Here is a 125,642-nt window from a genome sequence, read left to right as displayed (position 1 = left end):
ATAGCAATCAGGTGGATGTACGTGCGACTGGAGCTCAGTCTCACTTGAGACTGAAGGATTTCCAAGTAATCATATTGGAGGATTGCCCTGGGTATAAAGAATGGTAGAATATCAAGCCACATTGGGCACGCTCCACCGAAGGTTGTGGCATCTTGTCTGCCAGGGCACCCGCCTCTTGAACAGCTCTTTGAATTCCAGATGAAATGAAAATTCCCTCCTTAGTAGTCATTAAGGCTCCAATTTTATGTCTCATTATTAAACCATGAAGTTGGCCAAAACATTTAAATGAAGCAAAATGAAGAGATTTATGGCAAATTGGGAGTCTAGGTGAAAAATTGAAGCTTAATCTCCAAAGATTAAGAAAAACACAATAACACACTATTGGAGACCAAAAAAAAAAAGAAAAAAAAGCAAATCTCAGAGTAAACAGGGGGAAACGTTCTTTCTTATTTTTCCCAAAGTACCAGCTCTTTAAAATTGAGTTTTTAGATGATGATTTCATGCTTGGTAATACCCACATGATTCGAGAAATGTTGGAATAAGACTTAAATGGTATTTTAGTCTCCGTGTAGAACGAGAGAAGTATGTCAGATTGATAGCCCTAAACCGCCGACAGCCTCCTGCAGAGAAAGAACACTGTATGAGGGCAACATGAATTATTTCAGATCCCCCTTGCCCTGAAGACACAATCCTGCTAGGTGGCCAGTGTGGGGGTCAGAGATTAAACCTGATCTTCAGTTTCTCCACTGAGAGTGTCCGTAAAGGGGCTGTGGTGCCAGAGGGAAAGATGTTTCCAGCCATCTGAGTGTCCATGGGTTAGCGAGGGGCTGGGGCCCCATTCGGATTCCTTATCAGCGGCTGCCTTCTTCCCAGAGGAGAATGCAACTAACTGCAGGGGCAAATCTGAAAGGCTAACTGAGAGATGGAAGGTTCCAGAGGCAGTCACCTGAGCCAGCCACCAACCATTGAAAGCATTTTAAGACCAAAGAGTGTCACGGACCATCATAATCTCATCTGTTGGTCCTAAATCTCTCCCGCAGTGAGGAGAGGCAGTTACCCTAAGGGCAGTGAGGACAATAATGGTTCCCTCGGGGCATTCAGAGAAAAATCCATTTACTACAAAACTGAAGAGCTAAGACTTGGCCTGAAGGTAAGTAGTATGATCTGGAGGTTAGCGTTAATTATTGCCAGATTCCTGCTGTCCCCAGATACTGCAACTCCCCCATGAATCTGTGGTAACTGAAATTGTCCACAGAGTATATGGCATGGAGATAATCATTGTAAGTCAGTTGTTGCCCAATAGCAGAGACAAGGTCTGGGAGAGGTCAACTTCTATGAGGGTACAGAAGCTCGCGCAAGGTCCTGGGCCAGCACACCTGCCTCCGAGGATCCTGGGGGCTGGGAGCTGTGGGGGGGGGGGGCAAAGGGGGAATGGATGTGTGGGAAGGCTGGTCCCAGAAACAGAGGGGTGGGGTGGGGAAGGAAGGGAATTAATGTTTCTTCCATGTCTGTGGTGTTCCAGACGTTACACTAGGTGCTTTTACCTAAGTGATCATCGATGAGGTTTGGGGAGTGATAGTGGGGTTCGTGGGGTCCGGAGCCGATGACCAGGAAAGAATTCTTGAAGACGTCTTTGGTGCGAAAAGATGATTTTATTAAAGCGTAGGGACAGGACCCATGGGCAGGAAAAGCTGCCCCAGGACCATGAGGAGAGACTGGTTATACACTATGGGTTTGGGGGAGGTAAAGTCCAGGGAAGTTTCCACTGAGATTTGCATATGCTAAAGAAGACTCCGGGGCGCCTGGGTGACTCAGTCGGTTAAGCTTCCGACTTGGGCTCAGGTCATGATCTCACGGTCCGCGAGTTCGAGCCCCACATCGGGCTCTGCGCTGACAGCTCAGAGCCCGGGGCCTGTTTCAGATTCTGTGTCTCCCTCTCTCTCTGCCCCTCCCTCACTCGTGTTCTGTCTCTCTCTGTCTCAAAAATAAATAAACATTAAAAAAAAAAAGAAGACTCCCAGGATACTGGAGGCCTAGCTATTGTCAGGCCAAGGTTGTTTTTCCCTCTAGCAAAACATTAGCGTTAAGACAGTAGGGAGTCCTGGAGAAACATTTCACTCTGCCAGCCTCAAGTGTTTGTCAGTGGGCTGCAGGTTATAAGGAAATTTCATTTTGTCTGCCATTTCCTTCTGCCTTTGTTTTCCACATCAATCATATTTAATCCTCAAAGTAACTCTCAGGCGGTCACTCTTACCCTCACTGTAGAGCTGAGGAACTGGAGGCTCAGGATGTTAAAGTGATTTGCCCAAGTTCACAAACCTTTCCCAGCATGGATGCGAACTCAAGTTTGCCAGCTTCAAAGGGCATGTTCTTTCTGCCACATCACGCCGACTCCCTGGAAATTAAGGAACAGGGGGGCTGATTTCACAAAGGAGTCAGCCAGGATTCACCTGCCTAGCGGCGCGTGAGGGAAACTGTCTCCTTTAACAACCCTTCTGAGATCGGAACAGAGGTAGAATCTCCTGGATGGATCATCAGATCTCGGTCCCCTCAAGATTCACCTTTGCCTTGGAGTCTTGTCCCCCATCACTGTTGCTGCTGCCTTTGTCTCCAGGGCCACTTCTGCTCTTTCATAAATCGGACTCAAGTGGACTTAAGACTCTTTCCTGCATTTCCTGTAGCAGGTCTCAATAAGACTAAAATGATGACATAAGACTTAATTAAAGGCTCTGAGATAACAAAGGGAAAATAGGCATGGATTATCAGGTAACTAACTAATGAGGCCAAGGAGTTGCGGCCGCTCTCCAGAGCGTGGCCCAGATTCACAGGGCACCGTCACAGGCACCTGCCTGCTCTGCAGGGCCGAGGCCAACTCTTCCACCCGACCCTGCTGCACCCTAAGCATCTGAGAGCATCTTCAAGCCCATCCAAGGAAGTGCAGCACACTGTTTAAAGCCAGGCTTCACATGTCTAAGCACCTGCTTTCCTCACGCAGACGGATGCCAATCTTGACTTGTTCGTTTATTGCTAGCACCAAATTCATAACCCAATCTGAACAGAAAAAGGTAAGTAGCATAGGAAAAGGGGAAGAACTTTTTCCAGCTTGTTACAAGATGAATACCAGTGACATTTTTATTTCTTAACACAACCGCTCGAAGCCCTGGCGGCAACTTGTTTCCTTGACCACAGTCACTGGACCTCGTTGAATAAATTCTTCTCATGCATTATCGATTTCAGTTGGAACAAGCTGCATTTTCACAGAGCTACCGAGTCGGCTATTTTTCAAACACTTGAAGACCTTCAAAACAGCAATGAAATATTTCACCCCCATCAGGTAGGCAAAAAGAAAGAAAGAAAAATCTGATAAAACCAAGGGCTGATGAAGACGTGTGGTCAAAGAAAGTCTCATACGTCTACCGCTGAGAGGAATGTAAAATGGAGAATAATTTGGCAATGGCTAATAAAGGTAAAGATGAGGAACACCCAGCGAATCATCAGTTCCATAGCTTATCAGGCACTCTAGAAAAATTCTTGCAAACGTGCAACAAGTAGACATGGGCAAGAGTATTCGCCACAGCGGTTTGTCACGTCAAAACAAACAGACTTGTTTTTTTAAGAACAAGTCAAGGGATAGATTTTTTGTTTTTAATTGTGATTTAATCGATATGCTGCAACAATTCACAGTTGTAAAAGTGAATGAACCGGTTCTACGTATTTCCATATGGATAAGCCTTGACGCTATAATATTGAGCGGAAACCCTACATCTCGAGTGAACTAGGCAGTCTCTCAAGTTTCATCAGTGACCAAGAAGAATGCTTGCTCAACTCTTCGTTCAAACCAGTATTCTTCGTTATATGGACGTGGCCGCAGCTAGGTGTTGGGGGAGGTTGAACAATTGATCTCATGCCGACAAAGAAGGTTTTCCTTAAGGAAACTGCTCATGGTTGGCGTATATCTGTAATACATGAAGGGTCATTGTGCAGCGCTAGAAAGGACCTGATGCCAGGACGTAGACCCCCAGAGCAACTCCCCATCACAGAGGCACAGAAAGGGCAGCAACCCCAGTAAAGGAATGCAGATAAGTGGTTTTTAATGAGACTGTGTTAGCCAACAGGAATCTGGACTAGACTATTCGAGAACTCAGGTTGCACGGTTGCTACCAATGGAGTAAAAGAATAAAGAAGTGCTTTCTCTCTCTCTAAGGGTATTAACTCTACTCAAAAGATCAACAGAGTGACTTCGTCTTTCAAATGATGTTTAGTCCTATGTACCACTGGGGAGAAAGTCACACAAAATGGAAAGGGATTGTGAGACACCAGGGGAGGGGAGAACCTCCTAATTAAATGGTAGGAATTTGGAGGTGGCATGGTATGATGGGTAGTCAGACTGGGGTCACAATCTGCTCCACCGCTTCTGAGCTGGTGGCCCTCTGGGCAATTCATTTCATGGCTCGACAGGCATACCTTGCAGATATTGTGGGTTCAGTTCCAGACCACCCCAACCAAGCATGTCAAATGAATGCTTTGGTTTCTCAGTGCATGTCAAAGTTATGTTTATACTTTACTGCAGTCTATCAATTGCATAATAGCATTATACCTAAAAATAACCCGGTACATACCTTGATTTAAGAATACTTTATTGCTAAAAAAAAAAAAAAAAAAATGCCAACCATCATCTAAGCTCTCAGCAACCCTCTGCTGGTGGAGGGTCCTGCCTCGATTTCATGGCTGCCGACTGACAGGCATGGTGGCTGCTGAAGGTTAGGGTGGCTGTGGCAATTTCTTAAGATAGGACAGCAATGAAGTCTGCTGCCTCGATGGAGTCCTCCTCTCCCGAACGATTTCTCTGTAGCAGGCGATGCTGTTTGACGGCGTTTACCCACAGTAGAACTTCTTTCCGAATTGGAGTCCATTCTCTGAAACCCTCCCACCGCTCTATCTGCTAAGTTCATGTCATGTTCTAAATCCTTGGTTGCCACTTCAACGGCCTTCACAGCATCTCCCCCAGGAGTAGATTCCATCTCAAGAAACCACTTCCTTTGCTCCTCCCTGAGAAGCAACTCCTCATCCGTTCGGGTTTGATCCTGAGACGGCAGCCGTGCAGTCTCATCTTCAGGCTCCGCTTCTGATTCTAGTTCCTGTCTTATTTCCACCACACCTGCAGGCACTTCCTCCCCTGAGGCCTGGAACCCCTCAAAGTCGACATGAGGGTTGCAGTCAACTTCTTCCAGACTCCTGTTAATGTTGATATTCTCTTCCTGTGAATCACGAATGTCCTTAATGGCTTCTAGAACGGTGAATCCTTTCCAGAGGTTTTCAGTGAACTTTGCTCAGATTCATAGAGGAATGGCAGCTAGAGCCTCATGAAATGTCTTTCTTGAATAATAAGACCGGAAAGTCAAAATGACTCCTTGATCCATGGGCTGCGGAATGGATGCTGTGTTAGCAGGCGTGAAAACAACATTAACCTCGTACATTTCTGGCAGAGCCCTTGGTTGACCAGGTGTATTGCATGAGCAGTAATATTTTGAAAGAAATATTTTTTTCTTAACAGTAGGTCTCAACAGTGGGCTTAAAATATTCAGTAAACCGTGTTATAAACAGCTGTGCTGTCGTTCAGGCTTTGTTGCTCCATTTATACAGCTCAGGCAGAGTCGATTTAGTATATTTCTTAAGCGCCCTAGGATTTTGGGAGTGGTAAATGAGTATTGGCTTCAACTTAAAGTCACCAGCTGTGTTAGCTTCTCACAAGAGAGTCAGCCTGAACTTTGAAGCTTTGAAAGCAGACATTGACTTCTCTCTAGCTATAAAAGTCCTCGATGGCATCTTCTTCCAATAAGCTGTTTCGTCTACATTGAAAACCTGTTGGGGCGCCTGGGTGGCTCAGTCGGTTGAACGTCCGGCTTCGGCTCAGGTCATGATCTCACGGTTTCTGAGTTCGAGCCCCGAGTCGGGCTCTGTGCTGACAGCTCAGAGCCTGGAACCTGTTTCGGATTCTGTGTCTCCCTCTTTCTCTGCTCCTCCCCCACTCGTGCTCTGTCTCTCTCTCTCTCAAAAATAAATAAGCATGAAAAAAAAAATCTGTTGTGTAGTGTAGCCACCTTCATTGACTATCTCAGCTCGATCTTCTCTGCAGCTTCTTCTACACCAGCACTTGCTGCTTCAGCTTGCACTTTTCTGTTATGGAGATGGCTTCTTTCCTTAAACCTTAGGAACCAGCCTCTTCAAGCTTTAAACTTTTCTTGTCTCAGCCTTCACAGAATGGAGGAGAGTCAGAACCTTGCTCTGGATTAGGCTTTGGCTTAAGGGAATGTTGGGGCTGGTTTGGTCTTCTATCCAGACCACTCAAACCCTCTCCACATGAGCAGTACGGCTGTTTTGCTTTCTTGCCATTCATGCGTTCACTGGAGTACTGCTTTTAATTTCCTTTAAGAGCTTTGCCTTGGCATTCACAACTCGTCTAACTGTGTGGCTCAAGAGGCCTAGTTTTCTGCCTATCTCGCTTTCAATGTGCCTTCCTCACGAAGCTTAATCATGTCTAGCTTTTGATTTGAAGTGAGGGATGTGTGACCCTTCCTTTCAGGTGAACACTTACGAGGCCATCGTGGGGTCACTAATTGGTCTAACTTCGATATTGTGTCTCAGGGAATAGGGGGTCCTGACGACAGCGAGAGAGATGGAGGTGTGGCTGATCGGTGGAGCAGTTCAGAACGCGCACAACACTTACAGATTAAATTTGCCATCTTATGTGAACGCCCTAAAATAATTACAGTGGTAACATCAAAGACCACTGATCACAGGTCGTCATAAAGAAATATCATAAAGAAGCAGTGTGAAATAGCTCAGGAATTAGCAAAACGTGACACTGAGACACGAAGTGAGCAGAGGCTGTTGGGAAATGCCATGATAGTCTTGCTCAGTGCAGGATTTGCCACAAACCTTCAGTGTGAGGAAAGAAAAATGCGATCTCTGCAAAGCACAGTAAAGCGAGGCTCGGTAAAGTGAGGTGTGCCTGTAACCTCCAATGTCTTATTTTGTAAAATAGGACCTCTTGCAGCATCCCTGGGAGGATTACAGAGGTAATGCATGTAAAGCGCATGTGTACAGGGCTTCGAAAATAAGAAGGGCCCAAGAAATGGTAGAGCTTGTGATGATGATGATTATCCTCGTTCAATCTGTGACTACTCAGTGCTATCAACTGAACCCTCCTGATAGTTTGGCTGCTGCTGAGAAAGACATAGGAAATTGACAAACTGATCAAAATGTAAGTCAGTAAAGCATCTACTAGCAAAATGTTACTTTTTTGTTCTCAGATGATAACCAGCCAGTCCACTTTATTAATAGAGTGTTTTCTGGTTTCACTTTGCTTTATTGTTTGCACATCATTGATCAGCAGAGGGCTGGTTATATGGACTAGACCGGGCCTCTGTAGAATTATTCTCACGGAATTACCCTTTGGTGAGGATGCTTCTGGCTGAGCTGGAGGATCTTTATGAGAAACAGCCCGATGAACCTCACTGACTCAACTGTAAAACAACGTTTGGGTATGATGTTCACGCATCATATGGTGTCCCATTTTACCAGGCCTCTAGGAAAACACCCCTACCTGATTTTGGTGCCAAAAATAGCTAAAAATCCCTTGAGCAATTGGTTGTATCCTGTGGATACTATAAACGGACGAGGTTCCTTCCCTTCTCTGAACCCATATCTGGAAAGCTCAGCGTGAGGTCTGCAAGCTGTTGTCACTGTACACTTGTTTTAAGCCTCAACTTGGAGTCATCTTTGTTCCTGCCTTTGTTTTTTCGTCTTCTTTCACCCTGCTTTTAGCTGGGAGAATACACCTAGATATATACATGTATACAATATAGTGTTCCCTACTAATCTATAAGAGAAATTAAGTAGGATTATCCCTCTGGGTGGTCTAAGGCTAGATTAGCATAAAGCAGACTAGTCTCAAGTTTTGCTTCTCCCATAGACCCTCCCTACATGCATGTCAAAATGCAGCTCTTAAAAAGGCAGTTAAATTGTTAACTCCCAACTAGACCCTAAGTAAGTGTTTTCCCAGTATATCATTTATAATATAGTATTGCACCTCAGGGGATGAGGTATTGAAGTGTGCTTGAGACATGCTGGGAAAACTCTGGAAAATAACTAACTTGCTAAAAGAAAAACAGTTCAGGAAAGCAATTTTATGTTGCATTTTCCTGGTGGGATACTCTCTGGGATGGGTTGCCATTGTTTATGTGTGAGCAACAGTCTCTTCCATATGCTGAAAGAGCGGGCAGAGCAGTGCCAACATGAGACATTAAGAAGCAGCACTCAGCAGATAATTTATGGGGCAGAGAGTCAAGGACTCAAGCACTTCCGCAATCATTGTCATTGTTATGCATGAAGGACCGTCATTACACTTTCTGACTTTTGCTCTCTGGTGTTTCTGCTTAAAAAAATTATATAGATTAACATTTGCCATAGGTTCAAAGGTATATCTTAACTCATTCAAATCAGATGCCTTGTCCCTGACTGAGAAGAGGGCACATAATTCAGCATGATGACCAACGGTGCAGTGATAGGTCTCAGTTCTGAACCAGGCATACTCCCCTCTTTCAGGAGAGCTACAGTGACACTTCCCTCCTGCCAGACTATCTTGCGTCATAACTCTGTCCTTCCTTTCTTCCCCAATTCTTTTTGAGCCAAATCCTGGTGAACTACTGGGGAGATGGATGGGATTTCACGGGGGAAACGTGTGAGGAAAGGTCCCTTCTTTCACATCTTCATTTTCCTCAAAATGCTGGACTGCATTCTCTTTCTAAATATTGAAATTAATGGAGAAAAAGGGAGAGTGTGGTCTTGTGCAGGAGAGGGGCACAGAGACACAGAGACGTTCCTCAGGAACAGGTAGGAACAGAATGGCTGCCGTGAAACAGGACACAAAAACCTCCATTCTTACCTGAAAAAGCTCAGGCACAGGGCTTGTGCTCCATTCCCTTCAGGACAGGTTGCCCTGATGAGGGCCACATAGCCTAACAGTTAAGCTATATAGGCTCTGGAGTCAGGCTCCTGGGTTCAAATCCCAACTCCACCACTTTATATTGTGTGGCCTTCAACAGATTGTGGCACTTAATGTCACTAAACCTCACTTTTCTCCATGAGGATGGTAATAACAGTACCTGCTTCATAGGATTGCGGTAAGGATTAATTAAATGAGACGATCTCGAGAAAGTACTTAGTATAGTCCCTGAGCATATTAAGCACCAAAATATGTTAGCCATTATTATTTATAGGATCAAAGTCATTTTAAGGATGGTTGACCCACAAATTTTTACTTATAAAGATCCCTTAAAAATTTTTTTTTAATGTTTATTTTTGAGAGAGAGAGAGAGAGAGAGAGAGACAGAGTGCAAGCTGGGGAGGGGCAGAGAGAAAGGGAGACACAGAATCTGAAGCAGGCTCCAGGCTCTGAGCCATCAGCACAGAGCCTGGCACAGGGCTCAAACTCACAAACCGTGAGATCATGACCTGAGCCAAAGTCGGACGCTTAACCGACTGAGCCACCCAGGCACCCCTAAAGATCCCTTTTTAATGAGAAATTATTCTTCATACTCCCACATATAGGATCACAGTTATAGGTTTAGCATTGAGTGATTAGGAATTAGTATTTTTAAAATTACAGATATTGACTTAATTTTCTTTAAGTAGCCATGTGTGTTTAGGTACTGTTATTGATTCAGGGTTTGGTGCACACAGGGATTTGCAGACCCCTTGTAGATAACTCTCTGGGACTCCCTGAGTCTAAGTCCACAGCTAAGGAAACATGTCCTCCCTGCCATCAATCCTCTGTTCGTGGAAGAGTAGGGGGCAGTGACATTAGGTATTCCATGACAAAGGGCTCTGAGACCAAACATGTTTGGAACATGCTGCATGAAATAAAGTTGCACCATTTTCTCTACTGCAGGACATCTTGGAGTATTTATAATACAAATATGTGTAATGACTCGCCAAAAGGGTGATAGAAGATGCTGCTTTTCCCATTTTTGACAAAAGCCGTGTGTGTGTGTGTGTGTGTGTGTGTGTGTGTGTGTGTGTAAGAGCGCCTATTGCAACTTGAGAACGTGGTCACCTTCACCTCCTTTCCCTGGCAGGAATGCTCAGTAGCTTCCAAATCTCCCCTGCTGCTTTGTTACTGCCACTGACTCTGCTGTTGACTTCCATGCTACCTACTTCAGAGCACCTCTCTTCTTAAGATGCTATAGCCCTTTAAGTAGTACCCCCAAAGGGTTGCTTTGCTCTCTGGGTTTACAAAGTCTTCCATGAGGAAAGTTGGGAAAAGTTCTCAGGGAGTGCCCTCCAAGAGTGTCTTGCCTATTCTGTGTGAGTGTTCCTTCCTGCACACCACAGCATAGGGACTCAAAATGGTCTAGCCACCTGGACTCTTATCTACCCCCAGGCAAGTTTCCTTTCTCTCCCAGAAGCTGGAGAAATATTTTTCCCACTTCTTTCCAGTGTGCTTTAACTCCAGTGTGTTCTTATCCTGTTGACAACAGGAACACTGACTTCTCATCCCATAAGACTCCCAGGAACCTGTTCCATGTCTCTCTGGTGGGCAAACATAAACCTCTTTCCTCTTCATTTGTTCATTAAACAAATATTTATAGAGTGCCTATCTGAGTCAGGCATCTGTGGAGATAGACATAAGTATATTTTGGAAGGAGACAGCATTTGGTAGAGTCAAGAATGAATTTCATGTTATTGGCTTTGGCAGCTGGTGTGGAAAGTGGTGCTGTTTACTAAGATGGGGAAGATGAGATTGGGAGGGGAAGCAGGGAGGGGGCTGAGATTCCTTTGGCGTATGTTAAACTTGAGATGTCTAAGGACTATCTACATGGAAATATTAGAAAGGCAGTTGGGAGATGCAAGTCTGGGGACTCAGAGATGTCTGGGCTGGTGATTTAGAATTCATTAGTATAAAGATGTTCTTTAAACCCAGGACAATAGATGACATGACCTAGGGAGAAATGAGAAAGGACAAGTAAAGAAGAGGTCTATGGAACCTTAGGAAACTCTAATACTTGGAGGTAGGGCAGGGAAGTTAGGCTAGCCACGGACACTGAAGAGGAGCAGTCAGCGTGACAGAGGAAAACCAGGAACAAGTAATGTCCCAGAAGCCAAAAAGAAGGAAGATCTTGAGGGAACCAAATGCTATTGTGAATTTTAAATGAAAACAGAAGCATCCATTGGTCAACCTCACAAGAACGGTCAGTGAAGAGCATGCAAAGAGAATCCAGATTGGAGTCAACCCAGGAAGGAGTGGTGAGAGAAGCAACAGAGACAACAAATATAGCAACTATTCTGAAGACACTTTCCTGAGAAGGGAGCCGAAAAATAAGGCAGTAGAAGAAAGGGTATAGAATGTGAAGTCAAGAAGATGGGAAATACTGGAGCATGGTTATGTTGTCATGGGAATGATCCAATGGACAAAGAGATTGGGGAAGCATGAAAAGAAAGGGGAAACCAGAAGGTAGAAGACTCTAGGTGGATCCAGAACACAGTGGGAAGAACTGGCCTTTGATAGGTGGAAGGATATACCTTGCATGTTAACAGAGGAGGAAACGGGGGCAAGTGCTGGTCTTTGGGGAGAGGTGTAGAAAGACAAGTAAATCCCCACTGCTGTTATTTATATTTACTAATGAAATCTGAAGTGAGGTCATCTGCTTAGGAGGAAGGAAGGCCAGGGATATAGGAGGTCTGAGGAAAGAGAAAGTCACTTTAAGGAGTGGGAAGCTAGAAAAAGTGAGATAGGTGAGCGGTAGTGAATGCCCACTTGCAGTTAGAGATGAAATTAAAGTGCATCCGGTCAGCTCAGTTGCGTGATATTCTCTAGCAGCACTCAACTCCTCTAGTCCTGGCACAGTTAGGTTCATCCTTGGGCACTGCAGTTGTGGGTATTTGCAAGGGGGTACGTATTTTGATGGACCATGGAGTCTAAGCAGTATAGCACCCACTACCGTGGCTGGTACACAGTGGGCAATTATGAACTAATGAAGAATGTACATTTCCCCTTACATGGCTTTCACAATTCATTTATATATCCTCAACAAAGTGGGAAAATTTAAGTCTTGTGAGTGGAGAGAGTTCCCTGGCAGGGACCCAAATTCTAGAAATTCTTGAGTCTTGTCCTATAGTCATGTATTTATTCTTCACTTTCCTTTCCTCATTATGGTATTTGATGTACATATATATCAAATACACACACACACACACACACACACACACACACACATATACTTACACAAGAGACAAGGATATTCTTTATTTTTGTGAGGTCTTTGCCTTAAACATTTCCCTTGAGGAATGTGGAGTCTAAGGTCGGGGGGGGGGGGTTCACATATACAATAAGTTACTTGTCAAAGTCAAAAGAGAAGAATGTGAAGAGTACTGGGAAGCATAATGGAAGGAGCAATTTAGTTTTTTCTGGTAAATGGGGATGTCTTTACAGAGGAATTGACATACGAGCTCAGACTTAAAAGACAAAAGTTTCATTTAAGTCTTAACTGTTCAATAGAAAACTCACTTAACAAGAATAGGAAGAACGTATAATAAGAGCTAACGCTTACTGAGTGTTTACTATGTATCAGGAACTAAGCACCTTATATACTTTAGCCATTTCATCTATAAATAGGTTCTATTTTGATTCCTATTTTTCTGATAAAGGTTAGAGGGATTGATTACTCTGCTACTGAGAAGCCCAAATGGGACTTGAACCAGGTCTTAGTAGTGCTGAAGCCCAGGAAGGGGAAACAGCATTAGCAAAACACCCTGGGGAAGGTGAAAGCACGTGAGATGGCCTTGTAAAGAAGAGCAGACCGGGCAGGGGCAGAGTGAGGAGAGAATAAAGGACTATGGCACACATGAGGATAGGAAGAACAATGGAAGATGAGCCAGCAAAAGTAGGCGGTGCCCAGTTTCTAGTCCTCGACTATGAGTGAGTTCTACTTATCTATTGCTGTACAGCCTACTTCCCCAAACTTAGTGGCATAAAACAATCATTTTATTATAGTCACAGATTTGGCAGGTCCGGAATCCAGAGAGAACACAGCGGGATGGCTTGTGTCTGCTCCATAACGTCTGGGGCCTCTGCTAGGAATACTCAATGCTGAGGGCTGGAAATATAGGAAGGCTCACTTACTCACATGTCTGGTTGTTGACGTTAGCTGTGGGCTGAGAGCTTAACCAAGGTTGTTGGCTGGGGTCGTTGCAACACCTTCCATGACCTCTCCATGTGGCTATATTGGCTTCCTCACAACATGGTGGCTGAGTTCTAAGCACAATTGGCCCAAGAGAACGAGAGCAGTAGTACATGGCGTTTTGCTCCACTGATGGAGGCGGTCCAAAGGCCCACCCAGGTTCAAGGAGAGAAGACACAGACTGCACCACTCAGTGGAAGGAGTGTCCAAGAATTTGTGACATGCTTTAAAATTACCAGAGTCAGTAAATGAGGTCATTAAATAGAGATCTTTGATCTTATGAAAAGCTAGTCTGCTACCACCAAGGTGATGTCTATTGCTATATAACTTTCTTTGTGTATAATGTATGGAAGAGTGCACACTGTTCTTCCAAAGTCCCTCCTGAACCTTCCTTTTTCTCATTTCCTTTTTTTCTCCTTTCCCCTTTCTGCCATACTTCTCTCATTTACAACTTTACATGAGAAGAGACACATTTAAAAGAGTCCTATGGGAGTACCTTGAAGATTTTTAGAGAAAAATAGCTATAAAATTCTAACAAAAAAATAATGAAATAACATGTAACAGGAGAATTTTATGTTGGAGAGGATTGTCTTCCCAATACCTCAGCAGTTGGCTGAATCTTTTGGGCTAAACTTATGTACAATATTTTTCATTGCACACAGTGTTATTTCAAAATTGGGACAGTTTTTCAAATGACATATTCACATTGCTCCCTGGAACCTCCTGAGGTAGGTGAACAGCTAACCCTTCCAAGACAGATGGATACTTATGAGCAATATTTAATCTTAATTGCAAGCCAGGTTTATGTGTGACAAGTTCCTGGCTTAGAAGCAATCTTACTGTGACACAACTTTGCTGAGCTAAATGGTTACAGAGAATAGAGAATAAACAGCTGCATTATTGTGAGCCAGCATTTAAATCATGCCTAAGAACACCCCTGATTAGATGCTTCTATGCATCTTCAATTGTGCCTACAAATGTTTCTTTAAAGTGTAACTCAATAATAGTTCAATAGTTCAATTACATCCCAACGTTCTTTATTAATTCATTTATTCCACAAATTTTGTGGCCTAACTACCATGACCAAGTCTTGAGCTAGTCACTGAATGCGATCAACAAACTATAGATCAAGAACTGCGCCATTTTTAGAGAGATTCCCACTTCAATGATTACTCTTTACTGGAGAAAATACCTTGGCTTTGCATAAAATTTCTCTCTAGAAGCTAAAGGCATAAGTGCATGAAAAACTAAGAATAATATCTGGTTCTAGCAAGAGCTCAATGCATGTTTAACTGCTATTATTATTAAGCCTTAAATGCGCACTAAAATTCTCTCCAGTTCCCATATCCATTCTCACTATACCTCTTGAATAAGGTCAGAGATTAGCAACAATTGCAAAAAAAAAAAAAAAAAAAAAAAAAAAAAAATGTTGTGGTAGAAATGAATTGGCAACTTCCATTTCTAGCATGAACTAGAAGCTAGTCTCCCTTTGAAAGTAAGTCTCCTTTTGAAGACAACTAGAAAAACTGGACACAAATTTTTGTTTGTTTGTTTGTTTGTTTGGAGGCATCAGATAGCTAGGAAAGAGGCAAGGAAAGAGGTCAAGATTCAAGGGAAGACAAAAACTGGAGAGGCACAGGGGCTGTTTTCTCCTGGTAGTGTCTGCTGATTCAGGAAGAGACACCTGAGAGGCTTATAAGCTGAGCAGTGTTTTTGACAGCCTCACAAGACCAGGAATACAAAACCGAAGACAACAATTTTTCCAAGACCTGATAAGGAAGGTCTTGATAATCCACCATGTTTTGATTAGGTCTCCAAAGGACTACTTCTCAGAAGAAAGGATGAACTGGAAGTAGACTGGCTTACAGATATTTTGAAGCCTAAATTCAAGTAATGTCTGAAATTGGATTAGAGTGTTCAGAGATTACTGGGACCCTGGTTTCCCGCCCACAGCTAGTCTAAATTCTTTCTGGAGAAACACGGTCATTTTCTGAGGCCCTAAATTATTGCTACAATGTTTAACCTACATATATATCCTGTAATTCAAATTAATCAGGCATGTGAGGAAACAAAAAAAAAAAAAAAAAACAAACATGAAAGAAAACCAATGTGCAGGTGAATCACACCCACAAGGGCTTCAAATAATAAGCTGTGAGACACAGACTTTAAAATAGCTGTGATATATTCAAAAGAGATAAAAGATTGAAAATTTGTGCAGAGAACTTATAAACTATAAAGCTAAAAAATTAAGAACTCAATAGACAGATGATATATCTGATTGCAGAAAACTGAAGAGAGAGTTAATGAACTAGAAGATAGGTTAGAAGAAAATATCCATCTTAGATTGTAGAGAGATAAATAAACAGAAAATTCCTAAGTGAGCATAAAAGACATAGAAGATAGGTCAAGAAAGTACAACATACATGTAACCAGGGTCTCAGATGGAAAGAACAAATGTGTCAGATGGAGTATCTGAAAACACCGTTGGTAAAGTTTTTCCAAAATAGACGACCTTTCAAAAGAAACAATGGAAGCTAGAAGAAAACGGAATGAGATTTTCAAATGCTGGTTGAAAATATCTGCCAATCCTCAAGTCAAAACTAACAAAATATCTTTTTGGAATACAAATGTTAAATGAAGACCTTTACTTAAGACAAAAGTGAGAGGGGCACCTGAGTGGATCAGTTGGTTAAGCATCTGACTTCGGCTCAGGTCATGATCTCGCGGTGCGTGAGTTCGAGCCTCGCGTCGGGTTCTGTGCTGACAGCTCAGAGCCTGGAGCCTGCTTTGGATTCTGTGTCTCCCTCTCTCTCTGCTCCTCCCCCACTCACACTCTGTTTCAGTCTCTGTCTCTCTCTCAAAAATAAAACATGTAAAAAAAAAAGACAAAGGTGAGAGAATTAATAACCTCTGGTCCATTGCAGTAAGAAATACTAAAAGGCATTTGTCACACACACACACATACACACACACACAGACACAAAATGATTCCAGAAAGAAGGTTGTAGATCACAGGAGGAATAAAAACCAATAAAATTGGAGTTATGTCAAAAAAACAGAAGACTCGGAAGCTCTGTCATTTTGTTTGTCCACAAACCATAAAAAAAAAAAAAAAAAAAGCTATTTGAATAAACTTCGTAGGAGCTTTGAAAACAATTAAACCAAGCACGCCTAATCAAGAAAAAAATCTTCAAAACTATAGGAAAGCACTGTGGTACTTTTGTGGTATCCTTGTCCCACCACCTCCCTGATGCAGTGATGACAGTCTGGGTTTTCAGCACTCGGAAACCTAGTTCACCATCTTGAACCGAAGGGAGCAGAACAGACCTTACCTGAAAATTATTATGTATTCAGTTCTGATATGACTGACACACTCCTTTCTGTCTTATATACTTTGGACTGTGGTTGGAGAAACCGGTGAGCCCTGCTAGTAAAGGTTATAAAGGGACTTTAAGCCCACAGACACCCCTCCCCACCCCACCCCCCTACCCCCAGCCTGGGCAGGAGATTCTAGGTGGAGACATACAATACAGCATCGAAAGCCCTGAGAACAAACTGAGGTGAGACCCTGGCAAATGAGGACATTCAAAAGCAACCATATATACGGAGGAATTTAGAAGTCACCTGCATGCCCAGAAAAATCCGTTCTCAGAAAAGTCTTGACAAGACTTTAAATTTTCACCATAGGCTGATCCCTCGGCTCAGAGCAAGTATAGCTAATCTGTAAAAACTGCCTCAGTACAGATCCAGTCTTCAAAGACTGGGAAACATGGCTGTTGTCTCCCTGTCGATCTCTCTATCTCCGTCTCTGTCTCTTCTCTTCTTCTTTCTCTCTCTGAGTGTGTGTGTATTTGTGTGTGTATATGTGTGTGTTGTTTATTTGTTTGTTCCTGGCTTTCAAGGGAACCTCCATCAAAACATTAGCCGAACATGAATTTTAAAAACAGAGACTTAAATGAGCTCATCCTTCCAAAAATAGTCTGTAAAAGTCTCAAAACAAATAAGCTATTATAGCTTTCAACAATTACAAAACAACAAAATAGAAAGTGAATCCTGGGGAAGGGAATCTGAAACACCATTTCCAGAGTTACCAGATTATAATAATCAAATATCCAATTTTCAACAACAAAAATTCACGAGGCACGCAAAGAAACAGAGAAATATGACTCATTCAAAGGAATAAAAAAAATTGACAGAAACCATCCCCATGGAAGCCCAGACATCAGGCTTCCCAAACAAAGACTTTAAAACATCTGTTTTAAATATGCTCAAAGGCCCAGGGGAAAAAATGGACAAAGAACTAAAGGAAATCAGGAAAACAATATATGAACAAAATGAGAATATCAACAAAGAGATAGAAAACATAAAAAGGAACCAAACAGAAATCTAGAGCCGAATAGTACAATAACTGATATTAAAAAAAAAAAAAATCACTACAGGATTCAACAGCGGATACGAATCAATAGAAGAAAACAGAAAACTTGAATTTAGGACAACTGAGATTCTTATGATGAGCAGAAAGAAAAAAAGAACGAAGAAAAATGAACAGGGCTTAAAGGACTTGTGAGGCAACATCAGTGTACCAACGTATGCATGATGAGAGTCCCAGAAAAAGAAGAAAGGAAGGAGAAGAAAGATTTTTTGAAGAAAAACCTTGGGACAAAACTCCCCTAATATGATAAAAGATATGAACTTACAAATACAACAATCTCAACAAACTCCAAGTAAGAGAAACACAAATATGCCACCCTGAAACACATTATAATCAAACTTTTGAGGTCAAAGACAAAGAGAGAATCTTGAAAGCAGAGAGAAGCAACACATCACATATAAGGAATACTCAGTAAGATTATCAACCAATTTTTCATCAGAAACCTTGAAGGCCAGAAGGTGGTAGGAATATATTAAGGGTATGTGCTGAAAGGAAAAAAAAAACATGTCAGCCAAGAATTCTATATCTGCAAAACCGTCCTTCAAAAATGAGGGAGGAAGTAGGGTGGTTGAGTGTCTGACTTAGGCTCAGGTCATGATCCAGCTCATGGTTCAAGAGTTCAAGCCCCATGTCAGGCTAGCTGCTGTCAGCACAAAGCCTGCTTCGGATCCTCTGTCTCCCTCTCTCTCTTCCCCCCGCCCCCACTTGTGCTCACTCTCTCTAAAATAAATAAACAATTTAAGAAAATGAGGGAGGAAGTAACACATTCCCAGATAAACAAAAGCTGAGAGAGTTCATTACTACCAGATCTGGCCTAAAAGAAATGCTAAGGGGAGTTCTTCAGTATGAAATGAAATACTGTAACTTGAAGCTGTATGAATATATAAATTCATGGGCAGATATAAAAGTTAGTATTATTGTTATCTTAGTTTGTAACTTCAATTTTCATTTTGTACAAGATTTGAAAGACAAATGCATAAAATAATTATAAATCTATGTTAATACACAGTATATAGAGATGTCATTTGTGACACTGATAACATCAAATGGGGAGGAAGAGCTATAAAAGAATACAGCCTTTGTATGCAATTAAAGTTGAGTATCAGTTTAAAATAGATCGTTATAACTTTAAGATGTTATATGTAAGCCCACAGTAACCACAAAGAAAATATCTATAGGATATACACAAAAGGACACGATAAGGGAATCAAAACATGTTGCTACAAAAAAAAAAAAAAAAAAAAAAAACTAAACACAAAAGAAAGCAGTAATGGAGGAAATGACGGACAAAAATTCTAAAGGCATATAGGAAACAAATAATATCGTGGCGAACTTAAGTCCTTTCTTGTCAGTAAGTACTTTAAATATAAGTGGACTAAACTCCCCAAGAAAAGGACATAGTTTGGAAGAATGGATAAAAAAAAAACAAAGCAGAATTCAAGGACAGTCTCTAAAGAGACTCCCTTTATATCTAAAGACACACTTAGGTTGAAAGTGAAATGATGGAAAAAGGTATTCTGAGCAAATAGTCAAAAAGAGAGCAGGGGTGGCTAGACTAATATCAAAGTAGACTTTAAGTCAAAAACTGTTATAAGGGACAAGGGCATTATATATTGAGAAAAGGGTCAATTTACCAAGAAGATATAACAATTATAAATAAGCACAAGACAACAGAGTTCCAAAACACATGAATCAAATATTGACAGCATTGAAGGGAGAAACAGATAGCTCTACAAGAATACTAGGAGACCTTAATACCCTAGTGTCAAGACTGAACAAACAGAAAAGCAGTAAGGAAACTCCATCCATTTGGGCTGGTATAACAGAGTACCATAGACTGGATGGCTTATAAACAATAGAAATTTATTTGTCACAGTTCTAAAGGCTGAAAGTTCAAGATCAAGGTACTGACAGATTTAGTGTCTGGGGAGCATGCTTCTTGATTGGTAGATGGCCATCTTCTCACGACATCCAAGGTAGAAAGAGAAAGGGAGCTCTCTGGGGTTTCTTTTATAAGGATACTAATCCCATTTTTGAGGACTCCAACCTCATGACCTAATCACATCCCTAAGGCCCCACCTCCTAATACCATCACATTGGGATTAGGACTTCAATATATGAATTTGAGGGGGTCATAAATATTCTGTTGCAGAAACAGAGGACTCAACACTGTGGACCTAATTGACATATAAAGAATATTCCACCCAACAATATCAGAATACACAATTTTCTCAAGCACACATGGAACATTCTCCAGGTTAGATCAATTGTTAGGCCATAAAACAATTTTTAATAAATTTTAAAAGACTGAAATTGTACAAAGTATCTTTCCTTAGCATAATGGAATGAAATGAAACCAATGACAGAAGGAAAATTTACAAATATGTAGAAATTAAACAACACACTGACACAAGCAAATGGGTCAAGGAAGAAGTGACAAGGTAAATCAGAAAATATGTTGAGATAAATTAAAATGAAAATACAACAGACAAAAAATTGAAGTATAGTCAAAGTAGTGCCAAGAAGGAAACATATAGATGCTTCCATTAAAAAGATTCCAAATCACCAACCTAACTTTATACCTTAGAGAACTAGAGAAAGAAGAATAAACTATACCTACATCTATTAGATGGAAGGAAATGATAAAGATTAGAGCAAAGGTAAATAAAAGAGAGTATCAAAAAATAATAGAGAAAATGAAGTGAAACCAAGAGTTGTTTCTTGGAAGAGATTGACGACTTTGACAAACCTTTAGCTAGTTTGGTGAAGAAAAAAATGAGTGAAGGCTCAAAAAACTAAATTCAGAAATGAAAGCGGGGATATTTATACTGATTTTACAGAACTAAGAAGGATTATAAAAGAGTATGAGAAACTATGGTATGGCAACAGTGGATAGCCTGGATAGAATGAACAAACTCATAGAAACATCAGCCTACGAAGACTAAACCTTCATTAAAGAAATAGAAGATCTGTATAGGCTTCTAACTAGCAAGGGATGGAATCAGCAATCAAAAACCTGACAGCAAAGAAAAGTCCAGACAAAATAGTCTTTAAGGTAATAAGCATTACTAGAAATAAGTGGGATATTTCACAGTGAGGAAGTTTAACTTACCAGCAAGAGAATCAATTTTAAACTGGTTATTTATCCTACAACATGTTGTCGAAAGACCCAGATCAAAAATGTTCAGAACTACAAGGAAAGACAAATTCATCCATAGTCATAGTCGGAAATTTAACATACCTCTGTGGCAACTAATAAAACAAGGAATGAATCTGCTTTAACAATTGTTACAAAAATCAATTTCTAACAAAAAGTCAATAAGAATACAAGAAGTTTGACTAACACAATTAACAAGCTTGATCTAATTGCTTATGTAGAACACCGAACTCCACAACTGTTGTATAACATATTTTCAGGCCCTCAAAAAAATTTCTCTCAAGTTTATCACATGCTTAGCCACAAAGCAAAGCTTGATAATTTCCAAAAGATTGAAATCCTATGGCATGTGTTCTCTGACCACAGTTTCATTGGACTAGAAATTGATTTAAATATCCCTTAAAAATCTCCATACGTTTAGAAGTTAAGAAATATACTTCTAAATAACACAGAGGTCAAAAGAAGAAATCACAAGGGTAACGGACTGCCTATTTGTGTCCCACCAAAATTCATATGTTGAAATCCTAACCGCCAAAAGAATGGTATTAGGTGGGCCTTTGGGAGGTTTGGGAGGTAAAGTTTAAATGAGGTCTTGAGGCTGGAGACCACATGATAGGATTAATTTACTAACAAGAAGATAAAGAGACTACCTTTTGTGGGAGCAAAGTGGTAGCTGGGCTGCTCCTGGAACTGTCGCTGCTTCGGGTTCTCTGTCAGGCTTCCTAGCAGTGGCCTAACGGAAAACTAAGAAAAGATGTCTGAATGTATTCGGGGAACCAAAGACGAGAATGACAAGCCCATTGAAATACCATCAGAAGACGATGGGACAGTGCTGCCGTCCACAATTACAGCCCAGTTTCTGGGGGCCTGTGGATTGAGCTCCAGGAGTCCAGTGTCTCAGTGTATGAGAGGTATCTGGCTGGTAGAAGGAATTCTGCATGCCCCCGAAGCTGGCTGGGGAAATCTGGTATATGTTGTCAACGATCACAAACTTTTTGTCAACAAAAGAAAAATGGATGAGACGGATGCTTCTTCACCAGTGAAAGCGAAAAGAGCTGTCCAGAAAACATCGGATTTAATAGTGTTGGGTCTCCCGTGGAAAACGACTGAACAGGATCTAAGAGAATATTTTAGTACCTTTGGAGAGGTTCTTATGGTTCAGGTCAAGAAAGATCTTAAAACTGGTCATTCAGAGGGGTTTGGTTTTGTTCGTTTTACGGAATACGAAACCCAGGTGAAGGTAATGTCGCGGCGACATATGATAGACGCACCATGGTGTGACCGTAAACTTCCTAATTCTAAGCAAGGCCCAGATGAGCCTTTGAGAAGCAGGAAGGTGTTTGTTGGGCGCTGTACAGAGGACATGACCGCCGATGAGTGGCGGCAGGTTTTTTTGCCAGTACGGAGAAGTGGCAGACGTCTTCATTCCCAGACCGTTCAGGGCGTTTGCCTTTGTTACATTTGCAGATGATCAGGTGGCCCAGTCTCTTGTGGAGAGGACTTGATCATTAAAGGAATCAGCATCCATATAGCCAATGCTGAACCTAAGCACAATAGCAATAGACAGAAAGAAGTGGAAGAATTGGTGGTAATCCAGGTGGCTTTGGGAATGGGGTGGATTTGGTAACAGCAGAGGGGGTGGAGCTGGTGTGGGAAACAATCAAGGTGGTAATACGAGTGGGGGGATGAACTTTGGCACTTTTAGCATTAATCGGCAATGAAGGCAGCTGCCCAGGGGGCACTGCAGAGCAGCTGGGGCATGGTGGGCATGTTAGCCAGTCAGCAGAACCAGTCAGGCCCATCGGGTAATAACCAAAGCCAAGGCAACATGCAGAGGGAGCCAAATCGGGCCTTTGGTTCTGGAAATAACTCCTATAGTGGTTCTGATTCAGGTGCAGAGACTGGTTGGGGATCCGCATCAGATGCAGGGTCAGGCAGCGGTTTTAATGGAGGCTTTGGCTCCAGCACGGATTCTAAATCTTCTGGCTGGGGAATGTAGACGGTGGGGTTGGTATAGACTGGTGGGAATTCAGATTTTTCTAAACACATGGTAAGTATGTTGTAAAATACATATGCACCGAGAATTTTCAGAATTGGTCTGTTCAGTGTGGAGTATATTCAGCAGTATTTTTGACATTTTTCTTTAGAAAAAGAGGACAAGCTAAAGGAATTTTGTAAGTTTTGTTACATAAAGGGTTGAAATATTGAGTGTTTGAGAGTGAACTGCTGTTTGCCTGATTGGTAAAAAACCCAACACACTGCAATTGATATCAAAAGGTTTCTCCTGGAATATTTTATCCCTGGACTTGTCAAGTGAATTCTTTGCACGTTCAAAATAGAAACCATTGATTAGAACTACACTGTTTTCTCCTTGTTTTAATTTGAACCCCACCATATGAATTTTTTCCATAGGAAAATCTCCTCTTTTGGAGATCATGGTGTCACAGTGTTTGGTTCTTTTGTTTTCATTTTTGTTTTTTGTTAACATTTGTCTCCCTTCGTGTGCAAAAGTACAATACGAAGGCTTCATTTAATCTCTGTAGTTCAGCTCATTTCAAATGTTTATGGAAGAAGCACTTCACTGAAAGTAGTGCTGTAAATATTCTGCCATACGAATACTTCCGTCTACAGGCTCTCTCGTTCAAGACTTCGTCATCACGCTGCACAGGCTGCGTTTTTGATGGTGGGTGTCCCATTTTTACCCACTACTCTTTATTTCATGGAGTCGTATCAACGCTATGAACGCAAGGCTGTGATATGGAACCAGAAGGCTGTTTGAACTTTTGAAACTTTGTGTGGGATTGACGGTGGTGCCGAGGCATGAAAGGCTAGCGTGAGCGAGGAAAGGAGAGAGCGCGTGCAGAGACTTGGTGGTGCATAATGGATATTTTTTAACTTGGCGAGATGTGACTCTCAATCCTGTGGCTTTGGTGTGAGAGTGTGCAGAGAGCAGTAATAGCAGATAACGTATGAATGTGTTTCGCATTCAAAGGACATCCACATCTGTTGGAAGACTTTAAGTGAGTTTTGTTCTTAGATAACCCCGTTAGTTGGATGTGTGGAGTGAAACGATACTTGTATTTCCCCTCCCCTTTTGTCAACTGCTGTGAATGCTGTATGGTGTGTGTTCTCTTCTGTTCCTGATCTGTAAGTGTGGTCCTGTGAACTGAAGCTGGTGGGTTGAGAAGATGGACTGAGCTTGTGGTGTGCTTTGCAGGAGTACTGGGAAGCAGAGTTCACCAGTGAGCTCGGGGTGTCGCCACGAAGGGTGGAAGTTCTAATGTCTGTCAGCTACCCATAAGAATGCTGTTTGATGCAGTTCTGTGTCCTGTGCTTGGATGCTTTTTATAAGAGTTGTCAACGTTGGAAATTCTTATATAAAACTGATTTAAATTAACAAAAGAGTGTGAGTGTACAAAAGAGTAAAAAATTGCAAAAGAGTGTAAATTAACAAAAGATAAAGAGACTATCGTTTGCTCTCTGTCATGAGGACACAGGGAAGGAAGATATCTATAAGCCAGGACGTGAGTCCTTACCAAACACCAATCTACTAGTGCCTTGATCTCTTGACTTCTTAGCCTCCAGAGGTGCGAGAGATAAATGTTTGTTGTTTAGGCCACTCAGTCCATGGTATTTTTGTTACAGCAGCTTGAAGTGACTGAGACCACAAGTGAAATGTGAACTAGGTGGGGAAAAAAATACAACGTATCAAATTTTATGGGATGCAGTAAAATAGTGCTGAGTGGGAAATTTATAGCATTGAATGCCTGTATTAGACAAAGAAGTAAGATGTAAAATCAGTCATCCAAGCTTCCACCATAGGAAACTAGAAAAAAGAAGTACAAATCAAATCCAAACTAAGCAAAAGAAAAAACAAATTAAAACAGAAATCAATGCAATTGAAAACAGGGAATTAATAGAGAAAATCAATAAAATCAAAAGATGTTTCTTTTAAAAGATCAATATAACTGATAAGCCCTTAGCCAGTCTATCTAAATAGAAAAGAAAGGCAAAACAAATTACAGTGATCAAAAATGAAAGAGAGGGCATCACTATGGACCCCATGGCATGAAAAGGATAATAAGAGAATGCAATGAACAACCCTACACCCAGAAATGTGATGACCCAGATGAAATGGACCAATTCAGTGAGACACAATTTGTCAAAACTCTTATAGGAAGAAAGAATCTGAATAGCCCTATGTCTAAAAAAGAAACTGATTCAAGAATTCATAAACTTTCGGGGCACCTGTGTGGCTCAGTTGGATGAGCGTCCGACTTTGGCTCAGGTCATGATCTCCCGGTTTGAGAGTTTGGGCCCCACGTGGCTCTGTGTTGACAGCTCAGAGCCTGGAGCCCGCTTTGGATTCTGTGCCTCCCTTTCTCTCTGCTCCTCCCCTGCTCACACTCTGTCTCTCTCTCCCTCAAAAATAAATAAACATTAAAAAAAAAGAATTAATAAACTTTCAAAACATAAAACACCAGGCCCAGAATTCACTAGTTAATTCTACCAAACATTTAAGGAAGAAATTATATAAATTCTCTATAATCTTTTCCAGAAGATAGAAGCAAGAGTACTTCCTAGTCTATGAGGCCAGGATTACCCTAATACCAAAACTGAACAATGAGATTACAAAACAAGCAAACTAAAGACCAATATCTCTCATGAACATAGATGCAAAAATCCTCAAAAAAAAAATCACAATAAATTGAAGCCAGCAATGTATAAAAATAATTCTACACCATGACCACTAGGGGTTTATTCCAAGTAGGCAGGGCTGGCTCACTATTCAAAAATCAATTAAGGTAATGCACGCTACCAAAAGACCAAAGAAATGAGGAAATATTTAAAACTGAATGATAACAAAAATGCTATATATCAGAACTAGGAGACACAACTAAAGCTCTACTTAGAGGCAGAAATGTAGTTCTAAATGTATATTTTAGAAAAGAAGAAAGTTTGGGGCGCCTGGGTGGCTCAATCGGTTAAGCATCTGACTTTGGCTCAGGTCATGATCTCACAGCTCATGGGTTCGAGCCCCGCATTGGGCTCTGTGCTGACAGCTCAGAGCCTGGAGCCTGCTTCGGATTCTGTGTCCCTCTCTTGCTCTGCCCCTCCCTCAGTCATGCTCGCGCTCTCTCTCTCTCTCTCTCACTCTATCAAGAATGAATACACGTTAAAAAAAATAAAAAAAAAGAAAGTTAGAAAAAGTATTGTAAATTATATTTAATAAGAAAGAGCAGAAGGAAGGAAGCAATAAGTAGAAAATAATGAAACAAGAAAAAATAAAATAGATTTCACAGAACTGATCATTGATTCTTTCAGAAGACCAACAAAATTTGGAGACTAATAAAGGAAAAAAACATGGAGTAATTAACCAGTATCTAAAATAAAAATGAAAAATGAACTATTCGGACCTCATCAACATAAAAATCTTCTGCACAGCAAAGGAAATAATCAGCAAAACTAAAAGGCAACTGACAGAATGGCAGAAGGTATTTGCAAACGACATGTCAGATAAAGGGTTAGTATGCAAAATCTATAGAGTACTTGTCAAACTCAACACCCGAAAAACAAATAATCCAGTGAAGAAATGGGCAAAAGACATGAATAGACGTTTCTCCAAAGACATCCAGATGGCCAAACGACACATGAAAAAATGCTCAACATCACTCAGCATCAGGGAAATACAAATCAAAACCACAATGAGATACCACCTCACACCTGTCAGAATGACTCACATTAACAACTCAGGCAACAAAAGTCATTGGCCAGGATGTGGAGAAAGAGGATCTCTTTTGTACTCCTGGTGGGAATGCAAACTGGTGCAGCCACTCTGGAAAACAGTATGGAGGTTCCTCAAAAAATTAAAAATAGAACTACCCTACGCCCCAGCAATTACACTACTAGGTATTTATCCAAGGGATACAGGTGTGCTATTTCGAAGGGACACATGCACCCCCATGTTTATAGCAATACTATCAACAATAGCCAAAGTATGGAAAGAGCCCAAATGTCCATCAACAGATGAATGGATAAAGAAGATGTGGTATGTATGTATATATATACACACACCCAACAGAGTATTACTCAGCAATCAAAAAGAATGAAATCCTGACATTTGCAACTACATGGATGGAACTGAAGGTATTATGCTAAGTGAAATTAGTCAGAGAAAGACAAATATCATATGACTTCACTCATATGAGGACTTTAAGAGACAAAGCAGATGAACATAAGGGCAGGGAAGCGAAAATAATATAAAAACAGGGAGGGGACAAAACACAAGAGACTCTTTAAATATAGAGAACAAACAGAGGGTTACTGGAGGGGTTGTGGGAGCAGGGGTGGGCTAAATCGGTAGGGGGCATTAGGGAATCTACTCCTGAAATCATTGTTGCACTATATGCTAACTAACTTGGATGTAAATTAAAAAAAATAAATTAAATAAAAATGAGTTATCACTGCAGACACTGTGGCTCTGATAAATATAATAGGATATATTATACACATCTCTATACTAATACATTTGAAAATTTATATGGAGTGGACAAATTCCTAGAAAAATACAACTTACTGAAACTGATACAAGAAGAAATAGGAAAATCTGAATAGTGCTATAATTAAAAAATAAATTGACAAAAAAGAGAAAGAAATTGAATCTATAATTTAACACGTTCCATATAGAAAACATCTAGGTCAAACAGCTTTGTTGGAGAACTTTAACAATCAGCTAAGGAGTTAATAATGCTAATATTACACAAGATTTTCCAGAGAATAAAAAAAAAATGACTTTCAATTAATCTTATGAGACCAATAAGAAAAAGAGCAATTCAATAGAAAAAAGGACCCAGACTCTTCATGAAAGAGAATATCAATTTGCCAATAAACAGAGAAAAAGAGACTCAACCTCTTTGTCATTAAGGAACCACAAATTAATCCAAAATAAGATACCATTAAAGAATCATCAGAATGGCTAAAATTAAAAAGGCTTCCAGTACCAACTTTGATGAAGATGTGGAACAATTGTAACTTTCTTTTCTTTTCTTTTTTATTTTTTTTTAACGTTTATTTATTTTTGAGAGAGAGAGACAGAGCATGAGCAGGGGAGGAGCAGAGAGAGAGGGAGACCCAGAATCCGAAGCAGGCTCCAGGCTCTGAGGTGTCAGCACAGAGCCTGACACGGGGCTGGAACTCACAAACCGTGAGATCACGACCTGAGCCAAAGTCGGACACTCTACCGACTGAGCCACCCAGGCACCACCCCCCCCCTTTTTTAAAGGTTTATCTATTTTTGAGAGACACACACACACACACACACACACACACACACACAGTGTGAGCAGGGCAGGAACAGAGAGAGAGGGAGACACAGAATCCCATGCAAGCTCCAGGCTCTGAGCTGTCAGCACAGAGCCTGATGTGGGGCTCGAACCCGGGAGCTGTGAGATCATGAGCTGAGCCAAAGTCAGACGCCCAACTGACTGAGCCACTCAGGCACTCCAACAATTGTCTAACTTTCATAACACTGTTTGTCAGGAAGGTAACCTGGCACAACCACTTTGGAATATGTTTGTTAGTATTACCTAGAGCTGCACTGGCCAGTGTAGCAGCTAGCTCATAACCACATTAGCTATTGGACACTTGAAATGTGGCTGGTCCAATTGCTATAAATGTAAAACACACGTTGAACTTTGAAGATTTAATATGTAAAAAACAATGTAAAAATATCTGATTAATAACTTTCATACTGAGGACATGCTGAAATGATAATATTTTGGATGTGCTGGATTAATAAAATGCACGCTTAATATTAATTTAACTTTTAAAAAACCTTTTTAATGTGGCTACTAGAAAATTCTAAATTACATATATGACTTGACTTGTACTATATTTCTAGGATGGTGCTGATCTAAAGCTAAGATTCATTCACTTTTTATTTCTGGGTATATTCCCAACAGAGATGTGTATATACATGCAGGAAAAGTTAAGCACAAGAATGTTTATAGCAGCATTATGCGCAATAACTAAAAACCGGAAATAACCCAAATGCCCTTCAACAGTGGAATGGATAAATAAATAAGGGGTAATTACAATAATGAAATACTATTTAGCAACAAAAATCAGTAAACTATAACTGTATTCAACCACCTGGATGACTCTCGCAATGTTAAATCATCTCATTTGATTCCATATGTAAAGTTTAAATGGGAAATTAAGCTACCGTATTAGAAGTCGGGATACTAGTTTGGGGAGAATACTAGCTGTAGTGACTGGGAGGAGGCTTTGGGAAACTGGCAAAGTTCTGTGACTTGGTAGGGTGGTGTTATGTGGGTTTTTGCTTTGTAATAATTCATCGGGCTGTACATTTATGTACATTCGTATGTGCAGTAATCTGTATGTTGTTATCCCTTCATAATAAAAAAAAAAACTAAGAGGGGTTAGTGAGGCTTATATCAATTTGTTGCAAATATTTTTAATAAATGCAAGGCCTCTTTGAAAATAAAGGTCTTCATGACTGATCCATTTATGTAAATTGCAGAAAAGTAAATTAAGAGTTGTTTTTTGAAGACCATATTTTGCCCAGTAAGGAAATCTGGATACTTTCTAAATAAATCGTTCTAGGTATGACTCTCTAGTTTAAAATAAAAATATCTCTGCCCTTTGCTTGGTCAGGAAGCTTGGCATGACAGTCCATTTCCTGACAGATATGTCAATAGTGTTGACAAAAATAAAATAAAGAATCTCAGAATTGCAGAATTTAAGGGGACACTGAAGCCTAACCTTTTTTTCTGAGTTGTGATTTCTTTGTGAAATCGATGGAATCGAGGGCACTTCCTCTTGAAAATGCATATGTGTACAATATAGGTATATATATAATATTTTACACATAATTTCAGTTGGCTCACCATGGTAGTTTGTCCAGTCCAGGTTATTTGGTAGATAAAGCTCTAAAGCAGAAAGAGATCAAGTGACATGGCTGGTTAGTGGAAAAACCAGTTCCAATATTGCAGACTCTTAATTTCCAAACGAGTCATTATTCTTTCAAGTAAAGCAGTTTCCTTCTCCTGTGTACCCATATATGTATTATATGTAATATATATATATATATGTTGTATATAATGTTGCATGTAATAGATATATATGTATTATATGTAATATATATATGTAACATGTATATGTTGTTGTTCTCATATAATTCTCATATATGATTGAATTCTCATGTAATTCTGTCCTTATCCTTTTGCTTACTTGAGAGATGCTTTCACCTAAGATGACTCCCCTTTTTATTTATTTATTTTTTTAAAATGTTTATTTATCTTTGAGGGATAGAGAGAGAGAGAGCAAACAGGCGAGGGCAGAGAGAGAGGGAGACACAGAATCCCAAGCAGGCTCCAGGCTCTGAGCCATCAGCACAGAGCCCGACGCGGGGCTCGAACCCACGAACCGTGAGATCATGACCCAAGCCAAAGTCGGACGTTTAACCAACGGAGCCACTCAGGTGCCCCTGCCCTTTTTAAAATAATATCCTATAAATTATTCTGTATCACTGTATTTGAGGCTATGCATTGTCTTCCGGACCACACTGTAGGAACCATGCCTTATCTGTCTTTGTTTTCCCCACACCACCTAGCTAAGTACAAGAAATATATCCATTATAAAACCAACATGTGTTGCATTAAAAGGACATGCAAATATGTGACTGAAACTTCATGATAGAATGATATCCTGTAATTACAGCGTTATTAGGAGCTTAGATTCTGGTGTCAGACTGACCTAAATATGAATTCAGCCTCTGCTATTTACTAGCTCTATGTTTTGGGTGTATTACTTAACCTGGGTCTCACTTGGTAAATCCGATGGTACCAAACTGAATTTATACGATCATTGTGAGGATTAAGGAGATAATCTACGTGAAATCTCTTGAGCAGTATCTGGTACCTAGATTTTAGTTAGCTGTGATTGTTGTTATGACATACTCAACCCTTGAATTAAAGACTCAGTTGGAGCACAACAGATTTAGATTCTTCGAATTATACTGGTCAACCAGTCTACCCAATCCTGGAATTATTCACAGATGGTTCTAACAGATTCTGCTTTTGCTTAAGACATTCCAGCGACAGGGAACTCATTAGAACCAACTGAAGCAGCTCCAATTCTTCCAAAGTTCTTCCTTACTATTAGGTTGAGTCATATGAAATTGCTATTTCTGGGTCAAAACAATTAAATTATCAACAATGTATTTAAAAAGACCAGAAATTTGTCTTTCTATCCTTGCCTCTTGCTTTGACATCGTCTCTCTCCTTCTACAGGACAATCCTTTAGAGACAATGGAGAGTCAATGGGGAACAAGACAGACCTAGCTCCTGCCTTCAGTGAGGTTTACATGCTTATTAAGGAGACAACAAAATAAGCAATTGTGTATCATTTTCAGATTCAAGGAGCTGGAAGAATAACTTTGCAAGCAAAGGGCTTAACTGAGCGAATTCCCGCGGAATGTATCACACATGAGGAATTGAGGGTGTAGAGCAGCACTGCCGGAAGACTTTTCTGTGATGATAAAAATGTATCGGCACAGTCCCTTATGATAGCCACCAGTCACCTAGGGCTACTGAGCACTTGAAATGTGGCTAGTGTCATGTCACTCAGGAAATGCAATTTTAATTTAACTTAGTTTTAATTAATTTAAATTTAAATAGCCATCTGTGGCTAGCGGCTACCAGGCTGAACAGAGAGTATAAAGGAAGAGGATAAAAGGACAAAAAGATGAGACTGGAGAAGTCAGCAGGGTTCCAGACCATGAAAAGCCTTGAGGAGCATGTTAATAACTATGATTTTCACCTCAGAAGGATTTTACATTCCAGGGTATATAACATGATGAGATAGGAGTTTTAGAAACATAGGATTGGCTGCCTTATGGAGATAGACAGGAGAAGGGTAGAGAAAATGGATCTTGTCTTTAGGAGTTGGCTCATTAAGGGGAGAGATGGGAACAAAGGCAAAATGACTCAAAGATATCTCAAAGAGACAAAGACATATATAACGAATCACACCCAGTCAAAGGCATCACTCATGTATATGTTTATATACATTGTGCACTCATGATCCACATTTCTTGCCTTTTTCTAGTTGCTCACAGGACATCTACCCTCCCAAGTATTTCTGTGTGTCCCCAGTGGTACCTGAGCTCACAAGGAAGTCTATTAACAAAATATCCACGCAGCATTCACCTTGTTCTTCCTCCTCTGTGCATTTATCACTTTGTTCTTCTCTGGTCCTTGCCACTGACGGTACTTTGAGGTACTCTGAGGGCACTGCTCTGTTCTCTGCAGAAGGAGGAGGAATGTCCCCATCTCAGCAACCTAAGCCACACTGCTTGGCTCACCCTCCCCTTGATCCTCAAAGTATTTTCTTTAACCAGCTCTTTTGGGCTCCCTGCCTCAACTTCTCTAAGCTCTACACATGGGGTAAGACAAAACAAAACAAAACAAAACAAAACAAAACGAGAGAAGTACCTAATTGCTGATGGTAATAAGCCGCCATTGGGTCCTTACCCCCCACTCTAGGAACCAATATACATATATATACACATACATACATATATACATATCACAACTCCTCCCCAGCTCCCTGACACACGCCACATAAAAGCACACACATCTTATGTGTGTAGCACATAGAACCTTGCAACTCCTAGCACGTCAGCTGACACATCCATACAAGGCTGAATTCTCTTCAAGATCAGCCAACACCATCCCTATTCCATATACGCCCTTGCAAAAGAAAGGGACAAAAAAGTACATAAGCAATCACAGCCCAACAGCCACAGATAAGGTGTATGGGGCTGAAGCAATAGCATGTCATAATGTGAAGTGCATGGACTTTTACTCTGGCACCAGACTGACCTGGATTCAAATCTCAGCCGGATCACTTTTCCTAACTGGGCGGTCTTGGGCAGATCGCTTAACGTCTGTGAACTTCAGTTCTCGGTTCTACAAAATGCCTACGTTTGCGAGTTGTGAACATTAGAAACAGCCCATGTACAGTGTGCCTAGAAGGTGCCCAATGAATGGAAAGCGGGGGTCTCTCCATCGGTGCTGGGAGCATTTGAAAACTCAGGATGCCAGAGGCCCTTGCAAAGGGGACGCAGAATCAAGGCCAGAGTGAGTGCGACCACATCCCGATGCAAAAGCATCCTGGGACTTTATTAGATTACAGCCGTGAACTCGCCTAGTGAGGAAACTGAAGCCAGAGGCAGGAAGTGAGTTAATCAGGGTCACGCAGCAAACCGGTGCCAAGGCCGGGACAAAATTCCAGGTCAGTCCGGAAAGGTTCAGCCCAAGGCTCCTTTCTGCAAGGCAGCAGCCTTCCCAGCTGCCCAGGTTCTGCTCTGACCCGCCCCTACCTCACTCTGATGTGACAATTCACTCTTGCTTGGCACCTGAGGTGTCTCCTCACGAGGGCCAAGAGAAAGAGCAGGTGCAGTGTGTTTGTAGAGACTACCAGGCCCTTAAAGACCTCCCCGTCGCCATGGCAACCCGAGCTCGGTTGCCGAGGACCCGCTCCGCCGGCGCCCCCTCCCCTTCACGCAGCGGACGTGACACGTGCGGCGGGGTCACGTGTTGTTGTTGGGCCGCGAAAGCTGCTTCCGGGTCAATGCAGGACACTGGGCTCCGGCGGCCAGAGTGGGGGACGAGGTGAAGCGGAGCCGGGCCGGGGCCGGCCGGGACCAGGCCGGAGGCCGAGCGGCGGCGGCGACGGCGGTGGCCGGGAGGGGGGAGGAGAGGCGCAGCCCGAGGAGCCGCCGCAGCAGCTCCCCCGCCTCCCGGGCTGAGGGGTGAGTGGAGCCCGGGCCCGCCGGCAGTGCCGGCTTCTCGAGGCCCCGGGAGCTCCCCTCCGGAGCCGAGGCGCGGAGGGCCGCTCCTGCTGGGGCGCAGTATGGGGGGGGGGGGGGGACGCCGGGAAGAACTCGGAGCCGGACGAGGCCTGCCTGGGAGGAGGGGAGGGCTGGGCCACCTGCCCGCGGCTGGAGGGAGGACGGGGCCAGGCCTGGCTGGGGAGGCGCGGGGAGGGCCCTGGGCTGGGAGGAGGCGGAGGGCTGGGTTGGGGGGGAGCCCGAGTTCCTGGGAGGCTCCGGGCTTCTTGCCTTGCCCTAGGGGCGTGGGGGTTGGAAAGATGCCCTCTGGCTGGTAGGAGATGGAGACGGGTCTGGGGCTGCGGGGGAAATAGGAAACTTTGTCTTCGAACCAGTGTATGGGGTGGGGGTTGGGGGGGAGTAGAGGACGTGTCCCCCGGGAGGTTTGGTGGGGAACGGGGCGGGCGGGCATTTCCAGGCCGCTGGGACGCTAGGCCTGCTCCTTCCAGGGGCTGATGAAAGGACGCGGTAGTTTAACAAGGGCCCTGGGGAGAATCGTTTTGCCCTCACATTGGGAGACTTTGAGAAGGAGGGAATTGGAGTAAGATGGGGCCTGAGAGGAGGGTACCCGGCCCTGGGATCTGGGAGGGGGGCCAATGTAAGGATCTCCGTGGAGCTTCATTCTTTGTTGGGGATGGGGAGCATTGAGTTCTAGATCCTCGCCTAGGAGGACATTCTGGGAATTGGTGAAACGAGAAGATTTCATCCCGTCTTCTCTTGGCACAGTGATCCTAGAAGTTGCAGTTGAGGAAAGTTGGTTGGAAGAGTTGAACGGTTGACAGCTAGTGGAAGAAGGAGGAGCTGTCGTCTGAAGGTTGCTAAGTTACTGGGAGTTTGTAGGCAACCGCCTAGGGTTGTCGTTCGGGCAAGTTAGCGGTCCTTTCAGGTCCAGATACTGGCTTAGCTGGGGCTGTCCCCGTTCTGTGTATGCTTCCCTGGAGCTCTGAAATTGGTTTCCAAGAGTCCCTTCGGAGCGAAGAGATTATATGTAGGTGCTGAGGACTAATGAAAACACTCAGCCTTTGGGTCCTGAGGCATTAGAGCTAGATCTCTAGGGTAAGAGCTTGCAAACTTTTTTTTTTTTTTTTTTTTTACACATCATGCCCCATATGAAGAAGCACTTTTTACATTATGATCTAGTACATACCTATATAATGAGTGAAAAGTTTCGCAGAGCACTGTTTACCCTTAGGACATGTGTTACATTCTGATAAGTTCTATTCTGTTCCATTCACTTTTATTAAAAAATGCTGACTGAAATCCACCAAATTGATTTGTGGGTCACAAGCTGCTGCTTGAAAAACACTGTCCCAAGGCACAGTTCTTTGGCTTCAGTTAGTGTCCTAACTGACAAGTTACAATGGTGTTGTATGGTTCTACAGAGCTAGGATGATTATAAGGAGATGAGATTATAAGTAGATTGGGGGGGGGGGGGGGTCAAGCCAGCCAGGTGCAACTGACCGCTTCATTTGTTTACATATTTATAACATGTAGCATATTTGGTGTTTTGGACCATAATCTTAACCTTTGGTATCTTAATGTGGCCTGATCATTTTATAAAACTTCTGAAGTACGTGCATGCTTTAATTGTCTCCATCCTTTGCTGTGTCAAAGAAAATGAGAGGCCTAATCCTGTTGAGTTGATTTATCCCTACAACATACTTAAGGTAATGTTAATGTTATGGTGTTGTAAATATACATTGGTTTGCTTTTCTGCCATATTTAGAAAAAAATCTCAAGCTGAAACCTAAACTCTTCTTATCCAATAATACATGGTATAAGAGTTATACGTAATTAAAGATACAGGTACATGGTTTTAGTATATACTTTAAACTTAAATCGTAAGTCTGAGTATAACTTTGAGTTAACATCTTAATTCCCCCCACGAAAATGTTTTTATCTGTTTGTAAAATAGATGAGGTCTTCGTATGAACAGTATTATAATGAATATTGGTGAGTATTGGTGAACAGAGAGACCTTCATGTGTTGCTATGTTTAAGTCTTTTTAAAGGTTGTCACCCAGCCTGTTGTTACTTGATGTTGAGTGTCAAATAATGTCGCCTGATTTCGGGAGGTAAATGTATAGGGTTTGTATTTAAGACCAGTTTATTGGTGTTAATTTTTGTTGAGGATGCCTTCATATTATTTGGAACTTGGAATTCCAAGCCATAGCCATCAGAAAAGAATTGCCCAAATTAAACTTCATCACTGGGGCCATATTCTTGATGAGAAGCCTTATGAAAGCATTCTTAATCATCTTCAAACTTCGTGTGTTGTAAATTATATCTTTATTGATTGATTGATTATACCCTGGGTACTGGTGAGAGGGTCTGTGTTGGCATGTATCAGTCATCCTTTAAAAATGATCTTTTTTTTAATCAGGTAAATATTTGTTTTTGAAATCCTTGGCTTTAAAGAATGTTTAAAAGCTTTCTTTTTGTGGTAGTTGCTTGAAACATGAAGGAAGAGTCTCATTAATTTCGTTTTCCTGGGAATCATGTGTACCTGTCAATAAACAGTTGTGGAGAATTTACCCTGAGTGATTGTGTGTGCTTTTTTTATAGTTTCATTTTTTTCTCTTGAACCTCAGACTCTTAGGTCTGTCTACCTATAGTAGGCTCTTTTCCCCTTCCCCTTTTTGCTTCCATACTTCTCTGGGTTTGGAAATTAGATGCTTATATTTGTTAGAACTTTGTGTAAAATAAGATTGTGCAGCTCTGAATAATGTTCTTTCAATTATATATGTATGTATATTATATGTATACTAATACTTTTTTTTAGCGTATGAACTACGTGACATGTATTTTGGCTAGTCAGAGGCCTATTTATTGACCTCTTAATTGTGGGCTATCTTTAAAGTAAGTGAACTCTTTATATATTTAGTCTAGTTAGGCATATAAGAAGAATTTCTAAAAAGAAACCGGAAACTGACAGTGATAAAGGACCTAAGGAGTGAAGCGATCAGCCGTGATTGTTGCCTTTGCCCTACATGCAATGAGTCATTAAGAGTTGCTATTCCTCCCTTTTTAATCTTTTTCGTTACCCTCTCTTGACTTGGATTTCTTTGCAATTAGAATGCTAACAGCCTCACTGTTCCCATTGTCTGTTACTCTCATTCTACTTGATCTCACACAACTTCATCAGAGTACTCTTCCCAAGAACAATGCCCTAATTTATCATTTCTCTTCTCCAAAACCATTAACTTCCTAGTGCCAGCACTGGATAAAGTCTACACTGTTTAAGTTGACATTGACGGTATTCTGGAGTGGCTACTTTTATCCTGACCCTGTTTTTCCATTCCTAAATGCAGATCCTCTGTTCCCGCCAAGCTGTCTACTCATTGTACTTTCTTTTTTAACTTGATTCCTAAAAATCTGGGAAATGTGTTCTTCATGAATTCCTACTCATCATTTTATTACATCATTTTATCATCTTCTTCCTTGAAGTCTTTCTTGCCTGTTTTGCCAATACTACTTTTCCTACATTGCTTTGTGATATTTGTGTGTTTTCTTTCTTTCTTTTTTTTTTTTTTTTTTTACCCCTTTTGGATTATAAATTCATAGAGGACAGGAGGCCCAAATGTCCTCGAACCTCTAGGACACCTAGCACAGGGTTTATCAGAGTTCATGGACCAAGTGAATCAGAATTGACTGAATTTATGGTTAAAATTGCAGGTCTCCAAAAATTCCACCTTAGACTTACTGAATCAGAATCTTAGAATTTGCCTAGGCGAGTCTTCTGTACGGTAAAATTTGAGAATCACTTACCTAGCATGATGCTTTAAATTACAGTAGGTACACACGTAATTTTGGTGCAAATGATGTAAATGAGCTGAGTAATACCAGTTCAGCAGATTGGTTTAATTTTAGGGCTTAGCAGTCAGGCAGCCTAGATTTGAATTCTGTTACCTTTACTCATTAGCCATCTGACATTAACTTTGCTTTTCTGATATATAAAGTGGCAGTAATAATAGTATCATTCATAAGGGAAAGTGACAGTTGAATGAGGTAATATGTGTAAAACAACAGAGTGCAAAGCACGTAGTAAGCTCAAGAAATTTTATCTGCTGTGGTCATAATGATCAGCATGATAGCAGTGGTTATGGAAGTAACGAAAAGTGGTGAGAATAGGTTTCACGTCAGTCATTGTTAATTGCTCATGGTTTCAAGGATTCAGGCTTAACATTTATTTTCCATTTTAGACTAACACGGGACCTGTATGGTGCTTAAATTCAATTAGCATGTTAAAATTGCCCCCTTTAACCTCCCCTTTGCCTAAAGAAAACTGCAGACTTTTAAACGGAGGGCCTTCGCCTCATTCCATCTGGTCCTGCCCGCCCAGCATCATCTTCTAGCCCTGCTTACACACACCACACCAGCCAGTTTCTCACTTTGACTTACTTGGGCCTTTGCACGTGCTTTCCCCCTTTTTCATCTAGGGGATTCCTGTGACTCGTTTAAGACTCAGTTTCGTGTGTGGCCAAGCTCGGTGAAGGGAGTCACTGCTTTGGTGTTCTCAGAGTGCTTTTCCCATCCTTACATACTACCTGTGTGTACATTGGACTTCTTTTTGGCAGGGAACGGATTTGGTCCTGGCATGTGTTCTAGGTACATGGTAGGTAGTTAGTCCACCTCTGCTAGAGGCAGAGGATGTCTGGTGGTTGACTCTTCTAAGCTGTCCCATTTGTCTGGACTTTCCCCAGCATGATCTGTTGACCACTTACTGCATGCCAGACACAACCAAATGCTTTAAACACTTCCATTTAATCTTCACGGTGACTCTAATGACTACGGAATAGCTATTAATAGTTCCATTTTACAAATGAGAAAGCAGGCGTAAAGAGGTAAGTAACTTGCTCGAAGTCCAGTGCAGATTCGTAATTGAACTCAGGCTGAACTGAAGCTCCGAGCTCTTAATCACAGGGCTCTTCTAGAAACAGAGGTAAACAAGATGACACATTTCCAAAACTGGCTATGTGAAACTTTTACTAATAACTCATTCATGGTCCTTAGGAATGTGATCTATTACTAGCACTGTTAAGAAAAGATTATTTAAAGGTCATCTGAGGTTAATGCTTTTCTAGTGATTTTCAAAATTTCTCTTTTGATTCTGTCATACTCATCACTGGTATACTTGATTTTCATCTCATTGCTAGAAGATATTACATCATGTTTAATCAAAGTAAAATTCACTTTTTTATTCATTCAACAAATATTTGTTGCCCTTTGCCAGATATTCCTCTCCATAACACTGAGCCGGACTGACAAATCTCAGCTTTTGTGGGACTTAGGAGAGGGACTCAAGCACTAAACATGTAGTAGTAAGTGGTGTAAAGAACGAAAGTGGCTGAAGTAATGGTGATTAATGGTAGTAATGGGGCTCTTTTTGATGGGTTGGCCAGAGGCAGCTCATCGAGAAGGTAACATTTGTGTTTGAATTTGTTTGAGGCTTGGATACTGAGATGAAGCCAGCAAAACCAAGAGCCAGGTAAAAGGCATTCCTGGGAATGCCTTAAGAGGGAATCAGCTTGGTAGTTCTGAGAAGTAGAAAGCCAGGCTGGCTGAAATCTAGTGGGTGGGAGGAGGTTCGGTGAGCAAGGTGAGCAGAGAACAGATTCAAGGAAGCCCTGAAGACCATGGTAAAGAGATTGGATTTCATTCTAAGTGTGAAGGGAAGCCTTTGGTGAATTTAAGGGACATGATTTGACTTAAATTTTGAAAAGATCACTTGGCTTCTGTTGTGGAGGAGGGATTGTATAGTCATGAGAGATCAGGAAGGAAGCTATTGGAGCAGTCCCAGTGAGCAGTTGATGAAGGCTTAAACCAGAGTAAAGTAATGCGGACAGAAAGAATTGAGTGGAGTCAGGGTGTTTGGACTGTTGATAGACCTTGCTGATTAATTACATGGGACTGTGAGAGGAAGAGAGAAATAGGGGACTGGTAGAGGAAGAGAAGGTTTGAAAGAGAGACCTGAGAGTTCTGTTTTTGCCCCCTTTGTGCCCCTCGCTGATGATACATCCCCACCCTCCAAGGATGCCACAACCCTGAATTTTGTGTTTATTATTCTTTAACTTCTTTACAGTTTTTATTACATATATATGTGACCGTAAACAATATGATTAATTCTGTTTTTGAATTTTGTAGAAGTGGAATTTACTGTAAATATTTTTACAATTATTTTATCCTTTCAACAGTGTTTTTTTTATTGAATATCTTTTAATTTATTTTTTTTTAATTTACATCCAAGTTAGTTAGCATATAGTGCAACAGTGATTTCAGGGGTAGATTCCTTAATGCCACTTACCCATTTGGCCCATCTCCCCTCCTACAACCCCTCCCATAACCCTCTGTTCTCCATATTTAAGACTCTCATATGTTTTGTCCCCCTCCCTGTTTTTATATTATTTTTGCTTCCCTTCCCTTAGGTTCATCTGTTCTGTGTCTTAAAGTCCTCATATGAGTGAAGTCATATGATATTTATCTTTCTCTGACTAATTTTGCTTAGCATAATACTGTCTAGTTCCATCCACGTAGTTGCAAATGGCAAGATTTCATTCTTTTTGATTGCCAAGTAATACTGCATTGTGTATATATACCACATCTTCTTTATCCATTCATCTGTTGATGGACATTTGGGCTCTTTCCATACTTTGGCTATTGTTGATAATATTGCTATAAACATGGGGGTGCATGTGTCCCTTCGAAATAGCACACCTGTATCCCTTGGATAAATACCTAGTAGTGCAATCGCTGGGTCGTAGGGCAGTTCTATTTTTAATTTTTTGAGGAACCTCCATACTGTTTTCCAGAGTGGCTGCACCAGTTTGCATTCCCACCAGGAGTACAAAAGAGATCCTCTTTCTCCACATCCTTACCAATATCTGTTGTTGCCTGGATTGTTAATGTTAGCCATTCTGACAGGTGTAAGGTGGTATCTCATTGTGGTTTTGATTTGTATTTCCCTGATGATGAATGATGTTGAGCTTGTTACCATGTGTCGGTTGGCCATCTGGATGTCTTCCTTGGAGAAGTGTCTATTCGTGTCTTTTGCCCATCTCTTCATTGGATTATTTGTTTTTTGGGTGTTGAGTTTGATAGTTCTTTATAGATTTTGGATACTAACTCTGTATCTGATATGTGGTTTGTAAATATCTTCTCCCATTCTGTCGGTTGCCTTTTAGTTTTGCTGATGGTTTCCTTTGCTGTGCAATTTTGATGAGGTCCCAATAGTTCATTTTTGCTTTTGTTTCCCTTGCCTCTGGAGGTGTGTTGAGTAAGAAGTTGCTGTGACCAAGGTCAAAGAGGTTTTTGCCTGCTTTCTCTTTGAGGATTTTGATGGCTTCCTGTCTTACATTTAGGTTTTTCATCCATTTTGAGTTTCTTTTTGTGTATGGTGTAAGAAACTGGTCCAGGCTCATTTCTCTGCATGTCGCTGTCCAGTTTTCCCAGCACCATTTGCTGAAGAGACTGTCTTTATTCCATTGGATGTTCTTTCCTGCTTTGTCAAAGATTAGCTGGCCATATGTTTGTGGGTCCATTTCTGGGTTCTCTGTTCTGTTCCATTGATCTGAGTGTCTGTTTTTGTGCCAGAACCATACTGTCTTGATGATTACAGCTTTGTAATACAGCTTGAAATACAGTGTTTTTTTTTTTTTTTTAATATAAATTTCTGGTATACAGCTTTGTAATTCACATCTGCATACGCTACAGAGTGGTTACTACCACAGGTCTAGTTACCATCCATCACCAGTTGACCCCCTTCACCCATTTCCCACCCCCGTAACCACAATCCTCTCTATGAGTTTATTTTTGTTTTGTTTGGGCATTTGTTTTGTTTTTTAGATTCCACATTTGAGTGACATCATGCAGTGTTTGATTTATTTCACTTAGTGTAATACCCTGAAGTCTATCCATGTTGTCCCAAATGGCAAGATTTCATTCTTTTTTATGCTAAATAGTATTCCATTGTATAAATATACTACATCTTATTTATCCATTTATCTATCAGTGGACACTTAGGTTGTTCCCATATATTGGCTATTGTAAATAATGCTGCAGTGAACATAAGGGTGCATATATTTTTGAATTAGTATATTTGTATTCTTTGGATAAATATCCACAAGTAGGATCGCTGGATCATATGGTGGTTCTTTTCTTAATATTTTGAGGAATCTCCATATTGTTTTCCATGTGGCTGCCCTAATTTACAATCCCACCAACAGCGTTATGAGGGTTCCCTCTTCTCCATATCCTCTCTAACACATGCTGTTTCTTTTCGTTTTGATAATAGTCATTGTAACAGGTGTTAAATGATATCTCATTGTGGTTTTGATTTGTTTACATTTGTCTAATAGTAATGATGAGCATTCATGTGCCTATTGGCCATATGGTGTGTCTTCTTTGGAGAAATGTTTATTTAGATCCTCTGTCCATTTTTTAATTGGGTTGTTTGGATTTTTTGTTGTTGTTGAATTGTGTGAGTTCTTTGTATATTTTGGGTATTAACCCCTCGTCACATACATGTTTGCAAATCTCTTCGCCCATTCAGTAGGCTGCCTTTTCGTTTTGATGATGATATCCTTGACTGTGCATAAGCTTCTTAGTTTGACATAGTCCCATTTGTTTATTTTTGCTTTTGTTTCCCTTGCCTTTGGAGTCAGATCCACAAAGACATTGCTAAGACTGAGTCAAGGAGCTTACCATCTATGTTTTCTTCCAGGAATTTTGTGGTTTCAGGTCTTACATTCAAGCCTTTAATCCATTTGAGTTGTAAAATAGTGATATAGTTTCATGCTTCTGCATGTAGCTGTCCAGTTTTCCCAGCACTATTTATTGAAGACTGTCCTCATTGTATACTTCTTTGTCAGAGATTAATTGTCCATATATGTGTGAGTTTATTTCTGGGCTCTCAGTTCTGTCCCACTGATCTGTGTATCTGTTTTTATACCAAATTCAAATCAATTGTTTAAAAATTGAAGTATAATTAACATGCAGTGTTATGATAGTTTCAGATGTACGATATAACGATTCTACAATTCTGTACATTTCTCAGTGCTCATTAGGATACGTGTACTCTTAATCCCCTTTGTCTGTACCATACTGTTTTGATTGTTGTAGCTTTATAGTCTAGTTTGAAATCAGGTAGCATGATATTTCCAGCTTTCTTCTTCTTTCTCAAGATTGCTTTGGCTATTCCAGGTCTTTTGTAGTTCTATACAAATTTTAGAATTATTTGTTCTAGTTCTGTGAAGCATGCCTTTGGAATTTGATAGGTAGTGCATTGAATCTGTATTACTTTGAGTAGCATGAACATTTAACTATTAATTCTTTTAATCCATGAGCATGGAATATGTTTCCATTTATTTGTCTCTTAGATTTCTTGATTTTAAAAGTCATTTATGTTGATGAGAAAACCAGAGAACTATTAGTTTCCATTGCTGTGTAACATTGCATTTTATGAATATAGCATAATTTATTCAAGCCTGTTTTTGGATGTAAAGGCCTTTATTTGGTCAGGATTTTCATAATTTAACACAGTATTGTTGTTGTGAACATTCTTACGCTTGTCTCCTTGTACACTTGTACAAGTTCCTATACAGTTTACACTGAGAAGTAGAATTGCCATATCACAGGATATGTGCATCTTCAACTTAACTAGACAGTGATAAAGTGTTTTCCAAGGTATTTTTACCAGTTTTTATTAAGGTATTTGTACTCCCAGTATCAATGGAAGAGTTTGTGTTCTTCCACATTTTCTCCAGTACTTTGGTAGTGTCAGAGTTTGTAAGTTTTGCTAATTTATATAAAATAATATTCCATTGATATTTTAATTTTTGTTTCTGAATATTATTAAGCTTGAACATCTTTTACATATATGTATTAGTCATTGGAATTTTATCTTCTGTTAAATAATGTGTTCATATCTTTTGTCATTTTCTATTGGATTGTTTTTCTCTTTCTCACTATTTTTAGGAATTCTCCGTATTAGTTACATGTGTTGGAAGCATCTTTTTCCAGTTTCTGTCTTATGTGTTTTCATGTTTAATGTCTTTTGATCAAAAGTTTTTTTTATTTTACTGGCCAACCTTTCCTTTATGGTTCTTTATGTTTATGAAATATTTCCCTAAATCAAGATTTTAAAGTTCTTCTCCTGTTAGAAAAAAATAACTGTTTTCTTTTCATAAGGATAAGGCTTGAGTTGAGTTTTTCTATGTTGTGAGGGAAGTATTCACTTTTCCCTTTCTCATATTGATAATCACTTGTCCCAGGATCAGTTACTCAAGTTTCATGTTTTCCTACTGATCTCTTTGCCATTTCCTGCCATATTTACATGGGCCTGTTTCTGGGCCGTCTTTTCGATTCCATTGATCTCCACCCCTCTCTTCCCAGCCGCTCCCAACCCCCCGAGTTGTTTTCTTTAACAAAGTACACTTTGTACTTACGGTACTTATATAGAGTTGCCGTGAACACTGAATGAGTCAATGTGGAACCATTGCTCCTGTGGGAGATACAAGGTTAGGTTCCTGCCAGTTCTGGTCACATTTTTGTCAACTGATCAATACATAACCTTGTTTTATATGTGTGTCTGTTTAAAGACATTTTATTCAACATATATTGTTGATCTCTTAACTTTGAGTTCCGAGTGCATAGCAGTACGGTTCGTGTTTGAGTAAATCGTATCTAACAGTCTTTTCTCCATAAGGCACATCACAGGCTTCTTGTGTGTAAGAACACTAGACAGCACTTCTGCAGGACACTTCAGAGCCATCGTAATAATGAAAACAGAAGAATATGAAAAACATGGTGCTAAATCGCAAAAAGGGTGCTTGCTTACAGTGTGAGAGCTGAAGCAGGATGGCAGAGTGCTACCTTGTTCTATCTCAGCTGGATACGTGCACGGTGGGCGATTCAACTTAATATCTGCACGTGCCTGTGAGCTGCAAGTATGGATTTGGGGGCCACAAACAAACTTTATTGAATAGGTGAATTTGCAAATAATGAATTCTATAATAATGACACTCGACTACGCTATGAAGTCTTGTGAGAGACGCAGTGTTTCAGGAAACCCTTGTCTTCAGTCCTTTTTCTTTTCTCCCATGCTTGCACATGTCTTCATAACATTTTAAGAGAATAATACCAAGGATGTCTCAGATGCTCAGTTCTGATTGTCAGATGCCATCATCTCAGTAAAAACACTTCTTATTTGAGGTTTTTACTTATTATCACAGTATTGTTATTTAGTTCATAGTTAAATGGGCAAAGAATTTTAGGAAAGAATTATAACTCTTCAAATGTTGAAAACAAATGTAAATTATTAAATCCTTATTCTTGTGACTCTTGTGTGATGAACACAGTTTCTCATAGGTACTATTAGTAATTTAAGGCATGAGTTTTATAAAGTCAAGTGCCCTTTGGAAGTTTTTCTTTTCTTTTCTTTTCTTTTCTTTTCTTTTCTTTTCTTTTCTTTTCTTTTCTTCTTTTTCCTTTTCTTCTGGAAGTTTTAGAAATGCTGACTCTGTTAGCCCCTTATCCGTTAGTGCTGTTTGTCCACATGAACATTGTTAGTAAAGGAGTCCAAGAAAGCGATTAATGAAGATTGTATACTTTATAAATCAAACCTCTCGCAAAATGGATTTATTGAGACTTGGCTAGTTTATCCTTTACTCACTGTTTCACATTCTTAAGTGAATTGTTGGCACTAATTTGGTAAGTGTGCTGGAGGAGTAATAACCAGAATTTTGGGACTTGCTCTATGTTCATCTTATTTATATATATATAAATATACATATATATAAATATAAATTCATAATATATAAATATAAACTTATAATATATAAATATATAAAAATATATTTATAATATTATAAATATATAATACATATACATATATAATACATATATATTAATATGTAATATGTAAATATATAAAAATATAAATATATATAAATATATATATACACACTGTGTGTGTGTATGGCATATGTTCCATAATTTTTTGAAATATTTTATATCGTGGTAAAATATAAGATAAAATGCAGTTTTAACCATTTAAAAAATTTTTTTAAACATTTATTTATCTTTGAGAGACAAAGCAAGACAGAACATGAGTGGGGGAGGGGCAGAGAGAGGTGGGTACACAGAATCCAAAGCAGGCTCCAGGCTCTGATCTGTCAGCACAGAGCCTGACGCGGGGCTCGAACCCACGAACCGTGAGATCATGATCTGAGCCAAAGTCGGATGCTCAACCCACTGAGCCACCCATGCACCCCATTAACCATTTTAAAGTATATGGTTCAGTGGCATTAAGTATATTCACGTTATTCTACAACTATCAACACCATCCATCTCCAGGACTTTTTCACGTTCCTAAATTGAAACTCTGTCCCCATGAATCAGGAATCCTCATGCTTCGCTCTCCCCAGTCCCTGGCGACCATCATTCTACTTTCTTTCTCTGTGAATTTGGCTACTATAGATCCCTCATATAAGTGTAATCATATGGTATGTGTCCTTTTATATCTGGTTTCTTTCACTTAACATTATGTCTTCGGAGTTCACCCATGTTGTAGCATGTGTCAGAATTTCTTTTCAAAGCTGAGTAATATTTCATTATCTGTATACACACCACATCTTGCTTATCCATTCATCCATCCACGGATATTGGGGTCATTTCCATCTTTCGGCTATTGTGAATAATGCTGCTATGAACACTGATACACAAGTATCTTTTCAAGTCCAAGCTTCCAGTCCTTTTTTTATGTATCCACAAGTAGGATTGCTGGGTCATATGGTAAATTATAAGTTTAATGTTTTGAGGAACTGTCATACTGTTTTCTGCAGCAGCTATACCATTTTACATTCTCACCAGAAAGGCACATATATTCATCTTTCGTTACTAAACAGTGCCTGTTCTCAAGTATGGCATAAATCACTAGCTTTTGCATATAAAATGTGAAGTATTAATATGGATACTAAAATAATCAGTATTAAATTTGTTGTGACTATATTTTTGCAGGAGAATTTAACTTGTGCTAGGTAGCAAATATTTCTGACTGCTCCTGATTCATTGCTGTATCATTTCATCTCTTATTTTTGGAATCTCCATGGAGAGGTAGACATAATTATGCATTTCAGTAGCTATGAAACATTTTTGTTCACAAGGACTCTGGTCTCAGAGTTTATTAATAAAACTGCTTTTTTTTGTTTTGTAAAATACATTTGATATCCACAATCAAAAGTGATTAGAAAACTCATTGATTAGCACATTTATAGAGTGCCGATTATGTGTAAAGGTCCAGTCCTTGATAGATACAAAGAAACATTATGATATGGTCCTTACCCTCAAGAGCTATACAATCGAAGGCCATGAGACATAAACCCATGAAAATCACATTACTGGGCCAAAGTTAAATAATAATGGCATGTAGGACAAAAATGATACCATGCTAACGTGACTGATTAATCGCCTGCTGAAAATTTTAGGCAGTAGATACCCTGAGCTCAGCTCAAAGGAAAAGGACCATTATGGCAGGAGGTATCTGTGAAGTTTATTCTGAGCAAGATATTGAAGAATACATAAAATTTAGAGAAGAAGGGGAAAGACCTTCCAGTTAAGGAGGAATGACATTAGAAGTGTCAGACATTTTTATTGCCTGAGTCACTAATTGGCATTAATTGGCATGGTCCTGGGACCAAAAACAGTTAGATCAAATCTATTTAACAAAGTTACAAGTAAGTCCCCCCAGCTGTACATTAATGCTACCATGCTTCCTGGGTGGTGATGGGAGTAGTAATAGCTGTGGCAGTAGAAACTATAGTAAGTGGATATTTATTAAGTGTTTTCTAGGTGCCAGGCACTGTGCTAAACACTTATTACCCATATTGTCTCCATTCTTTAGCAACCGTATGAGCTGGGAGCTGGGGGCTCTCTGTTACTCTTTTTTATGGATGAGGCAATGGAGACTCCGAGAACCGAAGTAACTTGCCCACAGTCACACAGAGCAGTAGAGTCAGTTCTGATTTACCTCCAGGCAGTTTGGTTTTTAGAAACAGCACATGTTACCTACCACTGGGCAAACCACCATAGCACTAAATGTGGAAGAGGCTAGTGATCTGGAAACTTTGCAACTTTTCTGTGTAGCTGCTGTTTAACATCCTGGCAATCCCTGGTTATGTGTTGGAATGGTGTGTAAATTCTGCTATAAGGCTGCTTGCAGAGTGATGTACTAGTAGTTTGTTCCTAGTGAGGCCTTGCTTTAAGTTAATAGCTTTTGTAGGTGTTCAGGAGGAGAGATAATGGGGGTAATCTCTTCTGTATTCAGCTGAGTAATGACCTTAAACTTGTGTATTCACAGTTGAAAGATAGCATGCATATGTGATTTTCTTCTGATGAAAACTACTCTGTTCAAGAGACTAATATCCATTGCTTTTTGGTGGGAAGGAGAAGTTAAAAATAATTTTTGCCCCTTTGGTGACGAGACTAGCCCTGCTGCTTAGTTTTGTGGTTCAGTCCCCCTGATGTGGTTACAAGGCATGTTTTGGCTATGATCGTTTTCGATTATTTTAATAAGTTGTGTTTCTATGATTTGTGCATGGTGTCATATACTGTTGACATGAAATATACCTTTTTTTTTTTTTTTTTTTTTTTTTTTTTTTTTTTTTTGAGTAAAGATAGCATGACTCAACAGATTAGGGGTACCGAAAGTATGACTTAGCATGCTGGTTGGGCCGTGGAAACTCAAGCAAGTCAGCTCAGTTTCGTGTCCTGTAAACAGAGATAAGTGTCAGTTTGTCTATTTCAGAGGGTGGTTATGGAAATTACTAGCCTTTAAAAGATTGTTAATCTCGGTGTGGGGAGACTTGGCTTTTGGAGAACATTGACTCAAGAGCAAATGTATCTACCTCCTGAATTTTGAGTGAGTGAGACATTAAAGCTTTGAGATTTTCCCAAATGGAATCTTGCCATATGGAAAGGTAGGGTTGGATGCAAATTTGTTTGTGAAGGGGTTGAGATGGGGAGTAAGAGTGGAACTCTCCTTGGAAGCCATTGAAGTAAAGGATATAGTGAATGTTGAGCTTTTTTCACTGTTATTGTAACTGAGGAAAGTGATTTTTTTTTTTTTTTGTAAATTTCAGAATGCATGATTTCATAGGATATAGACAACTGGCTTAAGCCAACATTTCTGGACAGTAAGAAACTGCAAATCAAGGAAGAAGTGCTTAGAAATATTTTCACATAAAGAGGTACTTAAGTCTAAATAGCAGTGTTTTCTTTTTATGTATGTGTGTATGTATGTTTGCATTTTATTTTTTTTTTAATAGCGGTATGTTCTTAATTTTTTTTAACTACTTTTTCATCAAAATCGTAAAATTCTTGGGCTAGAGCATTTAGATAAGACCTGTCAAGTGCTGTGTTTATGTCCAGTAGACCATGCCCAGGAGGGGCAGTCCTGTTTGCTACTGTGTGGCTGTAGATGAGAAAACGGACTTTTTGTCCAACATTAAACATGCCTCATATACAATATATTTCTTTCATAGACAACATAGACAGCTCTGAAGCTGTACTCACTGGTAACACGGAGTCACAGTTTTAGACATCTTTGGCGTCACGACTATAGTGAAGTAAAGAATTTGGGTTAGATATTTTAAGGTCTGTCATGTTCTTAAGGTGAAGCAAAGTGATGTGGTACGTGAAGGGGAAGCAGTGCCCCACTAAAAGCATAACCCAAGGACTGACCAGGAGTCTGAATTCACATTTCATTTGGCAGTGTTGGATTTTTTTTTTTTTTTTAATCTTCTACCAAAAAGTTGATATGCCACATTATTACACTTGGGTGTAGTTTAGTGTGCAGTTGAGAGACTGAGAAACAGGGTGGTTCTTAGTAGGCTGTGAAACTGTGGCATGGTGTATTATGATAATGGATTTATCAGCCACGGTCAAGTTTTGCACTTGGAATGCTTAGAGTAAATTTATGAATTGGTGAACTATAATTCTACAGACTCATTCTGAAACTTTAATTAGCTTATTTTCCTTACTTTTCATCCCAAGAAGGCATCCACTAAGGTATAGTACATAATGGTCAGAGGAGGTTAAGTGAGATAAAATTACAGGTATGCATACTTTATGATAAATGAAATTAGATCTGCCATACAGGATGAGACTGTCTAGCTTAATTGTATTGCCTTGGACAATGTCCCTGAAGTATTTTTACGGGCAAGATAGCTGTCATTCATGACTTCAGTGGCAAAAGATTGTTTAATGGAATACTTTACAAACCTGAAAAATGATTATTATGTAGATATGTATTTATTGGTATAGAAAGTTTTTCATGAGCTATTTAGCAAAAAGGCAGGTTGCGCAACTACCTAAAAGTAATTTAATTTCGTTAAAAAGTTATGTATCTCCATAGCATGGGAAAATGGCCCAGAAAAAATACACACTATTAGGTGCATCCTCAGGCTTAACCTACTTGCTACATCTGTTGACCACAGCTTCTTGCTCTGGCTGTGGCTCTAATATGATATGATGTGCTTCCGATATCAATAGCTTTTGATAACACCTATTTACATGCTAGCTTACGTAATAAACAAGAAACTACATCTACATGGAAACTACATGGGATTATAGGTCTCTCACTGATTTTCAACTGGAAATTTTTAAAAATTTGGAATATCTATCACTTACATTTTTAAAAAACAATTATTTAGAAAGAAGCTTATTAATAGACCTTCATCCATTCATTAATTAGTCATTCCTGGAGGGAAAAATATATCCCACAGAGTAATTATGTTTTATTGGGGTACATTTATGCTGAAGATGAGAGAGATTTAGAAAACAAAGGAAACTAAAGTCCCAGGTACCTGAAATGTCTGAGAATCTGGCAAGATTTAGGTATAGTGGGGGTTTTTCTAAAAAGGAAGCTTTCTGTTGATGGTGTTAGGAATCCACAAAGAAGTTAAATGGGCTTTAATAAACAAATAAACACTGGTGTCTGCGTGGCTTAGTTAAGCGTCCGACTCTTGATTTCGGCTCAGGTCATCACCTCACGGTTGTAAGATCCAGCCCTGCATCAATCTCTGAGCTGGGCGTGGAGCCTGCTTAAGATTTTCTGTCTGTCTCTCTCTCTCTCTCTGTCTGTCTCTCTCCTCCTCTGCTCCTTCTTGCTCTCTCTCTGCCCCTCCCCTGCTCTTTTTAAAAACAAACAAACAAACAATAAAAAATAGACTTGTAAAAATTGAGAAAGCTAGTAATCCTAAGAGGTTCTTTGAAGCTGTTCAAGAGCTTTTCCTCTTTAGACTTGTTTTGTTGGTATGTTGTTAACCTCCTCCACCTGCCTCACCCCCAAATTCAGCCTACACATTTCTCTTTTGTCCTTTTTAAGAAAGACCAAGATCTAAAACTGTTCTTTCTGAACACTTGGTGTTTCTTCATCACCTGTCCTATCTTTTCTGCTTTCATCTGAGCTTCTCAAAGGCATGGTCTATACTCAGTCTTCACTCATTTCCTTCATTCCCTGTGCTATGGTTTCTATGCCCTCCCTGTACTGAAACTGCTTCCCTTAAGGTAACAAACTCCTAATTGCCCAGTCTTTTAAGGATTAAAAAATTCTCATCATTTTTCACCTCTTGTATTCGCAGTGATCTATCAAGTTTTCTTTTATCCATATAAGAGGAGGCTGACCTGAGCAAGGTCAGTCATGAGCTAACCATTGTCCCCCGCCTGCAGTCAAGCCTCCTGCCTCACCTGCTCTCCCCACATGTCTTTTCTGTTTTAGCAGTATCACTTCATAGCCATGTTTCATGTCTCTTGTGCCTGTTCACGTTCTGTTTCCTGTGCCTGGAATACTCTTTTCCATCCTGTTAACCTAGTCTTCATTGTCTTTCAAAATGGCTCACGATTTACCTTCAGCCTCCTTGATCATGCTTCCAAAAGTGAATCACTTCTGTTTGAATTCACTATTTCTGTGTGGCTTATTTCAGGTTTGTGTTATCTCTGTGAATTTCCTTCTAGATTGTGGATGCTCTGAGGGCAGAGTTTGGATTTTACTCATTCTCACTTTCTTTCAGCATTTAGTCCAGCATTTGACATAGATCTGGTGTCTGGTTCATCTTTGTTTCTGTTTTCAGGATTTTTTTATTTTTTGTTTTTTGTTCATCTTTGTTGAATGAAACTAAATGAGGCTGTAAGCTTTGTGAGGGCACACATTTCATGAACGAACGAACGGGCAAATAAGCCTAATGGGAACCACTTGATAAAGTGCAAAAAAAGAGCAGAGAAAACTAAATATATTTGTTGTCCCCAATTTTATTAAACAAGTGATAAAGAGATTCTTATTCTCAGATTGTCTTGTAAGGGAAATAGGCACCTAAGTGCAGAAAGATGAAGGGAACAAAGTGTCATCTGACGAAAGGAAACTAAAAGCGAATTGGTAGAGCCTCTCCCAAAATGTTTAGTTTAAGTTTTGTTTTCAAGTATTTGGTAACAAAATACCAGCAGGTAGCTTTTAGAGTGTGGTTTTGCTGCCCTTCTCCGATGAATAGATAAGTTGGGTTAGCTGTACCTAAGTCGGTCCCATGTCAGATGGCTGAAAATAATTTAAAACTACCTAGGAGTGTTTCCCTCTTCTCCATTAGTTTAATGCTATGAAAAATCTTCCTTGATATTTAGGCTCATCCTAAATTAACGCATATTTTGAATTATTATGATTTATTTTTTAGAACTGTGAATCTGGGGGCACCTGGGTGGCTCAGTCGTTAAGCATCCGATTTCGCCTCAGATCATCATCTCACGGTTCCTGAGTTTGAGCCCCACGTCGGTCTCTGTGCTGACAGCTCAGAGCCTGGAGCCTGCTTCGGATTCTGTGTCTCCCTCTCTCTCTGTCCCTCCCCTGCTCACACTTTGTCTGTCTGTCTGTCTCTCTCTCTCTCTCTCTCTCTCTCTCTCAAAAATAAACATTAAAAACAACAACTGTGAATCTGTTCCCAACCATTTACCCTTGCAGTAATGTGCATCCTGCACACGAAGCACCTTCCTGCTTTAGGAAGCACCGCTCTTTTTGGTCGTCTCCACAGGGACACGGTGCCTGGGAAGCCCAGAGCTCCCGGAGCATCCCTGGGCTTACGGCTTTGTAAGCTCTGCCTCCTGGAGCCCTTGTGGTTCCAAAGTCACAGTAGTTTTGATACAGCTTAGGTAATTTGTATAAAATATTTAGTTAACTTTTATTAACCCATTTAACTTGGCTAGCAAAGGAAGTGACCCTGCAGGCCTGAGGGTATTCTTCCAACCCCTCTGTACATGTCACGGTGGACTTTTGCTTCACCTTTGTTAAGGCCCTGGGGAGCCTGTGTACTCTGGCTCCGTCTTACCCTCCCCTCGTTTAGCCTCGTTCTGCGGCTCAGGTGGGTTTCATTCTTTCTTTTTCTTTGCCAGTTGCTGTTTTACAAAAGTATTTATTTCCTTTTGGCCACCATTCTATTTCTCTTTTCTTCCTCCTTCCCTAATTCCTTTAAAAATTATTAATATTCTATATTTCACATGGAATTCCAAATTCCAGTTTGGAACTTTTTTCACAGGCAGTTGATAACAGTGAGGAATTAAAAAGCCATTTGGCAGATTATTAGCTCATTCCCAGATAGATCACTTAAAAATGTTTATGTTTCAAAAAGATAACACAGTATATGAAAGGAAAAGATGATGTATGCATGCAGTGAGCTCAGGTGGTTCAAATGGGTGCAGTGAAAAAGCGAATCTCCTTTCCACCCTTATTCTTCATTTCCTCCCTCTGGATTTTTTTTTTTTTTTTTTTTTTTTTTTTTTGAAGTTGTGAGTGAGGCTAGTGGTATTGGCATTCACACTTTATGAAGTATGGTACTCCACCATAAAGTATTTTTGTGAAGTACATATTGATCTTGCGTACCGGTGTAAAGATTTGTCTTGTGTATCTTCCAGTGTTAGTGGTCAGAAGTGTTCTGTTTTCAGTTGTGTTGAGTTTCATACCGACTTTGACCTGACCCTTTGCTGGGAACATAAAGTGTGAATGGTTTGACAGTGATGAGGAGTTTTAGGTGAGTGGACATTCTTTTCCTATACTAATCTATTTGGCAAAAATGTACTGAGCACTTTATCCTCCAATTTGCACTTCATCCTGACTTTCTCCAAGCACTTTTACAAGAGCACATTATGGTTCAGATTCGAGGCACAAAGCAGTTGAGATTTTCACAGGCACACTCCACAACTTGGTAATGGAACCAACATCACCCAAGATTCCTGGCTCCCTGGCTTTCAGAACCAATTCAGAATACTTTTACAAATGCATTAGAACTCTGCCAACTACAGAGGTAGTGAGATGTAATTTGACACCTGTTCTTTCCAGAAAGTCATAGATTACCCCCTCCACCCCGCCCCCCCCCCCACCAAAACCTTTTAAAAGGCTCCAGTTAAAGATCTTTTTCCATCCTGTATTTCCTCATTTTTCAGACTGTTTGGTTTTCAGTTTTCCTTTCCCACCTACTGTTCCTCCTAAAACTGCCCCAACAGATTTTGAGTAGATTTATGTTACTGATCCATTTTGCAATCTTAATGTTCTAATTCAAAGCCCATGTATTCATGTGTACGCTATCTACGTTCCTGGAAGGCTGTTCCAATAGAGTATCCTGGAAAATGACCAATGAAGGCACCTGGCATTGCTTTTAAGTCTTTAGGGAAAAAAGAATATGAAATAAACCTCTAGACTATTTGGAAGAGTTTTTAAAGCATGGGGCCATGAGGAATAACTTGTTAAGTTCCCGTGATTTCTGGCTTACTAGGACTTATTTCAACGTGAGTATGCCTCTAGTGTTGCCATCCCTCAGTTTGCCTGTATTTAAGTTGTGTATTAGATTATTGCCCCTGAATTGGCTTGAGTTTAAGTGGTTCTAAAGCTTCCAGTTTAAAGATGCTGTTTAAACTTGGTGAACATTATTTTGACACACAGTGAGTTGAGCACCCTCCCTACACACTTTTTATTCTTTTTAAAAAAAAATGTTTATTTATTTTTGAGAGAGAGAGTGTGTGCGAGCAGGGCAGGGGCAGAGAGAAAGACGGAGAGAGAGAATCCCAAGCAGGCTCCATGCTGTCAGCACAGAGCCTGATGTGGGGCTTGAACTCACTAAGTAACTCACTGACAGTGAGATAAGATCAAGACCTGAGCTGAAATTAAGAGTCAGACACCCAACTGAATCATCCTGACGCCCCATTGAACTAAGTATATAGAAGATAACAATGTAACCTCTTTGACTTTTGTTAAACACTTCCAAAAATTCTGTTGGCATTCTGCTTGAGACCAGTCTTTGATAAGAACCGTGGTGTCTGTCCCTAGTGGCATAGCACCTGCCCTGTGTTGTCTGCTGTTGGTGATAAGCTTACGTTGTAAAAGAACCTTCCACCTGAAGATTCCTGAAGTCTTTGATGAACACATACACTTCAGTTTTGTGACAACCATTAGCACTGAGTTGGAGGGCAGCAGCATTTATCACTCCGTGTGGATGGAAAGAACAGACTGCCTTGTACTAACAGGTTCTGTCTTTAAGCTCACGAATGAGGATCCTGACAGAGGGCAGTCCTGAATTTTCAAGATGTCGTGTGATATCCTCATTGTGAAATGTACTTCATAGTCTAGACCTTGATAAATGAAACTTTTGTTCAGTAGATGGCCATGTGCTTAGTGAGTATCTACTCTGTGTTCTAGGCATTTGTGAGTTGATTTTACAAAGTACAGTAGACTTGGCCCTGGTAGTAATTTAGGGAATGGGCCAAGTTGAAAGACCACTTTTATATTCATGTTTTTTTTCAAATTCTTATTACAAACCTGAGAGGAACATTTTAGCCCATCTATAGGTGAGAAAATTAAAGTAGAGAGAGGTTACATAGCTAGCTTATGTTCTACCCAGCTAGTAAATGATCGAGCCTGAGTTTTCTATGTTCATGTGCTTTCTACCATACTACAACTTCCTGTAATATGTAATTAATAACGTGTGTATATTTTAGAGCTTTACAACAGCCCTGTAATCCCAATAATGCATTTGTATATTTTAGAGCTCTATAGCAGCCCTGAAGCCCATTAGTCTGGATGTTCCTATTGTATCTTACAGACAAACACATTTGAGTCCTAGAGAAATAATGTCTTGCCTGATGACACAAAACTATTAAGTGGTAGTACTGAGTGGGGCTTACATCTACTCCCCATCCTGAATTCTCTGCTCCTCCTGCTTGGCACACCGGAGGCTAGTGGTTTTTGGACTCCACAACATTTATTGAGTTCTGTATAGGGCACTGTGCCAGATGCTGGGAATTAATATTGGAGAAATAAAATGACCCTGTGGTGTTCCCCTTTATACTGTAATGGTGGAGTTAGTATAGTCACATGGGAAAATACCTACCACTCAGCATAATTAAACCATATAAGCAAAAGTAAACCAGTGTAACATAGTGAAGTAAATATGTCACTTCCAATGACAAATAGTTTGGAGCATTATCTGGCGCATATCACACAGCCTTCTGAGAAGTTTTTTAATGCTCATACCTGCTGGTTTCTTTTAGGACCATATACAAGTAGTCATTTCCAGCCTCTTCAGCTTTACTTGCTGCTTCTCTGTAATCTATAATCATATGTTCATCCCTCTTCTATTTTAAGAGGAAAAATCTTGACAGTTGCCCCCAATTCTCTACTCTGTCCTGTTCCTGCCTAATTTATCAGCCCATTTCATCCTCCCCTTCTTGTCAACTGCCCTTCTAATTAAAACTTCTCAAAATGTTGGGGCGCCTGGGTGGCTCAGTCGGTTGAGCATCTGACTTCGGCTCAGGTCATGATCTCACAGTCTGTGGGTTTGAGCCCCGCGTCGGGCTCTTTGCTGGCAGCTCGGAGCCTGGAGCCTGCTTCGGATTCTGTGTCTCCCTCTCTCTCTGCCCCTCCCCTGCTCATGCTCTGTCTCTCTCTGTCAAAAATAAATAAACATTAAAAAAAATTTTTTTTAAAACTTCTCAAAATGTTGACTGTACGCTCTACTCTGTGGTTGTTCCATTCCTTCATGACTCTGCTCCCTCTGCCTGTCCTTTAAACAGCAGTGTCCCTGAGAGTTCGATTGTCCTGCTGTTCTTAGAAATATTGCCTGTATCCTGATGATGTAGAAATCTTCATCTCTAGCTCACATTTCTCACCCAACTGCAGACTGTTTCCTTGGATAGCCCACAGATGCCTCAGACTGGAAGTGGATAAAGTGGATTTCACCATTTTCTTCTGCAAAATGAAATCTCTTCATATTTTCTTTTTACTTAATGGTATCATCAGTCACCTGGTCACCTGTGCTAGAAACCTGGGGATCAGTCTTGTCTCTATCTTCTTCTCAGCCCCTATAATTCCTGAAAAGCTTGCTTTAACATATATACATATACATACATATATATATACATACATATATATATATACATATATATACGTACATATATATGTACGTGTGTATATATATATATATATATACATATATATACGTACATATATATGTGTGTATATGTATATATATATATATATATTTTTTTTTTTTTTTTTTTTTTAACTTGGAGACTGGACTGAAAAGCTTGCTTTTCTAAATTGACCTTGAATCTGCCCCAGCTTTCTCTTTATACTAACACTGTATTAGGTCAGGCCCTTGTCATCTCTCTCCTGGTTTTGTTTTTTTGTTTGTTTTGTTTTGTTTTTAACATTTTAAGAACATCGCACTTTATTTTTTATTGAGGTGTAACTAGCACACAGTGTTATATTAGTTCCAGGTGTGCAGCATATTGATGCAACAGTCCTGTACATCACTCAATACTTGCCACAATAAATGTAGTCAGCATTGTCACCATACAACATTATTATAATATTGTTGAGTGTATTCCCTATCCATGACTTTTTTTTAATAACTGAAAGTTTGTATTTCTTAATCCTTTATATATATATATATATATTTTAATGTTTATTTTTGTGAGAGAGAATGTGAGCTGGGGAGGGGCAGAGAGAGAGGGAGACACAGAATCCGAAGCAGGCTCCAGGATCTGAGCTGTCAGCACAGAGCCCCACGCGGGCCTCGAACTCACAAGCTGCGAGATCATGACCTGAGCCAAAGTCGGACGCTTAACTGACTGAGCCGTCCAGGCGCATCCCCCTTTTTATCTATTTTGCCCATCTCCCAACCTGTCTCCCCTCTGTCAACCATCAGTTTTTCTTTGTATTTAAAGGTCTGTCTTTTTGTTTGTTTGTTTTGTTTTTTAAATTCCATATATAAGTGAAATCATATGGTATTTGTTTTTCTCTCTCTGGCTCATTTCATTTAGCATAATGCCCTCTAGGTTCATCCATGTTGTCCCGGATGGCAAGATCTCGTTCTTTTTTAAGGCTGAGTAATATTCCATTGTATGTATGTATGTCTGTATACATACATACACACATACCACATCTTTATCCATTCATCTGTCTGTGCGCACTTGGACTGCTTCCGTATCTTGGCTATTGTAAGTAATGCTGCGGTGAACATAGGGGTGCATATACCTTTTCGAGTTAGTGTTTTCACTTTCTTTGGATAAATACTCAGTAGTGGAAAAACTGATTATATGGTATCTCTATTTTGAACTTTGGGGGGAACCTCAATACTGTTTTTCACAGTGGTTGCACCAATTTACATTCCCACCAGTAGTGCATGAGGGTTCCCTTTACTCCACATCCTCTTCCAACACTCGTTTCTTGTCTTTCTGATAGCAGCCATTCTGACTGATGTGAGGTGTTACCTCATTGTGGTTCTGATTTGCATTTTCCTGATGATTAGTGATGCTTGAGCTTTTCATGGGCCAATTGGCGATCTGTACATCTTCTTTGGAAAAGTGTCTATTCAGGTCCTCTGCCCATATCTTAATTGGTTTTTTTTTTTTTTTTTTAGTGTTGAGTTGGATAAGTTCTTTATATGTTTTGAATATTAATCCCTTATCAGATACATCATTTATAAATATCTTTTCCTGTTTAGTAGGTTGCCTTTTGTTCTGTGGATGGTTTCCTTTGCTGTGCAAAAGCTTTTTATTTTGATGTAGTCCCAATAATCTATTTTTGCTTTTATTTTCCTTGCCTGAGGTCTCTCCTATATTTTTGTGGTATCCTTCTAGCTCTTCTCCCTGCCTTTGATATGTATTTCCTCTTATTCATCAGCTACTTGATTGCCAAAAAGAGCTTCCTACAAATTTTAATTGTTGTATTCCCGTTCTTAAAACCTGTTAGTTTCTTCTTGTTTTCTACAGGATAAAGTCCAGCTTCTTAATGTAGTACATACGATCTCCTCTGAGGTTCCTGATTAGTTACTCCTTATGCTATTTTCTGTTAGGCCGTTGTGCATTCTGATTGCTATACCTTTTTACATGTTATCCCTTCTTAGAGTACTCTTAACTCACCTTCCTTTTTATGATTATTTTAGTAAAAAGCTTAGCATCTGATAGTTGGAACTATGGAGGTCAATTAGTTGCCTACATTTTGATTTATATTCACTATAGCTCATAGGCCAGCCCCTCAAGATAATGGGTTAGCAGGCTGTCAGAAGTTAGCATTTTACTTTGTTTTGTTTGGTTGTTTATTTATTTATTTTAGAGAGAGGGCACGAGCATGGGAGGGGCAGAGGGAGAGAGAAAGAGACTCTCAAGCAGGCTCCATGTTCAGCACGGAGCCCAACTCAGGGCTCAATGCCATGACCCTGGGTTCATGACCAGAGCCAAAATCAAGAGTCAAACACTCAACTGAATGAGCCACCTAGGGGCCTCTAGCATATTTTTAACATTACCTGTTTTAAACTCTGCGTGAGTACTGAGAGGATGCTAGAGTTACTGTAATTTGGACCCTAAGCTGAGGTTAGACACTGAAGACGCTACTCAAACTCAAAACCAAAAGAAATGACATTCTGTATTAGTTAGGATTAGGTCCATTTGTAAGTAATTGAAAAACTGAACACTGGCTTAAATAAATAAAACAGAAGTTATATATCTTTCACAGAAATTTCCAGAGGTATGCAATCCAGCACCATTATGGCAGCCCAGTTCCATGAAGTCCTCAGGGACTTTCCTTCCTCAGGGTGTGTTTTTGGGGCCCACCGTGCAAGGTGGTATTTGTTTTCTAGGCAATAGAATTGAGCCAGAGACCAGGAAGGAGGCAAAGGCATTACTCTGGCTATCTGCCACAGACCATTTCTATCCCGTCAACTAGAACCTAGTCCTATACTCATCCCTAAGTCCGATGTATACAGTTAAAAATTCTTTTAGGGTAGAAGAAGAGGAGAATGGATTTTGAGGGATAAATATCAACGGATTCATCTAAACTCTTTAATCTGATGTTGAGTCTATACCTTTCTTTTTAGTCCTTTTTCCTCTAACTTACCACATAAACCCCATGTTCCAGCCCAAAGTCTTTCTATTACCGTTGGCTGGAAATGACTGTCTCCTCATCAACATCTTGTGGCACTGTTATTCTGGATTGCAGTTATCATGTACTGGACTGCATTGCTGTCATTTGTCTACATATGTAGCCTCCCTATATCGTAAGGTCTCACCACAGTGTATATTCCTGGGAGCGTTGACCGTGTCTCATATGTCTGTACTGCCTGGGCTGGTGCATTCTAAATAATTGGTTTGCGATACAAATTTCTTATATGCTAAATGAGTAACTTGGATGATTTCTTGGTTTCTTGTAGAATTTTAGGAAAGGAAGATGGATCAACCTAGTGGAAGGAGTTTTATGCAAGTATTATGTGAAAAATATAGTCCTGAAAACTTTCCTTACCGTCGTGGTCCTGGGATGGGAGTCCACGTCCCAGCCACACCTCAGGGCTCTCCTATGAAAGGTAAGATAGACGTGACCTAAAACATTTATTTACTGGAGCTTAGTACTTAGGACATCAAACCAGATATTGCCTTGTTTGTAAGTTCTTTCCTTTATTTTGGAATTCGAGTTGCATAGTCTTTCTTTCTTGTTAGGACTTCAGTTTTTTGAAAAACCCAGAAGGATCTCTTTTCCTACAGACTGGCCGGAAGCTGGCTTACTTGCGCTCATAAGGCGCGAACAATATCTGAGTGGTGATGTTTCAAATATGTGTTCTGACGAGGAACTTCAGAGGATGTGAGATAGTCCAAGACTGGCCTGTGCCCTCAGTGACCTTACAACCTAATTGGATTACAAGATACTCACATTTACAAGCATCTAACACAGTTATGTGCAGTTCACGTTGAGCCAAATGATTGGCACAGTTATTGGGAAAGAAATTTAGGAGAGAGTTAATAAATATGATCAGGAAAGGGTTCAAAGCTATGAGACTTGAACGGACTCTTTAAGAATGTAGAATTCGGTTAGGGAGGAGATAAAGACATAGATCTAGGAGAGGGGGTATGGTGTGAGCAGAGATCTACAGCATTTAGAAATGTGCAAGATGTGTCTCTTGCTTACATGTTAGGCTCATGCGTATTGAACAGCTCTTGGATGTAGCTCTTGGTGAGTGTGGGAGATCAATATTGACAGTGTTTTAGTTCCTGTGTTCCTCAATACAACTGTCTTATCACTCCATATAAATTGGAATGGCAGAAAGAGGTGGCTTTCTTACTTAGTCATTTTTTTTCAAGCTTCATTTCCATGCTGAAAAATTTGATACTGGAAAGTGCTGAGTTGAAAAATTATATGATTTGAGGCCTCCATGAATCAAATATTTCCTTTGTGAGTCCTTATTTCATACCAGATAGGGAAAGAGTGGCTGAATTCTCATGTCTGTCCTTTTTCCTAGGGCAAGAGGCATGGTTTTATTGACACGTATTTTTGAACCGGGCAGTAGTTGGACCAAATTCATTAAATAGTTTAAGACCCTGCAATACTTTCTCCCATTACAATGATGTATTTTTAAATGTCTAATTTTCATAAAGGACACATTCTACATGGATATGAAACAGAAATGATTGACAGAGAAGTATGAGAGAAAGAGACGTAGATTTTTAATGAATCCACTTAAGTGAGGAGGATTTCCTCAATGATAGGAATTTGAAAATAGGAGTGATTTCACAGTAGACTAACTAATGGTTTGAAATAATTTTCGAGGGCAGCAATTGGTGGAAATACACATCAGACAGAGAGAAAAGAGCTATCCAGAATGATACTTTTGAACTAAATTTTTAAAAAGAAAGAATTGAGGCCAGTTAGAAGGCAGTGGTAGTCCAGATGAATCACAGTTTCTAGTGTTCAGATGATAAGATCATAGCAAGGATGATAGCCGTGTTGTTTGTGGTTGAGATCAGCAATCCTGCCATGGGGGGAAGCCTGCAAGACTCTTTGGGTTGTACTAGTCCAGTACTTTTATTCTCCTCCTGGTCCATATTTGACTGTTTCCCATTAAATTCAGTACCCTTTGATCCCATCATATTCCGTGTTTTCCAGGTCCTCGTGTAATTTTGTGCTGTTTGGTTTTGATTCCTGGGGGCTGAATGTATGTAGACAAGAATCAGGCTGATTTAGAACGTGTTGTGTTCCCCACCCCCCCGCCCCCGGCCCCGATTCAGATCGCCTCAACCTCCCAAGTGTACTGGTGTTGAACAGCTGTGGAATAACATGTGCAGGAGATGAAAAAGAAATTGCTGCCTTCTGTGCTCATGTGTCGGAACTAGATCTTTCTGACAACAAACTCGAAGACTGGCATGAGGTAAAGTTTTTATATTGCTGCATTTTGGTGAATTCTACTGAATTCTGGTTCTCACTGGAGATTCTTGTCTCTGTGTCTCAAGATAAATAACTGACTACTTCAGCTGTTCTGTTGGTTTTTTTCTTTTCAATTAACATTGTTACTGCTAATTTTTCATTAATGTGAAAAGCACCAGGGAACTTTCTTCCAGGCATCTAGAGGTTAATAAGGCTGCAGAGGTGTAGACTGCCAACAATGCATTGGCGTTTCTACTGTTTCACTAGTTTACACATCCTGTGTTCATTGTACCACTCGTTCACCATTTATTACTATAAATTCACATAAAAATTGCTTGAGCTCAAAACTAAGATTGTAAAAATATTAATTTTTACTACTGAAATTTACTCCAAATTTTAAGAACTTTTCTAAAACGAATATTTTAAAACTTTTCCTTATTCTATTAAGTCTCACAGGTGATTTGACAGACCCGATGTCTTTTGACCTCAGAGTAAGTCAAACCAACTACACAAATAAAAGTATTAACAACATAACATTGCCTACCTGATGATAAAATTAACTCGTGGAAGCTACTGTTAAGAATTAGGGAAGAAGGGGTGCCTGGGTGGCTCAGTTGAGCATCTGACTCTTGATTTCGGCTCAGGTCATGGTCCCAGGGTGATGGGATTGAGCCCTACGTCAGGCTTAGTGCTGAGCGTGGAGTCTGCTTAAGGTTCCCTCTCTCTCTCTGTCTCTCTCTCTCTCCCTCTCTCTCCCTCTCCAACAAAAAAATAAAAAAGAATTAGGGAAAAATAGTTCTTCCTACTTCATTCATTCTCCTGCCTTAATTTAGGATCTTCTTTCTTGCTTAAACTGTGGAGAAAGTTTCCTGATGGATTTTCCGGCTTCCCGTAAGCTGTCTTCTATAGTGCAACCAGACTCCTTTTAATAAATGGAATAAGATTATGACACTCTCCTGCTTAAAGTCCTTTAGTTGCTAAGATCTGAACTCTCTAAATGTAGCCTTCCACCATATGGCCCTTGGCTACTTTTAGAGCTTTATCTCCATCTTTAGCCATATGCTTTTTCTTGCAGCTCATGATAAACTCTTGACATGAAAAGCTTCCTTGCTTTTATTCATTCTCAGTCCACTGCTGTTTTTCCTTGTCTCCCTGGCGTCATCCTTCCCATGTATCTTGGCCCAAGTCACTATTCCTCTATGAAACTTTCCCCGGCTCTCATTCAGGCAGAAGTAGATTATCCCAGCACCTGTATCATGCTGCTATGTTACATGTGATTATTTATCACGATGTAGTACAGTCACTTGTATACTTGATAGTTTTCCTGCTGGACCCTGAGCTTATTAAAAGTCGAGATTTTTGTCTCTATTATCATCAGCACCCAGAGTGTCATACTAGGTATTCAAATGTTCGTTGAATGCATTAATGAACAAATGATTGTATCTTAAGGATTGATCAAGACCTTTTGCTCCAACTTTTCCTGCGATCTTAAGAAGCTCACTTAATCCTTTGGTGTTTTGCTTTGCTCACCTCTAAGACGGGGCTGCCGATAAAACTGATCATTGAGGTGCTTTGTGGGTATTAAATGCCATACAGATTCCAAGACAGCTTTTTTGTTTAAGAAAAACCTGTCGGTGACCTAGTTGTCTTCAGCTTTTCTTATTATTTGTCTGTTTCATTGTCTTGTTTACTCTGATAACTGTGCTTCTGGTTACATTTCCTATTTTTATTAAGATGTTTACCAAATTCTTTGAGATGCATGTCCTTTGATTTTTAAGTGACTTGTTAATATATATGCAGATTTGTGTTCCAAGAAATAATCTCTATTTGTACATGGATTTATTTACTAATTCATTTATCTAAACAACTAGTATAGTTCACTGTTCAACAAATTACAGTCTTTGTCTTCTTGGTCCTTTGAGATGCTTAGTTGACATGCATGCTGTGTCCACGCTGCACAGAGGCAACAAGAACTGCCTGCTTCACCCCTCCCCATCTCCCGGATTCCCACAGTGGTCTGCTGCTGAACCTCCAGGGAGAGTTTTTAACCTGCACGGGTGACAAGTCAGACCACATTTTCCTCTGAATCATTTCACATCCTATGTTCACAGGCTGATTCCCTTAAATGTGTTTCTTTGGGAGTGTAAAATTTCACAAAGGTTTTGTGCTTTGACCATGTACATAAGCTAAGCTTTTGCCAAGTGGTGAGAACAGTTTAACAGTGATCGAGCTGGTGCCTCGGAAGAACAATCTATGTCAGTGTGGATCAGAACACAGAGTTTACACTACGCAGTTCAGCCTTTTCTCTGCTTAGAGAAAGGTCTACACTAAATATTTTCCATCCATTAACATGTATGGCCAGAGGGTCATATGTTCATTTGTGCTCTGTATGTATATTCTTACGTGTCCTCTATAAGTCTATATCCAGGCAGTTTTCAAATAAGTCTTTGTTGCTGCTACCGTTCGGGTTTCCGTTTTCCAATTTATTTTTGTTTTCATCATTCCTTTATATTTTGTCCTTTGCTTTAACTGTAGTTGATGCCAATCTTCTAGAATATCTATCAGAGAGCACAGAGATGGGAGAAACACTGACAGCAGAAGAATATTGATTTTTAGGATAGATTAAACTCTGCCAGGCTACAAATGCCTCATAGGTCACAGTTTTAAGACATTACATTTCGACCTCCTTACAACCTGTGTACCTGATCACCAAAACGATAAATTCATCCCTGGCCATTAAGTCAGTTTATTTTGGCCAGTTTTTGATATAGCAATGTGGAACCAAATAAGATAGTTTGTTCTTTTCGTGTTTTGAATGGTGACTAATGTTATAAGTAACTTCTTTTGTAGTTTAAACTACTGGCTACTGTATGTATATTCAGGGACAAAGATAAATATGAGTGAGAAGTGTAATACTGTGAGGGGAGGCAAAGATTTGTCTCCATCCTTTGAAAATTGGGCATCTGTGTGTGAAAAAAGATGCATTTTTTAGCTTTTGACTTGAATTTCCCAAGGCATCTCCTTTTTCCTCCCTTTCTTATCAAAACCATTTTATAGGAGAAATTAACCCAAGTAGTTGAGAGGAGGGAGGAATTAGCCCCTCAGGTGAGGCAGAGAATAGCTTGGGTATAAGTTACAGATTGTTATCTTACAACCCTTTCCCCATTTTTCTCAAAACTTTAGTTTCTTCATTTTTACAAGCAGAGTAGAGGCTCCTCTATTAAATCATAGAACTGTAGAGACCTAGAAGGTCGTGTAAGTTCACTCCATGTTTCGGCACATGAACAACGCAGGTTTGAACTGTGTGGGTCCACTTACATGCAGGCTTCTTGCAGGACAGTACTGCAAATATATTTTCTCTTCCTTACAGTTTTCTTAATAACATTTTCTCTAGGTGGGTGGAGGATGGGCTAAATGAATGATGGGTACTAAGGAGGGCACTTGTGATGAGCACTGGCTGGCGTCTGAAAGTGACGAATCACTAAATTCTTCTCCCGAAACTAATATTACACTATATGTTAACTAACTAGGATTTAAATAAAGACTTGAAACATATAGAAAAAAGAAGAAGAGAAGAAAAAAAGGTCAGGTGTAAAAGAGAGGATCTCTTTTGTAAAAATTCTTAAAATATCTACAGATGTAAGTGTATATGTTGGAATATGCATGCATTTTTTTTTTCTGGGAAGAATCGCAAGAATTTGTTCTGTTCAAATTTCATAACTGTGAACATTTTGTTACTGTTCTGTTTTGACTTCATTAAGGATTACCGGGCTGTTGAATTGGGGCCTTTTTTAGTTTTCTTTATATTTCTCCATATGAAAACAAAACACATATTACTAAAACAACAAAATGAAACAAAAACATATTTTCTCTAGCTCACTTTATTGTAAGAATACAGTCCATAATACAACATACAGATAAGTTAATTGACTGTTTACATTATCATTAAGGCTTCCTGTCAACAGTAGGCTATCAATAAAGTTTCAGGGGAGTCAAAACTTGTAGGCAGATTTTCAACTTTGTGGGATGTTGGTGCCCCTAACCTCTGTGTTGTTCAAGGGTCAGCTGTATCACTCTAACTAAAGGAGTCTTTTTTTTTTTTTTTAGAGTTTAAAAAAGGTAAGTCAGTATACTGCCCTAGAAACTCGCTGAATGTTTGTTTGTAGGACATTTTTAGAAGTACATTTGCCTGTGTAATTAATATATTTTCGAAAATCTTATCATTAGTGTAAGGTTACCCCCAAATCCTTTTTAGCCTTAACCTTTTAAAGAATATTTTTATTTGTAACATATATTATTTTTTCCTGCTTGAATTATTAGACTATAGTCCAATTTTATTTTTCTAGGATATTCCATACGATATAACATACAGCCAGGGTTGACAGATTGGTTCATACTATACTTACTATGTTAGGAATAGTTACATTTATTGAATGATGTTGTGCCATTAATTTATTCAGCAAACATTAAGTGCCCACTGTGCAGTAGTGAACTATCCCCTGCTTTCATGGAATTTACATCCTATTGGGGAGTAGGTAAGGAAGTAAGTTTCTACACTGGGTTCAGTGCTTTACACTGGATCTCATTTATTCCCACCAACAGTCCTGTGAAACAGGTGGGTCCTATTGTCTCTAAGTTACAAATGAGGAAGTGGAGAGTTGGGGAGGGAAAGTAACTTGTCAGACCACACAGCTAGGAAGTGTTGGAACCTGGTTTGAACCTAGCTTTTTTTGACTCTGAAAACAGTCCTATTTCTCATAACGTTTAATCACCACATTTCCTATTTGATGCTTACTACATTTACTGGGCTTTGAACATTTACTTCATACTTGTTTAAGCTCGTTCTTTTTTTCTGGTTGTATTTATAATCTAGTTGTGGTATGTTGGAAGAACCATGGCTCTGATTTTTAAATCCTAGATTGGGTTCTTGTGATGCTGAGACCTTAGTCAAATTATTTAACATTCCTGAGCCTGACTTTCTTCATTTGTTAAAATGAAAATAGTTTATCTTGCAAGTTGTTTTGAGAATTGAGTGAAATAAGCTTTATGAAAAGAGACTAGTACCATGTAGAGGTAATAGTTAAGGTGAGTAATGCTGATTTCCTTTTTTAAAAAAATCTTCTTTCCTACCAAGTTTCTAGCTAAATCGTTAAATTGATGATCATGTTTCCTCTTTTGTTATGGATGCTTTTTGTTTTTGAGTGTATATAAAGTTTGGTCATCTTCTTTTATCTTATTCTTTTGAGAGAGAGCCCAGTGGGGGAGGGGCAGAGAGAGAGGGACAGAGGATCTGAAGTGGGCTCTGCCCTGACAGCAGACAGCCCCATGTGGGGCTTGAACTCACAAACCGCGAGATCGTGAAACCACAGGATCATGACCTGAGCTGAAGTCAGACACTCAACCGACTGAGCCACCCAGGTGCCCCCAATTTGGTCATCTTTGAGCCAAATTGAAACTGTTTCTTTTAAAAAAAAAAATTTTTTTTTTAATGTTTTATTTATTTTTGAGACATAGAGCATGAGTGGAGGAGGGGCAGAGAGAGAGTGAGGCACAGAGCCTGGCTCGGGGCTTGATCTCACGAACCACAAGATCATGACCTCAGCGGAAGTCAGACGCCCAACTGACTGAGCTGCCCAGGCACCCCAAGTTGAAACTGTTTCTTTTAAAAAAAAATTTTTTTTAATGTTTTATTTATTTTTGAGACATAGAGCATGAGTGGAGGAGGGGCAGAGAGAGAGTGAGACACAGAATCCAAAGCCGGCTCCAGGCTCTGAGCTGTTAGCACAGAGCCTGGCTCGGGGTTTGATCTCACGAACCACAAGATCATGACCTCAGCGGAAGTCAGACGCCCAACTGACTGAGCTGCCCAGGCACCCCAAGTTGAAACTGTTTCTAAGTGACTGTGGTTATGTCAGTTTTGAACACCTGAGCTGTTACCGTGTGTTCCTCAGTAAATCTTTAATTAGCCTTAATATTGTCCTGAGGACAAAAGGAAGGAGAAAGTCAAAGAGAATTACATGACCCAGTCTCAGGTCTCTAGAAACTTGCAGCCTAAAACGTCATCAAAATTATCTTTTCTCCATTTATCAAAGAGAATATCATACAGAACAGAATCAAAAACCTTGCCAAAGGCAACGTGTAAAGTCTTTCTTTTGTACCGTTAATTTTCAATTATGTCACTCTTTCATAGAAAGATTAAATTCTTTGCCAAGATTTGTTGAAATTACTTACGCCCCTCTGTAGGTATCGTCACTAACAGTCCTCCCTAATGTGAATGGCCTTTTGCCTGGAGCCCCACTCACTTAAGCTTTATGAGCATGATTGCGATTTAAAAACTCTGATTGCTGCCTGATACGCATTTCTTTTTTTCTCCCCAGGTCAGTAAAATTGTGTCAAATGTTCCCCAGTTGGAGTTTCTAAACCTGAGTTCCAACCCTCTGAATTTGTCGGTTTTAGAAAGAACATGTGCTGGGTCCTTCTCTGGGGTTCGCAAACTTGTCCTCAACAACAGCAAAGCTTCTTGGGAGACGGTCCACACGATACTGCAGGAGTTACCCGAGTAAGCTCAGAGAGCATGATGGAGAGGGGGCTGTGTTGCCATCTTCCTTAGTACACAGAATCACTGCTGATCTCCCATCTCAGAAACACTAGAACAGCAGATTGGATGGAGAACGAAGTCAGAAAAATGAAGTACTTAGAAGGAGGGTAATTTAGTAGCATTTTCTTTGGAATACTTGTTTAGTGTTGAGTAGCACCGAGACATAAGATATGTCATCCTTTGGCGAGAAAATATCCCTGAGAAGCACTTATCATTTCTAGATCAACCCACCCTTTCTCCATTTTAATCTTCTGATTACCTGATTTCAGAATTTTGCGTCAGCGCTTTTCTTTGGGACGAAAAAAAAAATCATACCATCTATAAAATATATTAACACTCAGATGATTAAGTGCCTCGCTGGCCCGATGGGAAAATGTTTCGATAATTTAAACAAGAAATTATGCTTTTGTTTGTCAGTTTAGAAATGCTTTCTTACATTTGTTTGTATGTAGCTTTGAATAAACACACGAGTATTCAAAGGAAGCAGCTTAAAGAAATATGTGAAACTGTAGTTTCTTTGTCTAAATATGGAACTTATCAAAGCCTTTTGAGTCTGGTCTCACCCCATTTACTCCATCTGAGTTTCTCACCATCCCTCTAATGAGACTGGTTGCCACTCACTTCACACAACCCCTGGCATGGCAGAGAATGAGCTTGGAGAGCCTGCTTCCCCCTACTGGCCATATGACCGTTGAGAAGCGAATGAACTCCGTTTCCTTGTCTGTAAAATGGGTGTAACTGTATCTACCTGGCAGAAATAAAGCACTTGGAACAGGGCCTGGCTCAGGGTAGGAACTTAGTAAATGACAGTTAATATTTCTGTTTCCACACATTGCGTTCACATTGTTTCTGGGATTTTCCTCTTATCTCCTCTCAACTTTTGCAAGTCTGCCCTTCCTTCAAGGCCATGCAGTCTTCCCTGACTATTCTAACTACAATTTCAATTCCACTCCTATGTGAACTGCTATCTTAGAGTGAGTACTGCCTTATTTAGCATTTAGTTATTTTAGCACAAAATTAATTTAGTGGGTTATCATCCTGGGTTATATCGTTCTCTGCTGTTTTATGTGTTTTGGGTTCTGTGTCTCCAGCTATATTTTAAGCTTTAGAAAGACATCTTTATGTCTTCCCCGCAATACCTACCAGACCCTCACACACAGTAGGCACTTATTTACTTATCGAATAAATGAAAGTAGGTGCAAAGTAGAAACATATCTGCTTTCAACAATGAAATATTTCCTTTTTTCTCTGCAGTTTGGAGGAGCTCTTCCTGTGCCTTAACGACTATGAAACAGTGTCTTGTCCTTCTATTTGCTGTCATTCTCTTAAGCTACTACATATAACGGACAATAACCTCCAAGACTGGACTGAAATACGAAAGTTAGGAGTTATGTTTCCTTCACTGGATACTCTCGTCCTGGCGAACAATCATTTGAATGCTATTGAGGAGCCTGATGATTCACTGGCCCGGTTGTTTCCTAATCTACGATCCATCAGCCTCCACAAATCAGGTGAGGTACATGCAAATTGATCTGAGCTTACACATGAGATCAATGATCGTGTATTTCTTTCAGTCACGGCTCTGCCTCCTTGTAGGATGCGTTTTCAAGAGTGACATGCAGGTGCCAGTTGATTAGCTAAATTTAGGGCGTCCGTGTTCGTAAATGATAAATACCAAGTGGCATAGCATCTTATTAGCTGTTTATGTTTTATATGCTGAAGAGGTCATACCATGAAAGGAGTGAGACAGATTGACGAGTTGGACAGTAAAAGGCAGAGTCAGAGTACAAGGAACGACAAACTAGCCCATTTTGTCTGGATTCAGGTTAAGGAATTTCAACCTACCGTACCCTGTGTTTACTTTTCTCTTCTAGTATGGTATGGTAGTTACATAGCATTAGATAGGATTGATAGCCAGTTTGCTGCCATTTGATTCTGTGTCTCCCAGAAATGAGTATTTTTAGCCTATTTTTTTTTAACTAATAAATTTTATGTTTTAGAGCAGTTTTAAATTCATAGCAGAATTGAGCAGAAGTACTGAGTTCCCACATACTCTGCACCACCCCCCCCCCCCACAACCTCCCCACTCTCAACATTCCAGCACCAAAGTGATACATCTGTTAATCGAGCCTACGTTTTCACATCATCACCCAAAGTCCGTATCTCACATGAGGGCTCACTCTTGGTGTTCTGTGCTTGGGACAAACGTGGAATGACATGTATCTGTCACTATAGTATCATACATAAAAGTTTCACTGCCCTAACAATCCACTGGGTTCTGCCTGTTCGTCTCTCCATACGCCCAGTCCCTGGCAAACAGCAGAGACCTTTTTACTGTCTCCGTAGTTTTGCCTTTTCCAGAATGTCATATAGTTGGACTCATACAGTATGTGGCCTTTTCAGGTAAGCTTCTTTCACTTCATAATACGCTTTAAGTGTCCTCTATATCTTCTCATGGCTTGATAGCTCATTTCTTTTCAGCGCTGAGTGACTTTCCATTGTGTGGCTCTGCCACGGTTTGTTTATCCATTCACAAGCTGAAGGACGTCTTGGTCGCCTCGAAGTTTGGGCGCTTATTAATAAAGCCGCTGTAGACCTCTGTGTGCGGGGTTTTGTGTGGACAGTAAGTTTTCATTTCATCTGGGTAAATGCCAAGGCGCGCGGTTGCTGGATCATACGGTGAGAATAGGTGTCGTTTTATGAGGCACTGCCCGCTGCCTTCCAGAGTGGCCGCCCCACTTGGCGTGCCACCAGCCACGAGTGAGACTTGCTGTCACTCCTCATCTTGGTCAGCATCGTGTGCTGTGGATGTGTTGGATTTCGGCCACTCTAGGTGCGTGTGGTGGAATCTTGTTTTAATTTGCAATTCTGCAACGACCTATGATGTCGAGCATCTCTTCCTCTGCTTATTTGCCATCTTGGGGAGGTGTCTGTCTGGGTCATTTGCTCATTTCTTAGCTCGGGTTGTTTATTTCCTTACTGTTGAGTTTTAAGAGTTCTTTGTGTATTTTGGACAACAGTCCTTTATCAGATGTGTTTGTAACCAATCTCTTCTTCCAGTCGGTGACTTTTCTTCTCATTCTCTTGACATTGTCTTTCGGCCCATTTCTTAAAACCCGTGTAGCTAAAAACAACTCTAATCTACAATTGAAAAAACACACAGCTTAATTTGCCATGGAAGTCATGCCACGGAAGTGGGAATGAGGTTTTAAAAACCAGTGTTTTGCATAAGGAAGCTGCTTATGACACAACTGAAGGGAAGAGAACAGTGGTGGCTTGGGACAGTATACACCAGAGCCCTCATATATCACTCCTCTGCTTACCCTTGCTTCAGGTTGACGGAGAGAGGAAGGGGCTATGTTGTTCTCTGAAATAGACTGAGCCTGTTATAAGATTGACCACGTTCATTATCACAGGCATATTTTTCCTGGAAGTGCCAACTGTTGACTTGGATGTTATATTTGCTCACGGGCCATAGGAAGACTTTTCTTTTAGCACTAAGTAATCTTAATTTATTGCATGTTCTCATGACCCAATGGTTCAGGTTGTCTGTTTTTGCTTTTGTTTGTTTTGCTTTTAAAATCTGTCTTCCCTGTGCCCAAAATGAGGGCAGTATGTAAGCAAGATATTATTTATTTTCTGGCTCTATTGAACTTGCCCCGTTTTAGAATTTGTTAGGTAAAAATGTGAGTTTGACAGTATTAACTCTGATCAGTAGTTATGTTCTGTGAGTCTGTATCTGGTGAAAAAGTTGACCGCGTCCCCCTTTTAATGTAATCATGGCATACATCGTGCTTATAGAAACCGGCAGTGACCCTCTTTACAAGGCCATTTGGGTGGACAATCAGTACCTTAGTAGGATGCTGGAGAATGAAGCTCTCTTCTCCTTGACCACTGGGATCATAGGGAGAGGAGCGGCTCTAGGGAAGTTTTTATGGTGTTTGACTGTATTCTGTTCTGTCGTTGCATGTAAGAAGATTTTCAGGATCTCTAACTAGTTTACGATCATTTTTAACATTTCAGAAATTAATTGAAGCAGTTTTTTCTATGTTAATCTTCTTTTTTGTGTGCTTTTCTGGATTTACTTAAATGATATATTTCTCAAATCAGGTTTGCAGTCCTGGGAAGACATTGACAAACTAAATTCATTCCCCAAACTTGAAGAAGTGAGATTATTAGGAATTCCTCTTCTGCAGCCCTATACCACCGAGGAGCGGAGGAAATTGGTAATAGCCAGGTCTGTTGTCTGATGACTCTCCTTGCTTCTCTCGGGCCTTGTTTCATTAAAGGGATGGTGCGCTAATGAGGGGGAGTGCACCATACGTTTCCCCGTCTCTTGAACAGACAGCACTTGAAGGGGCTGCGTCTGTAGCTCCAAATCCCAGAAGAAAGAGAACACGGTGTGATGAGAAAAATGTGAAAAGTAATTGGCCTGCCAAGAGCACTGAAACGTTCCCTCACAAATCTATTCTATTTTTACACTTTTTAATACTTAACAATATTTGAAGCCCTGTTTTGGATTATGGAGAAAAAGTAGGTATAACAGGGAATGAGTTCTGTTTTAGTTGTATTTATTTTCTCTGTTAACATAGTGTCATTTAAAGCGTAAATACCTAAAAATTGGACGGTTTCAGTTCTATGAAGCTTAAGAGAGCAGCATCTGTGTTTTCTCCTTGAATATAGATTGACTTAAACATGACTACCACACGGCTGTGTTCTTCCTCTTGCTCCCCTGCCTCTCGTGTCTCCATCTCTGCCTCTCCCAGACTGCTGAAATGAGTGTTTATTTTTGTATAAGCCTTTAGCAGCAGTAAGATTTTGCCTGAGATGTAAAGGGCCGTGAAGCTTTCATTTGTTCTCTTTGCGTGCCATACATAGTGGTTTTGAAAGGGGCTTTAAGTTCCCTAAAGAAGAGTGGTTCTTCAAAACGGATGAACATAGGGAAAAAAAAGAGAAGAGAGGGGCCAACCAGAAAGCACTCTTAACTGTAGAGAACACACTGAGGTTTGCTGGAGGTGAAGGTGATGGGTATTAAGGAGGGCACTTGTAGTGAGCACCAGGTATTGTATGTAAGTGGGGAATCACCAGATTCTCGTGCAGCTAATATTACATCCATGCTAACTAACTGGAATTTAAATAAAAACTTGAAAAACGAAAAAATTTTAAAAAGCGGAGTATTCTTTAAACAGGGTATTGCTCTTTCTACCCAGCTAACACCTAACAGATCCTTACTGCTTTGTAACATACACGTTAATATCTCATTGAAGAAATACATTTCAGCGTAGTTTCCTTCTAGAAAGAGTAAGTCTTGTAGTAGGCCTTATACTTTACTTTCTTCACGTAATTCTGTTGTAAATATAGTAAATTGATTCCTGTACTGTCTACTCTGTAGACCTCTGCTGTCCAGTATGGTACCATTAGCTATGTGTGACTTTTGAACACTTGAATTATGGCTAGTCTGAATCGAGATGTGCTGTAAGTGTAAAAATATACACGGGATTTCAAATACTTTATATGAAAAAGAGAACATTAAGTATCCTATTAGTTATTTGTTAGTATTGATCGCAGGTTGAAATGATTAAATCCTGGATATAGTGGGTTAAATAAAAATATATCCTTAAAATTAATTTCACCTGTTGTATTTTTATTTTTTTAAATATGGCTACTAGAGGGGCGCCCAGTGGCTCAGTCAGTTAAGTGTTCGACTCTTGATTTTGGCTCAGGTCATGATCTCACAGTTCATGGGATCAAGCCCCATGTCGGGCTCTGTGCTGACAGCACAGAGCCTACTTGGGATTCTCTCTCTCTCACACTCTGACCCTCCCCTCCTCGTGTTCTCTCTCTCTCTCTCTCTCTCTTCTCTGTCTCTTTTCTCTCTTCTCTCTTTCTTGCTCTCTCTGTTTCTCCCAGAAAATAAATGAATATTTTTAAATAAATAAGGCTACTAGAAAATTTAAAATTACATACGTGGCTTGGATTATATTTAAGTTGGACAGTGCTGGCTAGAATCTTATTTTGAAAGGTAAGGTATAATTATAAAAGGTCAGTGTCACATCTAAAAATGAAACTTTAAGGGAAGCTGGGTTGCTCAGTTGGTTAAGCATCCAACTCTTGGTTTCAGCTCAGGTCGTGATCTCACAGTTCTCAGTTGGAGCCCCGTGTCAGTCTCTGTGCTGACAGTGCATAGCCTGCTTGGGATTCTCTCTCCCTCTCTGCCCCTTCCCTGCTCACTCTCTCTGTCTCTCTCTCAAAATAAATAAATAAATAAATAAATAAATTTTTAACGAGACTTTAGACATTTTGGGTCCTTTTATTCTATACCACTTTAGTTCATGTAGGTAGTTGTACATAAGCAGAGTTACATCAAACATGTCCTTTCAAGAGAATAAGACTGGGCCTCAAACCAATGATTTTATTTCGAAAGCTGAATATTCTTAGTATCTTAACATGTCTTTATTTTGGTTTTTACTTACAGATTGCCATCCGTCTCCAAACTTAATGGCAGTGTTGTTACTGATGGTGAGCGAGAAGATTCGGAGAGATTTTTTATCCGTTACTATGTGGATGTTCCACAGGAAGAAGTGCCATTCAGGTAAAAACTACTCATCAGTTTAGCTACATTTTAGCAAGTATTGAGGCAATTTAAGAACTATTGCTTTAGAGCAAATCTAATAATTTGTTATGTGACCCTTTTAGAGGACTTTGGTGATAGGTTAAAAAAAAAAAAAGGAAGAAACACAAAGCAAACCCATTTTATCTCGTTTTCCACAGTGTGTTTCTTCTAACCTTGCACTTGTATTAAGAATGGTCGGGTAAGTATTTGACCACTTCCACCCCCATGCTCCATGTCATTGATTCCTGTTTGATTCTCTTCTCCAGGGACACATCTTCACCTCCCCAAAAACTGGTCTCTTCTTTCACATTGACCTGCTTTCAGGATATACTAGGTTCTGCAGTTTGGAAGATTTGGCAAATAGGCATTAGGTTTCGAGAATACGGGGAAAGGACTAGAAAACAGACTCTTAAGGAAATACTAAAGGAATTAGGATGGTTGAGTATGAAGAGAAATGCGGAGGACTGAATTAGTGATTACCTTTAAGCATACGAAGAGTTACTGTACATAGTTTGAGGAGCAACTACCTTTTTTTATGTTTGCTTATTAAATAAAAATAAATGAAACTTTGAATATAGTTGGCACACAATGTCACATTAGTTACAAGTGTGCAACAGAGAGATTCAACAAGTGTGTATGTTGTGCTGCACTCACCACCAGTGTGGCCACCGTCTGGGACCACACAACACGATCACAATACCATTCATTATATTCTGCGTTCTGTACCTTTCACTCATGGCATCATTGGGAGCCTGTGTCCTCCTGTCCCCTTTGCCCGTTTTGCCCATTCCCCTTCCCCCTTCCTCCGGCAGCCACCAGGTTGTTCTCTGTGTTTACAGGTCAGATTCTGCTTTTTGCTTTGTTTGTTTTGGTTTTTAGATTCCACATGCAAGTGAAATCACATGGCATTTGTCTTTATCTTATTTATTTCACTTAGTTTAATATCCTCTAGGTACATCCATGTTGTCACAAATGGCAAAAAAAATGTCATTCTTTTTTATGGCTGAGTAATATTTCAGCGTGTGTGTGTGCGTGTGTGTGTGTGCGCGTGTGTGCGCGTGTGTGCGTGTGCACGTGCCACATCTTTATCCACTCATCTATCGATGGACACTTGAGTTGCTTCCGTATCTTGGCTATTGTAAATAATGCTGCAGTGAACATAGAGGTGCACATATCTTTTCAAGTTAATGTTTTTTTAATTCTTTGGATAAGTACCCGAAAGTGGGATAGCTGGATCATTTGGTATTTCGAGTCTTAACTCTCTGAGGGACCTCCATACTGTTTTCCACAATGGCTACACCAATTTACATTCCCACCATAATGCATGAAGGTTGGGAAGGAGCTACATTTAATACTCTGTAAATGTAAAAGGAAATGTAACAGGTATGATATAGGTAAACATACAAGGAAAAAATATCCCCCCAAACTGGTTTTTAGGTGTTGGCAACTAGAACCACTAAGCAAAAATGTTCTATGCTTTCCTTAATGACCTTAACAAATAACACGAATCACATTAGACAAGCAGGATGCAAGTTAGGACTGAATGGGAGTCTAGTCAGTTGATCTTCTGGTTATAAATTTCTGTGATTCCAATTCATCCTTACTAAATATATCTAATTTTCCCCAGAGTTTTCTATTACTTACAGCTTTGAGGGGGTTAACATTCTATAAGGCTCAACTAGTACTGTATAAAAAGATTCTGTGGTTTTGTTAGTAGTATTTTAAAGCATAAACATTTTAAAAATATGAGACAAATCAAGATTTTTGAAGACTGCCTTTTAAAATTAGCTAAGGACAGCCAAATAGGGAGAAATAAATATTACTGTGCCTTTTAATACAACCTAGAAATAATAGGTTAAGCAGCATGACTTTGTTTTTTTTTTTGTTTTTTTTTTTTTTTTTTTTTTTGTAAAACATGACCTAACATCTATTAGTTTTACTTGATTCACTCTAACTTATTAACGGGAGAAGTAAATATTTGGGCTTTGAGCATAAGCTCATCATTATAGTTTATTTAATTTCCAGCCCGCTGCAGGAAGTAGTACACATATAGGCAGTACGTTGTTTTCTGTCTCGATGGCATAATTTTCCTAAAGTGCGTATATACCTCTGCACTAGTCCGTGTTCTTGAATTTGGGTCATGGCCACCATCTTCAACCACAGGAGGAATTTATTGGAAGGATATTGAGAAACTGCGAAAATTGTTAGGCAAGCTGCAGAACCAGGCCTAGACAGGAGCCAGGGGCAGCAAGAGCAGCCAAGGTGTCACTTGGTGTTTGGCCTCACGTGTCTCTGCTGGCACCGTCCTCCCTAGTCACCACAGTGCTGGACTTCACCGCCGGACGCTTGCGGTTGTGCACGGGCTGTGCTGGAAATAATCTCTCGCTGACCTTTGCCTCTGTGTCTGACCAATCGATTGTCTGTGTTTAGGGTACGTGCTCACATTTTGTCTTCAGAGAGATAGGGAGAGGGATTACCTGTTCCACTTTGGCTTCTGCAGTGAGAGGTAGAACCCTGCTTTGCCTGATCTTCGGACTTTTCCCCAAACAGGAGCAATTCAGTAAAAAGAACCTCTATGACAGTCTGCCATTTTGACTGTCCAACATCTATGAGGATACCTTTTCCGCATAGTTCTACATATAAAAAATTATTCTTACCTGTCCTAATGTAGTCCTTGTACAAATGAAAACACATTTCTTTCTCCCTGAAATGAGATAACCTGTTTATTCTAATCCTAAAGACTGTGACCAATTAGCTACTGTAAAAGATTCAAGCTATTTTAATTACCACTCTGGCCTTGCTGCCTGTTTATGGAATTATGCCTCCTTTCCCACTCACTAGTGGTTAAATGTCACTGCTTAGTGTCTTCCACTTTTCTTGAAATTGAAATGAGCAAACTGATGTCAGTGCCTTACTGGTCTGTTAAATATTTTTCACAGGTGTGAGTGTTCTACTCACGAATGTATTTTTCAAGGCCTTGGAAAAGGAAGTGTCTTCTAGGTCCTTTGGTTCATAGATGGAGAATGAGTGAAGGAATAACATGGGTGGCAATAATTTCCATCATTCCTGTGTCCTGAAGTGTTTTATTTTCTCCTTCCACATCATCCCCCAAATTGGTGGCATCTCAACTTTGTTTAGCATAGACCACCATGAGTCCAATTTCTAATCATCCAACTAGACAAAATTTTAGAACCACTTCCAGCCACTAAAGCTACCTTTTTGAACTCAGAACCTCTGGTACTGTACTTACATCAACAAAATCAGCTAGATCTAACATTGCTTCTCCTTCCTGGGTCAGCACACTCGGAATCTATTCCTGTACTTATTTCCTGCATTTTGTCCACGTAAATGACCGAATTCTTGCAATTCCTTTGATGTTTTTGTAATCAACCCCACAGAGCATGCTGTGATCTGATGGTAGTGGAGCAGAGTGTGTGTGTGTGTGTGTGTGTGTGTGTGTGTGTGTGTGTGTGTGTAAGGATGAGGCAAATAGGGATTCGTTCACTCTTGCAAGGTAATTCCCTTAGGCAGGGGTTTCTCCCGCCTTCTCAAGCAAGAGAGGAACAGTCTCTTTAAGCCTGCTAGCCAGGGGCCTGAGTGAGGATTAGGGATTCAGGATGTTCCCGAGCCCTCAGAGTCTTCCTATGTACCTCTACTCCGGGTCATTCTCCTCCCCATCCCCACTCTTTCCGGTCCGTGCTTCAGCTTTCGTAGAACAGTCCCGATATGGATACAGATTTAACTGGCCTGTAATTCAGCAACCTGGGGCATCAAACTGTGTGCATTTGTTTTTAATAGCTACCTCAGCTTTATTGTTGTAAGAGAAAAGACACTTTTCTTTAAAGTACCTGGGTTTCAGTCTGCTTTGAGCCTAGTTCCTAGGGATTTGACCTTAATATTCTCTTGATTCAGGTTGTCTTATGCCCTTAGAGTAGCAGATGCTCTGCCTCGTAGTCTTGAATTCTTCCTACCGTTCACATTGTTTTATTCTTGGCAGCACTCTCTGAATCACCTAGAGCTTCCCGTGGGGCCACAAGTGGTCATGAGTTACTTCGCTACACCACGTCAAGGCCTTTGCACAATCCCTTCCGTGAACACTAAGACGACGTTCGCTGGGCCTGCTAGGCCAAAAACCAATTTCAAATTGCCTATAATGACCTGCGGGGCTCTTGCTGGTAATCTCCCTGGTGCCAGTTTCTGAGTGCACACAACAGAAATCAACTCTGGCCAACTTCAGTAGGGTATGAATTTAGTAAAAGAATAATGAATACTATGTAGCTCACAGAATTGACAGGAAGATTAGAAAATCAGGCTTAGGCAGGATTGTTGGAAAGCCAGGCACAGCCAAGATTTCTAGATCTCTCTCTACAGACTCTGGTCACTGGTCAGTCATCAACACGCTGCTAGACTTCATTGCCCCCACACATTTACAGTCATGCCTTTGAATTCTTGATTTTTCTGTATCTGCTATGAATAATCGCTGTTAGACCTTGTGTCTTTGCATTTCCAGTTACAGTTAGGTAAGTTTGTTACCTTCCTGTGTTTTGGCTTTCAGGGAAAGAAGAAAGAGTATTTACTCCTCGTTAGTTTTGTAGTGGAAAATAGTTCCTACTTCTGATCTGTCTGGGGTTTCCCTCAAATCCGATGCTGGACAGCTAAAGTTGACATATATCCACTATAGTACCTGTTGCCTAATAGTTTTTTTGTTTGTGTGTTTGTTTGTTTGTTTTCATAAATCCTCCAGTAGAATGATCTGCTCCGGTAGAGCAAATATTTTTTGAGCCATTGTAATGCGCTAGGAACTGTGTTAGGCAATTAAAAAAGAATTGTAATACCATTCATCCTGATATCAAGATGGAATGATGGATAAGCATGGAGGAATTTGTATTATAATGCATTTATTATGAATTAAGAATACTGATCTATAAAGGTGTTTACTGTGGCTATCATTTTTTTAATTGTCTTCCAAATTATATGCATAATCTCTCCTTAAAATACCAATGAACAGTGAATAACACAGTGTCTAGGTAGTAAAAGGTGAAAATTTCACTCTGGATAATTCAATAATTCATACAGAACCACATTTGAACTTTAGTTTCCAGGTAGGATGGGTTTTGGAGAAATAAAATCCATTTGACCATGGATTTTTTAAAAACCAGTGCTTAACTTGATTTTCCTATAAATTCTGACTTCTACCAACATCTTTTTCCAATTGTTAGGTTCCCTGAGCTTTTCCTTCTCCTTCCATTAAACATGTAATACTTGTATTCAACTTAGACGTAAGAAAAGGTAGCCAGTATGTCTTTCAAGGGCATGAATAAAAAGCCATTATGATCAGTTGAATGTCCTTTATGGTAGCAAAGTGATTTTGTGAGTCAGTTGTATTACTCACACACATCTGTTTCCATGTGATTAGTCGTTTTAGCAACAGAAGACTTTATAAAGATGATCCATAAATTTACATATTCTGTTTTTCTCCCTCAGACTACAACACTAGCTCCAGTTACCTGAACGATTTCAATTTTTTTATGATGAACAGAATAAAATGTTTAGAGGACAAAAGGGAGATACACTTAATTAAGAGTTTTGTAATTTCTTACAGATGCTCAGTTATCCTTTTTATTGTTTTCTGTTGATAGGTGGAGCTGGAAGTCTGTCGTTTACTGTAGATGTTCATGGTAATAATGGACTAACACAGAAGAACGAGCAGTTGCTTATATGTTTCATGTGGATTTACTTTGTGAGATAATGGAAGGCAAAAAATTTCTACTCCTGATTCTTGACCTTTAAACATCATAGTGTTTGCTTTTCCAATCAATGGACACTTTCTTTTGAAGCCTTCATCTGTGCCTTGTCTTTTCATGGCTTGTGTAACAGTGGTGTGCTATTTCAAAATAAGTTCCGTGTGTGCTGCTGGTGGCTGAAAAGATGTCCTCACTGGGCTGGTTGTATTTCATTTATTGGACTCTCAGATTTTACCAGAGGAACTTCTAGGAGGTAACTCTGGATTCTAGCTGGGTTTCAAAGGGCAGTTAGTTTAACTTATTTACCGAACACTTGCTGTGAACCAAGAGGCTGTGGGCCAGAAGTGGGAGGCAAAGAGACAAAAAAGTACTGTCTGCTCTCAAGAAGCTTGCCATCTGGGCTAAGCTAAAGACATATCTCCTTTGCTGGCTCCTGTTCATGTTCTCCACCTCTAAAAATAAAGACACCATAGGATTTGGTCCTCGGACTTCTCCTCTTTTGTACTCATCCTTAGGTACTTTTATCCAGTCCTGCGTCTTTACGTGCCTCCTCTATTCTAATAACTGCCAAATTCATTCTCCAGCTCTGATCTGCCCCTGAGTTTCAGCCTAGTATTTCCAAAGGCCTACCTGACATCTCCACCTGAATGTTTAAACCTGTTGTGTCCCAAACCAAACTTCTGATACCCTCCCTTACCTTTCTCTGGCCCCTGCCTCTACTGTTCTGCAAGTCTGTTCCTCTGCAAGTTTTCCATCGCTCGTTTTTCCAGTTGCCAGGGACAAAACCTCAGAGTTGTCCCTGATTTCCTTCTCCCATACTCCACATCTAGTCGATTAGGTTTTTTTCTTTCAGTACCACTTCCAAAAATATATAGGCAATCTGTCTATTTCTTACCATTCGTTTTAGTTCAAGCTTCCGTCGTGTCTTACCTGTATTATTCTAGCACCCTCCTATATGGTCTCCCTCAATTCACCTTGCCCCTGTGGCTTATTGTCCACATGGGAGCCAGTTTATCAGAACTCAAGTTTATTTAAAAAACAAAAAACGAAAAAGCCTTCCCGTGCTGTTCCTGAAACCCATCAAGCACACTCCCACCTCAGGCCTTTGTACTTTTTCCCTCTGTGGAATGCACAAGGTTAACTGCATGGCTTTCTCTCTTTGGGATACCTTATCAGAGACTCCTCCCTGACCAGCTGATCTCAAACAGTGCGACTCTGTCTCCTGCAATTCTCTTAACCTACTTTTATTTTTCTTATTTAGCAACACCTGACTTGCATTTTTTATACGCTCCTGGCCTCCCCACACTCTACTGTAAGTTCTGTAAAGGCAGGGACTTCTGTTTTGTACTTAGTCCTAACCTCAACGCCTAGGGTGGTGCCTGACAAAACAGCCAAAATAGTTCAGTAAAATGACTGAATCTCCGCATATGCTCAGGGAGCACGAAGCAGGGTTACTCTGCTCTGCTGGAAAAGGTGGTACTTCCTAGACAATGAATGAGTCAACCTGGTGAAGGGGAGGGGAGAATGTTCCAGACCGGAAGGGCAAAAAAGGAAATAACTCCTGATGTGTAGTGATCTGCAGTGGTTTGAAATGCTTCGTGGAAAGTAGCCACAGTAGTCCTGGGCGGGAAGGTAGGAGCCAGGGCAGGGCCTTGAAGACCTTGGTATGCCATGCCAGGACACTAGGACTTTTTTTTGCATGCAGTGGAAAATCATTGAGACATTTCAAGTGGGGAAGTTCTCGGGAAGATTGTGGTTTCTATTTCGAGGGAGAAGCTTAGAGAGAACCAGTTAATAACTGAAACTTTGGTAAAGCAAATGTGCACTGGGGGTGGCTTATGTCCTTATGCAGAGGGGCACGTGAGGACTGAATTCCATTGTGGAATTTGAAATAGTCCTTAGAAAACGCACGGGGAAGTTCTACTTGTTTTCTGATATGTACAGCCCTGATTTATCTAGGGGTATAAGAGTATCATTTTTAGAGAAAAAGAAACCTACACGTTTGTGAATCTGTGCAAGTTAAAGCGTACTATCGTTTTTGCCTCACCATTTATCAAATGTCTGTCTGCATTGCCTATATTTATCAGTTTTTCCTTTATGTTGTTTGCTTTATCTCCATTTCCTCTGCGTGAATTTAAATTGCTTATTTAGTACTGAACTAATACCGGTCTTCCTCTGTTAAGTTTTAAAGAGAAACAAAAAGAAAACCCATGTAACTTTTCTTTGAGAAATCAACATATCATGTGAACATAAAGGAAAGGAAGCAAAAATAATATAAAAACAAGGAGGGGGACGAAACATAAGAGACTCTTATTAAATACAGAGAACAAACTGAGGGGTGCTGGAGGGATTGTGGGTGGGCGGATGGGCTAAATGGGTAAGAGGCATTAAGGAAGACACCTTGTTGGGATGAGCACTGGGTGTTCTACGTAGGGGATGAGTCACCGGACTCTACTCCTGAAATCATTATTGAACTATGTGCTAGCTAACTTGGATGTAAATAATAATAATAAAAAAAAATCAACATATCATGTATCTTTTACGGTTCAACTGTTTCTTTGGGGGAGGCGGTTGGTGGTTTTTTGTTTTTTACGTTTTTATTTTAATCACCTGGTGCTCATCACACATGTGCGCCCTCCTTAATCCCTGTCACCTATTTCACTCCTCCCCACCCCTTCCATCTGGTAACGATCAGTTTTGTTCTCTTTAGGTAAGAGTCTGTTTGTTGGTTTGTGTCTCTCTTTTTTCCCCTCTGCTCCTTTGTTTTGTTTCTTAAATTCCACATTTGAATGAAATCATACAGTATTTGTCTTTCTCTGACTGACCTATTTCACTTAGCAGGATACTGTCTAGCTCCATGCATGTCATTGCAATTGGCAAAATGTCATTCTTTTTTGTGGCTGAATAATATTCTTTTGTATGTATATACCACATCTTTTTTACCCTTCATCAGTCACTGGACATTTGGGCTGCTTCTGTATCTTGGCTATTGTAAATAATGCTGCTGTGAACATAGGAGTGTCTGTGCCCCTTTGCTACAGTATTTTTGAGTAGTATTTTTGTATTCTTTGGGTAGATACCAGTAGTGTGATTGCCGGATCGTAGGGCACTTCTGTTTTTCGCTTTCTGAGGAACCTCCGTATGTTTTCCAGAGTATCTGCACGAGTTTGCATTCCCACCGGCAGTATACCCAAGGTTCCTTTTTCTCCAGATCCTTGCCCAAACCTGTTGTTTCTTCTGGTTTGGAGTTTAGCCGTCCTGACAGGTGTGAGGTGTTGGTCTCATTGTAGTTTTGATTTGTATTTTTCTGACAATAAGTGACGATGAGCACCTTTTCATATGTCTGTTGGGCATCTGGATGTCTTCTTTGGAGAAATGTCTGTTCGTGCCTTCTGCCCATTTTTAACTGGATTATTCGCTCTTTGGGTGATGCATTTTAGAAGTCCTTTATATATTTTGGAACCAATCCTTTGTCGGATATGTCATTTGCAAATATCTTCTCCTACTCAGTAGGTTGTCTTTTAGTTTTGTTGACTGTTTCCTTCACTGTACAGAAGCTTTTTATTTTAATGTAGTCCCAGTAGTTTATTTTTGCTTTTGTTTCCCTTGCCTCAGGGGACCTATCTACTGCTGATGTCACAGACATACTGCCTGTGCTCTCTTCAAGGATTTTTATGGTTTCAGGTCTCACATTGAGGTCTTTCATCCATTTTGAATTTATTTTTGTGTCTGGTGTAAGAAAGTGGTCCAGTTTCATTCTTTTGCATGTTGCTGTCCAGTTTTCTCAACGTCATTTGTTGAAGATGTTTCTTTTTGTTTTTGATGATAGTGGGGAGGAAGTAAATTCACTGATTTGGGGGATCTCTTTTTTTCAGGCTTTGAATTTTGTTTTTCATGAAGAGTTAGAAGAGGCATAGCTCCAGTGAACAATTATTTGCTGGGAAGAGACACTGTTGTCAGAGAGAGCAGCAAAGCCAGAAATAGGTTTTCTTAAAGGCTTTGCTTCAGTTTTACTCTCCTTCGATACCTCACTTTCTGTTTGTCCTAAGGGGTCCCTAAACTATGCCCCGGGAAGTCCTTAATTATGTCAAGGATTATATTAGGCATTCCTCAAATGCTTATTGGCTTGTCATTAGTGGCATGCTTTTTAAAATATGGAGAGTATGGTTTTTTCCTCCTTAAGACTAATGGCTTTTCTAAATACAGCTGATTGTATCTTCACGTTATTGTGAGAGCAGGGCAGCAGCTTGTATTCAGACACCACCTCAGTGAAGGCTTGCTTTGTCTTGGATGCTGGAGAAATCCTAGTGTGCTGCATCTGTTACCTCGTATTCCTTCCAGACAGAGGACCTGCTGTTGTGAAGGAACATTCCTACATTGGACAGGAGTCTCTTGGGCTTCTCCATATTGCCAGGCTCCATCATCCTCTGACAAGGGCCGTGACACAGCACTCCTCCCATTCAGCTTCCAGTCTGATGAGAAACAAAAGGGGCTTTCTCCTTGGCGCACCACGGAGAGCCCCTGAAATGGTAGCTTTCCCTGTCGCTCACAGCCTTTGTCATTCCAATTACCTTGGGCTTGATTTTGACTTCTTGCCACTTTCCCAGCCCAGCAGAAGATAGGCTACCTTCCTCATCTTGATTGGAGTTATATATGAGAATTTGCATATACCTGCAAAGGAAAGAGAGAATGAGAATCGGTCCGCCCACATCATGGTCTTGGGGGAAATGATCTTTGGCGTCTCGACTTTTGTTTTGGCCAGGGCAGGGGCCAGTTTTCATCTTTGTTTTGCTTCTGTTTGCTTTTTAGGATTAAAAAAAAAATACTGAGAACAATAAAATAAAATACTCATGTTCACGTTATTCAGAACTGGTGATTACTAATATTTTACTATTCACTGCCAGTTTATTTTTTAAATTGAAAGTAACAGTATCACAGGTGAAATTAGAGGAGGTTTTTGCCCCTGTTCTCAGTCCTGTTTATGCCAAGAAGTAATCCCTGGCAAGAATTTGATGTGTATCCCTTCTGTCTACTTAACTATATTGTATATATCCATAAAAATATAAAATGGGATTTTATAACTCTGTGTTAATATGCACTGCAGTTTCTTCTCTCCGTCTATAACTTTTCAGTCTCCTCTTTTCACTTTGTATTTTGTTGAAAAGAAGTTTCAAAAGTTTGCCATTAAATGTGTCAGTCTTTCACTCTGTGGTTTATTCTTACTCCATCTTTTCTAACAGAATCTTTTCTTTTCCAGAGATCACTTAAGATAATCTCCTGGCTTTTTTTCGAAATGTGTTTTCACATTTGTGTCTTTGATCCACCTGGAATCTGTTTTTGCAGATGGTGTCAAATAGAGATCTGAGGGTTTGCTTTTTTCCCCATATGGATAATTGGTGTTCACCACTGATCTTTAATGCCGCCTCTGTCATATATCTCATTTTTTATATGCATGCGTGGTTCTGCCTCCACCCTGGTCTTTTCCACTGGTGTATGTGTCCTTTCCTATACCGTTACAAAATCATGAAATCACATTGCAAAGTCTGAATTCCCATTAAGGGCAGGTCTCTACACCTAACTGTTTCTCAGATTACCTTTGAGATTGTAGCCTCATTTCCCTAGTAAATTTTAGGGTTGACTTACCAAGAACCACAAAAATCCTGCTGCAGTTTGGATTCTGATTGTAGTGAATTCACTGACTAATTTGGGAGAATTGACAGCTTGATACTATTTTGTCTTCTCATCTGTGAACATAGGAGATCTTCCCATTTAATTCAGAGCATCTTTTATGTCCTTCAGCATTGTTTCTAATTCTCTCTCAAAGGCCTCGTGCATATTTGTTCAGTTCTGTTTCTAGGCGTCTTATGCATTTTGTTGCTATTTTAAATGAAATCATTTTTTCTGTTACTGCTTTCTAATTGCCTATTGTTGGTGTAGAAAAATGCTGTGTATTTGTGTGTGGTCATGTAGCCATCGGTCTCGCTGTCGTATAAGATAGTTAATCTCTACTTTCTTCTGGGTTTCTGGGTAGACAGTCCTGCAGTATAGTATTATCAGTAAAAGAGGGCATCGTCATCTTGTTTCTCACTGTTTCTCACTTTGCTTCCAAAGTTTCGGTGTGAAGTATTTTGATATGAAATACGACTTTTGCTGTCGGTTTTTCATAGTTGTTTTTCATATCAGGTCGAGGTACTTACTGCCTCTGTTTTTCTAAGAGTTTCTTTTAATATGAACAACTATTGTTTTTTTACAGAATGTTCTTTCTGTAGTGAGGTGAACATGTTGTTTTGATAATCTGAATTTTAGTGATGCATTTTTCAGATAGTGAACCATCTTTGCATTCCTGGAATATTCAACCTGGTTGTAAAATATTAAGTGTTCTTTTACAACACTGCAGAATCTAATTTTGTGATTTTATTTAGGATGTTTCCATCCATTTTCATATTTAAGTATTTGGTATTGGTTTGTAATGTTCTTTTCTACTGTTCTTTTCTGGTTTTGTTATTGAAGGTTATATTATTAGCTTCATAAAATGAATTGGATTGGTAATTTTATATTTTTCTATTAAAGTAACTTTTTCATTTAGTTTTAACTTTTTATAGTCATTCATAATATTCTTAGGATTTGGGAATAGGTGTTTATGTTTTTAAATTATTTTATTCTATTTAATTCTCATTTGGACTGGGTGATGCTTCACATGGAACCCAACTGAAAATTTCTGAAACGATATAGACCATAAACCAAGTCCTCCCACTTTTGTTAAAAAATGTTTATTTATTTATTTATTTTGAGAGAGAGAGAGAGAGAGAGAGAGAGCGAGAGAGAGAGCGCACGCACATGAGCAGGGGAGGGAAAGAGAGAATCCCAAGCAGGCTCCGTGCTGTTGACACAGAGCCTGATGCGGGGCTCAATTCCACAAATTGTGAGATCATGACCTGAGGCAAAATCAAGAGTCACATGCTTAACCGACTGAGGTGCCCCTCTTCCCACTTTTATCCTTAGCAGCAGCTATTCAGATATGTGGTCCCCAGGTAACTACTGACACTGTTTTCTTGTTACAGTTACATTGCTGTTTAGTGCATAACTTTTGTACATAGCCTTGCTTTTTCTTACTTAACAGTAGATCTTCAACAACATTCTATAATGCCCTTATTACATATTTGTACACACACACACACACACACACACACACACCCTCTATATAGTTGATCTTTTGTGATCAAAGTGCTGCATTAATAGTCATCTCCTTTTTCATTCTGAATGTTTATTTCTGCCTTTCTCTCTCTTTTTTTAATTGGTCCTACTGAATGATTGTATTTTTAGTAGTATCCTTTGTTTAAAGTTAGGTTTATTGAGGTATAATTGACAGAGTAAGTTCTATTTTTAAGTGTACATTTCTGAGTTTTGACAAAACTACAATTATGTAACTACCAACACAGAACATACAACTGTTCTATCGCCCAAAAAAGTCTTTCCCTGACCTCATCCTCTGGCATCCACTGATCTGTTTTCTGACCCTATAGTTTTCACTTTTCCAGAATGTCACATAAATAGAATCACATAGTATGTAACCTTTTCTTTCAACTGAAATTTTTATTGAGATAATTGTAGATTTACATGTAGTTGTAAAAAATAGTACAGGGGCGCCTGGGTGGCTCAGCCAATTAAGCATCTGACATCAGCTCAGGTCATGATCTCACAGCCCGGGAGTTCGAGCCCAGTGGTGGGCTTTGTGCTGACAGCTCAGAGCCTGGAGTCTGCTTCAGATTCTGTGTCTACCTCGCTCTCTGCCCCTCCCCAGCTTGTGCTCTCTCTCTCTGTCAAAAATGAATAAACATTAAGAAAAAATTAAAAAAATATATACAGCCAGGTCCCATGTACCCTTTATCTATTTACTCCCAATAGTAAAATTTTGCAGAATTGTAGTACGGTATCACAACCAGGATTTTAGCGTTGATAACAGTTCACTGATTTTATTCAGGTTTCTCCAGTTTTACTTGTACGTGTGTCTGTGTGTCTGTGTGTATTTTAGTTCTCTACGTTTTATTGCATGTGTAAGTTTATGTGTCCACTGCCATTGTCAAGATGAACAGTTCCATCACCAATGACCTTTCACATTGCCTTTTTATAACCACACTCTACTCCCTGCCAGCTCCCCTATTCCCATCTCTGTCCCTTAGCAACCACTAATCTTATCTTCATTTATAAAATTTTGCCATCTCAAAAATGTTAGAAAAATAGAACCATACAGTATATAACCTTTTGGGATTTTTTTTTTTTTTTTCACTTAGCTTAATTCCCTGGAGAGTCATCTAAATTGTTACACGTATCAGTACTTTGTGCCCTTTTTATTGCTACGTAGTACTCTTTTATTCTTTTTAATTAATACCTACTCAAAGCGTCACCGATCCGTCTATTTTTACTAACCTCTTTTTTTGTTTTAAGTTTATTTATTTTGAGAGAGAGAGTGTGTGTGCGAGTTGGGGAGGGGCAGAGAGAAGGGGAGATCGAGAATCCCAAGCAGCCTCTGCACTGTCAGCGCAGACCCTGTCTCAGAGCTCTATCTCGCAAACTGTGAGATGGTGACCCGAGCCAAAACTAAGAGTCAGACACTTAACCAACTGAGCCACCCAGGGGCCCCTGCTTTGTAGTAGTCTATGCTATATATGTACTAAAGTTTATTTAACCCTTCATTTATTGAAGAACATCTGGATTGATTCCAGTTTGGGGTTATTACAAATAATATATGAATATTCTTGTATAGGTTTTTTTTATGAACATAAGTTTTCATTCCTTGGGATAAATGCCAAGGAGTGCAATTGCCGAACAGCACGGTAGTTGCATATATAGTTGTTTTGTTTTTTTTAACTTGTTTTATTCTTTATTTTTTTAAATTTACATCCATAGTTTTATAAGGAGCTACCATACTGTTTTCTAGAATAACTGTATCATTTTACATTCCCACCAGCAATAAATGGGTGATCAAATTTCTCTGCAGCGTTTTCTTGCTGGCATTTGATGTTGTCACTTTTTTCATATTTTAGCCATTCTGGTCAGTGCATAATATCTCCTGATGGCTGATGACTTAATCCTCTGGAATTCGCTGATGGCTAAAGATCTTGAATACCTTTTCATGTGCTTATTTGCCATCTGTAAAGCCTCCAGTGACATATCTCTGTGGTTTTTGCCCAATTTTTGATTGGATTGTTTCTTTCCTTACTGTTGAGTTTGAGAGCTATTTATATGCTTGAGATACTACTTTGTTAGATATGTGGTTTGCAAATTTTTTTCTATTAGTATGTAGCTTTGTCTTTTTATTTTTTTCCTGTGAGCTTTCATAGCACAAAAATTTTTAATTTTGATGAGACCCAATTTACCAGTTTTTCCTTTTATGAATTGTGCTGTTAGTGTTAATAACTCTGCCTAGGCATAGATATTGAAGTTTTTCTTGTTTTTTCCTAAAAGTTTTATCGTTTTACATTGTACATTCGAATCTGTCATCCATTTCGAGTTAATTTCAGTGCAAGGTGGGAAGTTTAAGCTGAGGCTCTTTTTTTTTTTTTTTTTTTTTACCTCTAGTTGTCCAGTTTTCTAGCACTATTTGTTGAAAAGGCTGCTTGACCCACTGCATTGTTTTGCAGCTTTTTAAAAAAATCGTGAGAGTGTGTTTGTGTGGGTATATATCTGGGTTTTCTGTTCTGTTCCACTGATTTATGTCTCTTATTATTCCACAGGTACCACACTGTCTTGTAGCTGTATAATTAGCTTTCATATCATATAGAATGATTCTTCCCACTTTATTCTTCAAGAGTATTTTAGTTATTCTAGGACCTTTGCCTTTCTGTATAAATTTTAGACTAAGTTTGTCTCTGTCTACAAAAAATCTTGCTGAGATTTTGATGGGAATTTTATTAAACCTGTAGATCAGTTTGGGGAAGATTGACACGTTTACTATATTGGATCTTCCAATGCATGAACACAGTATGTCTCTTCATTTATTTAGGCCTTTTTAATTTCTTCCATTGGCATTTTATAATTTTCAACATACAAGACTTACAAATCTTTTGTTAGATTTACACCTGAATATTTCATGTCATTTGCAAATATAAAAATTTTATTTATGCCTTTCCAATCTGTATGACCTTTTTCTTTTTCTTGCCTTATTGCAGTGGCTAGAACTTCCAGTACTGTGTTGCATACGAGTGGTAAGAGTGGACATCCTTGCTTTGATCCCAATCTTAGGGAAAAGCATTCAGTCTTTTACCACTAAGTACAATGTTAGCTATGGGATTTTTCATAGATGCTCTTTATCAAGTTGAAGTAGTTTCCCTCTATTTCTAACATGCTGAAAGTTTTTATCATAAATGGATATCAGTTCTTTTCAAATGCTGTTTCTGTGTCAGTCTGATTTCTCTTGGTCAGCTTATTGATACGAGAGCTATATTGATTGATTTTCAAATGTTGAACTGGCATTAGATATCTAGAATAAATTCCTCTTTATCATAGTGTATGTTTCTTTTTTTACATTTTTGGATTCGGTTTGCTAATACTTTGTTGAGGATTTTTGTGTTTAAGGTCATAAGAGAGATTAGTATGTAGTATGCTTCTTTTAAAAAAATGTATTTTATGTGCTTTTGGTATCAGGGTAACACTGGCTTCATAAAATGAGTTGGTAAGTGTTCCCTTCTCTTCTGTTTTCTGGAAAAGTTGGGTACAATTGGTGTTAATGTTTTTTGTCATTTAAAAATTTTTTTAAATTTTCACTGTAGTAAAATACATATAACAAAATTTGCCATCTTAACTATTTTTTTAATTGTGGTAAAATGTACATAACGTAAAATTTACTACCTTAACCACTTTAAAGTGCAGTTTGGTTGTGTTAAATACATTTCTATTGTTGTACAGCAGATCTCCAGAACATTTTTCATCTTGTAAAACTGAAACTCTATACCCATTAAACATCATCTTCTCATTACCCACTCCTTCTAACCCCTTGCAGTCACCTGTCAATTACTATTCTTTCTGTCCCTATGAATTTGACTATTCTAGATACCTTCTATAAATGAAATCGTACAGTATGTTTTTTGTGACTGACTTATTTCACTTAGCCTAATGTCCTCAAGGTTCATCCATGTTGTAGCACATGACAGGATTTCCTTTTTTTTTTTTTTTAAGGCTGTATAATATTTTATTGTATGTATATACACATTTTATTTAACCATTCATCCATCAATAGACATTTGAGTTGCTCCTACCTCATGGCTATTATGAATCATACTGCTGTGAATATGGATGTGCAGATTTCTCTTTAACACCCAGCTTTATCATTCTTTGAATCCCAGAAATTGGGTTGCTGGATCCTATGGTAAAACTCTTTTTAAATTTTTGAAGAACCACCATACTGTTTATTTTCATAGTGATTGTATCATTTTACAGTGACACCAACAGTACACAACAGTTCCAATTTCTCCACTGACCAACACTGATTATTTTGTGTATATGTGTGTAAGTTTGTTTTTTTGTTTTTTGGGGGTTTTTTTGGAAATAGCCATCCTCATGGGTGTGAGGTGGTGTTTCACTGTTGTTTTGATTTGCATTTCTTTAATTACTAGTGATGTTGAACATCTTTTCATATGCTTGTTGGCCATTTGTATGCCATCTTTGGAAAAATGTCTATTCAAGTCCTTTGCCTATTTTTAAATCATTTTTCTTTCTTATTTTTTGTTATTGAGCTGAAGGAATTCTTTATATATTTTGGATATTAACCCCTTGTCAGATATATGATTTGCAAATATCTTCTCCAATTATGTAAGTTAGCTTTTTCTCTGCTCATTGTATCCCTTGATGCACACAAGTTTTTAAGTTTGAAGTAATCCCATTTGTCTATTTTTGCTTTTGTTGCCTGTACTTTTGGTATAATATCCAAGAAATCATTGCCAAATCCAATGTCAGTGAGACTTTTCCCCTATGTTTTCTTCCTAGCAGTTTTATAGTTTTGGGTTGTACATTTAGGTCTTTGATACATTTTGAGTTAATTTTTGTATGTAGTTAAGATGAGGATCCACTCTAACTTTTTTGCATGTGGGTATTCGATTTTCCCAGCACTGTTTGTCCTTTATGTATTGAGTGGTCTTGACAGCTTTATTGGAGATCATTTGACCACATACATGTTGTTTTATTTCTGGCCTGTTTATTCTCTTGCATTGGTCTATATGTCTGTCTTTTTTTTTTTTTTTTTTTTTTTTTAAACATTTATTTATTTTTGAGACAGAGAGAGAGCATGAACAGGGGAGGGTCAGAGAAAGAGGGAGACACAGAATCTGAAACAGGCTCCAGGCTCTGAGCTGTCAGCACAGAGCCCGATGCGGGGCTTGAACCCACAGTCTGTGAGATCATGACCTGAGCCGAAGTCGGACGCTCAACCGACTGAGCCACCCAGGCGCCCCTATATGTCTGTCTTTATGCCAGTAACAAACTGTTTTGATTACTGTAGCTTTGTAATATTTTGAAGTAAGGAAGTGTGAGTCCTCCAAGTTCATTCTTCCTTTTCAAAATTATTTTGGCTATTCAGGGTCCTTTGATATTCCATATGAATTTGAGGATGATTTTTTTCTTTTTCTGCAAAAAAAATGCTATTGGAATTTTGATGGAGATTGCATTGAATCTGTATATTACCTTGGTTAGTATAACATCTTAATAATATTAAATATTTTAATCTGTGAACATGGAATTTTCCCCATTTATTTGTATTTATTTCAGCAATGTTTTGTAGTTTTCAGTGTTATTTTCCTTTTTTTTCCTTTAAATATTTTTCTCTTTTTTTAATGTTTATTGATTTTTGAGAGACCACAAGTGGGGGAGGGACAGAAAGAGAAGGGGGGACAGAGGATCTGAAGCAGGCTCTACGCTGACAGTAGAGAGCCTGATGTAGGGCTTGAGCTCATGAACCATGAGATTGTGACCTGAGTCGAAGTCAGATGCTCAACCGACTGAGCCACCCAGGTACCCTTGTTGTTTTCCTTTTTTTAAAAATGCCATTTGGGGGTGCCTGGTGGCTCAGTTGGTTAAGTATGCCAACTTCAGCTCGGGTCATGATCTCATGGTTCATGGGTTTGAGCCCTGTGTCGGGCTCTGTGCTGACAACTCAGAGCCTGGAGCCTGCTTTGGATTCTGTGTGTCTCTCTCTCTCTGCCCCTCCCCTGCTCATACTCTGTCTCTCTCAAAAATGAATAATAAACATTTTTTATAAAGTGCCATTTTGATTTCTACTACCTTTATTATTTCCTTCCTTTTGCTTGATTTGCTCTTCTTTTTCTAGCTTTTGAGGTAGGTAGGAATGTAGATTATTGATTTGAGGTCTTTCCTAATAAACATTTAGTGCTTGAAATTACACTCACAGCACTGTTGGCATCCCATGTTTTGATGTGTTATATTTTAATTTTCATTCAGCTCTTTGTTTTTAAAAAATTATTTGAGGCTTTCTCTTTGATCTCTAGATTATTTAAAAGTTGAATTTCCAAGTATTTAGGACTTTTCATAAATTGTTATCTTTCTGTTACCGATTTCTACTTTGGTTCTCTTATGGTCAGAGAACATACACTAGGTAATACTAATTCTTTTAAATTTGTTAAAGTTAATTTTATGTCCTATCTTGGTGATTATTTCATGTACTTCAAAAAATGTGTATTCTGCTATTGTTGGGCATAAAATTCTATATATGTCAATTGGATACTGATGATTGATTGTTTTGTGCAAATCTCTGTTCTTGCTCATTTTCTGCCTAGTAGTTTTATCATTTCCTGAAAAGAGATGTAGGCACCCCTTTGAGTCTCCTTTCTTTTACTAAACATGATGCATTTGATATTCATCTATCTTGTGTATATCACTAATGAGATCCTTTTTACTGCCCAGTAGTATTCTTTTATATAGATGTAACAGTTTAGTGATTCGTCAACTGAAGTACATTTGGAGTGTTTCCTTTTTTTTTTTTTTTTTTTTTAGCAATTTATTAAGAAAGCTGTGATAAATAGCTACAGGTTTCTGTGTGTGAATACACTTCTTCTTTCTCTTGCATAAATACCCAGAAGTGGAATTGCTGAGTCACATGGAAAGTATATGTTTAACTTGCTAAGCTGTTTTCTAAAGTGGCACACCATTTTGCTTTCCCACTAACTACATGTGAGAGTTCCTATTGTTCCACATCCTTATCATCACTATTTTCAATTTCTTATTTCTGTTTTGTTTTTGTTCTGTTTTTTGTTTTATTTAATTTTAGCCATTCTAATAGATGTATAGTGGTATCTCATTGTAGTTTTAATTTGCATTTCCCTAATGACCAATGATGTTGAGCATATTCTTAGGAGCTTCTTTGCCATCCAGATACCTTCTTTGGTGAAATGTCTGTTAAAATCTTTTGCCCCTTTTCGTAGTAGGTTTTTTGTTTTCTTATTATTGGATTTTGAGAGTTCTTTATATACACCAGATATACATCCCTTGCCAGATGTGTGTTTGGTACATTTTTTTCTCTCAGTCTGGCTTCTCATTGCATTCCTCAAATACTTTTTTCAAAACCAGTAAAGAAAATTTTGAAGACATTCAACTCACTGTTCTTTTTTCCTTTTATTGATCATGATTTTGGTGTGATATCTAAGAAATTTTTGACTAACCCAAGATCACAGAGATTATCATGTATGTTTTCTAGACATGTTACAAGTTTTAAGTTTTACATTTAAGCTTTTGATTCATTTGAGCTAATTTTTGTATATGGTGTAGAATATGAATTTTTTTGTTTTGCTGAAACTTTGGCATATGAGTGTCAATTGTTCTAGCAGTGGTTATTGACAAGACTATCCCTTCTCTATTGAATTGATTTTATACTTGTGTTGAAAATCAGTCAACCATATAGGTAGACTCTACTCCTGGATTCTCTGTTCTTTTCTATTAATCTATGTGTCTGTCCTTTTTGGTAGTATCCCATTGTCTTGATTCCTGTCACTTTATAGTCTTGCAATTCAGGTCATGTTGGTCCTCCAACTTTGATCTTCTTTTCAAAGTATTGTGGCTATGTTAGTTCCTTTGCTTTTTCATATAAATATTAGGATAAGCTTGTTGAATTCTAGGGAAAAAAAAATTCTTCTGGGATTTTGACTGTGGTTGTGTGGAATCTTGCAGGACAATTTGAATAGGATTGACATCTTAATAATATTGAGTCTTCCTGTTCATGAACCAGTATATTTCTCCGTGTATGTAAGTCTTATTTGATTTCTTTCAGAAATTGGTGTTTTGTATTTTTCCACATATAGATCCTGCTCATATTTTGTTACACTTATACATAAGGATTTCATGTGTTTTAGTCCTGTTAAAAATAGTATTTTTTATGTTCAATTTTCAATTGTTCATTGCTAGATGTAGAAATACGTGTGATTTTTGTATATTGACTTTGTATTCTACAACGTTGCTAAACTTATTCTAGTAGTTCTTTTATTTAGAATTATTGTAGTAGATTTATTGTAGACAATCATGTTACCTATGAAGTACAGTGTGTATTTTCTTTTCCAATCTATATAACTTTTTAAAATTTTCTTTTTCTATTTCTTATTCTTTTTCTGCATCTGCTGAAAAATTTATACAGTTTTTCTCAGTCTGTTCATATAGTGACTTATATTGGCTGATTTTTTAAAATGTTTAACTAGCCTTAAATTCCCAGGATAAATCTCACTTGGTTATAATGATTATCTCCTTTTTATGTTGGTGGATTTCATTTGCTAATATTTTGTTGATGATTTTTTGCATCTGTTCATGAGGGATATTGATTTTTAATTGTCTTTTCTTATAATGTCTTTGTCTCATTTAATATTGGGATAGCACTTGCCTCATAAAATGAATTTGTGAGTTATCTCTCCTCTTCTCTAAAAGAGTTTGTGTGGCATTAGTATTATTTCTTTCTTAAATATTTTGTAGAATTTTGTCAGTGAAGCCATCTGTGCCTGGTGTTCTTTGCTGGAAGCTTTAACTATGATTTAATTTATTTAAGAGATATAACTTGATTCAAGTTATATCCTTCTTGAATGAGCTTTGGTAGTTTGTGTCTTTGAAGAAATTAACCCATTTCATCTTAGTTATTGAATTTATGGGCATAAAGCTGTTCATAATACTCACTTATTATAAACCTTTAAGGTCTGTAGTGTCTGTAGTGATGTTCCTTTGTTCAATCCTGATACTGATATCTTCTTTTCTTGATCAATTTGGCTAGAGGTTTCTCAAATTTGCTCCCCTTAAGATCCAGATTTGAGTTTTATTGGTTTTCTTTTTTCCCCCTGCATTATATTTCACTGATTTCTGCTAATATCTTTATAATAATTCCTTTCTTCTAGCTTTGGGCTTAATTTGATCATCTTTTTCTAGCTTCGTAAGGTAAAAGCTTATGTCATTGATTTGAGACCTTTCTTTTTTTCTCTTATAAACATTTAATTATATAAATTTTCTTCTAAGCACTGTGTTAACTACATTCTATACATTTTCATATATTGTATTTTCATTTTCATTGAAGTCAGATATTTTTTAATTTCTCTTGTGACTTTCCTTTTCTTACACATAGGTTATTTACAGGTGTGTTGTGTATCTTCCAAATACTTGGGGATTTTTCAGCTATCTTTCTGTTAATGATTTCTAGTTTAATTTCATTGCAGTAAGATAACATACTTTGTATTATTCTGATTCTTTTTAATTAATTGAGATATATTTTTGGCATAGAATATGGTCTGTTTTGGTCAGTACTCCACATGTACTAGAAAAAAATGTGTGTTCTAATGTTGTTGGGAAGTATGTTTTATAAATGTCAGGTCAAGTTTTTAGTAGTATTCATGTCTTTTATGTTTTTAATGATATTCTGTCTGTTTATTCTATCAATTATTGAGAAAGGAGTGTTGTAGTCTCCAACTGTAATTGTGGATTTGTTTTTTTGTACCTTCACTTCTGTCCGTTTTTGCTTCATTATCTTGAAGCTGCATTGTTAGGTACATACACACTGAAGATTGTTATGTCTCCCTGTTTGAGTTTACCTCTCCCTATCTAATGGTTTTGCAGTTGTCTCTAACTAGCTTCCCAGCCTCCGGTCCCATGGTAATTGTAGTTAGTACCTGTCTAGTCACCTAGGCAGCAGGTGATTTGATTCAATTCCTGGTGCCAGAGCTGTCTTTTTCATTCTTTTATCTAGACCCTTTGCTCTAAAGAGCATTGGATCTGTAGCAGTTTTTTGCATTCTTATTTTCTGTTCAGCCTTACATCCCTCCAACTCTACCCCTGCTTCATGCAGTGAACCTGGCTTGAGTTCCTCTCTCTCCCATAGAGTACTTTTACTCTCCTTTGACTAACAGGACTTTAGCTCCTGACCGCCACCACCTGCTTTGGGTTTGGGATCTAGTGGTTCTGTGGTTTACTTGTGTGCTTTGCATTTCTTTTCTGTGTCTGGTCATAGAAATGTCTATTATTTCTGAGGCTAGGCTGCCTTCTTGGAATTCAACCTTTCATATTTTATCCATTTTAAATCTCTATGTTTGGGGCAGAAGTATATTAAAATGTGAATTTATGGAGTCATTTTGATCAAAGTCCTAATCATGTTGATAAATGTAGATCAAAATAATTCTTTTAACTGCTGTATCATATTCTATTGTATGGATAGGCCACACTCTGTTTATCCAATCACTAAGTTATTTGACAGCACTTGAGTTTAATAGTGAGTTGAAACAAATTCTATGATTTAAGCCTTGATGAAATGTACTTAGTATGAAAAATACTAAGTTCAGCTCAAGTACTTTGCCATGTGTGAGAGGTAAGGGTAAATAATCCTAGAGGTAGGTAGAATACAGAAGCTTGAAGAAGACCAGTGAGAAAACCTCTGTGGCTTACACTAAGTAAGAGAATGAGATCTGACATGGAAGATCATAAAGAGAAAAGGGAAGAGCTTCCAGGAAGGAATCTTGAGAACTACCTGAGTGTAGATGGTCGAAAGGAACGAGAACCCCTAAAAAGAGATTGAAAAGCGGCATTTGAAATACGGAAAGGAGAAGAGAATTTCCAGAACAGTATTACTCTAGCAAACCATAAAAGTGGTGAGAATTAAGACAGAATGACAGTCTGAGAACAAGACCTGAGCGCTATCTTCCACCCTTCCGTCAGAGCTATTAGACCTTGGGTTCACAAACTGCCCCAATTACTGTATCTGTAAAATGCATACTAGAAGATCTCTAAGATCCTTTTTGTGTCTAACATGCGATGTTTGTGTGTTTAATAAATAGAATATCAGTGACCTTGAGAAGACTGTTTTAGTGGTGTGTGAAAGCTCAGTTGTAGAATTGAGATTTCTACATATGCCATGATGTGATACCATATCAAAATGAGAGACAGCATTGTATAGCAAGAGAGATTAAATGCCAGCAATCAGATGTTTGGAATTTACTTTGAGTCCATAATGCCTTAGGAAACAGAGTAAACTAAATTAATGTATTTCTTCTAGTTATTAAGTGATTTGGTTAAACCAAGCAAACCATCAGAGATTTTTCATGTATTATATGTCACATTTCCTTAAAGAGAGGATTAGGGATTTATTTTAGAGTAAGATAGCTTTATTGAAAATAAAGATTCCAGGGGCACCTGGGTGGCTCAGTCAGTTAAGCGTCTGACTCGTGATTTCGGTTCAGGTTATGATCTCACACGTTTGTAGGATCAAGCCCCGCTTTGGCCTCTCCACTGATGGCCTGGGCCTGCTTGGGATTCTCTCTCTCTGCCCTTCCCCAACGTCTCTCTTCCTCTCTCTCTCTCTCTCAAAATAAATAAACATTTTTAAAAAAGAACTCCTGAACAGAAGTATAGTATATATTACATTTTAGCATTTGATTATTACAGTACACCCTTGTCAATAATATCTTTCAAGGTGGGTTTATGGCATTTTGCCCACTTCAGAAGTGAGACTTATAATGTACTGATTGATTGAGAATATTAATATAAATTGAGATTATTTGTTTTGAAGAATACTTAGTCATCAGAAACCATTTACCTCTTAAGACTATAGCTGTGGGGCCAGTGCTGAGAAAAGCTCAGATAATACCAAGTTCGCAGCTGTAGGTCAGTTTGGATGGACTGTTGAATAGTGAATAAAATACCTGAACTGGAAGACTAGGAAGAAACTGGGATCTGAAATTTACTGGGCATTTTGTAAGATCACGATTTTTTTTATATTTACTGATTTTTTTCCCTGCTTAAAGAGAATCCAAAATAAGAAAATGGGGATTAAACATATTCTCTTAAAATCATACTTGTTACATATGTAACCTTTAGGGGAGCATATTTAGGATGTGTACTGAGTCACAACTCTGATACTTTTCCTTCATTTTTATAGAATAAAGAGTGAATGTGTTAGAGCCCATATCAAAACTTCCATCCATGTGCAAAAGTCTAAATTTTAAGAGTTAAACAAGTGGGAAGGCAGGTGCAGAAGTGGTAATGTTGATGGCAAAAAATAAGTTTGGAAGGTTATAAAGCAACCAGATAATGAAGGGCCTTTTATAGTCACTCAGTTTTCTATTGCTGCTGTAACAATTTACCCTAAACTTAGTGGCTTAAAACAACATCTGTTTGTTATGTCACAGTATCTGTGCGTCAGAGGTGTGGGCATGGTGTGGCCTAACCGGCTTCTCTGCTTAGCATCTCACAGGCCAAAATCAAGGGGTTAGCAGGGCTGTGTTTGTTGTTGGGAGCTCTGGAGAAGAATCCCCTTTCAGGCTCATTCAGGATGGTGGCGGAATTATGTTCCTTCTCATCCTTTACACGTGGCCACCTTCATCTTCAAGCCAGCCGCGGTATATCAGGTTCTCTCATGCTTGGAATCTCTCTTGATTTCCTCTTCTGCTGCTGCCTGGAGAAAGTTTGCTGCTTTTAACAGCTCATATGATTAGCTTAGGTCCAGTGAGTGAATCTCTCTGTCTTACGGTCAACAGTACCATATGACATAATATAATCTTGAGAATAGCACTCAAGGGGATGAAGATTGTGGGGGCCAAAATTGTGCCTTCCACAATCACAATAAAGAGTTCAGGCTTTTTTCTTAAGGGCTTTATGTGATTTTCAGTAGAGGAGTGATGTGGTCACGTTTGTGTTTTATAACAATCGCTTTGGCTGTAACGTAGATAAGAGTCAGTTTGGGGCCACCGTGAAGTTATGGGAAACCATTTGAAGGAGTGTCGTTTGAGATTCAGTTATAGGTAACAGAAATCATCCTAGCTATGTTCAGAAGAAAGGACTTAAAACAGGGAATAAAGTGCTTACAAACATTTTGGAGATGGCTGCGTCCCTAGGATTACCTTTAGAATGTTGCCACAGACTGGCCCCCCAATGGCACTGCTGCCTCTGGTGGAGTCAGACAAGGAGAAGCTCACAAAACTGCTGTCCCTGGTGGTGGATCACAGCACCTTAGCTGATCTGGGGATCAGCAAACTGCTGCCAGGGATGTTGACCCTGGGAATGCAGGGAATGCAGGGAACTGCCATTTGGTAATAGGGAGCCTGTGCCCAAACTGTTCTCATAGCATCTGCTAGATCCATGATCTGTGTCTCCAGGACTGTTGAGTGTAACTGATAGAAACTGAAGCTCACCTGCAAAGATATGTGGGAAATGGAGTTTTTAGCTTTCCAGTCTTGGCAATCCAGGAGGAAGGCATTCCAGAGGAGGTTGAAGCACATGCTGAGAAAGCTCGTCCACAGAAAGCTCTAGCAATCCAGGTTATTAATGATAATGGCTTGAATTTACAAGGCAAGTGGGCAAGAGAGATGCAGATAGATTCGTGAAACGTTTAGGAGTAGGATTGATAGATCATGGCAATTGATGGAATGGGGGTTGGGGGGAGGCGGGGAGGGATAGGAAGGAATCAGGATGACTGTCCAGTTACTGGCTAGGATGAGTAGGTAGTTTCTGGTGCCATTTACTGACATAAGAAAGACCGAAAGAAAGATGGTTAGGAGTGACAATGGATTATTTCTGGATTTTGAGAAAACTGTAGGACCTTAGAATGTCCTAATTTATAGGTCATTTAACTGGTAGATAGACTTGGCCTGTTGTGGCAAGTAGGCTAGTTTCTGCCTGTGGGTCATACTTTTGTGTACAAATATGTTTATGGGTGAGATTAACTCAGTTGGCTCTAGTGTCAGGTATAAATAACTCTAAGATTATATAATTATTATTTTAAGTTTTAGTTTTAATATTTAAATATGTTTAGAGCTTACTGCTAGCTATTTAATTTCATTGTTGAGCAGTGTTTTTCAGAAGAACTCACAGGTGCCCTATTCCCTGAGTTCTTCTTGTTATAGAATAATTGCCTCCTTTTTTTTTTTTTAATGTTATTTATTTATTTTTGAGAGAGGGAGAGAAAGAGAGAACAGGGGAGGGGCAGAGAGACAATCCCAAGCAGGCTCTGTGCTGTCAGTGCAGAGCCCAACACGAGGCTTGAACTCGCAAACTGTGAGATCATGACCTGAACCGAAATCAAGAGTCAGATGCTTAACTGACCGAGCCACCCAGGCTCCCCCAGAATAATTGCCTTTTAAGTGTATTTCTGAACAAAACTTGGCAAGGTATATCATCCCTGGGTGATGCTTTCTAATACATTTACTTGGTGAGCTTTGGCATTGTTTTCTCCTCCATTTGTGTCATTTGCTCCGCAGTTTTTCTTTTCAGCTCATTCTGCTGTCCATCATTTGTCTTTGAGCTCGTGTTTTATCATATTCATGCATTTATTAAGTTCCAGGCCACTTTCCTTTGATTATGTTTTCTTTCGGGTTGAGTCCTGCCTCTGCCTTTTACTTACTTTGTGTTTCTTTCTTTTCTACCTTTTGCTATGGGATGCATTTAGTTGCCATTTTGTGTCTTCTCACTTAGGCTTAAAAGTGGGCACCTCTCTCCAGACCATCTCTTTACTGAAACATAGTCTAAGTAAACTCTCCTTGACCCCTTCACCATTGTTCCGTCCCTCCTAGGCGTTTGGGAGTGAGAGTGAGGTATTACGATTCTACTTTTCTACTTTTCTGTAGTCTGACCCCCTTTTCTGTTTCTGACCCCTTCACCATTGTTCCGTCCCTCCTAGGAGTTTGGGAGTGAGAGTGAGGTATTACGATTCTACTTTTCTGTAGTCTGAAGGGAAAACATCTCTGGAGTTGGGTTTAGCTTTTATTTGGCCTCTTGGGTTCTGCTATCTTTTCTGAGATTTTGCTCAATTATCATAGCCTTGTTTCACTTGTTTGAAGTCATATATGAAGAGATGGGGGTCGGGAAAGATAACCTTGGAGTTTGAATCATTTCACTTTTTCAGTTTGGAGCCTGGGAAAATTTCAGGGCCTGGTAGTTTCGCTTTTTGTTTGTTTGAGCTTGTTTTGTTCTGTTCTGTCCTGTTTCCCTTTGCTAAGATCTTGACATGCCGGCAGTGGGGTGTAGAGGCTTCTGGTCCCCGCGGTGTTTCCTCAGTCTTTCTCCTGGCTGGCTCCTCATCCCTTCAGCCCAATTTTCTGTAAATTGGGGAGTGTTAGCTCAGGATTTTCCTCTTTACTTTCTTTCTCCGTAATGGACTCTGAGGGTTGGGTTAGAATCTTTGCTAGCAGAACCACATAGTCCACGGCTGCGGTTCCTTTCTGAAGGGCTATCCCGGTAAGGTTACTCCCTCTCTTCTTTTGTTAGTTGTTGCTGGTGATATTCTTACCCTTTAAAAAAAAAAAATACCGTTTTTGACACAAGTTCTAGGAGAGAAGATTCTGTAAACTGTCTCATCATACCACCATCTTTTCCAAGAAGTTCTACCTAGATTTCAAGTATTTATTTTCTAAAGGGTGTGTATGGTTTGACACTGTAAATTCCAGAATAGGAATGTAATGTTGACATTTTTTATTTGTATATAAACTTAGAATTCACAAAGTACTCACTCATCTATTATTTTATATAATTCTCTTGACTGTTTTATAAGGTAGGAAGGGCAGACTTTTTATCCCAGTTTTACTAATATGGAAACTGAGATCCAAAGGGATTGAGTCGGTAAGTCACGTAGCTAATTATAAGATGGAGTCAGGATTCTGAAGTTAGATCTTCTGACTGCAAAGCAAGTACTATTTTACCATAACCTGTTACTCCCTTTGATGAAAATGATTACCTCCATCCCTAATCACAGGCGTCTGCCTCTGTCTTTAATGTTCCTACCAACCTATAACATTGATGTAACTGAGTTAAAGCCAGAAGGAGGAACGGGGAGGTGGGGGAATAATCTTACGTGACCATTGTACTTTGATCGCGAATTAACGTCAGTGTCTTGGTTATAATAAAGCCGATATCAGGTTTTTTCATCATTTTTTCCTTCCCTGATTTGTAGGAACTGCTCAGCTTCCTCAGTAAAATCAGACCCAGATTCTCTAAGGCTGGCAGTAGAGACAGGATCTTCCACATAGGAAACTTGACTTTGTGGGCCCTGCTCTCACCTCTGTAACTCACCTTCCTCGTAGCATCTTTTGCCATTTCTTCCCACCTTGATCAAGGAACTTCTATTCCTCATTTGCCATTTGCCACTTGCCACTTTTTCACGAGAATGTATTCTGGAGTCTTCCACAAGTTCCTTGTACTGCAGCCAACGAGACCAGGCTGGAACATTCAAACAAGGCATCACTGAAAAAGCTAGGTTAATAGCTCACATACAACTCGACTGTTGTTGTTGTTGTTGTTGTTGTTGTTGTTGTTGTTGTTGTTTGTAAGTCATCTTCTCTGGTGGCGAGAAGCCAGCCTGCTTCCACCTTCCCATCTGTTACCAAGGAACATGTGCTTAGATGTCTGCCCTTTTTGATGATGCGTCCAAGTAAGCAAGTTTTACAGAGTGGTTAGACATCGCTCTGAAATTCCGGGAGTGTCTACTTTTCTCGGTTCTCCTTTCCTCTGTAAGTCTCTCCGTAAATAATGATTAACAGCAGGCATGCTGACCATCTTTAGGACAGACTCTTCTATCCACAACAATGTGGTTTTACTGTAGCCTCAAGAGGGCAACCGTATCAGATCACAGATGACGCAAATAATTTGTCAGGTAGCTCCATGGAGATCATGTTAGAATAGGGTGGTGGCAGTGCAGTTTACCCGTAGTTCTGAAAAAGTCCGTGGTCCATGTGCTAGCGGCTTGAGCTGACACTGTCTTTTTATCCTTCTAGGTATCATGAACTGATTACAAAATATGGGAAGTTGGAGCCTTTGGCAGAAGTGGACCTAAGACCCCAGAGCAGCGCGAAAGTAGAAGTCCACTTCAACGATCAGGTGGAAGAAATGAGCATTCGTCTGGACCAAACAGTTGCAGAACTAAAGAAACAATTAAAAACTCTAGTGCAGTTACCCACGAGCAACATGCTTCTCTACTATTTTGACCACGAAGCACCCTTTGGCCCAGAGGAAATGAAGTACAGCTCTCGCGCATTGCATTCTTTTGGCATTAGGGATGGAGATAAAATTTATGTGGAATCCAAAACAAAATAACCTCTACGAGCCTTGTAAAAACACATACATAAGGACTTCTTGCAGGGCATTTGTTCCCAATGGTTTTCTTTAGGAGGGAGAAGGTTGTTTTCGTTTCGTTTTGTTTTGTTTTGTTTTGTTTTGTTTCAGTTTCAGGGGGGTTTTGTATATTTTTCCCCCTAGGATGGGTAGGGGACTGTTTTTGGTATTTTCTACCACAGATTTCTTCAGCTCAGCCAGCAGAATTGGCCACATCTCCAGTCCGCCCGCCCTCCCTCCCTCACGAAAGATGACCAGGAAGCCGCCGTGTCCGTACCGTGTTCACTGGGACGTGTCTGCCGCGTGGTCGTCCCGACCGCTTCGGGGTACTTGTGGAAAGAGCACGAACAGTGTGTCCCCCGCAGGAGGGTAACTTGACTATTTAAATCCGGAGCAGGGATCTTTCCAGGAAGGGCCAGCATTTCTCTCCCCCCGTTCTTCCGCGTTCCCTCGTTCTCCCTCCTTTCCTGTTGTGGTTCAGTTTTTCACTTTGACTAGCGTCAGCCCCTGTTTACCTAGTAGCTTCATTCTGTCTATAAGTAACTTCTCATTTCTCAGTGTGGGCGGGGTTTTTTCTTCATTTCTCCCTTTTGAAACAGTTTCGTGTTTTAAGCATTTTTCAACCTGATCCTGATCTCAGGTACTCAGTTAGCACCTATAACTCTGTTAGGATCTGGAAGAGGAGCGGACGGAGAGTTAAAACTCCAGGAAAACTTCCTGTTCGGCAGCACAGGCAGAGCAGCCTGGTCTCTGTGTGTAGCGGTGTCCACGTGGGTGTTCGCACACACTGTATCAACCCTCACGTCCATAGTATGAAATATGTCGCATTCCCGAGCATTCCCCAGTTCGAATGTATTTCCTCATATCTAGCTATCTTTTTCCTGACCTTAAACTACTGGGACCAGAGGCCTGACTTTAGGAAGGACCCAAAAAAGTAATGGATGTACGTGCCAGGAGAGGTGAGAATTAGCTAACAGACGATCTGTGGCGTGTGTGAGGGAGCATCGCAGGAGAAAAGTCAGGTCGTACAGGAGAAAGAGAGTGTCGTGGCTTTCCTGCCTGTGTCGTCATTTGAAGTCCTTGCTCTTGCACTTTGCGTCAAAAGTGGGGAATTTTAATCGAAGGGAGTTTTGATTCCCAGTTCTTCCCTGGGATTTTGTGACGTCGTAATTGAACAGTTCTTTTTGTTTTACGTTTCAACTTAGTCGCCCCTACTGAAGAACAACTCTGCCTAATCTATGAGTAAAGTCTAAGTGTCAAAACTCCAGAATTGCCTCCAAGTCATATTTTTTGCAGAAGCATATTTAAAGCACTTTTCTTGAAAAGCTGGTTCCTCGCCTGCTCTGAAATCTTTGTGTTTGTTCTTGTAGTCCTTTGTTAATCAGTGTACTCCCTTTCTTTAATGTATGTCTTTCTTGGTCCACCATGTTTACACTTGGGAGACTTGAGGAAGGCTTAGCATAACTAAGGGCAGGAGATGCGCACATAAAAAAGAAGGTATGTTCTTTTTCGAAGAATGTAATCATTATCTGATTACATTTGACTTTTTGACCTTTGTTATAGGATTCCACCGCTCCTACAAATTCTTTAATGTCGTAAGAAATTTTTAGATGGCTCTTATAAAATCCTTCACATCTGCAGAGTTGTGACTCTTATTGCTACTTTAAATTTTTTTCCTATGCCATAACAGCAGATGTTTATTCTCTTAATGCACTTCAGGTTCAGTGTCTGTAAAGCCTCTGACCCAGGCCTACTGAGTCAAATCTACATTCACTGTAACATTAAAGGTGGAAACCAAAGGGTTTGAGAAAGATGAATGAAGCCCATCCTCCTGCTGCAAGACTCTATCTTTCAAAATCAGAAGAATGAGCAATGGAGATCGGGGCTGGGTATAAACAAGAATAATTATTTTGCAGTCACATTTTCCTGACAGATTTTTGGAAGTGGGGAAAAAAGCGTGGCAACAGTGTCATGAAGACAAAAACTGTGGGTGCTTTGTGTATGTGTGCATGAGTGCCGACGAGTTTGAAAGAGAAACCGTGTAATGGAGCCCATTGCTTTCGTCAGCCTGGGAGACAGATGCACTCTTATTTTTTGAGGTTCTATGACCCCTGACTGTCCCGCAGCAGAAGGCAGAGCAAACACTTCTGTTATGCTTTAATCATAAGTGGAATGGTCACAACTAATGAGCTATTTTATATATGACAAAGTTTTATGAAACGCTTTTTTACTATTAGAGACCTGTTCCTTCTGTTACGACAGAACACAGCGTCCGTCAACTGCAGGCATAATTCCCCTATTATACAGTTGCATGTCAGGGGAACTTCTCATCTAATGCAGTGGATGTGGGTATTTTTAGGGCATTGTAATTGGTGGTTTTAATAATTGCTGAATACTTTTTGATTGAGATGAAATCTATCACAATTCCTGGTCTTTTAGAGCTACAGAACAGAAGTAAAAGAGAGAAGCTATTTGAGCATGTGTACCTGTAGATTTATTTGGGGGGCTGAGCAAAGATGCTGCTTTTGAAATAAAATTGGTGCTGTGTAGACACTTGTAACCAAAATTATTTTTGTAACAGGCCGGAAAGGAGACAAGAGACCGTGGACCTTTGAGCCTAAATGTTATGCATAATTGATTGCTGCAGCTTATGTATTTTAATATTGACTTCCTCCATCCACATGCAGTGAGAGCATATTATTGGCATTTATGAGGCAAAATGCTGTCAGAGCCAGTGTTACAGATATGTTGCTGCAGGCGCAGTGTATAGGACATACCTGTCCTCAACTAGAAATTCTTTTCAGTTACGAAAAGGGAAAGGAAGCCAGATCAAAACCGAGGGGTCCTCCGTGTTCACACGTAGCTGCTGAGGCCACAACAGAGATCAGTTTTCTTTTTAATCGAATTGTTTGAAATATCCCAGACTGCTTTAAAGGAGAAAAAAAGCTGAGCCCAGTGTCTTTCATTATTATAACATTTTCTGTTGTTTCTGCCACCATATCCGTAAACACATAAGAAAGCAACGGAAATCCCACACCTTGTTTCTTTTAAGAGCTTTTGGTGGAAATAAGCCCGAAACATGAGCTACGTGTGACAGAGCCGAGTGTCATGATGCTATGTTTTAAAATTTTGTTCGCTTAACAAAATGAAACGTCACCAGATGTTTCAGCTGTGTTGCCGAGTAAGCAGTGCGCCAGCCAGAGGACCTTTGTTGCACAGGGATCTGACCCCCACTCAGGGCTCGCTGGTGATAGCTTTTACCAGTGCACGTGTGTGTGTGTGTGTGTGTGTGTGTGGTGTGTGTGTGTGTGTGTGTGTGTGTGTGTGTGTGTGTGTGACTTGACCTCTGCGAAGTGCTAGGCTCTAGGGCACATAAAACAGGAGTACAAAATAATAGATTGTTCTCAGCGATGCCACTGCTGTTTATGAATTTGATTTTTCCCTCCGTTTCATGTTAGCTTGAAGACACAAACAACCTGCGTTCAAGTACACCCAGAAGCTGTCTGTGTTACCAGATGTGTTGTGAACACTCTGTTTCTCATAGGTGCTTCCATAATATAACATGTCCATTGTAGTGACGGAGAGGGACGGGGCTCTCCCAGGCTCCTTCCTCACTTGTCAGTTGTCTCCTGCAGCTAATGGAAATATATATTTTATTTTAGAATATAATTTAAACATGAAGGTCTATTCTTTGCACTTTTTATTAATACATATATAGAGAGATAATCTTTAAAAAAATTAAAAATCCAAGTCTACTTTCTCTTTGTGTTCTGATTTTTTTTCTGGAGTTTGGGGTCAAGATACGTGTTCATTTTTATACAGCCCAAAATTGACATCACTGCTGTGGTGGAGTCCTCTGGGGAACTGGTGGAAGCTGGGAAGAATTTGACCATTTTAACAGATTTCATTGGGATTTTGCCAGTTGTAAATGGAAACCGCAAAAGAGAGATTCATAGGAAGTGTGTTTATACTTCTAACATGTTCTTGACACTCCCTCTTTATCCTTTTAAGGATAAAGACCTCCCTTGGAGATATTTGGCATCCTCTAAGAATGAAAACCTCATTTTGGTGCACGAAAAATTTACGACATTTTTTCAAGTGACGCTCTTTGCCTTTAGAAAATAATTTTCTGTAAGAATCAGGGTTTTGGACCCTTGAACCCTACCCACTTACCACTAATTTCTGGGTGAGCTGTAATGAGTTAACCTTATATCAAAGAATGAAGGCCCAAGAAGTGTGCTATATTTCTGTATTGAGAAGACGGGGTCCATTCGCTTCTCTCTCAGTGCCCCAGAAGCACGTGAGTACCGTGATCTGTTTAAATATTTCTACCTCTTTTTCAGATTTCAAAGAATATAATTTTACCTTCTTTGCTAAATGCTTTTCAAGGCAGTATTTATTGTGAGCTTCTCTGAGTATACTGGCAAAGGAGACCTATTTCAAGGCATCCAATACCCATTGGACTGAAAGTGTGACTCCCACCAGTTCCCAGTTAGATGCACGTAAAACAAGAAGGTTAACCTTTGAAGTCAACGTTTCTCTTTCCAACCCTCCTCTGGAAAGGACGTTAGTTGTCTGTGGTCTCCAACTTAGAAGTTCAGAGCCCAAATTCGTCCACATAACTTTTGAAACCTATATATCATTTCATCTACTTTTAACCTTTTAATGTAACCAAGATTTAGGATCTGAGCTAATCCATGAACATATCATATTGTATCTCCTTAAGATACCATGAATTTCTGATTCCTTTCCTTCAAAAATTGGAGAATAACACTGGAAATCTTTAGCATTTTTTGTTTAACAGACATCTATTAAAATGCTCAAATACATGTATTTGCCTATATGTGTGAATATAATACACTTTGGGGATTCCTGTGCTAGCCTCCCACCTTACTCTGAACTAAAGACAGCAACACAACTGAGGTTTTTCTTACTGATACAATTTAGCATTATTCTGAGTCAGTGGCATTTTTACAACTTTTTATTTCTTTATTAGGTCACTGAAACAGTGACCTAAACAATACTTGGTCCTAACAGAGCCAACTAAAGAAAGGAAACCCATTTTTTGAATAGGTCAAACAAGAATTGCCACTAATTGAATGTTTTGTCTTACCCTTTTCTTCAATGTGGTTTAGACACCTGCATAATTTGCTTGCACTCTATTTGAAGGCACGGATATCACGAGGGGACTAACAAACTCCTAACCCAGGAGGAAGGAGAGCCATACCTGGATAGAGTTGCGGGTTGTATGAATCATTGCCGGGGGTCCAGGCTTAGAATGTTTGTTTCTCACGTTTCTTCTAAACACTATAAATGAGCCATGATTATCAACCAGAACCCATTCTAGGTGCACTACCGTATCAAGCCCATTTGGTCTTCATGGCATCCCTGTGAGGTTAGCCCTGTTGCTGTCTCTATCTTCTCTTACTAGTGAAGAGGTGGAGGCACAGATAGGTTGAGTAACTTGCCAAAGGTCACACCGTTGGCAAATGGCAGCAAAGCCAGGATGCAAACCCGGGGAATTTGGCTGTGGAATCCAGGCATTTGACAGCTGTTATGTGGTACTTGCCGTTAAAGTTCTCCATAACCCTCCCCCCACTCCCCACCATGACACACACACACACACACACCTCTTCACTGTTGTTCTTTATGTGTCATTAAAACGTTATGTTCCTCAACATCCATTTGCTAAATTGATTTGCTCTATAACAAAATCACTGATGTGGCCGATGGCTCTAAATCCAAATTGGTATTTGTCCTCATGCCATTTCCAGAATCATGAGACTGCAGTTGATGTGTATCTATTGTCCTCCCTGCTCCTCTGAAATGCCACTTGGACGCTTGTGATGGGTGCTGTTGACAAGACCAAATGAACCAAATAACATGATGCAAGAAAACAGATATTCTGGCTTTTAACCTGAGAACATTCTAGAGCCTCAGAACTTTCTTTCTGTAAACAGTCAAAGGTGAGAGAGGTCACTCCGTTCAATCTCAAACTTTTTTCAGAGTCACCAGTGTTTAAGTGAACTTAAAATGGATATTTATAGAGGAAAAAAAGTTTTATAATTGAATGCAGCCTGTTTCAAAGGTTTCGTTGCAGGAAAGGATGAGGCTGTCACGGCTGTTGTTCCTCTTTAAAATTTAAGTGAGAGCCTTGTGAAGAATATAAATATTGCTGGCAAAATAGAAGAGAAAGTTCATCTATTACGGTCTGCAAGATCTAGATGTACCAAAAAGTTACAAACTGCAATTTCAGTTTGTCAAGTCTTTCTTACACAGACTCTCCATCCTTGAATGGTTCTTAGTCACTGTAAGTAATACAATTAAGGTGTTAAGTGAGAATATAATGAGGCAGACATTTAAAAAAATACATATTAAAGAGAAAAAAAAATGTTTTCCGAGATACCTGATATATTTGAAGGTACATGTAAGCCTTACTCCACTATTAAAGAATATAAATAGGACATTACGAATTGCTTTGGTTGTGCTCAACTTTTGTTTGGTTCAAATTTCAATTTGTTTACAAAAAAAGTCTTTTCAAAAACCATTTAGATTTATTTTCTAAATAGAAAACATTCACATGGTTTAAAAATCAAGCAATGTAGATGGTATACATTGGAAAAACCCCACTCTATAACCCCTTGTATTTCATCATTTATCAGTTTCTTATGCATCTTTCCAGAGTTTACATAAATAATAGCCAAAAAGAAGATACTTTTTGTTCCCCTCTTATACAGCAAGTTAGCATATTACACACTATCATGCACCTTGCTCTTTTTCCACTTAAAATGTATCTTGGAGATCTCGGATCTCTATAGCAGTACATAGGGAATCACCTTGTCCTTTGTTTTCAGTTTAATAATATTTATATGGACACACTTTATCCTTGTTTGACTCATACCTTATTGATAGACATTTTTTCCTCTCTCTCTCTCTCTCTCTGTCTCTCTGTCTCTCTGTCTCTGTCTCTGTGTCTCTCCATCCCAATCTCTCTTTTATTTACTATTTTCAATTTGCTGCAGTAAACAGCATATGTTCTTTCACATATTTGAAATAAATCCATAGAATACATTTTTAGAAGAGGGATTGCTGGATCAAAAGGTCAAAGTGTTTGTACTTTTGGTAGATATTGCCAAATTGTTCTGCATTAGAGATACATAAAAATAACTGCCCCCCCCCCCCCACCGGTTTTATTGTGTGTCCCAGCCCTGCAAAGTCAAAGGCTTTACTGATCTTGTTCTTGATATATGATTACTGGTTTGTGCAACTAAGATAGGGTTCTTCCCAATTAGGCGTGCAAAGCTAGGCACTTGAATTCAACACATTACAGACTTCAATTTGCCATGCACCTCGCCTATTTTCTGAGCTATCTTTGCTCTGGAATCTAATGTTTAATCTTTGGTGAGATTTCACCTCTGCAGGAGAAGGTATAGGTATTATTTATCCTTAACAACGTATGAGTATTTGTTTCATCTGAGTGCTCTTGAAAAGTGATGGATTAATAGCCCTAAAACCCTTTGCTTATTGTCTACAGGAAGCTTTGATTGGAACTGCTTCTTACCTGAGAAATTCTTCTAGAGGAACTACTTGCTACTATGTGGCGAATAGGGAATATAGTGTGTCCGCCCCCTACCCTTTTTCCAGCTTTATGCTAAGGTGCTGGCAAGGATGTTAGAATAAGGCCAGTTGTGAGCTTTTTTTGGGTTCTATTGGTCTCCTTAGAATTAGCTGTTCCAAACTCCTTGGCTAGATACAGATGCTAAAGTTGCTTTCAGAAAATATCTTTGAGTCCTTATTTAAATTTCAGAGATGAACATCTTTTTAGATCTTAGGTCTAGAAAGTCTTCCTGATTGGTTAATAAACATTAATAAGTGTCATTCAATGTGGTTTTCGAAGAGCCAATGCCATTTGTCTCGTAATTAGGCCATATTTATTAGCTTAGTTCGAGCTCAGTGTCTAGAGTGAGTAAGGCCTGCATAAAAAAGAAATGTAACTTAAAGGCAACTAATATTAATTCTTTAAGAAAACAGGTTCCAGATCATTTGTGCTACAATTTGAACTGATGGTTTCAGTTTGCCATGATACTAATACATATGAACAAATTTAGAAGTAAGTTTTATATCAGGTTTTTAAAAATTTTGCATTTAAGAAATAAAACTACCAGAAAGCTTGTATCAAAAAGACAAGAAATAACAAGTAATGATGAGGATGTGGAGAAAAGGGAACCCTCCTGTGCACCGTTGGTGGGAATGTAACTTGATCCAGCTACTGTGGAAAATATTATGGAAGTTCCTCAGAAAACTAAACATAAAAGTACCATAGGATCCAGTCATTCCACTTCTGGCTATTTACCCAAAGAAAACCAAAACACTAATTCGAAAAGATATATGCACCCCTATGTTTATTGAAGCGTTATTTACAATAGCCAAGATATGGCAGCAACCTAAATGCCCACTGATAGATGAATGAATAAAGAACATGTGGTATGTGTACACCAGTGGAATATTACTGAACCCCAAAAAGGGGACACTTGCCATTTGTGACAACATGGCCTGACTTAGAGGGTGTTATGCTAAGTGAAATAAGGCAGGGAAGAGACAAATATGATAGGATTTCCCTTATATTAAATGGAATCTAAACAAACAAGCAACAACAGAGAGACTCATAAACACAGAGAACAAACTGGTGGTTGGTTGCCAAAGGGGAGGGGGGTGGGTGAAATGGGTGAAAGTGACTAAGAGGTACATACTTTCAATTATTATTTTTTTAAATGTTTATTGATTTTGAGAGAGAGAGAGAGAGAGTATGCATGAGCAGGGGGAGGAGCAGAGAGAGAGGAGAGAGGGAGAGAGAATCCCAAGCAGACTTACATGCTGACTGCACAGAGCCTGATGTGGGGCTCGATCTCACAAGCTGTGAGCTCATGACCTGAGCCGAGATCAAGAGACACTCAACCAACTGAGCCACCCAGGCGCCCCTCCCCCCACTTTCAGTTAGAAAATAAATAAGTCACAGAGATTAAAAGTACAGCCTAGGGAATATAATCAAGAATATTGTAGTGCACTTATGGTGAGCGTTTTGTAATGTATATGAGTTGAATCACAGTGCTGTGCACCTGAAACTAATTTAATATTATTGTATGTTAACTATACTTCAATTAAGTTAAAAATTTTTTAATTAAAAAAAAATGAGGGGCGCCTGGGTGGCTCAGTCGGTTGGGCGGCCGACTTCGGCTCAGGTCATGATCTCACGGTCCGTGAGTTCGAGCCCCACGTCGGGCTCTGTGCTGACTGCTCAGAGCCTGGAGCCTGTTTCGGATTCTGTGTCTCCCTCTCTCTGCCCCTCCCCCGTTCATGCTCTGTCTCTCTCTGTCTCAAAAATAAATAAACGTTAAAAATTAAATAAATAAATTAATTAATTAATTAAATGAATGAATGAAAACCAACAGACCACATGAGTATCCCATCTTATAAAAGTTAATCTAGACGTCCAAGAATGAGGATCGTGAGGCAGTGAGAGAAGGAAACATCCAGATGTAATGCTCTTCAGAATCACTTCATTCTGAATGTCTTTACTGTTTAGGAGAAGTCTTCAGGAGCATAACTGCTTCTTCTACATCATCCATTTCAAGGATTCTGCTCTGGATAACTGCCATTTTTCAGGGAGACCGTAAGTATGGCCTTAGATGCAATCACCTCATTGAACTGGATCTAGGAGGTCAAACATCACTAAATCCGTGGCTAAGTGGTAGAAACAAGTGCACTACAGATACATCCGGAACCTCCATGGCAGATTATCCAACAAGGCAGAACATTCAGTTGTAAAGGGCTCGTAAAGGTATTCAAGACCTCAGTGTCCCAGATTCAGTTATCTGGGAAGCAGACACTCATAGAAGTTCAAAAGGCTTACTGGGGAATAACCCCTGTGAAAGCAAAGGGGGAGAAGGAGGATTGGACAGGAGGGGCCACAGACCAGGCTGTAGACCTAACAGTCTGCCAGCCCAGTAAGATGCCCTGGAGCCAAGAGGAGTCCCGCCCGGGGCCCTTTGACCAATGCTTTTCTTGGCCAACGAGCAAGGAACACAATAAGGACATAACCTCAGCTTGAACCCTGATGTGAATACTGAAGGAGCCAACAACCGGAAGATGTCAGCTAACCACACTCCTTGTAGCGGGAAAGTATTCCTTGCGTGAAGGTGGATCCGAGCAGGGCACCTTCGTATCTACCACCGAGCATCCCGTGCGATTTGTAGATCCAGTTTTCTATAATGAGGGCCAGCTCCTCTCAGGCTCCAGTGGCCCCCTCTTCCTGGGGGGGATGCTGAGAATAGGGAGGTTAGGGAATGAACTGGAGCCCCTGTCATGGCAGTTGATTTCAGGGTCACAACTTGTAGACACTGTCTCCCTCTTCCACTGTCCATCTTATCACCTTAGCTATCACGTCTGGTGGTCTCAGCGTTTATCTACTGGTTTCTCCCAAGCCCTGATTCCCAGTCTGAGACCCTCGTAACCATATGTTGCTCAGACCTGGGTTGCTACACTTGCCCGTCGCAGTCACAGTTGGGCAAGGGAGCACCAAGAGCCACCAAAATGGGTCACCTGAGTTCCACGCACATTATCCCTTGAATCCATCATGTAACAGCAGCCCCACCTCGTCCCGCTCGTCAGGGTCAATGACTCCTAACAGGATGGTACCTCATCTTCTTTTCCTTCTGCTCTCTGAACACAGAGCCCAAGTGCCCAGGCAACGCCACAGCCATAGTTTATGGTTCAGTGGGACTCTCGCTGTGTTCCCCCTGGTGAGAGTGTACCCTCTTGGGGACCAGGATGTCAAACTGCACGACCCAGAGATGAGGGGCTGGGAAGCCCAAAATCTCTCAGTAATCATTGGGAGTAATGGCATGTGGGGCCACCTCTGCTTCCACACGTTGGTTCCCGGATCCATGTATTCTTCCTACTGGGGACTGCCTCATACCGTCCCCTACTGGGGACTACTTCCTACTGGCTCATACACAGGTCTCTGACCCAATGCCTGTGCAGTATCCTTGAGGGTAGCACCCATACCCCTTCCTCTCGGTATTATCTCCAAGGTGGTGCCTACCCTGCTCTTTCAGCAATTCATTCGGTGCTTGATCAGGCTGGCATCTTTTGTGTCATGGCATTTGTGCTCCAGCCAGTGGATCCTATAGTCATGGCCCACTCCCACATCTCCTTTTTATGAAGTGGCTTCCCTAGTCACATGTTATTTTGCATGCGATTCTAGGCCTCTGGCTCAGGCATTCTGTAAGCCTGTCATTAACGGTACTGACTGAGTACCCCCAGTAGAGGTCTACTCCTGTGAGAAGGAACCACTGACCCCTCCAACAGAGTCATCTTGACTCCAAGTGACCAGTTGGTCTCTCCAAGGAGCAGGAACACACTGGGGGCTTAGCTTTAGTCTCTGTTAGTAGCAGATTGAATGTTCACAGGCAATGGAAGCCCGGTCAGCCTTGCTAAAGGGGAGTTCATGCTACTGGGTCTATTCATTACTTTCATCCCTGCTGTTGTGGCCACTTCATACATGTACGCATTGTCCCAACACTGACAAAATCTCTCTCACGTCAATTGGCAAAGTCTTTTTGTCTACTTGGTTGTTTAGTCCCTCTTCTGTAGTGGATGCTTTTTTTGTGGATGTTAACATATGATACGAAGATCTTCATACTTGGTGTACATTCCCATCTGTCTATCCACATGTCTCTACTCCAGGCCTCCTTGGTGCTGATTTTCCAAGCTTTTTTGCTTCCAGGTCGTTGTCTAGCTGGCTATGTGATTCACTACTGCCTACAAGTTTGTACATGTTCTAACTTCAGAACACTTTTCCTTTGACACAAGGTACATGACAAAATATATTGCCTAAAGTTCCGCATGTTGGAAAGATGTCCCTTTATGATTGTATTTCCAAATCTACCCCTGAGTGAGGCAATAATAGCTACTATCTGCTTTAGGCTTGCATACACACACCAAGCTGAATCATCCACACCTCAAGCTTAGGCTTTTTTGTCTTCTTTCAGCTTATTGTAGGCACCCCCACCCCACATGTAGCCATATGTGTAATTTGGGTTAAGGGGGTGCTGGTGCAACCATAGCACGTGACAGGGAGTCTGAGCTACCTGGCCAGGCAGCTTGCCATTGCCAGTCTTAGATACACTGTTTCCAACTTATGATACATTGTTACTGGGTCCACCTGACTTTCTGACTCCCAGGTCATGATGGGAGTTCTGGACACATGGTCACTTGGATCTTGGTCAAATGTGCCATCACATGGCCCAGTAACATGCCAGGAGCTGGTTTTCAGGAGGTGTGGTTATTCTCTACTGCAGGTGGAATGACCTTGCTCTAAAACTCCAGGGACCTGTGTTGTGATTCTCCCACTAGGGTTTGCAACAAACTCCACATTTTGTCTTTTTTCCACCACTGACACCTCCAACAAAGGGTCTACTGAGTATATGACCCAAGTGTCAAGGTTCCTTGCATTTCAGCCTAGAGCTGTTACAAAGTTCTTTTGCTCTTTGTTCTTTTGCCCAAGTCAAAGATGGTTGAATTCCATATCACTTGGAATAGGGGAGCTGTTTTCCTAGGTATGGAATGTGTGGCCTCCAGAACTGAAAGAAAACAACAAAGAAGAATTCCTTTGTAGAGACGTCGCGAAATGCAGAATTTGTCTTTTCCTTTGGAGGGGAGGTCCCGGCACGCCCCTGGCTACTGGATTTCTAAAAATTTTACTGAGGTGTTAGCCGTGAATCTTTGAAGGATTTATCTCCCATCTTTTGGAGCGCATGTGTCTTCCTAAGGCCTGGAGGCTTCTAGTCACCTCTTGCTCATCATGCCCAGTCAGTTTGATGTTATCGAAGTAATGAAGTAGGTCTTTGGGAGAAGGAGTGGGAGAATCATTACCATGTCATGGTGTTCCAGGGTCCTTCTCTTTGGGGACCTGGTTACCTTTTTTAGTCTACAGGATCCAAATTTGAAAACTGACTCCGAGCCACAAACTGAGCAAGTGATCAATGATTTGGGGGGGGGGGGGGGGCAACTGCCTTCAGCCTCTTGATACACCAATTTTGCCCTTATAAAATTATACATAGTAAGCAATCCCCCTTGTCAGCTGCTCATCTACTTTGCCCTGTAATGCCATGCTCTGTTAATCATCTCCTTAATTCTCTATGGATCAGGCCCCCTTGGCTGCCACTCTGATCTGTTTGGTCATTATGAAGATTGTGGCTCCCTCGGCTTCAGGCAGCAGAGTGCTGCTACCCGGTCTCTATCGTTTCAGGGGCCCATCTTCTCCACTGGTATCAGGTAACCGAGTTCTATGACCCCCTCTCCTGCTCTCTGGCCTGCAGAGGGAAACCACCACCGAGTCTCTTAGTGACGCTGGTGGTTTCCTCACCAGCAGATTCCTGCTGGCTTTGGTGGAGGATGTGTCTGTCCTCTGGGCCTTCCCGTGGAACATGGCCATTTAGTGGGTCTTCCAGACTCTCGTAATATATCTGATCCCGCATATTCACTTCCCTGAGCCTTTAATCCCTTCTACCATCTGCCACAGTAATTCAGGCATTTCAGCATCACTCAGTGTGGGCTCTCACTCTTTTCCAAGCTTCCAGGAGCTGCCCTAGCAGTGAGTTTGCACCACTCCTTGGGGTCCTTGCATGTTAAGGCCTGTATCCTTAGAGAGTGCCCCCAAGTGCATGAACCTTCTCTTATTCCGTGTCATGGCCCAGTCTCCTTGACTGAGCGCTCTCGCAATCCAATCCCATGCCAGGATACGCCAGGATGCCCTGCAGCTCCTTTGGGGGTGGTCCCTTTCCTCCTTCACGAGGCCCGGTGAGCTGCCACTTGACCTTGATTATAGGCCTAGCAGTCAGGAGATGGGAACAGCTTCTGAAGGGGAGGGAATCCTCTCTACTGTCTTCCTGTGCTGGGAGAAATGTTAGCTCTTAATGAGGTGGAGTGGGATGTGTCTGAGGGCTCAAAAACTTTGAGAAATCCGGAGAGTCAAAATCTTTGGGGGTTTCTACCAGATAATGCCATCACACATGCATACACACACACGTATATATGTATGTACCTATCTGTATGTATGGATATAGATGGATATATGGATATATATCTATATATATGGTGTCTATATGGATATAGATGTGTATGTATGTATATATGACGTTAAATATACATGTAAGCTTTTTCCGATTAGGCCCTGATTTTGGCATAATAGAGCTGTCGGCTGAGCACGTGACATAGTCTTTGTCAGCTCAACTAGGCTCTCCAGGGCAAAACTGCCCATTCTAGAAGGCTTGCTTTCGGTGGAAAGTGCTGGACTCTTGTCCCACCACCTGCCCAGTCGCTGGCTGGGGGCCGCCCCAGGAAGAGCCTGCCCTTGGCTCCTACGCTGAGGCTGAGCCTGCAGGAGGTACCAGCTGGAGGCTGATGGCCAAGCACACTTCTCACTGCATCCATCCCCCCTGGTTCCAATCTGACCATCTCTGTCACAGAAACGGTCCAGGCAACCTGAGACAAGCAAGCGGACCAAAAACAGCACGTAAAGCCCCTTCCGCTTGTTTTCAGGGAATTGCATTTTCTGGGTGTGTTGGGGGCGTCTCGCCTCCTGCCTGAAGCGCAGCACCTTCACAAAGCGCACGCGTCTGGAGTTACTAGCTCCAAGCCGCCCCCACGCCACCTTTGGTCTACATCTTGTCAAAAATCTTTGCTCACTTCACGCCTTCAACAAAATAAGCCCTCCTGCCGACACGGCATAAAAAGGGATTTTTTGTCCTTGCCCCATCTGTGACCACGGAGCGGACGCCCAGAGTACGTGCACACACGCGGACCGGCTTCCCGGCCCAACCGGTGATAAGCCAGGGCCAGCCTCTCCTCGAGCAATGGCACTAGCTGGCACCCAGATTCCCAAAGTCATCCCGACTCATTTACGCCACCGTCTTGTATATCCGGTTATGCCCAGACGGCACATTGCCCTGGTCCTGCCTCAAGAAGGATGCATTTAATAGGGGTCAAAAGGGCTGAGATATAAATATCCTTGAGTGCGTGAAGAAAGAAAACCAAAGCAATTATGATGCCGCTGGCAGTTTTTCAAATAGAGCCAACCATTTTGCTTTAAGACGTTTAGGTTGAGCATAGGAGTAAAGACTTAATAAAGACTGGGTAAGGAGAAAGCTTTTCTAGGAGGTCTTAGATTTGTGTTTAATCTTATTTTAAATCGACACCCCCAAGAGTTAGATTTTCTGTTATATAGACGTGTGCCTCTCAGACGCAAATAATCCTTTGACACCTGTAAGTAAATCGATGTGGAAGACTCATAATAGTGGTGAGAGAGTTGGTTTAACGTGCAAAATGTACTAAATTATGTCCCAGCTTTCGGGGAAAATACTGAATAAAGTAGACTAAAACATTCCCCAAGAGCTCCCATTCATTTTAGGACAACTTGCTCAACTGGAATTATGTTTTTCTGTACAGTGGGGCATTTAAATGTCTGGTCAGAGAGAAATTGGGAGGAATTTTGAAATATTTTGACCGACTTTATGCCTCAGGCAAATTTTCCTATTCTGCATCAAATGTAGTGTGTTTTTACTTTGCTCACAACGCCTTTTAAATTATTTGCTTTACTGCACATTTTTGTCAGGAGGGATCGGTCCCTCCCCTCTCTTCCTCCGAGGACCCTCAGCAGGCCTCAGGGGAGGTTTTCAGGACTTGGCGTGGTTTTGCCCTGGTGAAAAGGGATGGTTTGCACTGCTTACCTCCTTTGGTTTTGTGAGGAAAGCGCCCTGGCCCATCAAGCTGTGCAGCGGCATATCAGGGAGAAAAGGGAAGGAATAAAAACCTAGAAAAGTTTGAGAAAGTTCCTTTAAATACTTCATGCATACCTGCGGGGGGGGGGGGGGGGGGAGGGGTAGAAAAACAGAGTAGAGCCTATCTGTGGCAACTGGGGTGGGGGGAAGACTTTAGTAGAAAACCAACTTCATTTAAACGTTAGAGGCAGCAGCTTTGTTTGGAGTTTTAATCCCATGCTGGTGGATGCTAATTCTGTAACATTATACAGTTGCCTTTTTTTTTGGGTACAAAGGTGGAAGGGGGGTTTTCTTTTGTGTTTTTCAGTGCAAAGTGATTCTGATCAGAAAGGACCAAGGTTTCAGCTCCTACCTGACATTTCCATCTGAATCTACTTTTTTTTTTTTTAAGAGGGGGAAAGAAAGGTCTAGTTTTTCAGGAAAAGAACCTCTCTGCGCAATCCTGAAACTGATCTTTAGATTTGCTTTTCCTTAATCAATAGAAAAAACCTTTGATTGCAACTCAACACTTATCTGACTCTAACACAGGACTAACTGAATTTTTGGTTTTACGAGGAGGGGATTCAGACATCATTTCAGGAATCAGAAATAATCGGCAGCAAGTAGGGGAGAACTGACATGAATTCTTGTCTTACCTAATTTTTGCCTGGTTTCCCGAGATTTGGCTTAATATTTCTGACAGTTCCTCCAGTCTCTACAGAACAGGTTAGTGACATTTTTCATAAATACAAATACTTAAAAATGAATCCTCCTTACTGCTCTCTGAACTGTTTCCCTAAAGGCTCAAGTCTTAAACTCGCATGGCAGCTCCCTCTGCTAAAGCCTCGTGTGATCTCTGTTAGTCTTACTACCATTTTCAGCAAACGGACTAATATTTATTGTGTGCTTGAGACTTCAATGTATATACCTGACATTGAAGATTTACCATAAAACTCTCCCAGGGTAAATCCACTGATTTTCCATGAAAATGTGGCTGAAAAATTGCAGTCGTTTCCAATAATAAGAGGAGGGTTTTTTTCAGTTTTTGAGAATTCTATCGGAGCAGACTGCAGGGTCTACCTGTGTACTTGGTTCTCAAGCAGGTATATGCGTAACTTGGGTCTTTGCGTTATGTGTGCGCATCTCAGCTTTGTGGAGCGGCACAGACCATCCACCAGTTCCTCACGGAGGACAAAGCCGCCAGTTCAATGATTGTAACTAAGATGCAAACAAGTTCACTTTTGTGATGTTCCTGCTTTCATTAATTTGCTGGAACTAATGACTTGCTTGCTACATACTGGATTCTATTTTTATTGTAATGCCAAGGAGCAATCCTGGCGTGGTTCCTCTCTATTACCAACGTGTCTATCGTTCCTTTCACTAAGGAAAGTCAGTGGACAGAGTCTTCTATTGCCTGTGAATCTGGTCCGTACTTCAAAATGATGGATTGGCTCTGTCCTAGAGGGAAGGCGATGGCAAAACTCTAAATCCTCCTCTCCTACCTGCAGAAACACATTGTGCTTTAATCAACTTTTTATTTGCTCCTGATCAAAAGCTATTTTAAAAATGAGGAGAGCCAGGTCTCACAGAGGACGAATGCTTGTTCTAGAGACACAGCGCAGGACCTGCCTCTTTAGAGCCTGGTCCTATTTCTCGTCCTTGGTAGCTACAGCATAGACGCCTTTCCTTTACTCGTTGCCACCTTCATTGATTCCATAGAATTTCCTGCAATTTGAATGATCTTATTGTACTTACAAACCGGCATCTCATGGGGGAGTCTAATTTGTTCGTGAAGCATTGAACTTGGGAGGACCTGCCAGCATTCAGGGAATTTCAACCTGATGCAGAACTGTTGATGTCGTTATGTGAATTTGTTCTATGATGGTTGTGATGTGGCTTGGGATTTGCTACCAAACACACCTGGTGTTCTATTTACTCTGGCAAGCTGGGGATTTTTTTTTTCTTTTTCTTTTTAAAATTCCAGGATGAATTATTCATCATTACTTAGAATTTGGGTCTCTTTCATCTTCGCACTTGTACAGCAGCAAGGTGAGTACTCCAGAATTCCATAAAGCTCTTGATTAGCATGCTCTTGAATTTATAAAGAGATACTTTTGTTGGAACTGTAATCGTCAGGGCAGGTGTACATGTGTCTACAGATACAGCAAGAAAAATGTAAATCACACTCCGTGGTCAAGGGCAAACTTCATTAACTTTGAATGATGTTCACTTCGATTCTTACTTTTTCTTATTTAACTTCAAACACAATTTATATATGCCAGGTTGCCCCATGTTAATGGAGTCGATCTTTAAAATAATGCAAATAATTTTCATTAAAAGTATATGGTATAAGTTCATGTGCACCCCATGCCTGATGATTGATTCCAATGAGGGCATTTAACCAGTGGCTCAGGTTTTAAAGGGTATTTTAAAAATATACTTGTTTTAGCCCAAATCAGGAATTCCCAATGGCATTTATGTCTTTGACTTGTATATTCGTGGCCTTGTACAATGGCAAGAAAACCTAAAACTTGCAGTGAAATGTGAAAATTATTCTCCTCAGTAATTTCATCTTCCCTGGGTAGTATCGCCCTGGGTAGGTGAGAGGCTACATACATTTCTTTCTACTGTTTTTGTATTTTAGAGAAGAAAGATGGGGAAATCTATACAGATTTGAAACTTTTATGACTAAAATTCTAAAGCATCTTTCTTGGTTTTGTTTGTTGGGTTCAGCTGACACATGCTTACAAGTCTGAGTGAACAGATCTATACTGTGTGTATAACCCTAACATTTTTTTGCTACGGTTGGGTAACTTTAAACAGTGATAATATGCAAACTATAGTGTGAAACCCCACAGTAATGAGAGTCCTATGGACCCTAGCCTCCTACACCTGCTCTAAGAAAGTTGTGTTTTATTTGGTGAGAAAAAAAAAAAGTTCTGGGAGCATAGTTATATATTTCTTGTGAAATTCTCAGCCTAAAGCCGGCATGGGTAGGCATCTTTTCTTTTGTTAATTCTGTTGTTAATGATAGGCCGTGCTGTTCACAAGTTGTATTTTTTTAGAATAGTGATGGCTTTGAAGGTGGAAACTACTATAGTTTCAACCTACTTCCCTTTATTAAGCACCTTTCTCATTCAACAAGTATTTATCAAGTATTGACAATATTTGGTATCTTTATTATTTGTATTCTTTTTTTTTCTTAATTTTTTTAATGTTTTTATTTATTTTTGAGACAGAGAGAGACAGAGCATGAATGGGGGAGGGGCAGAGAGAGAGGGAGACACAGAATCGGAAGCAGGCTCCAGGCTCCGAGCCATCAGCCCAGAGCCCGACGCGGGGCTCGAACTCACGGACCGCAAGATCGTGACCTGAGCTAAAGTCGGACGCTTAACCGACTGAGCCACCCAGGCGCCCCTTATTTGTATTCTTAAAATGGAAAAATTTGAATGATTCATTCTCTCCTGTTTAAAATCTTGAACTGGTTAGGTTCACTCATGAAGAGAAGAATCTTGCAAATTTGCCTCACCTTTAGAGCAAGGAAAGAAGTTAGAGATAGCTTCCATGACCACACTTTCCTGTGTCCTCCCTGAGAGATATGGACTTTCCTTTTCCTAGACAGACTGGCCAAGGCTTCCCAGAATCTGAATTAATCCTTTCATTAAAATGATTACAATTCAGCATGAATTTCAGCCCTTACTCATACTCGGGCACGACTCCTAGAATGTTCCCTATGCAAGATAAATCCATGACATGGTTTGATTTGTTATTATTAATTTGAGAAAGTGCATCACCCTTCAAATTTAATAAGTGTCTATGTCTAACGCTATGATAGGGATTATAAAGAGA

At 40.0% G+C, this 125,642-nt stretch overlaps 1 protein-coding gene and 1 pseudogene across 3 annotated transcripts; both read left to right on the top strand.

The window, feature by feature from the left end:
- Positions 1 to 21,487: 21,487 nt before the first annotated feature.
- Positions 21,488 to 22,875, top strand: LOC132660995 (TAR DNA-binding protein 43 pseudogene; annotated as a pseudogene).
- A 10,679-nt stretch (positions 22,876 to 33,554) lies between these two features.
- TBCEL (tubulin folding cofactor E like) lies at positions 33,555 to 109,730 on the top strand. 3 transcript variants are annotated; one of them, XM_060605052.3, is made up of 10 exons: positions 33,555 to 33,668; positions 48,880 to 48,987; positions 60,481 to 60,630; positions 62,327 to 62,466; positions 68,840 to 69,021; positions 70,315 to 70,571; positions 73,171 to 73,297; positions 75,536 to 75,652; positions 81,313 to 81,351; positions 105,639 to 109,730. In XM_060605052.3, exons 3-10 carry the CDS (start codon positions 60,498 to 60,500, stop codon positions 105,955 to 105,957), a joined length of 1,314 nt encoding a protein of 437 aa, XP_060461035.1. In that variant the 5' UTR covers positions 33,555 to 33,668; positions 48,880 to 48,987; positions 60,481 to 60,497; the 3' UTR covers positions 105,958 to 109,730. The 3 variants fall into 3 exon arrangements, with proteins under 3 accessions (XP_060461035.1, XP_060461036.1, XP_078288986.1); XM_060605053.3 differs by lacking the exon at positions 48,880 to 48,987; XM_078432860.2 differs by lacking the exon at positions 81,313 to 81,351.
- Positions 109,731 to 125,642: the final 15,912 nt, after the last annotated feature.

The sequence above is a fragment of the Panthera onca genome, chromosome D1, assembly GCF_046562875.1.
Source record: "Panthera onca isolate mPanOnc1 chromosome D1, mPanOnc1 haplotype 2, whole genome shotgun sequence".
Lineage (NCBI taxonomy): Eukaryota > Metazoa > Chordata > Mammalia > Carnivora > Felidae > Panthera > Panthera onca.
The sequence above is the reverse complement of the archived record's forward strand: the minus strand, read 5'-3'. Positions and strand labels throughout refer to the sequence as shown.

Bases quoted from the DNA above. Each gene is read 5' to 3' on its own strand.
- TBCEL (XM_060605053.3), top strand. From the start codon at position 60,498: ATGGATCAACCTAGTGGAAGGAGTTTTATGCAAGTATTATGTGAAAAA. The intron at 70,572-73,170 runs GTGAGGTACATG...TTCTCAAATCAG, and splicing joins CATCAGCCTCCACAAATCAG to GTTTGCAGTCCTGGGAAGAC. The intron at 81,352-105,638 runs GTAATAATGGAC...TTATCCTTCTAG, and splicing joins GTTTACTGTAGATGTTCATG to GTATCATGAACTGATTACAA.